The sequence below is a fragment of the Neltuma alba genome, unplaced genomic scaffold (assembly GCF_004799145.2).
Source record: "Neltuma alba isolate B1F8T4 unplaced genomic scaffold, ASM479914v2 tig00010165_pilon, whole genome shotgun sequence".
NCBI lineage: Eukaryota > Viridiplantae > Streptophyta > Magnoliopsida > Fabales > Fabaceae > Neltuma > Neltuma alba.
The window spans coordinates 693,356-837,534 of record NW_021635110.1 but is presented as its reverse complement, the minus strand read 5'-3'; the positions used below and the strand labels follow the sequence as shown (position 1 = coordinate 837,534).

At 36.0% G+C, this 144,179-nt stretch overlaps 1 pseudogene; it reads right to left on the bottom strand.

Moving 5' to 3' along the window:
• Nucleotides 1–61,032: 61,032 nt before the first annotated feature.
• On the bottom strand, nucleotides 61,033–118,631 carry LOC114754593 (uncharacterized; annotated as a pseudogene).
• Between the last annotated feature and the right edge of the window lie 25,548 nt (nucleotides 118,632–144,179).

Genomic DNA, 144,179 nt, shown 5'->3' with positions numbered 1-144,179 from the left:
TTATTTGGCCAGAACGTGTGCTATAGATGTGGGAGACCAGGACACTTTTCAAAGGAATGTCCACAAGGGGCAGAAGGGACGAGACAGCAGACCCAAGGCAGGGTGTTTGCCCTTACACAGGAAGAGGCCCGTAAGTCACCTGACATGATCCAAGGTACGATCACTGTTAATGATTGCCTTGTGTATGCCATGTTTGACTCAGGTGCTAGCCATTCCTTTATATCACATGATTGTGTTGGGCGATTGGGTTTGACTGTTGATACCTTGCCATATGATATTGTTTTCTACTCCCACTAGTCCTAAAGTTGTGACTTCTAAAGCATGCCTGAATTGTGTGGTCTGTTATCAGCATTGTTGCACTATCATTGACTTGATATGCATGCCTTTTCGTGACATTGAGGTGATAATTGGTTTGAATTGGTTATCTGCCAATAACATACTTCTAGATTGTGGTAAGAAAACGTTAGTATTACCCTCTAAGGAAGAAATCCTAGAAAAGAAGTAAGTCTAAATTTTATAACTGAAGCCGAAGCGAGTAGATGCTTACGGCACGGATGTCAAGGATATATTGTATTCTTCTCAATTCGAGCAGAGGCAGAAGAAGGAATTGAAGAATACCGATAGTGAAAGACTTCCCAGAGGTATTTCCAACAGAGATCAGTGGACTTCCGCCAGAGCGAGAAGTGGAGTTCACGATTGATCTTGTACCAGGGACAAAACCAATATCCAAAGCTCCATATCGAATGGCTCCCAACGAAATGGTTGAGCTAAAGAGACAAATTGAGGAGCTGTTGGAGAAGGGTTTTATAAGACCAAGTGTATCTCCCTGGGGTGCTCCAGTACTCTTTGTGAAAAAGAAAGACGGTAGTCTAAGGCTATGCATTGACTATCGAGAGCTAAACAAGGTGACGATAAAGAATAAATACCCTCTGCCGCGAATTGATGATCTGTTAGACCAACTGGCAGGAGCAAAGGTGTTTTCCAAGATCGATCTACGATCGGGATATCATCAGCTGCGGATAAAGACAGAAGATGTTTCGAAGACTGCATTTAGGACCCGATACGGACACTATGAGTTCTTAGTGATGCCGTTTGGATTGACAAATGCACCTGCTATTTTCATGGACTACATGAACCGGATTTTTAGACCATACTTAGATCTGTTTGTAGTAGTTTTTATTGATGACATACTAGTGTACTCCAAAACTCAAGAAGAGCATGAGCAGCACTTGAGAATTGTGCTGAGTACACTGAAGGAGAAACAACTCTACGCCAAGCTCAGTAAATGTGAGTTTTGGTTAAAGGAAGTTAAATTCCTAGGCCATGTGATTAACCATGAAGGTGTGGCCGTAGATCCCAGTAAAGTTGAATCAGTACTGAACTGGGAGCAGCCTAAGACAGTGACAGAGATACGAAGTTTCTTAGGGCTGGCAGGTTACTATAGGAGATTTATCCAGGACTTTTCTAGAATTGCCCAAGCGCTGACAAAGCTAACCAGGAAGAACCAGCAGTTCTTGTGGGACGAGAAATGTGAGGCAAGTTTTCAAGAGCTGAAGCGAAGGCTAACCTCTACCCCAGTACTAGTTATCCCCGATCCAACACTACCATATGTAGTGTACACAGATGCTAGCAAACAGGGATTGGGATGTGTACTGATGCAGCAGGGAAGAGTTGTTGCCTACGCCTCGCGCCAATTAAAACCTCACGAAGAAAATTACCCCACTCATGACCTGGAGCTTGCAGCGATAGTGTATGCCTTGAAGATATGGAGGCATTATTTGTATGGGGCAACTATAGAATTGTTCTGTGATCACAAGAGTCTCAAGTACCTGCAAGACCAGAAAGAACTTAACATGAGACAGAGGAGATGGATGGAGTTGTTGAAAGATTATGACTATCAGATCAAGTATCATCCGGGAAAAGCCAATGTAGTGGCTGATGCTCTGAGCAGAAAAGTGGTGCAAGTAGCTACCCTCATGATCAAAGAGGGTGATCTGTTAGAAGATATAAGAGATTGGGGTCCTATTTATCACATGCAGTTAACAGCAGATGATGTGGCTAATGAGCCATTAGTGCAGAGAACAACTGTTGATGTGATAAGACAAATCAAAGAAGCTCAAAGAGGAGATCCGTTAGCAAAGACCCTTCGAGCTAAAGTCTTGAGCAATGAGGCAAAAGATTTCGAGATCTCAACAGAGGGAGTAATAGAATTCAGAGGAAGATCGTATGTTCCTCCTGTAGATGATCTCAGGAAGCAAATCCTAGATGAGGCACATAAAAGCAAATATACGATTCATCCAGGAATGACCAAGATGTATCAAGACATCAAGTCATTATTTTGGTGGCCTGGTATGAAACGAGATGTCACTGAGTATGTGACAAAGTGCCTTACATGCCAAAAGGTGAAGACGGAACATCAGAAGCCGTCAGGATTTTTACAACCCCTTAGTATTCCTGAATGGAATGGGACAGTATCTCTATGGACTTCATAGTAGGACTACCTCGTACGTCGTCAGGATACGATGCAATATGGGTCATAGTTGATAGACTGACGAAGTCGGCCCATTTCTTGGCGATTAATGTTAAATATTCGCCAGAGAAGTTAGCGAGGTTATACATTAAAGAGATCGTAAGATTACATGGGGTTCCAGAGTACATTGTGTCTGACAGGGATCCAAGATTCATGTCGAGATTCTGGAAAGCAGTGCAAGAAGCCATGGGCACGGTACTGAGTTTCAGTACAGCTTATCATCCGCAAACGGACGGACAAACAGAACGAACGATACAGACACTAGAAGATATGCTGAGAGCGTGCGTTTTGGATTTCAAAGGAAGCTGGGATGAATATCTGCCTTTGGCAGAATTCGCGTACAACAACAGTTACCATTCCAGTATCCAGATGGCACCATACGAGGCATTGTACGGGAGAAAGTGCAGATCCCCGCTTTGTTGGGCAGAACTCGGAGAGAGAAAAATTTGGGGTCCAGATATAGTAGATCGTACCTCTGAACAGATTAAACAGATCAAACAGAGGTTACTCACGGCTCAAAGCAGACAGAAGAGCTACGCCGACAGTAGGAGAAAGCCGTTAGAGTTCGAGGTTGGAGACCATGTCTTCCTGAAGGTATCTCCAACTACCGGAGTAGGACGATCTATTAAGGCGAGAAAGCTGACGCCTAAATATGTGGGACCATTCCAAATACTCTCAAAGGTAGGACCTGTAGCCTATCGACTGGCCTTACCCCCGAACTTAAGTCAGTTGCACAACGTCTTCCATGTTTCCCAGTTGAAGAAGTACAATCCGGATCCAGAACATGTGCTAGAATATGATCAGATTGAGCTAAAGAACAATCTGACATTTGAAGTAAGACCAGAACGCATAGTGGATCGGAAAGTCAAGCAGCTGAGGAACAAAGGAATCCCTTTGGTCAAAGTGATTTGGAAAGATCTAAATCAAGAAGAGGCCACGTGGGAAAAGGAGGACGAGATGAGGAGCAAGTATCCAGAGCTCTTCACATAAGGTATGTGTTAAAATTTCGAGGACGAAATTTATTTTTAGGGGGAAGAAATGTCACACCCTGATAATTTTATTCTAACTGATGAATGATTTGTGACTGACTAAGGCCAAGTAGTATAGTAGACTGGTAGAGGATCCAGGCTATGAGGAAAAATCAGGATAGGGACATAACGGTCATTTCTGAAAAGATCAGTTAAAGAAGGGCAGTATTGGAAATAATGTCCAAATTTCCTGAAAAATTCCCAGAAAATTATGAAAAATAGAAAGGAGGGTACAGAATAATGTTTGAGGCTTAGAAGATGAATATGAGATTAAAAATAATTTATCAGGAAATTATTTGTAATTATTGGAATTTTTGGTTAATTAAGGAAAATTAGCCAATTTCCATTATTTAAAATATATAGAGGCCTCAAAAATTCAAGGAAAAATATGGATAAATTATGTGACATATTATCCTAATTTATAAAATTATTTCCCACCTTTGGATGTACAGAGGTTAGCTTAAAGAATATTTATTACCGAATTATTATCGGTAGAATAGTGATTTTTGACAGAATAAAATTTAGAAAATTATAGAGGGAGATAGAACTTGAGAAAAATCATGGATTACCCTTGGAATGAGGGGAATTTAATGAGGTGTTGAAATCGGAATTTTGTGACAGTAAATTGGACAGGATTGTTGGAAAATCGGGCCGGAAATACACAAATAATCAGTGGATTGCACTGATTATTGGATGAGTCATATTTTTCCAATATTAAGAGCAATAATTCGGCCAAAATTAGAAGGAGAGGACAAAGTTGGAATTTTCCAAATTGTTCAAGGGCATAAAGGGAAATAAGAGACAAAATAATAAAATAATATTTATTTTCCACATGAAAATCACATGGTGATTAGGTGTCCCTACATGTGTCACTTTCTTATGGTGAGTGCCCTAAGATTTGTCCACGTGTAAAGTAGAAAAAAATGGACGGCCGAGATCGCATCTTTTTCCCGAAGGGCATTTTCGGCATTTTGAAATATCAAGGCCTATAAATACCCCCCCTTTCATGAAGAATTCGGCCAAGAGGTGTTTGTTGGGAGAGAATTTTGTGTTCTTGAGTTCTAGGAGAGAGAAAGGAAGAAAGAAGAGAGAGAAAGAGAGACAGCAAGCTTAATCACCTCTAATCGCCGATTAAGCGCTAATTAAGGTATGTTTATCTCCCTAAGTGTTAATTATTTTTAGTTGATTATTTATTTGAGGAAGATTAGGATTAATTACCTTGATTAATTATGGTTTAGTGATAGCTAAGATTAATTATGTTATTTGATTAAGGATTAGTAAGTGATTAAGGTTAGCTACCCTAATTAATTAGTGATTAGTTATGATAATTGAAGGATGATTAATTATGGGTAATCATGTTGATTAAGTATTGATTAAAGCTTAATCATATTGATTAGAGAATGATTAATGATTAATCATATTGATTAGAAAATGATTAATCATGTTAATTAAGGAATGAATAATGGTTAATCATATTGATTAGAGAATGATTAATGATTAATCATATTGATTAGAAAATGATTAATCATGTTAATTAAGGAATGAATAATGGTTAATCATGTTGATTAGAGAATGATTAATGGTTAATCCAAAAAGGGATTAGTGATTTAATCTTAAAGGATTATGACTATGTGACTTGAGGACCTTAATTAAATATTGGATTAAGGACTAAGGGTTAGTGATTAACCAAGGAAGCATGATTAATCATGGATTAAGGAAGAATTCCAAGACCTTAATTGAGGATTAAGGCTTGGTCAAACCAAGGTCAAAGGTATACAGAAATTATAATTGAAGGACACAAGGGTAGCATTATATTGAGAAAGAATGGTATACTGGATATGGAATTTACCATACCCTTACTGTATGGTTGATAGGCAACTCTTCTGGAAACCTAGGAGGATCTCCAGCAAGGGATCAAGGAGGAAACGTTAAGCAAGGAATTGAGGTAGCGTGAACTGCAATTATTTTGTTGATCTGCATTTGATGTATCTGCTATGTGTGTTTATGTGCCATGAGAATGTTATGTACAGATGATGTGAACTCCTTGCAATGTATGCCTTGGCTCTTGCATGATTGAGTTTTGACCAGAATGATTATATGCTCCATGATATGATGACATGGATACAGAATGATTATAGCATGGCATAAAGACTAGAAATGTTATCTTACTGCATGTAGCATGACATCTTATGCATGTTGACTTGATGGTTGTATGTTCAATGCTACTGGGATTTCTATGAAATCTCATTCCTCCTATAACATGATATCCTAGGTGCCACTACTGCTAAGGAGAAAGGAAAGGAAATAGTCATGGCTTGAAGAAGTTATGAATTATGTAATGTATTATACGGTTTTGAACCTTTCTCTTTCAAGCCATGTAAGCATACTATGTTCATAAATACATGATATGATACCCTTTTTGGAATGTATATTAATGATAGAGTAGCTTTATAAGTGATTATGGTATGATTATAGTGAAAAACGAAATGCTGTCAAAATTAGTGAAAAAGGGGATAAAAATGGTCTAGATTTGACCAAACTTTGACCAACGAAGACCCTGGTCAAATGGTTGACTTTTTCCCTGAAATTTGGTATGCAAATAGATCTTATTTTTCCCTTTAAAATGAGTGGTAAAGCGTCCCAATCGGAGTTTTGTGTAAGAAGTTATGCCTTTCCGAAGTTAGGCAAAAATCCTGGAAAATAGAAAAATGACCAAATGAACAGTACTTTTCGAAATTGAAAACGAATGCGTTTCTGATTAAAGCGGAACCTGAGGTCATTTTTCCTTGATAGATGATGTTAAGAGCTTCGAGTGAGACTTGGAACGACCTCGTTTCGATTTTTCTAGAATTAGTTATGATTTTTCAAAGTTATGCCAAGTTTAAGGTTACGGTGAATAGTAATGCGGGAAAAGAAATTTTCAAATTCAGGTTTTTCAACCCGGTAACCTTAGATTGCGCTTCCGAATGTCTTAACTTGGCACAACATAAGGTCGTAAACGTAAGGTGTTACACTATCCATTCCTTTCCGGGGCAAGCTTGTGAACTACACTTTCACTATTTATAACATAAGAGACCACTACCGGCTTCCTGTAGTCCGTAATTCTCAGTACTCCCATTATAGTGATAATTATCCTTATGATGAGATCCTCCAGACCCTATGCCGGGATGGTGCCACTTGGCATCGTCCCCGCACTGCTGAACTGTACCTAAAACGTTCTGATTTTCGGCCTGAGGCAAAGCCGTGGCTACACTTAGTCTGCAATAACATCCTACCTACTTCCCACCTCCAGAACCTCCCCAACGCCAAACTCTTATTGTTTTTCTCCTCATGACCGGCAAATCCTTTGACGTAGCTGAAATCATTCAATCCGCCCTCCATTCTTCCGTCAATACCAAAAAAATCACCAATAGCATTGTCTTTCCCCATCTTGTTTCTGACCTTTCCCGCAAGTGCGGAGTTCCTACATTTGATGATGACAGCTACTTTGAGCCTGCCCCTCTATTCCGGTTTGAGCGCCTTAAACTGCCCACCATTGCACCCATCCACCTGTCCACCCTGTATACGATGTTAGTGCAGGCCAGGCCGCCACTGATCCAGCCGAGGAAGGCCCTGATGTTCCCGAACCCCCCCAGCCCGTCACCTTAGACACGCTTGCCGATGATATTGACGAGCTATCTGAGGAAGTTCATCAGATTCGCGTTACACTCATTCGGGAGATAAAGCGGCAGAAGGACCGTGATGCCCTCTATGAGCGAGAACGTCGCTACCGCCGCCGTTTTGATGCTTTGCTTGCGGATCGTTTGAACTTCACTTTACCGGCTGAGGAGGAGGAGCCACAGCACCATATGGGTATGGACGGAGCCGACACATCGGGTGCAGGACCGTCAGGATCTGGAGCAGCTGACCCTGAGCATCAGTCTTAGTTTCTGTTTTTGTGGTTTTCTGTTCTTTTCTTTAGTTCTTTTGTTTCTTGTGTTGTTTTGAGGCTGGATTGTTTCTTACACTTTATGGTGCCTCATTGGTTTTTACGCTTGTTCACTTGGATGATTTCTGATTAGCTTGCTTTAATCTTTGTTCTATTTTCACTTCTGAGCCTCCTTGCATTGTTTGCTGTCCCTAATTCACAAATTGAGGACAATGTTGTGTTTAAGTGTGGGGGAGGTCCATATTGTGGATTTTAGCAAATGCTTCTCATGCATCCATGCATTTAGATGATTTTGAGGTGTTTTTGAATTGAAGATTGGTTTAATTGTGAATATTTTGAGTTTAGTTGCTGAAGAGCTGAAATTGCACAGGAATTTTCGCTTTCTGCCTTGTTTCGCCGCGGCGAAGCCTCCTCTTTCACGAATAATAAGCCATTCGGGCATGTTTCGCCGCGGCGACCCCCTTGTTTCGCCGCGGCGAACTCTTAAAAAAAAAAAAAAATTTAATAAATTCCTTGCAATCTCAGCTGGTTTTCAAAAATTTTTCCCGGCTTAGAATCGTCATACTCCTGCATCCTTTTTCAAAATTAGTAGAAGAGTTCAAATTGTACTAGTGCTTTTAGAAAATTTTCATGCTTTTAAATGAGGGTTGAACTTAGACTAGTTATTCTCATGTTTTTGACAGATAGTAAATGATGATGTGCTTTGAAATTATAACTATGTGGTTGTTAACTTTTGAGATTGACTAATTGAGATTTGAGCCTTGCTGGAAGGATTTTTGGACCTTAAGTTATTAAATTGAGTGAATCTGCTTAGTTCATATTTCTCTAGAACTTGTTCTCGTTCTTAATCGAAGCTCAGCGAATCAATTTTTGTAAAAATGATAGAGGCATTCGATTTCATACCCGCATTTCCCAAACATAAACCTAATCATTTTACCATTGCAAACCCTTTTGAGCCTTCATCTTGAGTACATGCATGCAATTTAACATAAAAAAAAAAAAGAGAAAAGAAAAAAAAAGTATATAATAAGGGATATAATAAAAAAAAATTATTAAAAAAAAAAAGAGAGATATAAATATTAAAAATAAGTAACTTCTCTCCCAGTTTTTAATTAGACTAATTTTGTCTTAATAATTTATATGTTCGTACTCATTTTCATCTTCATGTTCATTCTCATTTCATTCATTCCGGCTGACCTCCATTCCAAATTTTGACCCCTAAAAGTCCTCTTGATTTGCAAAATTGTTTCCCATGGTGGAGAGGTAGAATTATTACAAGCCTATGGTAGAAATTGGATTTGGTAGACTTGGAGTGAAATAACCCTAAAGACAAGTGAGTTAAGAGTGAAACACTTATCCGTGAGATGGATCTTTCTTAATCAATCTTTTAAGTTGATTTTCCTTTGTGCTCATTTTCTTAGCATGTCCTTGTTTACGGATGTCAACTCCGTGAGAATTTCCTACTAATCTTCTACTTTCATCTTTAAGCATGGTAGTGTTTCTCTTTGTTCTAGTGTCACTTTGAATTATTCTCACGCTTTGTTCAGGAGTACAAAGGTCTAAGTGTGGGGGAATTTGATTGAGCTCAAAATATTAATTTCTTTTCATATCATTATCCATGATTTTTGTCATACTTTCTGGTCCTTTTTAATGAAAATTGTGCTTAACTGAGATTTATGGTTCTTACTTTAAGTTAGTATCATTTTGAGGATTAAATTGTCATAATTGGTTGTTAATTGGATTCAATTAACTTCTAGGACAATTGATACTTCAATTTGTTACTTTTTATTGTAGGACACTAAAGATTTGGGGCCAGAATTGAAGAACTCAAGGCAAAAGAAGCAAGAGAAGACCCTCTGCCTATGTTCGCCGCGGCCAACATCCCACTTCGCCGCGGCGAAAACCCTTCTGCGAAGACAGGTCTCTGCCATGTTTCGCCGCGGCGAACCTCTCGAAGCAGCAAATTCCAGACCCGACCATTTCGGGAAATTTTGACCTACCCATCCCCAAAAACCGACCCATGCACGTAAGTTTCGGGTTAGAAACCCTATTTTGGGTATGATGACTGGAGATGACATTCATTCAGCCTCCACCTTCGTATCTTTCATCCTCTTCTCTCATTTTCACCTCAGAAACCCTAATCCCATTTCCATTTCTTCCATCTGCTGCTACCATGGCTGAAGAACATTATCTAGTTGGAGTTGGTTCAAGAGTTATGACTAGCTAAGCCTCTCAACTCTTGAATATGGTGGAAGGAGCATGAGTTCCAAGAGCTTCAAAGGGGAGTTAGCTTCATCTATGAGTTCTAGTTCTTTATTTATGAATTTCTAGGTCTAGGATTTGTAAATTTGAGCTGAGCTATTTTGATTATGGTTGTAATCAATTCTGGATGATTGTTTTGTGTATTGGATTAGTTAATGTTGAATTTGAGCTTCAATATATGTGGTTACATATATGTTTCTATGCATCCCTTTTGATACTCTCTGTCTTGCATGGTAATGTGTGATTGTTGAGTTGATCTGAGCTTGCATTTAACCAAGTGCATCAATTAATCTTAATACACACACCAAGTGAGCTTAATAGGATCTTATGAAATGGGTGACATTGATTAAGATCCTAGACTTAAAGGGTTCTTTAAGGTTTTCATTAGAAGACTTGATGATTTCTACTCCCAAAATTATTTTGAACTATGATTGCTTCAAAGCTATATTCAAGAGATTTCATATCATTAACTTCACTTCATCACCACTATCTTAGAAAAATCCAAAAACATAGTAACTTAGATCAGTATTCATTGCATTTAGTTTTGGCATTTCATTAATGGCTAAAAACACCAAAAACCCCTTTTCATTACTCTGCATAGCATTAATCTAACTTAGACATCTAATTTAGGCTCCCAAAAGAGAACGACCCGAGTTTGCTCTACTGCATAGCTTGGATAAATTTTTGAGCGAGAACCTCTAAGCGAACGATAAGAAAAGGCTCTCTTTCAATAACCATGCAAGATAGGAGAGAATCATGAGAGTTACAATAAGCATATATGCAACTACATATATTTAAGCACAAAATTCAACATCAATCAATCCAAATTACAAATGTTAATCATTAACCAATAATTACAGAATTAACCAAAGTGTCTAACTAGACTTTACAACTCCTAGACCTAGGAAATCATAAACACATAGCTAGAAACTAAAGATTAAAACTAAAACTCCCCTTTGAAGCTTGGAAACTCATACTACTCCACCATCTTCAAGAGTTGGAAAAACCTAGCTCATCATAGCCTTGGAATCAGCTCCAACCAGAGTTAAATCTTCAGCCATAACAGTTAGGAGATGAAGGAAATGAAGGTGGATGGAGAAGAAGTGCAGGAAAATGGAAGGTGAAGGAGATGGAGATGGAGGATTAGGGTTCAGTGAGAAAGATGAGAGGAGATAATGGTAGAAAACGTAGGTCGTGGCTGCCTCCCCGTGTATGACCTCACCCATACCCAAAATAGGGTTTCTAACCCGAAAATGACGTGTATGGGTCGGTTCCTGGAGGTGGGTAGGTAAGATTTTCCTGAAATGGTCGAGTTTGAAATATGCTGATACGAGGGGTTCGCCGCAGTGAACCATGGCAGAGAGCTTTCCTATTTGATGGGCAACGTTCGCCACGGCGAAGGAAGAAGTGTGCTGCGGTGAACTATGGCAGAGGTTCCTCTTTGCATCTTTGTGCCTAAAGTCTTCAATCTTGGCCTCGATCTCAAGTGTCCTACATTGAAAAGCAACAATTTAAGGCATCAATTGTCCTAGAAATTAATTGAATACAATTAATAACTAATTATGACAATTTTACCCTTAAAAAGACACTAACTTAATGTAAGGACTCTTAGCCTAAAATAAGCTCAATTATAACCAAAAAGGGCCAGAAAATACCACAAAACCATGGAAGATGTAATCAAAAGATAAGAATAAAATGAGCTCAATCAGTCTGGCTCATATCTCTAGGCCATTAGTACTTTTGGTTTTCCCTATTCTCAGGGATCACTGGTACCGGAAAGCTATCTTTAGCTCTTTTTAGCTTTTTATATCCTTTTAGGAATCCAAGATAGCTACTTTGATCATGCTACCTTAACACCAAATGAAGGCTACACTAATTGTATCTAACTTAGGTTGCCACTTGACCCTCTTTTTTTTTTTTTTTAGGGTTCAGACTCATACCTCTGTCTGACTTATAAGCCATTATCCCTTTTTCTCTAAAGGGGAAGTCTCTTTATCTTTACACAGTGGCTACCTTCCTTAGCGTATAATTTCTTATTATCATTTTATCTGTACCTTTCTAATTGAGGATCCAAACTTCATTTCTTAAAGATCCCCAATACTTATTTTTCCTAGAGCATTCACCTCCAATACTTAGCTAGTATTCCATTACTAGCTCTAACCTGAACTGGACTTTTCTAAATTCTTGCAGACAATTCTCTTTCTTCCTATGCCAGAACCTCTGTTCTGATACCAAAAATATCACACCTTACTTATATAACACCTTAGAGTCCATTTGGAATCATTTTAGACCACCTTGGATGGTCTTAAGCTCAAAAATCTCATTTAGAACGTTAATTTTCAGAAATTACTGTTCACTGTTCAATTTTTAGATTACAGGTTTGACTTTGAAAAATCATAACTAATTCTAGAAAAATCATATGGAGGTATTCTAAAATTCTATAGAAGGCTCTTTCAATTCTCTTAAAGAAAAAAAATATCCAATTGGACTTATCCTTGTCCAATTCGTACAGTTTATTGGATAAAGATTACTGTTTATTTGGTAAAATTTGGACTTTCCACATTCTATGCCTCAACTTTAGAAATTCATATCTCCTTGTGTACACATCCAATTGAGATGGCTTACCTCTCATTTTAAATCTTGAGATGTGTACTATAATTCTACCAAATTTTATAGCTTAACTCATTCCCATGTTTGGTCAAACTAAAACTCAAAACAAACTGCTCTAGGACCTAAGTTTTATCTTTTCACCTTTGCTTGCTTTAATTCTTTTATTTCTTTGGAAACATAACTAGGGTTTGATATTTTCCATTCATGCTCATACACTTTCATTCATGCCCTAAAAATTCTAGGCACATATATTGCATTGATGGCATTCATAACATAATTTACAACGTAGGAGAATTATACATTGAACATAATTTCATTCATTAGCATCAATAATTCTCCACTTTCTTCTCCTTGCTTCTCATGCCATTATTGCCCATCAATAATTAACCTAAATGCTTGGTTAGAGAGGGGGTGAGATTTGAGAGAATCTCAGTAGCAAACAATACCATATTAATCATGCTAGATGGATGATAATGCACTACACGCAACTTGTTTATTCTCTTATTAATTAGTGACATATTAGCATGCTCAAAGCTAACTTCTTGATGTATGGCCATGGAGACATAATCTACTCATCATGAATAGCAATTATAGCAGCTAAAAAATGTCACAATAACATTCAAATAACATGTACACAGTAACACACAAGCATACAACATCAAGCAATGACAATAGGTAAGTTCACTACCTTGTACCTCAAGCTTTCCTCTTAGTTTTCCTTTAACTCCCTTGACTTTTGAACCATGTGGGCATTCAATCAACATCACCAAATATCCTCTTGGATGTTCCAAGGTCCTAAACATAGTTATATTGATCATACAATCTATTAGGACCACTAGATTACATGAAGTTCAAGACTAGCTCTCTTGAACTCAGCCTTTCTCTAAATTTTTAGATTAATATTTTAGCTTTGTAAAAATTGTTCTCTTAAGCCAATCCTACACAATTTTGCCCAGAGAATACAAATATGAGCTTAGATTAGTGAAAATCCAACTCTTTTCCCAAAAACTAGTTTGGCTGAATAGTACCCTTGGAATTCCTAAAATTCCACTTTTGATTCTAATGCCTCCAACTTCACTTTCTCAACTTGTTTCAACATAATTTTTCATTCTAAATCCATTGGAAGCCTTAGAATCATTAAAAAATCATCCTAAGGTACAGATTGAGACTTAGCTGAATTGATTCTCAAGCATCCATATCATGAAATCTTTCAAATGTTAACGCAATTCCACTTGAAACAACCTCTCATCATTGTGTTTTAACTAGATATAACATCAAAACTTCCTTCCCCTAATCCTATACATTTTAGCAAGCATCATGTATTAAGGGAAACCAAACTTTTCAACTATAAAAACCAAAGATTCAAAGCTAGAAACAAGATGGAACCACTTACTAACCTTAGATCTAAACTTGGTTGATCAAAGTAGGTGTCTTCCTCTTGATTTAAGCTTCAAGAATCAAAATGGCAAGAGTTTCCCCTCTTATTCTCCATCTTAGCTGAAATAAAAGGGGAGGGAGTGCCTATTTATGGCCAAAAATTTCGCTTGAATGAACTAAAATGTCCTTGGTGGCTAATAGAAACAGTATGGGCAATTTTGAAACTATAAGTGCACTTTTGTATCATCATTACATCATCTTCTTGCATCATCCTTACATCATTCTTCTAAAAGGTGCCAAGTGTCACAAATGTGGTAGAGGAGAAAGGAGATTAAATCCTAGCCATTGGATTAAAACTTAATCCTTAAGTTTCCTCTTAATTTACTTGACCTACGTTTCTCCAGCTTTCTTGATGGCCTTTCAGAGCTCAAAAAATTCTTTTGTCTACTTCATAATTTTCCTTTTATTCTAAAGAATATCTATAAATTTTCTCATGCCATAACATTTCCTTTAAGCCTTGCATAAAATTCATTTACTAAAATGCTCTTTTATCGACATAATTAGCTTTTTAATTTATTGAAGCCATTCCACTGGCCTTTTGTTTACGGTACTAATTTTATAAATTAGTACAACCTTTCAAGCATTTGATCTCATTTTTGTATACCTTTTTGAGGTCTCTTGCTATTTCAAATAATTACCTCAAACGGTATACTTTTTACCGGCCATAACCTGATAAATTCCATTTAAGCTGCCTCGGGGGCATTTTCATCATTTCTCTTCATAAATGAATCCTAGAATATTATTTCCCATTTTTTGGGATTTTCTTAGAATTTTCTGTATACTTTTCCGTAACTTTATGAATTTACAGTTTAGTCCTTGCTTGGACTTAACTTCGTACAACCATCTCTTTGAGATTTCTAACTTAACCCTTGGCCTGTTTCTACTCTCTTTTCTCTTTCTGAACCCTTGAGACTTTATTAAAGCCTCTAACTTCGATTACACCTCAGCCCCTGAAAACTTTTACTTTGCAATTTAGTTCTTGAAACTGCTTTGGCTTCCTTTCTCATCTTTGGGACTTCTACTCAAAAGGGGCTTAGTAGCCTACCTTCTTTAGGCTACTTCTAGGGCTCTTAAGTCTAAAAATTGAGATGTGACATCCAGCATGGTGAAATTGATTACCTTGGAACTGATTTGGTCCATTTACTCCTCCTCCCTATTTAAAGTTTAGGTGGTCTCTCCAACCAGGGTTGTATGCATTGGAGTAGGAGTCCCTTTTTTGATATTGACCCTCTCTTCATTGGTACATAGCATTTACTTCTTCAACAGGCCCAGGACAATTCTGAGTTGTGTACATCAGAGAGTCACAAACCTCACAACTTGTAGCCACTAAAGCAAGAGACTGTGGTTTGTTAGAGCAGAGACTTTCAATAGTGTTTGCAAGCTTGGACATATCTTATGCTTGTTTGACCAATAGTGGATCCCTTTCAGCTATATGGTCCCTTGGATCCCTTGAGCCTACATGTTGTCAGTTAAGAGAAAAAGTTCTAATTAGTTTCCACGCAGCCTATGGTTCTATATGCTCTACGGATCTATTCGCAGTGGCATCCAGGACTTAGGCATTGTATGTCAACAACTTATTGTAGAAATACTGTACCAAGTACTCCTCAAGAATTTGATGATTGGGACACCAGGTAAGCATTTCTTGAAACCGGCTCCAGAATTCAAAGAAAGACTCGAACGGCTCTTGCTTAGCTGTAGAAATTTCCTTGCAGGCAGCTAAAATCTTAGTAGAGGGGAAATACTTATCCAAAAAAGCTTTCTTTAGACTAGTCCAAGATTCATAAGCATTGTCCACATAAAGCGGTAGGTTCATGTACCAATCTTTAGCCTTTCCCTTTAAGGATAGATGAAACACCTTCCACATCACATCATCGATACTTGCCCCACTAGATTCATAGACAAGTACTGCATGTAGAGAGTCCGGAGATGAAGGTACGGGTTTTCTCCTGTAAGGCCATGAAATTTAGGTAGTGAGTGGATCAATTAACCTTCAATTTAAAAATCTACATTAAAAGTAGGAAAAACACTAGGCATAGGATCAAAATTCCCATAAGATTGAGTTAATTCCTTGATAGTTCTACCCCTAGGTTGTCTAGGGATCCTATTCTGGCTATTATTCTCTTCCTGCCCATAATTACCACCATTATCAAGTCTATTATGATTACCACTCCCATTCACACCATTAGGGGGTACTTCAGCCATGATTTCCTCTTCTACTTCCTCACTCTCACTAGATGAATGGGATTAGTCTCGTAGAAGGAGTGGGCTATGAGATGCTGTATGTCTACCTCTTCTACCTCTATGTACTCTAGGCATGCACAATACTCAAAATCAAGCATAAATAGAGTAAAAGAGACAAGTATTGTCAAAACTTGGTATTTGCCCAGTGTGTATTTCAAAATTAAGGCAAACTCAATGATTTCAAATAATGTTCAATGTGTTTGAGGTGTATGAAGCGCTATACACTCTCAAAGTATGTGCAGGAAGCAAAGCTATGCAAAAAAAAAGAGTAAGTCTGGACACTTAGAAAAGTTTCGGTGGAAAAACAGCTCAGGTCACGACTTGAGTACACAGAAAGCAACCTTGAGTGAAGAAGGAGCTGAGGTCATGACTTGGAATAGTCCAGGTCACAACTTGAGCAAACTGAGAGCAACACTAGAAAATGGAAGGCTGAGGTCATGACAAGCCACAAGTTAGGTCATGACTTAAGCACTGAGGTCGTGACTTCGAGCATACGAAGTCACGACTTCAAGTCACAGAGAGCTACTTTCACAAAAGCTTTGAAAAATTCACTAAGTTCTTTAACTAGATGCTCAACAAACTATACACAGAGTCCAAAACTTCAAGCAATTGGCCAAAACACTCAGGATCAAGTCAAAACAAAATACAAAATGTTGTGCAAGAATACAAATGCAAAGTATGGAAAAGCAAGATATTTGTTTCTATTTGCAAAAATTTTTATGCTATGAAATGAAAAAGCTAAGTTCAAAAACTAAAAGTTAACAAGAATCGACCCAAATCACAATGCTATAGAAAACCAATTACCAGGGAACTAATTTCTTGGCTCCCCAGCAACGGCGCCATTGATCGGACCAAAATGTCGCCTTTCAGGTCATCAAAATTATGATTGCACCAGATAATATAGGGTACAACCAATCATTCTTCTCGAGGAGCGCTTTGTTGGAAAACAACCTAGTTTAAGTTGGTAATAAAAAACATGATGATTTGGGTCAAGAAAAAGGGGGTTTTAATTGTTTCAAAGATGGTGTAATAAATGTAAAGTACAGAGAAATAAATGTTTTTTTCGGAATTTTAAAAATGAATGAAGAGATGTTTTGGATTAAAGGAAAATTATGGTAAACTAGTCTCTTGATGATGGAAACTTAGCTATCACTGCTCTTAAAATGAATGGGAGTTTTAGAAATCTCTAAGTTTAAAGGGGAACCCCAAGTAATCACTTGAGTCCAATGTCTTAATTAATGAAAACTGACTTTGATCAAAGTTAATTAACACCTTTTAAAACATTGTTGAAAACTACTTGAGTCCAATGCCATAGGACTAAGTAAAGTCACCTCCACGTAGTTGGTCACCTGACTCATAATTCCCCAAAACTGTTCCAAGAACCAATATCATTCTCTTAGGCCTCATGTCAATTCCCCAAGTCACCTATTGTCTCTTTAGGTACCTAAGCCAATCTGTCTTAGGAGTTCTCTTACTCCTCCAGCTGCTCTTACCATCTCTTGCTATTTTAGAATGGTACAGAGAGAGGACTTATGCAACTTCTCTTTCTTGTACTTTATTTTTCAGTATGAGCATAGTCTAACATATATAATGCCTAGCATTTCAATGCAAGGAGTGCAAGCTCTTACTTGTTGCTATGTTTGTAGTGTGCCAAACAGACATCTCATCCCTACAAGGGGTGCCTCTCTTTCTGTTTGCAATTGACTCTAGGAGTCATAGGGAGAGGACTGTGAGGTTCTTCTTCTTTTTGCTTACTTTAGTACTCTGCTAAGCTCAGGTACATCTAAGCCTAACTTTGTTCTTAGCTAGTCACACTTCTATTGGGTAAGGTCAACTCTACTTGCCTTGCCTCAGCTGCTTCTCTTTCCTACTCAGATAGGTATCTTACTCCATCTTGAGCAATGTCAATTCTAACTTGGAGGGCCAATACCCACTTTCTCTTAGAAGACTCCTAGCCAAGACCTTATATCCCCTAATAAAGGGTGCCTCTCAACCTAACCTCAAGTGATTGAGTATCTCTTAACATCATTGGGACCATGCTAACCTTTTAAGCTAGTTCCCTACACAACTATTTGTCTCTTTCTCTTCCTGATCCTTAAGAAATTTTACTAGGGCTCTCCATCTTGACTTAAACTATCTCCAAGTTCCTATTTATCTACTCTGGGATTTGAGATAGCTACTCTATCATGGTGCCCCAACCCTAAAAAGGCTGTAAAAGTTTGTCTAGTTTAGGTGGCCACTACACCTTCTTAGTGGTGTACTGACTTAACCCCTAACTATCTAGTTCAACTCCTTGTCCTTACTCTTCCTCTTGAGGGGGAATCTGATAGCTCTAAATAGTAGCTACCTCTCTCCTTCTGACCTTCACTAATCTTACTCTTTGTGACCTGTGAGAGTCATTATGTCTAGTTGAGATATCACCTCAATATCTGAGAGTTATTGTGTTTGTTTGTTATGACCAGAATCCTTGTTTACAGTGATGAAAGTTACCACCTCCTTTGGTAATCCCTTGTGTATTCGTTCATCTCTACCAATTCTCTTAGTTCATTATGACAAAACACACTCTTCCATTAACCTCTACTAGTCTTACTTAACTTCGTTCATTGTAGCATTGCTTGTCTGGGCTTTTGTTACTAAGTTCAATCCTAACTTTCAGATTCATCTCTATTTCTCTTAGTGGTAGGATCAGAGTTTTGTCCTTTCTGTTATGGAATGACAACCAATTCAATCCAATTACCTCATCAATTTCATAAAAGGCACACATATCATATCTAAGGCAGTACAACAGTGTTCATAACTAAGCCAGGTCTTTTGATATAGACATATGAGATAAAAGAATGACTAGCGCTTGAATCAAACATTGTAATTACTGGGGAGTTGTTAATAATGATCGTACCTTGGATCATTTTCGGAGACTTCTAAGCTTTTTTTCTTGTAAGGGTAAACACTCGTCCTTGGGTACACGGCCTTAACTTTTCTGTATTATGTGGGCATCTTCTTGAGAAATGTCTAGGCTTGCCACAAATGTAATAGACATTCTGTCTTGCCATATCTAGTCTATTACCGTGATTCTTGCCACAGGTTGGGCATTTCTTGCCCTTTGGTGGTTTGTCTCCCTTCTTATTCTTTTGGTTGTCCTATGGCCTTTTCCTCTTCCTATAAGCATTAAAAGAGATGCTACCCTGATCTTCCTTCTCTGACTTGGGAGTAGACTTAACCATCAAATGATGATTTAAGCTATTCTATGTAATTTGGCAGGCTTCAACTGCCTCGTTGAAATGCTCAAATTATCTGGGAGCAATCATCTACCTTAAGGACTGTTTTAGTTCTCTAACTATTTTCTCAATTGTCCACTTCTCATCATCTTAGTAATGGAGGTAGCTAGAGTACTGAGAAAGACGTATAAACTTAGCTAAGTACTCATCAAATGGCTCGTTATCCTTCTACTCTAAGGTCAGGAATTCTGCTTCCCTTTCGTCCCTGACTGACCTCGAGGAGTACTTCTCATAAAACTGCTCTAGGAACACTTCCCATGTCACTTATGTTCCAAGCATCACAAATAAGTTCAATGTTCTTCCAGCAACAGTCAGCTTCTTTTTCTAGCTTGTAGATTGCCATTTGGGCTTTCTGCCTATTCAAATAGTCTAAAACTTCGAAAATCTTTTCTAAACGGCTAATCTAGTCCTCTACCGCTTGGACGTCAAACACTCTATTGAAGGATGGCAGATTATGCTTGCAAAAGCAAGTCATCCACAACTAGATGTTGTCAGGGTCAACTACTGGCACTGCCGATCTAGGTAGTTAGTCTGATGCTTAAGCTACAGAAATTTCTTCTTCCAGTTGCCTCTTATCGAGGTTAGCCACTGCCGCTGCTACCATTGCTGCTATTGCAGTGTCTCTTTCTTGTTCTTGGTAAGCTTGTGCCGCCCTCATCTCTTTAATAGCCTTTTGTTACTGTGCTAAGCGATCTAAATTAAGTGTTTCTTTGGGTTCTAACAATTATGCTAACTAACAGAACGCATAACAAAGGAACAAGAAATAAACAACATGCTTGGATTTTACTTAACAAATATACATACATCACACAGCTTTCATATATCAAGCAAAACAACAAGTTCAGTACATATTTGCAAACAAAACAGACATACAGCTAAGCACTACTAGTCTAACCTACTATGGCTAGCTGGATCAAAACAAATCCTCTGTCAGTGTTATAAAGGTCCTACTATTCTAAAAGTAGTGACTCATAACAAAGCTTTCAAAGCTTTGGATGTCACATCCGGCAATAGGGTAATTAGGAATAAAGAATATTTCTAAGTAATTAAGGGCTAAAAATGATAAGGAGAAATAGAAGAATTTTGGTGAAAAATAATTATTATGATTTTCCAAGTCAATTATGAAAATTTGACTAATTAAGGAAAATTGGTCAAAAATAATTACGGAAAAATATTTCCAAACCTAAAAAATTAAGCAAAAATAAGGATAATATCCTTTGAGAATTATATGAGATTATACAATTAGTTTTATAACCAAACTACCCTTAAAAAATTTACAAAGGAATTTAAGCGTAATTTAGGCCAATTAAAGGGATTTTATTTGGAAAATTCTAAATAAATATTTTTAAGGAGAATAAAATTCCAAGAAAATTCCTATGATACTCCAAGGAATTATAAGAGATTATGGAATTAAAAGAAGACCCTCAAATATTGAAGATTTTTCCTAATTCCTTTGAAAAGTGGAAAAATCACTAAAGAGAAGGAAATTAGTTTTCCTTTTTATTTAATTATTGAGAATTTAATTTTGAGACAAATAGGGCATTTTGGGAAGATAAAAATGAAAAGCATAAATTATGGATCAGACAAAAAATAATTACAGAGGCCAGAGTACTATAATTATAGAAAAGAAATTAAACCCAGAGTCAAAGTGCATCGATAAAGTGAATACTAGAGTCTTGCAATTCAAATGGCTCACATTTTGCCATGTGTCAAGCCCTTAATAGAGAGGATTTGAATTTTTCAAGTGTCACACCTTAAATGGAGAAGATTTTGACTTTTGTTAATTAATTTTAATTCGATTTAGTTAATTAAGAAAAAGATTGTAAGATTAAAGGGGGTAATAACACTTGGATTTTCATTTGTGATGGTAGTTGAGATATTTTGCACATTAAAGAGCTCTTCCTCCCCCTATTATTCAGATATTGGTTCGCCCAAGAAGAGAGAAAGAGGTAAAAGAGAGAGCTTCAAGTGGAAATCAAGGAAAAGGGGGCAACTTTGATCATATAAGTGAGATTCAAGGTTAGTTTTTGGTTCTAGGTTGTTCCTTACCTTGTTTGCTTGAGTTGTATAGTTAAAATTTATGGTTCTCTCTTTTTTCTTGTGCTGGCCGAATCATATATATAGTAGGGGAGGAAGTTTTGTTGTTCAATCTTAGAACACTTCAAAGCATGATAGTTCCAAGTGGTTTCGAGTGACTGTAGGTTGTTTTTAAAGTGTTTTCCTTGTTGTGTTTCATGAGGAACCTTTCAACCAAGGCAAGAACTGGACCCTAGGATGTGTATTTCTTTGTTTTGATGCTTCCATTGTGTTTAAAATGGAAAATGGTGTAGGATAAACCCAAAAAGCAAGTGCTGGAAGTATTAGAATCAAAGTTGTAATTTTCTGTTAATAAGCCCTATTGGTTTGATAAGCTCAAGAATGGAAGAAGGAGTTTTATTTTCTTAAATCCAAGCACATACTTGGAATCTACATGAAAAACTTGTTAGTGGCAGTCTCACCTAAGAGGGGGTGAATTGGGTGAGTTATAAAAATTTTAACCAAATTGAAACAATGAAATTAATAAAAAAAACAGAGAGCTTAGAATTAGAAAGATTTCACCATAGATTAAAGACACCAGACTTATACTGGTTCGGTCTTAATCACTTGACCTACGTCTTATCCTCAGAATACCTATGAGATTTCCACTATGATCTAAGATTAACAGGCTCTTGGTACCTCAGTATAGCAATTAATCTTCTCAATCACTACCCCTACTACCCATAAGGTTACAAACCCACTCAAGAGTCCACACTCTTGAGTTACACTCAAAAAGTGATTAAAGATGGTGTATTAGTCTCTGACGAGAGCCTTTTTGTCATTCGCCTTGGGGTTCTCAATCAAAAATAAATCCAAGCTATGCAGTATAGTGCAAACTCAAGTCGTTTCACTTTTGGGAGCCTTTATTAATTACCTAAGCTAGACTAAATGCCATGCAATGCAATGAAATGGGGTTTTGGGTTTGTAAGATTTAAATGAAATGTAACTAAACTATATGCAATGGAAACAAACCTAAGCTACTATATTTTTGGTGTTTTAAGATAATGATGATGGAATGGAAATGAATGATAGGAAATCTCTTGAGAATAGTTTTGATGGCAATCATAGTTCACTTAAGATAATGGGAGTTTCACAAATCCATTAGGTTTTCTTAATAAGAACCTCATTAACTCAATGAGTCCAAAGCTTACATTAATGAACTCATTAATGAAAACTTTGTTTAGCTTCCCTAATGTGTAATTTTGGAATGATCATGCAATTGACTTAATGTAACACACAATCAACTTAGTACCGAAACATAACCATGCAAGATAGGAGAGAATCATGAGAGTTATAATAAGCATATATGCAACTACATATATTTAAGCACAATGTTCAACATCAATCAATCCAAATTACAAAAGTTAATCACTAACCAATGATTACAGAATCAATCCCAAGTTCCTAACTAAGAAATTACAACTCCTAGACCTAGAAAGCCATAAATCATAGCTAAAAATTGCAAACTGAAACTAAACTCCCCTTTGAAGTCTGGAAACTCATGCCACTCCACCATCTTCAAGAGTTGATAAACCCTAGCCCTCCATAGCTTCAAGAAAAACTCCAACTAGAGTGAATCTGTCAACCATAGCAGCTGGGAATGGAAGGAAATGAGATGGAGTGAAGGAAAGGTGAAGGAAATGGATGGGGAAGAAGATGGAGGTAGAGAGGCAAGAAGATGAGAGAATAGAGGTGTTGGAGATGATAGAATGGAGTTCTCCCTCAAAAATAAGGTTTTTAAGGGTTTAAAGGGTCTATATGGGTCGGATCATATGATTAGAGGCTCCGTTTTCGCGTTCTGATCCGGATCTAGCGTTCCTGATACGAGTCTTTCACCGCGACAAAGCATTCCCAAGAGAAGCTCCGCCTAATCTTGTGATTTCGCCGCGGCGAAGCTATAAGTTGGCCGCGGCGAACTCTGCCCAAGAGATTATTGGTGAGATTTCAATTTGGCGCCGCGGCGAACTGTGTTAGTGCTGATACTCTGATCTTGTGTTGTGTCATCCTTTGGTCTTTGATCTTGGCTCCAATTCTCAAGTGTCCTACAATAAAAAGCAACAATTTGAAGCATCAATTGTCCTAGAAATCAACTGAATACAATTAATAACCAATTATGACAATTTTAAACTCAAAAAGACACTAACTCAAATCAAGGACTCTTAATCTAAATTAAGCACAATTATCATCAAAAGGAGCCAAAATCTATGATAAATACCCTTAAAATGATATGAAATAATATAGAACAATTGGGTTCAATCAAATCCCCCACACTTAAACCTTTGTACTCCTAGACAAAGGCAATACAAAACCAGAGCAAGAGAACAGCATTGATACAAATGGGAGCCCCTATGAATTCAAAGTAAGAAAGCAGTAGTGCCATTAACCCAACTCTTTAAACAAGCAATCATAGTGGTCTAATTTAATGAGAAGGGATTAAAGTAGAGTACAATCAATGCAATGGGAATGAACAAAAGAGAAAACACTCAAGATATAAACTATTTCACTCTACTTACTAGTTTAGGGTAATTCTCTCTCAAATCCACTTAATCAACCACTTTGCCATAAGCTTGTTAAAATCCTACCTCTCCACTTCTAATGCATGAATGTAATGATCAAGAGGACTTTTAAGGTTATGATGATTGAAAGGGCTAATTGAAATAAGATTAGGTGAAAAGATATGAAATGATTAAGCACCAAGCATTTTAAAAAGGTTTCCAACTAACGTTTACTCTAATCTCTTAAAGCACAACTTTGTTCTTCAAACCACCAATGAACTGCCTTATTTCAAAATTTTATTCTTTTGGTACCATTTATTTTGATCTTTCTTTCTTTGGCTTTTCTTAAACATTTTCTTCTATTTCTTTTCCTTTTTCTATTTCTCTTTTCTCTTTTTTTTTTGGCAATTCAAAACCCAAGAAGACAAAGTTTAACACATCATGAATGTAATAGTAAAAATGTTGGAAACTTGAAAGTATAATGCATCTGTTGGCATTTAAGAAAAGATAAAGGCTCAAATGGTTAGCAATGGATAAAATCATGTGGGTTTGTGTTTGGAATGTAAGGGTTTAGAAAAGAATGCCTCTATCATGCTCATCACATTAATGCAACTAAGTCTTAATTAAGAATTGGAACAAGTTCTAGAAAGTGAAAAATGTAAGTGGATGCAACTCACTATGAATGAAAATTAGGCTCAAAGAATCTTCCAACAAGGCTAAATCTCAAATGCTCATGCACAAAGATTAATTGTACTCCAGATTAATCACAATGCATTAACTCAATCAATATAAAAGCAAGCTTGAAGAATTGTGACCAATGAAACTAAAATAATCAACTTTGAACAAACAACAATTATCATGAGTATCAATACAAGTTCAAAAATATTTACCAAAGTCCAAAAATACACAAATTCAAGTGTATGCTAATTGAAGCAAAAATTTTCAAAAATTTTGACTCAAAATCTTCAAATTAAGTTCAAAAATCAATCAAAATTTTGAATTTTTTTTAAACCATATTTTTCATTAAACACAGAAAAACACAACACAATCACTAAACATCAATCCCTCCCCCACACTTGAACTTTGCATTGTCCCCAATGCAAAACTTAAGTGCAACCCTAAACAAGAGAAACCAAAATCAAAAGGGAGGAAAAGAAAAGAAAAGAAAATAAACTACTTTTACTACTGGCTATGTCCCTCCCCCACACTTATCTCACAAAACAAGCAAATAATTCAAAAGATAAGAGTTAAGGAAGGAAAGGGACAACCTTGAGAACGAAATCTCTTCAAACTCTTGTGGGAGAAATTCTCATCCCGAATGAGAAACATGCATTTCTTCCATGTGCTCACTTCTCCTTTATTGATCTTCCTCAGTAGTGGTGGTGCGGAGTCCTGCAAGCAAGTAGAACCAATAGCAGTACCACATCCAGAAATAGAAACATAAAGAGGATAAAAATGAAATAAAGACAGCTTAGAAGTTAATCTCTCCAAGTAACTATCACAACCAAGGAAATCAATAGTACTCCCATCAGTAGGAGTCAAATTTTTATTTAAATTTTTGAAATACTCAAGCTTATGTGAAGTGGAAGCTGAAGAATCCAACTGATAGTTGTTAGAGTACAGTACATCACTATCACATTCACAAGAGGTAGTGTTTGAAAGGGAAGAAAAGAAAGAACAAAACGATTTATGCAAACTACTATTTACAATGCAAGATAAATCAGGAGGTAAATCACAAGATAAAACTTGTTGGAAAGACTTATTGATATTCATGATTTTATCAATTGAAACTTTAAAGCCCTTCTCAACATTATTAGAAGCTATAAACTCATTGGAATTATCATGAATTTGATTCTTAAGATAATGGTTAGGTTCACATTTTTTCACAGAATCATCTTCTAGGCAATTCACATCAACATCATGCTTTATATTTTCAACACTTTCAGTACTAGAAGGTAATGCACACACTTTACCAAAGTTCTGCTTTTGCCACTCAACAAGTATATCATTTTTGTTATCAATGCAATCCATGCATATAGTGTGAGCATTGCAAGAACAAGATAAAGGTTCATTCAAATCAGAATCAGTTTCACCATCCAATCTAGCACTAGAAAGAGAAGCATGTTCTTCACACAAAGAAGCAGTGACAGTGCAAGCAACATCATCAACTAAACAACTACTATTAGAAGTGTTCAGGTGAGAATTTTCATTTTAAAACATATAAGGGGATTCAACTATGATTTCCTCATCCACCTCATCATCACTCACATCATCAATAACTTCAACAGGAATAGTAGTTATAGCACAAGGGTTAATCTCCTCAAGAAGAGGAGCAATATTACCTGATGTAGGGCACAAGTCCTTATGAGTTTGTAGATATTCTTGCTTCATGTCGGCCTCTTGCATGAGTGAATCTGGACACTTTGATTCATCTTTCCCAATCTCAGACTCAATTTGTGCTATATCACTCAAGAACTTGCCCAATACACTCTGACATTCTTCTAACTCTTCCTCTAATTCCTTAGAGATCCCAGATATCTCTTCCTCTTCAAGTAATCTATGGTAGTATGAATTCAAGCAGTCATAAGCTTCTCTTAAAAATCGTATTTGGTCATTCTTAGGAATAGTGAGAAATGGGTCAGGTTCACTGAATTCATGTTCATAAGATTGGGGAAGGGGTTGGTATATGGATTGGGACAAGGGTTGGTGGTGGTAGTCATTTGGCGAAGGAGATGATTCAAAGGAGGAATTATGCGATGAGAATGGTTCAAGGTATAAAGTGGAACATCGATGGAATAACGGTGATGGTTCATGAAATGGTTGGTGAGATGAGGAAGGGTATTGGTGGTAGGGTTCATAATGTTGTCCTAATAGTGGATGTTGGTTTGTGTATAAATGGAATGAAGAGGTATGGCAAGGAAAATGTGGAGGGTTATTCATCCAATCATTGCCATGGTTATGGTTTGGATAAGAGGTATCATGTCTTTGATAGGTCCCATTCTGTTCTCTATGATCCATGTGTGCCAGAAGCGGATCTAGTTCCTGTTGTATAGCATTAAGCCTTTGAGAAGAATTATCACCCATCAGAGTATTGTCACCTACAAAAGAGGAAGGGTGATCAGATGGACCTAAGTTATTATTAAACCAAGCCACAAAAAAGCTAAACAATCAATTCCCAAAGAGTTTTTAAGAATTTTTTTTTATAAGGGACCCTTCGCTGCGGCAAAAAGAAGGGTTTGCCATGGCAAAGATGTCCAAGAGGGAGAATGGAATCTGGTTCAACACGCTACGCCGCGGCGAAGGTGTCCCGAGAGGGATTCTTGCTGAAATCTAGCAAGTTGGCCGCGCGAAACAGGGAGTTTGCCGCGGCAAAATGTCACAGACAATAAGAAAACTAGAATACAACAACAAAAACAAGAGAATGAAAACAAGAAGAAACTCAAAAATGCAATGAATACTATGAAGGGTATGAAACTATATGCAAAAATCAAAATCAAAATCAGGATCTTTGTTTATATATCTCAAAATTTTTATGCAATGAAAAATCTATTATGCATAATGCAAAAATGTAACCTAAGCAGCTCACAAAACCCAATTAACTAAAGTTGACAATTAACTAGCTAAGGAACCAATTGCTTGGCTCCCCGGCAATGGCGCCACTTGACGAGAGCCTTTTTGTCGTTCGCCTTGGGGTTCTCAATCAAAAATAAATCCAAGTTATGCAGTATAGTGCAAACTCAGGTCATTTCACTTTTGGGAGCCTTTATTAATTACCTAAGCTAGACTAAATGCCATGCAATGCAATGAAATGGGGTTTTGGGTTTTTAAGATTTAAATGAAATGTAACTAAACTATATGCAATGGAAACAAACCTAAGCTACTATATTTTTGGTATTTTAAGACAATGATGATGGAACGAAAATCTCTTGAGAATAGTTTTGATGGCAATCATAGTTCACTTAAGATAATGGGAGTTTCACAAATCCATTAGGTTTTCTTAATAAGAACCTCATTAACTCAATGAGTCCAAAGCTTACATTAATGAACTCTTTAATGAAAACTTTGTTTAGCTTCCCTAATGTGTAATTTTGGAATGATCATGCAATTGGCTCAATGTAACACACAATCAACTCAGTACCGAAACATAACCATGCAAGATAGGAGAGAATCATGAGAGTTACAATAAGCATATATGCAACTACATATATTTAAGCACAATGTTCAACATCAATCAATCCAAATTACAAAAGTTAATCACTAACCAATGATTACAGAATCAATCCCAAGTTCCTAACTAAGAAATTACAACTCCTAGACCTAGAAAGCCATAAATCATAGCTAAAAATTACAAACTAAAACTAAACTCCCATTTGAAGTCTGGAAACTCATGCCACTCCACCATCTTCAAGAGTTGATAAACCCTAGCCCTCCATAGCTTCAAGAAAAACTCCAACTAGAGTGAATCTGTCAACCATAGCAGCTGGGAATGGAAGGAAATGAGATGGAGTGAAGGAAAGGTGAAGGAAATGGATGGGGAAGAAGATGGAGGTGGAGAGGTAAGAAGATGAGAGAATAGAGGTGTTGGAGATGATAGAATGGAGTTCTCCCCCGAAAATAAGGTTTCTAAGGGTTTAAATGGTCCATATGAGTCGGATCATATGATTAAGGCTCCATTTTCGCGTTCTGATCCAGATCTAGCGTTGCTGATACGAGTCTTTCGCTGCACCTTCGCCCCGGCAAAGCATTCCCAAGAGGAGCTCCACCTAATCTTGTGATGTCACCGCAGCAAAGCTGTAAGTTGGCCGCGGCGAACTCTGCCCGAGAGATTACTGGTGAGATTTCAATTTGGCGCCTCGGCGAATTGTGTTAGTGCTAATACTCTGATCTTGTGTTGTGTCATCCTTTGGTCTTTGATCTTGGCTCCAATTCTCAAGTGTCCTACAATAAAAAGCAATAATTTGAAGCACCAATTGTCCTAGAAATCAACTGAATACAATTAATAACCAATTATGACAATTTTAACCTAAAAAAGACACTAACTCAAATCAAGGACTCTTAATCTAAATTAAGCACAATTATCATCAAAAGGAGCCAAAGTCTATGATAAATACCCTTAAAATGATATGAAATAACATAGAACAATTGGGTTTAATTAATCTCTCTCACAAAGTAAATGACTATGAAACACTAAAGCTCGATAAAGGAGAAAATGGAATATTGAATGCAACAATAAGAGTTTTTACAAAAGGTAGCTCGCATATTCAATATGTGCATTCAATGCTTCTTCGTGCCTTTTATAGTTGTAGAAGTTTAATAACCATTAGACGAAAGAGCTTCTAGCCGTTGAGAGTTCAGTTGCGTGTTTTCTCAGTTGCAATGGTATTTGCCATTTAGTGCTTCTGACATGGTAGGTTATAAGCTACTGAATAACCGTTGGATAACCGTTAAACTTTCTTCGTAATCTGTAACAATACTTCAATAAAATACTTCAATCTAATAAGTTTTTCCTTCAGAATGAAATTCAGGAGGATAACTGATAACATGATAGTAATATTCATATGGTAAATGAGAAGGAAATCAATCAAACATCAAATCTAATAACTATGAACTGATCATCCTTGATCGAAGACATGATCGATAACTGGTTTATCTATTGCATTATTGATTAATTAAAATGAAAGATTTTAAAACAGATAACTATATTTGTCAATCAAGTTATGGATTAACTCATGATCGATCAAGTGATTGATAAATGAAAAGAATGACTTCAGAAAGATATATAGAGAAAAGGCTCAAGGTCACCTATGATTTTGAAACTCTTAAAATAGAGTATTAAGATAATCAGCAAGGCTAAGAAAAGCTCAGAGAAATATTCAGAAGATTCTTAAATCTCATCATAGCTTCTGGTATTAAAAGAGTTGGATCACTGATTAAATAAGTGATCGAAAAATGTTTGATCGATCAATTTATCGATAAAGATAAGCAAGAGAGAATTTGATTTTCAAGGTACATTGATCAAATACTTTATCAATAAATGGATGACAGAAAATTTGATCAATAAAATAAGGTTCAACAAAGATTTTCATAAAGAGCACAAATCCTAAAATGATCGAGTAAGTGATCGGTCAAAGATTGATTGATCAAGTGATTGATAACAAAGTAGTCGAGAAGCTTATTTTTGAAATGCCAGGAGCACATTTGATTGATCACGTTATGTGAAAATAGATTATTCAGAAGGTTAGATGATCGATCATTTCATTGATAAATCAATGTTCGATCAAGTGATCAAAAAAATGCTTAACACAGTTTAATTCAGTAAAAGGGTAATGATCGATCATTTAATTGATAAACAATTGATCAATCAAGTGATCGATAAAGTATTTTTCAAAACACCTAAACAGAAGGAAAATATCAATAAACAGATAAGTTATTATGCAATGACAGAACAAGTTATCAATAAAGCTATGATTGATAAAGTGATCGATAAATGGTGATTAAAACACAATGAGAGTAGGAAGCTTTACCATTTATCTATCTTTTCATCGATAACTTATTTATTGATCAAGTGATCAATAAACACTTACCAAAAATTGTGTCCCAATATCTGTCAGTTGTTCGATCACTAGATTATCGATCAATTAATCGATAATTTTCTGTAAACTTCTATACAAAACAGTGTTAACAATGATCGATTAATTGATCAATCAACACATACAGATTGATTTATTATCAAGTTATCAATCAACATTTCTGCTAAGTTATTTGTTTACATAGGAACTTTATCTATCATGTGATTGATAAACCCTTGATCGATCAGGTGATCGATCAACTTACTAAAACATAGATTCCTTAATTTGTTATCACCAAAACCTTAAATCTAACAAAATCATGTAGAAATAAGTCAAGAGGGAACTTTTAGGGTTAAAGAACACAAACTCTAAAAATTCAAGAATAAAGAAGGAAGCTTTAAAAGGGTTTAAGTAATGCTTGAGTTATGTTGTTGATTTTTGTATGGAATGGTTGATAATCTTGCTATCCCTTTTGTGGTTTATCATGTTGGGGTTTGACATTTGTGAAGGGAAGGAAGAAAAACAAAGAAAGCTCAAGTCTTTGGGGCAAGGTTGCAAAGTTTAACCTAACTACTAACATTAACTTTGCATTGTTGATTATTGCATGATTAATTACTATTATGTGGATGAGCTTTGCTAATTGTGATATGGCTGCTATTTGCACTTTAGTGCTTTGGCCTTTGCATGATTGAGATTGCCAAATTATAAGAATGCTAATTCACTAATAGTAGCTAATATGGTTATGCATAACAATGATGCTTGTTGATGATATAGTTAGTCAATTTTGCTATTGGGATTTCATTGAAATCTCATTCCTTCCAAATAAAATCTAAACTTTTAGGAGTTGAATCATTAAAGGGCAAGTTGTAGATTCAAGGCTGATTATGATGCTAAACCATAAAAATTTTGTTGGCTTTTGGTTATGTAATTATTTTGTTGTTTAGTGCTATAACCCTGACTACACTACCAACTTGGAGCAATATTTTGACTAGATTCCCAAACATTTTAAGTCACAAAATTTGGTATGATTATAGATCATGACCTAAGCTTCAATTTTCTAGGTAGCAAATTAAAAATGGCCAATTACATGATTTATAATGATTTTTCAAAGTTAAGGTCTAGAATCTAAAAAAAGAATTTTTACCAAAAGGATAGTGGTGACTTCCCCAAAAACCTGACACTTTCTCAAATGGAATTGGTTCACAAGTTTATTTTTCCTCAAAAGAGCATTCAAATAGCTTTTCACAAAATTTTGAACCACTCTATTTTGGTTTTTCTAAATGAAGTTATGATTTTTCAAAATGAGACCATAAAACTGGATTTTTACCAAATGAACAGTAAAAATATGAAAATCAGCGTTTTTGTGAAAACAATTGAGCCTAAGACCATCCAATGTAGTCTAAAATGGTTTTGATTAGACCCTAAGTTGATTCGATAGTAAGGTGTAACAAGATATAATCCTTAGTGCCTAATCCTAGTATCTGATCCAGGTAGCAGAATTCATACACCCATAAGGGGGTATATCGAAGTATTTCCGTCATTGTATAAGTCCAGTCTTCAATATCCAGATAAGGGTTACTTGATCCATGAGTCTGATAAACACCTTCACTCCCTAAAGGTAGTCTAAGTAAATGGTCAGTTCTAGTCCTCTTCTTGCCTGATATAATGTGCCAAGAATTTGAACTTCTCTCTCAGTTATTCCTGATAGTGGATCTCAGGCCTAGGTGGAACTAGGCTAGGTGCTATCAGTGCCGGGGGTACTTGTGGCATAGCACTAGGGCCAACTATGTCCCTTAGGTGGGAGCTTGGGAATAATGGCTAACTAGGCTCTATAAAATCACATCCTTGAACTTTAGGTGCTTGGTTAGGCCTTATGAGTGGGTGTCCTGGGCTAGCATCCCTCTTCCATTCAATTGGGCCTTCTTTGTTATTAGGAAGTGGTCTAACCTCACTTGGTCTAGCCCCTTCATCATCTGATATTTCAATGACCTTAATCTTCTGAGGATCATTGGAAGCAATTATGGCTATGTCAAGCAAAGGGTTACTCTCCCACAAGGTATCATAGTAGAAGTCCGCTACAAGATTGTAGTCCTCATTGAACCATCGAGAGAAAGGTTCTCCTGATCTTCTCTGGTTAACTAAACCCTTTGAGTCACTATTATCACCACAACAAGCCATTCTACTTCTTTCTTGCAAAATATGTAAATTTTCTGTTCAAATGACATATTATCTAAGCAAAGCATTCTATCCTACGCCAGAATCTCTGTTCTGATATCAAAAATGTTACACCTTACTATTAGAATGACTTAGAGTTTAATGATAACCATTTTAGACCACATTGGATGGTCTTAAGCTCTAAAATCTCATTTAGGACATTGAGGATGCTACTTTTCAGATTTTTACTATTTACTTGGTAAAATTCAATTTTCTAGTTCAATTTCAAAAAATCATAACTTAATCTAAAAACATCAAAATGGAGTGGTTAAAAATTCTGTGGAAAGGTCTTTGGATGGTCTTAAGCTCTAAAATCTAAATGGATAATTGTTGAATGATTGGTATTGCTGTTGGTTTGATAGGTACCTTGCCAAATCCTCAAGAGAACATTTTGAACTTAAAGGAAATCAAGAACCAAGTGTCAAAAGGTAGCATTGAACTACATTTTGATTGCTTTCTTGCTTACATGGATATGTTAATATGTATGTGTGCAATGTGTGCCATGATGTGACTAAGCTTTGCTACAAATATTGATTGTAATGTTTTAATTATGTTTGCCCTGGCATTATGACATCTGAATATGTGTATGATAGCTTTATTTCCATGGCATAAAAGCATGAACACATAAGCAAGATAAATGCACAAAAGCATTACACGTAGTGTTTGCATGAATACATGATAATTGTGATTCCTTGCTATTGGGATTTCTTTGAAATCTCACTCTTATGTTTAACAAAGACTGGAGCTTGAGCTTGGATGATGCACTATAAGCCTACCACACCACCTACAAGACACCAATTGGCATGTCTCTGTACCGGATCACCTATGGGAAGTCCTGTCACATCCTGGTGGAGCTAGAGCACAGATCTTATTGGGCAGTCAAGAGCTGAAACATTGATCTTGAGAAAGCTGGACTAAACAGACATCTTTAAATTCAAGAACTTGAAGAAATACGGTTGGATGCCTTCCATAGCTCAGATATCTACAAACATAAGACTAAGATCATTCACGACGCTAATATCCTAAAAAAAAGGTTCAAGAAGGGTGACAAGGTGTTGCAGTACCAAGCTCGATTCAAGTTCAAGAAAGGCAAATTCAAGACGAGCTATGATGGACCCTACATCATTACAAAAGTACATGATTTTAGGATGATAAAGCTAAAGGAGGAGCCCACGGGCAAGATATTCCAATGCAATAGTCATCTCCTCAAGCTCTGTAAAGAGCCTGCACCACCTCCTTAAGGCCAGGTCATCCCTTTCCTTTACCTCTTACTCTCCACATGAATTAACTTGTGCCTATATTATCTTGCTATGACTGTTTGAGGCTGTGAAAGGGATGTCCTCAGTAGAAGTAGCCTTTAAAATTTATTTGTTATGTTTGTTTTAAATAATCTCCCCTAGCTTTGAGTTTTCCTATCCTTGCACTTATATTCTGTCACCACCACACACTTCTTTGCATTCTTGAGTTTTCCCATTCTTGCACTTAGCTCTTTCTCCTCTCTAGAAGAGTGATGTGTTGTGCTTCAATCCTGAATTGAACTTCACAACTTCTACCTTTATTGTTTTTGTTTTTGAGCTTCGGTCTTGGTATGTGATTGTGTGCTATAACAAGGACATTGCTTTGAGTATGTGGGGGAGGAAGGTTTCTGTTTCTACTAAGCTTAAAAGAGGTTTTGTGATTTGCTTGTTGGGTTATTCCTTGTTATGGGTGGTTCTTGCTAAAACTTGCCAAAAAAATTTTGGGAAAATTTTTTTTTTGAAACTTTTGAAAGTTTTTTCTAGTCTTCCATCACTTGTTTTTGAGTTTTGTATTGAATTGTTGAAAATCTGGTAATGGACTACTGAGTTGGGTTGTTATGATAGGTCTTTTAGTGAGTGGTTTTGGTTTAGGGACGTAGATTTGAGGTTTTTCAGGGTTTAGAGAGTCAGAGGGCTCTCTGTAATCCTAGGTCAAGACCTAGCTGTCTTCATGTCACGACTTGGTGGTTAGTCTGAGAAAGGGAGCTCTTGGTGTACTGAAGTCGCGACCTCACTATCTCAACTCGCGACTTAGGGAAGAAACTGGGTAAAGGCTCTCTGTGAGTTGAGGTTGCGACCTTGCTACTTGGAGCCTTTTTGAAACCCTAAATCCTCCTTTGTCTACTAAAGTCACGACTTGAATTCCCTCAGGTCGTGACCTGACAAGAAAAGTCAGAAGTTTTCTGCGTTTTCACCTCCTTACCCTTATTTGTTTTCACCCTATTTACCATTTTACCCCTTAAACCTGCCCTGAATTCCAGCCTTATTCATCCCAAGGACCCAAAACCCTAACCCCTTCTTGTACAATCACACACCCTTAAACCAATCCTTCCTTTAGGTCTCCTCTCTAACCACGACGTCTCCATCTCTCTGAGGTCATGACTCCATTATGCTATAGCCACATCCTCTTAGTTTTCTCTTTGAAGTCATGAGGTTTCCCTTCCCAACCTTTCATTCCCTGTCCTCTCATTGTTCATAACTGTTTAGCTCCCTCAATGCTAGAGTCGGGACTCCTCTACTCCTATTTAAAGGCTTATTCCCTCCCTCACCCCCCTCAAGCCACAAACTTCATCTTCTCCCCCTAACAACTCAGTCTCTCCTGATTTCTGAGTGCCTCCACTCTAAAGTTTCATTCCTGCAATTTGAAATCAAGCCCTCTATCTACTCTTGCGTGCAATTTTTTCTGTTATTCCACTCCTTCAAGGTTTGTTCTGTCTTCCCTTTTTGTTTTTAAATTTTTCTGTTCTATCTAGCTTTAGTTTTTTATGCTTTATAAGGGTAGGTAGTGTTTCTCTTATTTAGGTTTTAGTTTTGATTGAGTGTTGAATTCATGGTTGGGTTACTATTAAATGTTTTTGAAATTGCTTGGGATTACATTTGCTGTAAAATTTTTGTGTCTAAATGAACTAGTTTGAATTTTGCATTTGCTAAAAATTTAGGAACCAGGTCGCAACCTCGCTATTTTCAAGTCACAACCTCGAGCTTTTCTAAAACCCAAAATTTTCCCTCTATCTGTTAAAGTTGTGACCTCAATTCCTGTAGGTCACGACCTGAGCTCACAGAGGAGCTTTTAAACTTTTGATTCACCCTTGTTGTTTACAAACTGAAATTTCTCAATGGATTTTGACTTTACCTGTTATGGCTCTTCAGGAATTTTATTTTGGGCAATTGAAAAATTAGAAATACTTGGGTTTTGTCGTGATTTTCCCAATGGTCTTAACTGTAAGTGTCCTAATTCAAATTCTAAGATTTTTCCAAATTGAGTCTGATAGGGGGTAGCTGCAGGCTAAGTAGGGAAGTGCATGGGTTTCGGGCTTAGTGTAGGCTTTAGTTTCTTTTGTTTAGCATTGTTTTAGTTTTTATGTTTATTTTAGTTTGTTTGTTGTGTGTTTTGCTTTGCACTCAGATGCCACGCACAAAGAACCCATAAGTTTCCAGGAGGGCTCACCCTCACGAGGAGACTCGGCTTTCAAGGGAGGAGGCAGTAAAGATGTTTGCCAACAGGAGAGTAGTACAAGAGTGGTATTTCCCAGAAACCGATGAGTACAACTTTTACAAGCTCGCTAAGACACGAGGCTTAGGGGAGCTTATGAAGAAGAAGAATAAGGTAAATTTGACATTGGTAAGGAAATTCTATGCTTGTTCTGCTATGGACGGGTAAATAAGGATCAGGTTCAGAGGAGGTGAGTGTTTTTTTAGCCGGGCTGCTATTGAGGTGTTCTGCAAGCTGCCTGATGTTCCTATCTATGAGTCCCAGCAGTGGAAGACTAGAGTTAATAAAGTCCCCTGGAATGAGGTCTTTCAAACCATTAGAATCAAGGGAGTTGGTTGGACCATAAAGGAGAGTGGGCAGAACTGTTTTAAGCATAAGAACATGAATGATGAAGCCAGGATTTGGCTGAACTTTATGTCTTACAATGTGATACCAGCAGCCCACATTTCTCATGTCTCTGAAGAGCGTACTCCTTTTGCATCTTTTGATAACCCAGCAACCAGTTGACATCCTTATCATAGCCCTGGATCAGATTGGACATTGTGTCAACAACATCTGGACTCTCTTGGTATTCCCGTACTTAATCACTGATATGTGTGCAGTAAAGGGGATACCAACATGCAAGTCTGACCTTACATTGGAACCCACCATGACTAGATGCCATGACTAAGAGGGTGATGGAGGAGGATCCAGAAAAGAGAGCAATGCTGTTGGGGCTGGTAGTTTCACCCTTACCTCCTTAAGTGAGTAGATTGCTGCCCTTAGTCAGCAAGTGACTATTCCAAGCAGGGAACTCCAAGAGCAGAGGGCTATTGCAATGTCTAATGAGTGTAAAAGGCAAAGATTTATGGATCCTCTAATGCTGGAAATGGCCAAAGCTCAAAAGATCACTTTCCCTCCGAGTTACGAGCAAGCTGATGAAGCCTTAGATGTTATGGGCTCTCAAAAAACATTAGTTTCGGATAGAAATGCACTATAGGACCACAATCTAGGTTGTGTTCACCTTGAGGAGCCCAACTTATTCCTATGCAATCTAAGTAACAGAACCGTCCGAGAAGATAAAATCCGGGGGATTCTAAAACTGAATTAAATTTCAATGAAACCAAATAGGAAGTAGAAAAGTCCTTTTGGTCTTTTTCTTTTAGTGAATTAAAACAACAGTGCAAGAAAACAATCAAATGGATAGTTTGTAAAATTAATTGATGAAAATGCCCCTTAGAGAATTGATTATTCCTTTATCACTTTGAACTATAATAGGAGTTTACTTGAAAACCAACCTTAACTAGTTTAGAGAACCTTCCAAACTTAGAGAAATTAGTGTGCCAGTGAAACCTTTGACCCAAAGATTCACAACAAAACTAACCACTCTCACAAATGCACACTTGGTGAGATTGATGCAATGGTAACTACAACTTGAGCACAATAACCAATTATGCTAGCAAAGTACCACACTTAATCAAAACTGAATTTCGATTGAACTCCAATCACATTCACAAGACTAAATGTAGAATTCTCATTACAAAACAAATACCAAGGCATAAATTCTCAGAATCCAATCTAAAATAACAAGATCAAATCATTGAGGTTCAACTTTAACAACAATACATAAATTCTAAACAAGAACGACTGAAATGCTATTAAAGTAATGGAAAAGATGAAGTAAAACTCCCCAAGCTCAAGCCCTCATCAAAACTCCTCAGGGCAAAATGTTCTAGCCTCTCATTGAAATGTTCTACCTTTAACCCCTCAGAGCACGCATTCGTAAGCGTTATGGTTCAAGCAAATCATGACACAAGCCCGTGGATTTAAAGTTTCAATAGAATTACTCGGGTTACTATTTACTGTTTAACTTCTGGATTCTGTGTCTCAACTTTAAAAATTCATATCTCCTTGTATACACATCCAATTAATGTGATCTACCTCTCATTTTAAAGCTGAGGATGTGTACTATGAGTCTGCCAAATCTTGTGACTTAAGTCATTCGTTTGATAGGTCAAACTAAAGCTAAAAACTCACTGCTCCAGGACCTACGTTTTATCTCTTAACATCTCTTTACTTTAATTCTTTTTATTTCTTTGGCATACATAACATGGGCTTACTCTTTCCCATTCATGCTCATACATTTCTATACATGTCGTAAGCATTATAATTAAATACATGGCATCACAGGCATCCACAACATAAATTACATAATAACAGAATTACACAATGAATAATAATATCATTCATTGACATCAATAATTCTCCACTTTCTTCTCCTTGTTTCTCATGCCATTATTGCCCACCATTGATTAACCTAAATGGTTGGTTAGGGAGGGGTGAGATTCAGGAGAATCTCAGTAGCAAACAATACCATATTAATCATGCTAGATGGATGCTAATGCACTACACGTAACTTGTTTATTCTCTTGTTAATTAGTGACATATTAGCATGCTCAAAGCTAACTTCTTGATGCATTGCCATGGAGACATAATCTACTCATCATGAATAGCAATTATAGCAGCCAAAACATGTCACTATAACATTCAATAACATATACACGGCAACACACAAGCATACAACATCAAGCAATGACAATAGGTAAGTTCACTACCTTGCACCTCAAGCTCTCCTCTTACTTTTCCTTTGACTCCCTTGACTTTCCAACCATGTGGGCATTCAGTCAACATCACCAAACATCCTCTTGGATGTTCCAAAGGTCCTAAACATAACCATAATGATCATACAATCCATTAGGACCACTAGATTACATAAAGTTCAAGACTAGCTCTCTTGAACCTCAACCCTTTCTCTTAGTCTTAGGGTTTTCTTTCTAACTTTTCTAACATAAATCTCATCATTTTCCATCCTTAAGATCTATTTCTTATCAATTAGTGTCACACCTTACTATAATATTGACTTAGGTTCCTTTTCAAAATCATTTTTGACCACATTGGATAATCTTGGGCTCACTTTTTACCATAAAAACGCTAATTTTCGGATTTTTTACTGTTCATCGGGTAAAAATCCAGTTTTTCTAGCACAACTTCAAAAATTCATAACTTATTCTACAAAAATCCAATTGGGGTGATCCAAAATTCTACTTAAAGCTATTTAAGTCCTATTTCAAGGAAAAATAATCTCATTGTCCAATTCTTTATGAGAAAGTGTCAGGTTTTTGTGGAACACCGTTCTGTCCAGTGCCAAAATTTCTTTTTCCCAGATTCTTTCCTTTAACTTTGGAAATTCACCAAAAATCGTATACTTGTTCATTTTTAACGTATTAGCTATCAATTTGAAGCTCAGGATGTCATCTTTCATCATGCCAAATTTCACGATTTAACACATTCAGGAACATAATCAAAAAGTCACGTGAACCGGTCAGGGTCAGTGTGCTTCCAGCACTGTTAGTTTAATATTTACATAACCAAAATAAGCTCACGAACTTTGTGGCTAAACTCCACAAATCAACCTTCAATCTGCAGCTTCCCTTTTGAAGATTCAGGCTCTAAAATGTTACATGATTCTTGGGGGATGAGATTTTTGAAAATCCCAGTAGTAAATTAACCAACTATATCACCAAGCAAGCATCATTATTATGCATGATCACATTAGCTACTATGGATGAACTAACATGCTTATCAGTTGGCAAACTCAATCATGCAAAGGCCAAAGCAAGATACTATAAAGAGCAGCCACATAACAATCAAGAGAGCTCAATCACAATAACAGCAATTAACCATACAATAATCAACAATGCTAGTTAGTGGTAGTAGCTAGGTTTAACTTACTACCTTGCTTCAAAAGTCTTAGCCTTTCTTCCTTCTCCTCTTTCCCTTGGCAAATATCAAACCCTAACCATGTGATTCAACAAAAATGGCAGCAAGAATCATTATCCAACCATGAAAAAGCAAGAACATACATCAAAATGATTCTTGAACCATAAAGTTCCCTCCTTTGTTCACTAGTTTTAGATTTGGTTCTCTTTAACCCTAAAAATCACTCCTTGACTTGTTCCTACATGGATTTTCATGTAGATTCCAAAAATAGGCTTAGATCTGTGAAAATAAAACTGATTCTTCCAGCCATAAACTGACCAAACCACTAGAGGTTTTGACCCAAAATTTTCAGCTTTGCTTTTAGGCTTCCAACACTTGTTTCTTTTAGTCTACCCTACGCCATTCCTCATTTTAAGCATCATGGAAGCCTTAAAACAATGAAAAGCTCATCCTAGGGTCCAGTTTTTCACTTGGCCGAAAATAACTATCACAACAACAACCATGAAAAATGCTTTAAAATCACTTAAACTCACTTGCCAACACTAGGATCTAGCTTGTGTTGTTGTGTCTTAGCAAGTGTTATGATCAAAACTTCTTTCCCCTTTTTATTAATCAGTTTGGTTCACATTAAGAGAGGGAAGAGACAGATTTTAAACCATAAAAATGAAAGAAACCAAAGCAAGAACACTTCTAGGACCAAGATCTAACCTTGAAACCTTGCTAGGATGATCAAAAGTGCTCCCTTTCTCCTTGTTTCCTCTCAAACTCTCTCTTTTTCTCTATTTTTCTCCCTTGCACGAAATGAACATCTAAAAATGGGGAGAGAAGAGCTTGATTAAGGCTTCAAAATATCCCAACCACCTTCTTTAATGATAGTCCAAGTGTCATTACCCTACTAAGTCTTGATTCCTCTCTCTTAATTAACATAATTCCAAATGAAATTATTTACTAAAGTCAAAATCCTCTCCATTCATGGAATGACACTTGGCTAATTCAAATCTTCTCCTTTAAGAGCTTGACACATGGCTCAATAGGATCCCTTGGATTTGCAAGACACCAATCTTGCTTTATTGGTATACTTTAGGCTCTGAGTTTAACTTCTTTTTTATAATTACAGTAACTTAGTCTCTGTAATTATTTTCTATCAGATCCTTAATTTATTCTCCTCATTATTGTCTTCCCAAATTGTCCTCTTTGTCTCAAAATTAATTTCCTAATATTTAAATAAAAAGGAAAATTAATTTTCTTCTCTTTAGGGATTTTTCCACTTTTCACATTTATTTGGAAAAATCTTGAACACTTGAGGGTTTCCATTTAATTTCATAATTCCTTATAATTCCTTGGGATCTCATAGGAATTTTCTTGGAATTTTATTCCTCTTAAAATATTTATTTGGAATTTTCCAAATAAAATCCCTCAATTAGCCTAAACCACCCTTAAATTCTCTTATAATTTCTCTAAGGGTAATTTGATCATAAAACCAACTTTATAATTTTATATAACTCTCAAAGGATATTATCCCTATTTTTCCTTAATTTTCCATGGCTCGAAAATATTTTTCCTTATTTACATTTGACCAATTTTCTTTAATTAGTCAATTTCCTATAATTGGCTTGGAAAATTACTGTAATTATTTTCCACCAAAATTCTTTGACTTTTCCTTATTACTTTTAATCCTCAATAATTTGAGAATATTTCTTGTCTCCAATTATCATAATACTGGATGTGACAATTAGGACCACTTTAGATGGCCTTAGATTCAAGAATATCAAATCTGGAAACTGTTCATGCAGAAACTCCAGAATTTTTGCTCAACTTTGAAAATTCATAATTAATTCTATAAAAATCAAAATTGAGTAGTTCCAAGTCTCACTGAAAGTTCCTTAAGTTAAATTTAAATGAAAAATAGTTTTAGGAACCAATTATATGCTGAACAGTACCGGAATTGTACGGAACTCGACACTCTTCCAAAAGTTCAACACGGTTTCCAGATTTCAAACCCTAACTTTGAAAAATCACCATAAATCCTACACATATCCAAATGAATTTTTCTACCCATGGATTTAAAGCTTACTGAGTGCACTTTAAGCATACCAAATTTTAGAATCAGATACAAAGAGTAACTTATTCAAAACAGGCATCAAATCATCACTTAATTCTTCCAATTTCCACATAGATCCACTTGAAACAACCTTTAATCAATGTGTTCTAACCAAGTTTAACATGAAAATCATCCTCCCTTAACTCTTATTAATTTCGGCCAGCACCTCACCTTAAGGGAAACCAAACTTTTCAACCCTAAAAACCAAAGATTCAAAGCAAGAAACAAGACGAAATAACTTACTAACCTTAGATCTAAACTTGGTTGATCAAAGTAGGTGTCTTCCTCTTGATTTAAGCTTCAAGAATCAAAATTGCAAGAATTTCCCCTAGTATTCTTTAGCTTGGCTGAAAATGTGAAGGAGGGAGGGTCTATTTATAGCCAAAAATTTGGCTTGAATGGACCAAAATGCCCTTGGTAGCTAGAAGAAGAAGTAAGGGCAATCTTGGAATTCAAGTTGACTTTTACATCATCATTGCATCATCTTCTTGCATCATGCTTACCTCAACCTTCTAGAAGCTACCAAGTGTCACAAATGTGGTGGAGGAGAAGGGAGATTAGATCCTAGTCGTTGGATCAAACTTGTTTCCTAAGTTTACTCCAAATTTACTTAGCTCACATTTCTCTGGCTTTCTTTATGGCCTTCCGGAGTTCACAAAATTCTTTTGTCTACTCCATAAATTCCCTTTAATTCTAGAGAATATCTATGAATTTTCTTAGGCCATAACACTTCCTTTAAGTCTTGCATAAAAATTCATTTACTAAAATACCCTTTTATCGGCACAACCGGCTCTTTAATTTATTAAAGCCATTCCACTAGCCTTTTGGTTGCAGGACTAATTTTATAAATTAGTACAACATTTCAACCATTTAACCTCATTTTTGCATACATTTTTGTGGTCTCTTGTTATTTTAAATAATTGCCTCAAACAATGTACTTTTTTACTGGCCATAACCTTATAAATTCCATTTAAGCTGCCTCAGGGGTATTTTTGTCTTTTCTCTTCATAGAAGAGCCTTAGAATATTATTTCCCAATTTCTAATATTTTCTTGGAATTCTCTGTATACTCTTCTATTTTTACCCCTGTTGGTCATAACTATCTGAATTTACGATTTAGTCCTTGCTTGGACTTAACTTCATACAATCCTCTCTTTGAGGTTTCTAACTTAACCTTTGGCCTGTACCTAGCCTCTTTTCTCTCTCTGGGCCTTTGAGACTTTACTGGAGCCTCTAACCTTGATTACACTTTAGCCCCTTGAAACTTTCACTTTGCAGTTTAATCCCTAAAACTGCTTTGACTTTCTTTCTCATCTTTGGGACTTCTGCTCAAAAAGGGTCTGGTAGCCTATCCAATTCAGGCTATTTCTGGTACTTCTAGGCTCAAAAGTTTGGATGTTACACTCATGACCTCAGAAACAGCTCCTCCAAGCTCTAAAATCATAGCACCACCCATAACAGATGAAGGTGGATGATAGATGATGCAAAAAACTGATGGAATGAGGTGGGAAAGGGGTGGAAATCAGTGGAAATCAATAGGAGAACCTCAATAATCCTTGAAGAACCCTAGGAGACGAAAAATGAGAGTGTCTGGATGGTGAATGGTGGCTGGCTCGTGTGATATGTTTCCTAAAATCACAATCTGAGGTTTAAAACTTGAATCTGTGTCAGCATCCTTTTCGTCACGACTAAACATCCCTTTTAGCACTACTAATTAATCAAAACAAATAGTTGCATTTATTTTTCCCTTTTCTAGAATTCCTATAATCTATTGGGCCTCAACTGTGATTTTCTTGAACTTTGGTCCTTTAGAGGTATTTTTCATTTAACCTTTGACCTGAAAATCAAATTAGACACTTGTAATATCCAATTCAACTTCGTAAATGATGATTAATTAAAATAATGCACAATTTGACAGTTTTGCCCCTTCAAAGTGCTCAATAAGAAATCAAACCCATAGTTATAAATTACTACAATTCATATCAAAACATGCATTTTAAACCAATTAATTCCTCTAAAAACATGTGATTAGACATGAATTAATACAGTAAAACTTGGTCAAATCAACTCCCCCATACTTAGATATTTGTGCTCTTAAGCAAAATAAAAGAGAAATAGCAAGCATTCTGAAAAGACTAGAGTCAGGCACAAACGATAACAAGTGCTCCTTACAACCAATCAAGCCCACGCCAAAGACAACGGTAACTCAGCTAACCCATGGGATGAAAGCAACAAATCAAATAGCAATACTCTCTCTTACAAGTAAAAATTGTGAGAAAAACCATGCAAAATGATTAACTAAAACAACCAATCAACAAAAAGGAATAAGCATCAGAGATCACCCAAAAGATAAAAGTGTATCGCTCAGCTCACTTTAATTGGGTCATTTTTCTCTCCAATCCACTTGACAAAACAAACTACCATAAGCTTGTAATGATTCTACCATCTCTACTGGGAATGCAACGACGCGTTGAATCAAAAGGACCGAATATAATTTGATAATTATGAGCAAATCTAAAATCTTTATAGACAGAACTAATCATTAGTTCCCACCATGGGTCAAATAGAATCCTATACATCAGTTAATAATAGCCAATCAACAAAAAGGAATAAGCATCAGAGATCACCCAAAAGATAAAAGTGTATCGCTCAGCTCACTTTAATTGGGTCATTTTTCTCTCCAATCCACTTGACAAAACAAACTACCATAAGCTTGTAATGATTCTACCATCTCTATGGGAATGCAACGACGCGTTGAATCAAAAGGACCGAATATAATTTGATAATTATGAGCAAATCTAAAATCTTATAGACGAAAACTAATCATTAGTTCCCAACCATGGGTCAATAGAATCCTATACATAATCAGTTAATAATGTAATGAATGAAGGCTAAATGGAAGGAAATGATAAAAAAGGAAAGAAAACAAGTACCAAAAACTAGAATTGATTTCCAACTAACTTTACATTGAAATCCTTGAAGCACAATACTTAATCTTCAAAATACCAAGGTATTTGCCTTATTCAAACCTTTATTTTGTGGATCTATTTTTTTTCATTTTGTTTTCAATTTTTTATTTTTTTAATTTGATTAGTAATTCCAACCCCAAAAAGATAAAGTAAATATCACAAAACATAGTAGCAAACTGTAGTTAGACTTGAATAAACAATACACACTTTGGTACTTAAATTGAAGAAGGCTTGAAGAGGTGAACAAGGGTTAAATAAAGTAGCTTGTGTTTGGGTAAAGGGGTTTAGAAATGAATGCCTTTATCCTATCCAAAACACCAATGTATATGAAGCTTTGATAAAGAAATAGAACAAGTTCTAGAGAATGTAAGATCAAGTGGAAAAGTCACACTAGACAAGGAATTTGGCTATAAATAACTTCCAACAAAGTAGATCTCTCAAGTTCATCCACAATACTCAATTGAATGCAAGATTAATCCAAGGCATGAATAAACCACTAAAATTGCAAATCAAAGAATGAAAACCATTTGAAAAGTTTCAACCACCCATGAATGAGTTAAGAACTAGTTTCAATGTAACTGAAGAAAACTTGAAAATTTTTCTTACAAAAAGTAAGTAGTCAAAGTCTAAATGTGGGTGAATTTTAGTAGACCCTTACACAGCTATAAACCAACTTTTAAGGAAAAGCATTGCATGTTCATCGCGACTAACACAGGGATTAACTGTGACGAAAATGATCATAGGGGCACAGAAATGAAACTTCATCGTGGCTAACATAGAAACTAGTAGTGACAAAAAACAACAGTCGAGAGCAATACATGCAAGAATAAACACTTTGTCATGACAACAGAGTAACTCCTCACTCGCTTCGTTGTCCTCTACTGATACTCTCGTTTTAATGCACATCTTAGAAATCAAATGTGCGAACACTAAATTGGCCCTGGGTAGAGCAAGCACACTGTAGATAGACTCCAAAACAATCAAAGGGATGTCAATTGCTTCCTCTTTCATCAACAGGTACAGTAGTAAGGCCCCTCCTTGGTGGTGTCAGAGATGTGGGTATAGGCATAACGTTATATCACATAAAGTTTAGCTTGATACAAGCCTCATCGTTCATAAACTTCCCTTCGAGGTAACCTAATCTTTGCCCCTTTCGGCCTAAGTTTCACCTTCCATACACAAAGTACTATGGATGTCGTTTTCCAGTTAACATCTTGTAGATTCTTTCTGTAGTGGTGCTGGAATTTACACTTCTTCACCACTGGTAAGTTATAATGTTGTGAACATTTTCTTTTGTGAAACTTCATACCTATATGTGCAACTTAATCATCAGTGTATCTTTAAATCTTGTTGTAGTGTAGAATTCCCTAACCAAGTTCTCATTACCACTCTCTCTTTTCTTCATCATGGCCCCCAAACCCTCTTCGATAGCCAATGGTAAAATTCACATTCTGAGGACTCTGGGAACTCTCTCTTTAGCAATAGGCTTTTAGAATAAATGATGTCTCAGGCTTACGCTTTGTTTCAGCTTAGACAGATAGAGTGAAGCAAAGCAGGCTAAGACAAAAGGGGAACTGGTTTGGTGAAGTGGATGGTTATGGGAGAGAAACCGAAGAAAATGGGGTTTTAGGGGGTGAAAGGAACCAAACGGCCTTGGGTTTTGAAGGTCTAAATGAATGTGGATGGTTTTGGGAAAGGTTCGAGGGGCAAAAGTAAGAAACCACAATGTAATAAGGGAAAATAGAAGAAAACCCAAATCTGGAATTTCTGGAAATAAGGCATTTTCGTTGCGACCAACAGTAATTAGTCGCGACTAAAAATTGTCCAAAGCCATTCGGGAAGTCAAGAAAGGCAGAGTTAATCACAATAAACTAGGTGTTAGTCGCGACAAAAGGTTATAGACTATGAGCAACCTTGAGAAGAACCACTAACACCCCTTCTAGCCAACAAATACTAAATTCTAAGCCCTTATACTAAACCAGGACCCAATACCCTTAGCAAAAACAGGCCTAGGAGCAAAAACCTCTATATTAACCAGAACTACCCTCAAAACAGCACAAGTGTAGCAATCAACAACCACAAAAATAGCCAAAAGCACCACAAAGCCAGAACTTGTAGAAAAACTTGGGAAGAACAGAACAAAACAAGGAAACATAATAATAAAGAGAGATAAAGAACAAGCAAAACAAACTATAAAAGCAAAGAACATCTACACTACTAGAGAGTTTGCCACCTCACACAAATCAAACAATCTAAGTAACAATTGATATCATGAGCAATCTAAAAATGAAAAAGGATAAGGAGAGGAAGAAACAACCTGAGGTTACGTTTCTATGGCTTGCCATAGAAAAGCTGAGGAGGATGTCCATTGGCTAGATGTACAGTGCCATCCTTTTCATCCTTAAGCTAAAAGCTCCATAGCCAAGGACCTGTTTTGATGGTGTAAGGTCCGTCCCATCTCTCTTTCAGCTTTCTGTCTCTAAATTTGAATAGGCTTTGAATTAAGGACCTTGTCACCAAGGTTAAAACTCTTCTTAAGATACCACTACGTGAATAGTTACACCTTTCCTTGTACATCCGAGTTGTTGGGTTGTAGGCTTCACGTCTCAATTCTTCTATCTCTTGGGCTGAATGAAATAGCCTGTCCTTGCTGAAAATCGCCTTGACTTGTCTTACTACACCTTGGGACATTTCAAAATTGATCCAAGGATTGTACTATAGGCACAACCTCGGGTCGTTTCACTTGTGGAGCCGGAATTATGATCCTAGATTAACTAAATGCCATTGGTAATACAAATTGAGCTGGAAAGGTTGGGGGTTTTGTTGAGACTTGCAATTAAGATAAAAATGCAAATAATGTAAAGGTATTTTGGATTTTTGGGAGATTAAGATGATAATGGATGGAAATCAAGTGCTGAATCAATTGGTAAAACCTCTTGAAAATGGATTCTTGGCAATCATAGTTCTCTTAAGATTTGGGAGTTTTATAAATTCATAGGTTTTCTTGATAACAACCTCAATAACTCACCAAGTCCAATGCTTACATTAATGAACTCATAATGAAACATTGTTAAGCTTCCTAATGTTGTAATTAAGAATGATTAAGCAAATGGTTTAACGCAACAGAAAATCAACTAATCATCAAAACATGACCATGCAAGATGAAGAGAATCAAGAGAGCTACAAAGAACATATATGTGACCCATATATTGAAGCATGAAATTCAAAATTAACAATCCAACTACAAATGTAAATCATCAACTAATGATACAGATCAATTAAAGTCTTTCACTAAGAATTTTCAAACCCTAGACCAGGAATTCATAAATACATAGCTAAACTATGATGAAACTAAAACACCCTTTTGAAGCTCTTAGAACTCATACCAATCATCCATCTTTAAGAGCTGGAGGAAGCGTAGCCACTCATGGTGTGCCGAACCGGAAACTCCTCCAAAATTGACTCAGTGTGCCCATGAATGAAGGTGACAGTGGAAGGTGAGGGATTAGGTTTCTAGTGGGAAAGATGAGAGAAGATGAAGAGAAAACATTGATGGTGGATGGTGTCTAGATGTGCAGTCTGTGTGATCTCATTTTCCAAAATAGGGTTTCTAACCCGAATATGACGTGTCTGGGTCGGTTCATGGAAGTGGGCAGTCAATTTTCCCCAAAATGGTCGGGTCTGAATATGCTAATACAAGGGGTCACCACGGCGAACCATGGCAGAGGCTTCTCTTTGCTCTGTGTGCCTTGAGTCTTCAACCTTGGCTCCAATCTCAGGTTGTCCTATACTGAAAACAACAATTTAGGCATCAATTGTCCTAGAAATTAATTGAATATTATTAATAACCTATATGACGATTTACCCTAAAAAGACACTCACTCAGTGCGTGGACTCTTAAACTAAAACAAGCTCATTATACAAAAGAGCCAGAAAAAATGCAACAAAAACATGGATGATGTAATCAAAAAGACAAGAATAATTTGAGCTCAATCAAATTCCCCACAACTTAGACCTTTGTACTCTTGGACAAAGCTCAAAAATAATTCAAAGAGATACCAACACAAAGAGAAACACTACCATGCTTAAAGATGAAAGCAGAAGATTAGTAAGAAATTCTCACAGGAGTTGACAACAGTAAACACAAGGATATGCTAAGAAATGAGCACAATAGAAATAACCCAAAAGATTGATCAAAAGAGATCTATCTCACAGATAAGTGTTTCGCTCTTAACTCATTGTTTTGGGATTATTTCACTCTAAGTCTGCTCAATCTAATTTCTACCATAGGCTTGTAATAATTCTACCCTCTCCACCACGAGAAGCAAACTTTGCAAATCAAGAGGAATTTTAGGGTCAGAATTTGAATGAAGGCCAAATGAAATGAATAGAATGAGAATGAAAATAGAAATGAGTACAAGCATACAAATTATCAAAACATAATTGACCTAAACAAACATAAGGAGATAAGCTACTTATTTTATTTTTATTATTTGTATATCTCTATCTTTTCTTTTCTTGCTTTTTCTCTTTCTCTTTTCCTTTTTTCTTTCTTCTTCTTTTTTTTTTTAATTGGAGCAACTCTCCCCGTTTTTTTTAACAAGATACAATAATGACAAAATAATTGCATGATGTACTCAAGATAAAGGTCCAAAGCAGTTTACAATGGTAAAATGATTGGGTTTGCGTTTGGGAAGTGAGGGTTTGAAATGAATGCCTCTATCATTTTACAAAAATTGATTCACTAAGCTTCGATTAAGAATTAAAACAAGTTCTAGAGAAATATGAAATAAGCAGATTCACTCAATTTAATAACTTTAGGCCCAAAAATCCTTCCAATAAGGCTAAAATCTCAATTAATCAATCTCAAGGGTTAAAAACCATAGTCCTAATTTCAAAGCATATCATCATTTACTATCTGTCAAAAACATGAGAATAACTAGTCCAAGTTCAACCCTCATTTAAAAGCATGGAAAGTTTTCTAAAAGCACAAGTACAAATTGAACTTTCCATCAATTTTAAAAGGATGCAGGAGCATAAAGAATCTAAGCCAGGAAAAATTTCTGAAGAGCAACTAAAATTGCAAGCAGTTATTATTTATTATTATTATTAATTTTTTTTAAGGCTCACAGAGAGCAAAACATGGAGATGGGCCTGCTTCGCCACGGCGAAACATAAGTTCGCCGCGGGGGTGAAGTGTGGATGAGAGCTAATTAATGCGATAAAAGGGGTTTCGCCTCGGTGAAATCAGATGTTTGCTGCAGCAAAAGGTGATAGAGAGCAGTATTCAGTGCAATTTTTCAACTCTTCAGAAAAACTAAGTTCAAAATACTCACAATTCAACCAATTTATCAGTTCAAAAAACACCTCAAAATCAAATAGATGCATGAGAATTATTTGCTAGAATCCACAATAGGTCCCCTCCCCCACACTTAAACACAACATTGTCCCCAATATTTAAACCGTACAGGCAAACCAATCACAAAGTAAACTGGAAGTTGTGAAAGTCTAATTGAAATTGAAGCACAAAACATCGAATCAGAAAAAGAAGGGAGAAGGTGATAGGTTGATGCAAAACAAAGAGGAGAAGGAAAATAGCAGTTGGGACCAATGTAAGAGTAACAGCAAAATGAAAAGGCCATCAGTAGCCAAACAGTAAACAACATCCAACAAATCACAGAAATGCAACTGCTAAAAAGCTTAACAAGTAACCAGCGACATCGACTCAAAAGACATAAAGGACAAGAAACAAAACAAACCACAAAGAAAGAACTATTGTTGTGTCCCCAGTATCATCTGCCCCAGACCCAGATGGTCCTAACCAGAAGTGCCCGCTCCAGATGTCCCAGCTCCGCTCTGAAGGTCTTCCTCTTCGAGGGGTAGGAGGAAGTTCAATCAGTCAGCAATCAGAGCATCCACACGACCGGCGGTAACGTCGGTCTCGATCATAAAGAGCATCACGGTCCTTCTGCCTCTTCATCTCTCGGGAGGGTGTACTCGTAACTGGTGGACATGGTCTGCCAGCTCATCAATATCATCAGCCAGGGTGTCTAAGGTGACAGGTTCAGGAGCTTCTAGATCGTTCTGTCCTTCTTGGCCTTCAGGAGCTGGTGCACCGGCTGCATGCGTTGCGCCAACATATAAACAGGGTGGAGGGGGTGGAGTGGGGGGTCTAATAACAAGCTGTTTTAGGTGGTCATATCAAAATAAAGGGGCTGGCTCAAAGTAGTCTGTCATTGTTGTACTCGGGGACATTGGCAGTGCAAAAAAGGTCAGAGACTAGGTGGGGAAAAATGATGTTGTTGGTGTTTGGGGGTGTTGATGGCATCATGGAGGATTGAGTAAATGGTGTCGGCTACATCAAAGGATCAGCTAGTCATAAGAAGGTAGACGTAAAGGGCTTGGTGCTTAGGAATATTAGCTAGGTGGGTAGTGGGTACTAGGTGTTGCAGACAAAATATAGCCAAGGGCGAGCCTCAGGTCAGAACTCGGATCGCTTAAGGTATTGCTCGGTAGTGCGGGGGCGATCCCAAGTGGCTCTGTCATGACACAAGGTTTGGACACATCATCAAAAGGGCAGTTGTCTCTGTAAGCCGAATAACCCGAATGGTGACAAGGGGAAGGCAGTAGTATGGAAACGGATGTTGTCAGCGGTAAAGGAATGGCGGACAAGGACATTGCAAAAGTCGACGATGGAGCCATGGAATCAGGCATAGGTGTAAAAATGGTGAACAAGCGTCATTGCCCCATATAATGCTTTTGGACCAAACCGGTCAATTGGGAGGCACGGAGCTGGTGGACAAAAGGGCGATCAGGGGGGTCTAAAGGAAAAGGTCGCTCCTTGATGAGAGGTGTAACACCTCATGTTTAAATCAATTAACTTTCCTTGCCAAATCTTATGACCTAACTCACTCGTTTGATAGGTCAAACTGGAGCTACAAGCTCACTGCTCCAGGACTTACGTTTTATCCCTTAACATCTCTTTAATTCTTTTTATTTCTTTGGTATACATAACATGGCCTTACTCTTTCCTGTTCATGCTCATACACTTTCATTCATGCCATAAATATTGTAATTAAATACATGGCATCATTGGCATCCATAACATATTTCACAAAATAGTAGAATTATACATTTATCAACAGTCTCATCCATTAACAAGAATAATTCTCCGCTTACTTCTCCTTGCTTCTCATGCCATTATTGCCCATCATTGATTGACCTAAATGGTTGGTTAGGGAGGGGTGAGATTCGGGAGAATCTCAGTAGCAACACTACCCATAAGCATGCAAGACATAATGCACATGCATGACATGTTATAACATTAACACATGAATGCCATAGAAAGTAAGCTAAAGCATTTCATGCTTCCATAACATATTGCCAAGGAAAAACATAACATAAACTTGCAAACATAACTTTGTGAACATTTCATCATAGCTTAGTCACATCATGGCAATACAATCACATCATGCAAGCATACATATCAAGCACATAGTATAGGTAAGTTTACTACCTTGTAACATGGCTTTCCCCTTGCTTTTCCTTTGATTCCCTTGTCTTTCCAACCATGTGGACATTCAGTCAACATCACCAAACATCCTCTTGGATGTTCCAAAGGTCCTAAACATAGTCACATTGATCATACAATCCATTAGGACCACTAGATTACATAAAGTTCAAGACTAGCTTTCTTGAACCTCAACCCTTTCTCTTAGTCTTAGGGTTTTCTTTCCAACTTTTCTAACATAAATCTTATCATTTCCCATCCTTAAGATCCATTTCTTGTCAATTAAGACCACTTTAGATGGCCTTAGATTCAAGAATACCAAATCTGGAAATTTTGCTTCGCGGGTACTGTTCACGCAGAATTTCCAGAATTTTTACTCAACTTTGAAAATTCATAATTAATTCTAGAAAAATCCACATTGAGTGGTTCCAAGTCTCACTGAAAGCTCCTTAAGTTAAATTTACATGAAAATTAATTTTAGGAACCAATTCTACGCCAAACAGTACTGGAACTGTACGGAAGTTGAAACTCTTCCAAAAGTTCATCACTGTTTCCAGATTTCAAACCCTAACTTTGAAAAATCACAATAAATCGTACACATATCCAAATAAAGTGTTCTACCTATAGATTTAAAGCTCACAGAGTTTACTTTAAGCATACAAAATGTCAGAATCAGATACACAGTAACTAATCTGAAATAGGCATAAAATCAGGTGCTATAACCATCACATACCTTGTTTTAGAGCTTGATCTGGCTTGGAACCACTTGGCCTTTCTTTCTCCCTCTTCTTTCTCTCTCTAGAAACCATTTTACAAGAGCTTCCCCATGGATTCCTTATGCTTGGACGAAATGGTAGGGAGGGGAGGGGGTATTTATAGAAAACAGACTGAATCTGGACCGTTGATCTTAAAAATACGTGGCTCGATCTGGACCGTCCATTTTCTCTTTTGATCTTACGGTGACAAGTGTCCTATGACATCATGCTTGCCTCATCATGATGACATTATGCTTACATCATCAAGCCACATGTCTTTAATCTGACCGCACACGTGTCTTCATCCGACCGTACACGTGTCTTCCATCTAGCCGTACATGTATATATTTTTTTTTTCTCATCTAACCGTACACTTGTCACTTTCATGTCCTTTCATCATTTATGGCATTAAAATAGGGAGAAAATAAATGGAAAATTCGTGCAAAAATATTTTTCTTAATTATTTCTCCACTTATCAAGCCAATCTTGCACCGTATCGGATACTTTTCGAGTCCTGACTTACCCTATACCACCAGGACATGTTCTGACACTATTTTCTTATCTTAATAAGTACATATATGGTGCCACCTTAGAGGAGCAGAGGGAAAAATAATTAGCTCTACTGACAAGTAATTCTGCAGTAGAGATTTCACTATAACGGGTAGACAAAAGACTTTAAAATATTCCTGTACTACGTTCATTTTTACACTATCCATAAATATCTTCCTAAGCATGATGACTCATAGGTGTCATGATTACGCTTGGTGTCAGCATGATGACGTCGGGTCATGATTACGCTTAATGACTCAGCATGCTGACAGCATCGTCATGATGGCTCTTATATTTTCTTTGGTTTTTCCTATTTAGGGGACAAAATTATTTAAATTTGACTGGAGCATTTATTCAATCCAGAGCTCCAAAAATTCATCCAAAAATATCATAAAATTCCTAATATTCTAGAGAAAATCTGTGATTTTTCTCAGGTCATAACTCAACCTGTAGCCGCACTTAAAAATCATTCTTTAAAATACCCTTTTTCGGCACAACTGGCTTTTAAGTATTCTTAAAGCCATTTTGCTGGTCTTCTGGGGATGAGACTAATTTTATAATTTTCTATAGTCTCTTAGGTCATACATCCCCATTTTACCATAATTTTCTGAGGTTTCCTTATGACTCAAACAATTAAATCTACCTCTACATCTTAAATTGAGCCATAAACTTATAAATTCCTTTTAAGTTACCTCAGGGGTATTTTTGTCATCTCTCTTCACAAAAGAGCCTTAGAATATTATTTCCCATTTTCTGGGATTTTCTTAGAATTTTCTAAGTACTTTTCATTTTTACCCTTGATGGCCGTAACTTTCTAAATTTATGGTTTTACCCCTGCTTAGGTTCAACCTCATAAAACCATCTCTTTGAGGCTTCTAACTTAACCTTTGGTTCGTATCTAACCTCTTTTCTCTTTCTGGGCCTTTGAGACTTTACTAGAGCCTCTAACTCTGCTTACCCTTTAGCCCCTTAAAACCTTCACTTTGCAGTTTAGTCCCTAAAACTGCTTTAACTTCTTTTCTCATCTTTAAGACCTCTACTAAAAAGGGGTCTGGTAGCTTATCTCATTCAGGCTATTTCTGATACTTCTAGGCCCAAAAATCGGGGTGTTACAAGAGGTCTCTGGTCAATCTTTTAATATAACTCCTCAAAGGTATACTCATCCCCAGAATCAGATTCAGACACAGGCACAGAGTTCTTAGTACGAGGCATACTCTGAACACAAGAAACAAAATACACTAAACAAAGACCAAACAAACAGCAACAAACACTACCCTAGAAAAACCAAAATCACAACCTAGACAGTAGCAAATGGCTATGTAATGATTCATAGGTTTTCAGTTTATCAAAAACTTTCAAAATTAAGTAAAGAGATTAAAGAAAAACAAAATGCACCATGAATCATTAGATAGCCTAAGAGCCACGTAACTACAAACTGATATCAAAATAACCCAATCTAACATCACAACAGCAGAACAAAACCAACAGACCAATAACTAACTGAACTAAAACAAAAGAAAGAATAAAGGAAGAGAGTAATCATACCATAATCAAGAGAAGGAGTGCTTCAGCGCTGAATGAAGAAGGCAGAGGAAGAGAATGAGTGAATGCAACATGGAGATGGGATGAGAGGCTAGAAAACTAAAGAGGGAAGAGATAAAGGGAGAAGAGGAATGAGGGAGAGTGGTGCTGGAGAGGATCTGAAGGTGTGGGGAGCCGACGGTTTCAGAAAGAATATGGGGGGCGACGGTTTTTAAGAATGAAGGAGTAGGGACCGACGGTTTCAGAAAATGAAGGAGTAGTGGGGATATGGGAGTTTAATAGGATGGGGAAGGGAAAAGACAGAAATGGATTTAAGAGAAATGAGTGGGTTAGCAGAAATGGAGGGTAAAATGGGGATTTCACATGGAAAATAGGGTTAAAATGAAAAATATGATGTGCTGAAGCAGCGGATTCGTCGCAACGAACCCTTCCCAAGACGAAAAAACAGAGGGAGAGAAGGATGTTTCGCCACGATGAAACCATCCCGAGAGCAACACCCAGAAACTGGTGATCTTCGCCGTGGCGAAAGCTGGAGTTTGCCGCGGCGAAAGGTCACAGAGAGCAACCTAACAGACAAAGGACCACTTTGCTACGGCGAAGGCTTAGGTTTGCCACGGTGAAGTGTCACAGAGACGCACAGAACAACACAGAAACACCCAAACAACAGAGAAACACAACACACAAACAATAGAGGCAGCTGGATACTTCAAAAACTTTAAAGTACATCAAAAGAGATCAAAAGGTGCTCAATAAGTCTATGATTAAGCAGCATACCACAAACAAGCTTTCTTAATCAATCTGATTCAAATGATGCATTACAAGCACCATATTACCAACAAGCACAAAATGAGATAGGGTAGAGATCAAAACTTGCAACGGGTCTTATTGAATTCAAACAACAACGACATTACTATACTACTGAAATGGTTTCTCCCCCACACTCATTCAACATACAATGCACAAAACATAGCAAGATCAGTAATTAAGTAAAAGCATGTAAATGAGTGAAGGAAAGAAACGACCAGGGAATTAAGAAGGCTTTTGATTTTCATGGTAGAGCTTTAGTAGATGGCCATTAACTTTGAATCTGGCCCCAGTCTCCTTATGTAGCAGCTCCACCATGCCGAAACTATGTGCTTTAGTGACTGTGTATGGCCCATCCCATCTAGTGTTGAATTTTCCTTGCTTGAAAGTAAACCGAGTATTGTACATCAGCACTCCATCACCTTCCTTGAAGTCCTTTCTCAAGATACCCCGATCATACAAAAATTTGGTCTTTTCCTTGTAGAGTCTGGAGTTCTCATAAGCTTCAAGTCTAATCTCCTCCAACTCTTGCAATTGCAGCTTCCTTTCCATACCAGAGGACTCTATATTCATGTTGCTCTGCTTGACCGCCTAATATGCCTTGTGTTCCAGCTCCACTGGCAAGTGACATGGCTTTCCAAAAACTAGGCGGTAGGGAGACATGCCAATGGGCAATTTGTATGCAGTCCGGTAAGCCCATAATGCTTCTTCTAAACGTGAGCTCTAGTCCTTCTTGGATGGCTTAACCATTTTCTCCAGAATATGCTTCACTTCCCTATTAGATATTTCAGCTTGACCATTGGTTTGGGGGTGATAGGCAGTAGAGATTTTATGAGTGACACCAAATTTGGACAACAGGTTGTTGACTATCCTATTACAAAAATGTGTTCCCCGATCACTCACTACAGCCCTAGGAATCCCATACCTACAGAAAATGTGTGATTTTAGAAATCTATGTACAGTTGGTGTAACATCCCAAATTTTGGCTCATAGATACAAGTAATAGCACAAGAAAGGATGATTACTAAGTCCAATGCAATGAAAGTCCCGGAGATCCCTCGGAAGAAAAAAGAGATTTTCCAAGGGCAAATGTGTAAAACAATAGTGTTCGGGGACTAAAGAATGACGAACTAGAAACAACTAAGGGCCAGAGGTTATGCCAAAAGCTTGCAAGAGATGGTTCCGAAGGTTAGGCCTAAAGAGGGACTAAATTGCAACGAAAAGATTCCTAGGCCAGGTAGGGACCTAATTGTGAATAATAAAGATTCTGGTCAATTAATGTTCGAAGTTATCGAAAATGGCCCAAATGTTTCAGAAAAATTCCAGAAAAATAGGAATAGGATCCCAGAGTCAATATAAGGCTAGAAATAACGGAAATGCCCTAAAGTCATTTCAGGTTTTTGAGCAATTTGAGATAGTAACTCAAATTGAATTATTTAAGGTACGAGACGGCCTCAAATAATCAGGAAAAATTGGGGAACAGTAGTTGAGGAATTTACATAGATTGTAAAATTAATTCTAGCCCCAGAAACTGACAAGGTCAGCTTTAATTGAATTTAAAGCCTATTTATGCCCTATCCGGGGAAAGTCAAATTTCCTGTCTATGGTTTGACTTTGGACCCGAGAAAAATTTAAGGAATACCCTGTGATGAAAGGGAAAGAATGAAACCCAGAGACAGATCAAAAGAGTTACGAGCTGATAGGAAAGAATTCGGCAAAATCGACTCCGATTGAATATTAATTATTAATATTTTGGGGAAATGAGAAAGAAGTATGATTCCCCTATGAATGTTATTAGAAGAGTATGGGAATGTATTTTGAAGATGAAAAATGTGCTAAACCATGTCCCAGAGGTATCGGGTAAGTCAGGACCTGAGAAAGTACCTATTACGATGTAAACCGGTAAGATAGGTGGAGGAATATTTTTGGATGAATTTATGCACGAATTTTGTATGATTTTCCTCCCTATCATATTGCCATAGGGGCATGAGGATATGTGTGGAAATGTGTAAAAAGATTAAGGACATATTAGGATTAAAGAAAGGATTTTAAGTAAGGTGATTAAAAAGCTTAATCAAGTTAATTAAGAAAGTTAACCATGATGACATAAGCCTAAGATATTTAGCAAGATTTCTTGATGAAGAAGCCAAGATCAAGGGCTAGGATTAATTTGAAAATCAAGGGCCAAGATCTAATCTTGCAAAATAAGATCAATGGCTAGGATTTGTCAAGACTTTTTATAAAAATCTTCTCTCCCTCCCTTATGATATTTTCATCCACCATGAGAGAGAGGAGAGGGAAAACTGAAATAGAGAGAGGAAGAAGGAGAAGAGGAAGAACTCATGATCCTAAGGCCATCCAAGCTTCAAATCAAGGTATGTTCATGGATTTTGATCTAGTTTCTACCTCCCTTGGTATTTTTGAGCTTAGATGTTGGTTTGGTTGGGTTTTTCATGGTTGAAACCTAGGGGGAGGTGCTGCACGAAATTGTTCAGAATGGGAGAAGATGAAATTAAAGTCATAAACATGTTTAAAGGCTTGAAAACAACAAGAATCAATTGGTTTGATATTGATTCTTCAAGAAATCCAACTTCCCCTTTCATTTGTGTATGATTCTATCATGGCTGGTTCTTTATGTTGGGTCTGGAATTTAATGATTTTGATGTTTCCAATGAGTTTAAATGATGATTTTGTGTAGGGATATATGTAGAAAACATGTTTAGAAGCATTAGAATTGAAAATGGAAATTTTGGACCTAAGGCACCTATGTTTCGGCCAAACCAGAACAAGGGGGAAGGAGTTGGATTTTGATTGTTTTGAACTTGGAAATAGATTCTACATGCATGATTATGTGGGAATAGCATGTGGAATTAATTTTAGAATGATTGGAAATAAATCTCAAAAGTTAGAAACAAAGTGTGATCAAGTAAGAGCCAAGTATAGAATAGGTTGATAACTTGGTCCTAATTGATGTTTCGCGTAATGTGTTGATGTGTTTAGGACCTTGGAACATCCAAGGGGATGTCTTGTTTATGTCAATTGAAGGCTCAAACACTTGGAAGGTTAGGGGAAGCAAACGGAAAGCAAGAGGGAAGCTATGTTATAAGGTAGTGAACTTACCTATTTTGTGTGCTTGATATGTATGCTTGCATGATGTTATTATGTTGCCATGATGTGACTAAGTTATGATGAAATGTTGCAAAGTTATGTTTACAAGTTTATGTTATGCTTTGCCTTGGCAATATGTTATGAAAGCATGAAATGCTTTAGCTTACTTTCCATGGCATTCCTATGATGATGTTATGATAACATGTCGTGCATTTGCATTATGTCTTGCATGCTTATGGGTAGTGTTTGCTACTGAGATTCTCCCAAATCTCACCCTCCCTTAACAACTCCTAATAAGTATAAAGGGCATGGAGGAAAAGTCAAGGATGAGGAATGCAGGATTGACGGAAGAAGTCAAGAACATGTTATGGTCTTATAACATGTTAAGTTATGTAACATAGTTTATCAATTTATGTTTGATATGCCATGTATGTGGAATGATGATATTAAATGTTTATAATATGTAATACGGTATGAGGTTATGTATGGAGATATTATGTGGATTTATAGCATGACAAGAGGTGGAGAAATAAATTGTTTATAAAGATTGAATTAAGTTGAAGGGATAGAATGTCCCTAAATGAGTCACGAATTGGTGCCAATAATGAGGCAGATCAAATGAATGAATTTAGCCATGAAATTTGGTGACTATACAGGACATACCCTAAGCTTTAAAACAAGTGGTAAATCACGAAAAATGGATGTGTATTCTAAGAGATATGGCTGTTCAAAGTCAAGACAGGATTTCTGAAAAGTACTGTTTTGACCACTTGAACAGCAATATTTAACGAATAAACTGTACTAATTGGCAAGGTTTGAGCCCTGAAAGTTATTTTTCCCTTGTAGAAGATTGAAAGAGCTTTAAGTGAAAATTAGAATCGCTCCGTTCTGATTTTTGTAGAATTAGTTATGATTTTTCAAAGTTGGACCTGAAATCTGGAGTTTAAACAGTGAAAAGTAACCCGAGTAATTATGTTGAAAATTTTAATCCACGGGCTTGTACTTTGACCTGCTTGAACCATAACGCTTACAAATGCATACTCTGAGGGGTTAAAGGTAGGATGTTTCAGTTGGGGCATCATCTTTTCTGCAAGGTATAGCCTCAATCCATTTGGATACATAATCTACAGCTAATAAAATATATACAAAACCAAAGGAAGAAGGAAAGGGTCCCATAAAGTCAATTCCTCAAACCTCAAAAATCTCACAAAACAGAAGGGGCTGTTGAGGCATCTCATGTCTTTTTCCCAACCCCCCAAATCGCTAACACTTGCCACAAGATCTACAAAATGTAAAAGAATCTTTGAAGAGGGTAGGCCAATAAAATCCAGAATCTAAGACTTTCCTAGATGTCCTCCTTGCACTAAAATGACCACCACAAACCATGGAATGGCAAGCTGAAATAATAGGTTCAAAATCTTCCTTCGGCACACACTTCCGTATCACTTGGTCACTGCACATCCTCCACAGATGAGAGGCATCCTATATGTAATACTTTGACTCGCTACAAAGCTTTTGTGCCTGAAATCTAGACATACAGGGAGGAGTGAGTCCAGACATCAGATAATTGACAATATTAGCATACGAAGGCTCTATAGTAACCACAGAACATAAAGCTGAATCGGTAAAAGAGTCACAAGTCAAGTCAGGAGAATCTACTCCCCTTGTGTCCTCCAGTAGCCTACTCAGGTGATCGGCTACTTGATTCACTGCCCCGGATCTATCCTTAATCTCAATGTCGAACTCCTGAAGTAGTAAAGCCTATCTGATCAATCTTGGTTTAGATTGTGGCTTCTTAAGCAAATAGAGGATAGCTGTATGATCTGTATACACAACCACTTGAGAATTGATTAGATATTGTCTAAACTTGTCTAAAGTAAATACAATGGCAAACATTTCTTTCTCAGTGGTGGTATAGTTGGGTTTCTAACCCGAATATGACGTGTCTGGGTCAGTTCATGGAAGTAGGCAAGTCAATTTTTCCCAAAATAGTTGGGTCTGAATATGCTGATACCCCTATTTAACAAGTAGGCTACTAAAAAGCCTATTACAAAAATGGGTTCCTTGATCACTCACTAAGGCCCTAAGAATCCCAAACTAACTAAAAATGTTAGACTTGACAAACTCAATTACGATTTTGGCATCATCTTTCTAGGTGGCAATGGCCTCTATCCATTTGGAAAGGTAATAAATGGCTAGAAGGATATAATTGAAGTCATTGAAAGGAGGATAAAGGCTTATAAAATCAATACCCCAAACATCAAACATTTCATAGAACAATATAGGCTTTTGAGGCATCTCATGCCTCTAACTCAACCCCCCAAATTTTTGGCATGTCTCATAAGATTTACAGAATTCATAGTAGTCTTTAAATAGGGAAGGCCAATAAAACCTATTCTCTAAGATTTTCCTCACTGTCCTCTTTGAGCTAAAATACCCCCGACAGGACAACATATAGTAAGCAGTGATAATCTGTTGTTGCTCTTCTTAAGGCACGCACCATCTTATAATCTGGTCCCCACACAGCCTCTAGAGGAATGGTTCATCCCACACATAATACTTAGACTCGGCTTAGAGCTTCTACACCTGATATGTCGACATAAAAGGTAGGGTTAGTCCAGTCATGAGATAATTTACAATATGAGCATACCAAGACTCCCTAAGAGCTATAGAACATAATATCTTATCAGGAAAAGAATAAAAAAAAAAGGTTAGATTTATCAACTCCCCTTGTGTCTAAGGGTAACCGGCTCAAATGATCAGCCACATGGTTTTTAGCTCTGGCTTGGTCCTTGATCTCAAGATCAAACTCTTGTAAGAGAAGAGCCTAACGAAGCAATCGAGGTTTTGAGTATGGTTTCTTAAAAAGATACCATACTGCTGCATGGTCGGTGAATACAACTATTAAATTAATCAAATAAGGTCTAAATTTATCTAGAGCAAAAATTACAGCAAAAAGCTCTTTCTCAATGGTTATGTGGTTGACTTGCGTAGCATCCAAGGTTTTTGATGCATAGGCGATCACCCTTAAAAGTTTATCCTCTTTCTGTCCTAACATGGCTCCAACAGCAAAGTTAGATGCATCACAAGAAATCTCAAAATGCAAGTCCCAATTTGGAGCAACTAGTATGGGTGGAGAAATCAGCTTAGCTTTCAAGATATCAAAGGCAATTTTGCTGGTTTCATTAAATTCAAACTCTGCATATTTTTTAAAAGGTTTAAAAGTGGTAAAGCAATTTTGCTAAAATCTTCTATAAATCTCCTATAAAACCCTGTATGCCCCAAAAAGGATCAAATTTCTTTAAGATTAGTAGGATATGGGAGGGAAGAGATAATTTAAATTTTTGCCTTGTCTACTTCTATGCTTTTGTAAGAAATCAAATGGCCCAAAACTATGCCCCCATTGACCATAAAGTGACATTTTTCAAAATTCAGAACTAGCTTCTTTTCAATGCATCTTTGTAAAACCTTTTCCAAGCTAGACAAACATGTAGTAAAAGAGTTACCATACATACTGAAGTCATCCATGAATAGCTCCATGCAATCCCCCAAGAAATCATTGAAGATCAACATCATGCATCTTTGGAAAGTTCCTAGGGCGTTACAAAGTCTGAATGGCATTCTTTTATAAGCATTAGTCCCAAAATCACAAGTGAATGTTGTCTTCTCATGGTCCTCCAGTGTAATGGGTACCTGAAAATAACCAGAAAAACCATCAACCAAATAATAGTAGGATTTGCCTGCTAATCTTTCTAACATTTGGTCAACAAAGGGGATGGGGAAGTGGTCTTTACATGTAGCATCATTAAGTTTCCTATATTCAATATAGACATGCCATGCATTTTGGACTCTAATGGGTATGAGTTTATTCTTTTCATTTTTCACTACCATCAACCCACTCTTTTAGGGCACTACTTGAACAGGATTAACCCATTTACTATCTGATATGGCGTAAATAATTCCAGCACTTAGGAGCTTTGATATCTCCTTCTTAACTACCTCCTTAATTAAATGATTGACTCTTTTTTGGTTTTGTTTTACTAGTTTTTCTCCTTCCTCTAAAAGGATTCTATGAGTGCAGAAGGTTAGGCAAATACTAGGTATATCAGCTAGAGTCCATTCTATGGCTTTCTCATATTTTTTTCAAAACATTGAGCAATATGTCTTCCTCTTCTAGGGAAAGGTAGTTAGCAATTATGACTGGAAATTACTCATTAGACTCTAAGAAAACATATTTAAGGTTTGGTGGTAAGGGTTTAAGCTCAAGAGTAGAGGGTTGGACGAGAGAAGGAATTAATTAAGAAATATCAATAGAAGAAAGTGCAAGATTACTCCCCTCACCCTACTCTGCTATGGAATGAACCCTAAGGCCTTGGACACCATATTTGCACCACTTAAACAAGTTAGGGCCCTATCAAACAAATATTTCAAAGTATGAGAAGAAATGGTATAAGAAATTGGTTCATAAGGTGAAGTAGGAAACTCTATAGCCCTTAAACCAAGGCTCCTTTTATGGAGCAAGTGCAAAGGTGGGACAACAATAGTAGATGGGCACTCTGAGTTTGCAGCACCGTGAGGGATTCGTCAATGCAACTAGTGAATTTCGTCACGGTGAGATGAAGAAGCAGAGCTGACACCTCTCGAGAAAGAATTATTCGTCATGACTAAGACCTTATCTCGTCGTGGTGAATGAGGAAGACAGTAAGCTTCATCTTCAGAAATTACAATGCTCTGCCTCTCTTCCAGATCTAAATCTCCTACAATACTAACAGAAAGTTCCTCTACAAGAGAGTTGTCACTGATAATTGGAGGTATGGTGCTAATGTAAGATTTAGATCCACAAGATGACAATACAAGTAGACGTGGGGTCGGTTGTGTACAATTAACTATTGCATGGTTAACACATGTCTCACTGCCGCCATATGAACATGCAGAGGGAAAAGAATAAAGGGAAGAAAGTAAAGTAGGGGCTTTATCCTCATTAAGTAAGGACTTACATGAATAAAATTCAAAGGTATCAGAGATAACCTCACTCAATTCAAATTTAGAAACAGCATCATCAACAGCGACATCAATAACATTTAAACCCAAAAGAGAGTTATCCTTATATGGATGCCTCATTACCTCATAAATATTGAAAGAAACTACTTACTCTCCTACCTCCATGGTTATCGCACCATCTTTCATTTGAATCATCATGTCTAAAGTCTCAAGAATGGTCTACTAAGAATGAGTGTTGATTCATGAGACAACTCATTAGCCATGTCAAGCACATAAAAGTCAACAAGAAAAAGCAAACCCTTAACCTGAACTAAGATATCCTTTAAAATCCACTCGGGTTTCCTAGTTGTTCTATCAGCTAACTAGAGTGTAACAGTAGTGGTCTGTAGAATACCAACTCCTAAAGCTTTATATACTAATAATGGCATATCATTTATAGCTGCCCCTAAATCAAGTAAGGCCCCGCTATGGCAACTTTACCTTTATAGTGTAAGGAATAGTGAAAGCACCGAGATCTTACCATTTGGACTAACTTGAACTAACTCATTGGGTTTAAATTTCCTCTTATTCGTGTAAAGCTCTTTTAGGTATCTAGCAAAAGGTGGGGAATTCTTAATCAAATCTATGAAAGGTAAATTCACTTCAAGCTTGTTAAAGAAATCCACAACCTCTTTCAAAGTTTTAGAAGCTACAATCCTTGTAGACATAAGATATGAATTGGGAAAAGGGAGTTCTTTAGAATTTACCTCCTTGCCATCACGCATTAAGGCTCCCTCTTCGCTCATTTCTCCTTTCTTTATGGCAGCTTTTCTTTGATTGTTCTGTACTTTCTTGGGTTGCTCCTCTTGGCATTCATTAGTGTCACCAACCTCTTGATCACCTCATCATGGATCATTGGATTTCTTGAGTAATGCCTTCTTTTTAGAGCTTTCAGTAAGCTTTGTGGGTGAGAGAGGTGGGCTTTCTACTTCATGATTGTTGCCCTCCTCTTGAGCTAACTGAACCCGCTTCCCACTCCTAAGCTCAATGGCATTGAGAGACTTAGGATTTATGACAGTGTTTGAAGGTATTGTACCACTAGCTTTAGCTTGTTAATCATTCATGGTATTGGACATTTGAGTGACAAACCCATTTAAATTCTCATGTCTAGTCTCAAGTTGTTCAATCTTTGAATACACAGTAGCAAAGTTGTTCTCAAATTGACTTCCCATAGCCACCATCTTCTCTTCCACCTGGCTCATCTTATTATCTAGGAAAGCTATCTTGCTGTCACTCTTGGACATTTTGGTGAGAACCCACAAGGGAAAAATCCCACGAACCCACAACCGATCTGAATATACGCACCCCAAGAACGTAAACAAAGGTTTGGTGATCTACTTGAACCCTTGAACACGGAAGAACAAGGACCCGAAGTGTTGAAAGACGCCACAAGATTGATCAAGCCTTGATAAGTCTGTTAGTTCAATGAAGAACCCTAGAGAGAACTCCTCTCAATCAGAAATTGCAAAATGCAAGTTTTCATTCAAAATTCCAAATCCCCTCCCAAAATGAGGGTTACAATATCTTATAGAGGATACATTCAAGATCTGACCTAAAAAGCATTAAATGCAATCTAGAAAATCAAAACATAATAAATTCATAAGGACTTGATTTAGGTAACTTGGAAATTCAAAAGTCAAATCTGCCAACTAATTATGAATTTTCGCACAAATGCATTTAATGAAATATAATCAGCATATCAAGCCCAAAATATGATTAATTAGGCCCAAATGAGTCTTCTCATGTGTTGTACTTGATCCAAGCTCCTTAAATTGAAGTCTCCAAGCCCAAGATATGATCAGTAGCTCCATTTTCAGCCTAAATGACATTAGTGACATCCTCAGCATTTTTATCCAGATTTGATACTCCAATAAATGCCATTTGCTTTGTCAAGGTGTCTTGCACTAGCCCACTCAAAGCTTCCTTAATTCTTTTAGCTCTTGCTCTTGTGATTGGTCCAGTTGGGATTTGCAATGGATCATTGGAAGTTGAGGAGTTAGCTTGCTGTATCGCATCATTCCCCCTCTCCTCAAAAGGATTCGACCTCGAATCATCACCTGCATCAAAAGGAGATAAATCAGCCACATTGAAAGTAGCACTAACATTATACTTACCAAGTAAATCAATTTTGTAAGCATTGTCATTGATTCTTTCAAGCACTTGAAATGGACCATCTCCTCTTGGAGCTAATTTGGACTTTCGTTGAGCTGGAAATCTTTCTTTCCTCATATGCACCCACACCCAATCACCAGGTTCAAAGAGAACACGCCTTCTTCCTTTGTTAGCCTTGGATGCATATTGCTCATTTTTCTTTTCAATTTGTTGTTTCACTTTTTGATGAAGTTGTTTCACTGTTTCAGCTTTTTTTGTCCCATCAAGACTGGCCCTCTCATCAATAGGCAATGGTAATAAATCCAAGGGAGTTAGTGGATTAAAACCATACACTATTTCAAAAGGAGAATAATCAGTAGATGAGTGCACACTCCTATTGTAAGCAAATTCAATGAATGACAAGCAATTTTCCCAATTCTTCAAGTTCTTTTGAATCACAGTTCTAAGCAATTGAGTTAAAGTTCTATTAACTACCTCAGTTTGTCCATCAGTTTGTGGATGACAAGCAGTAGAAAACAATAATTTAGTACCCAGCTTACCCCACAAAATCCTCCAAAAATGACTCAAGAATTTTGTATCCCTATCAGAAACAATACTTTTAGGAACACCATGAAGTCTTACAATTTCCTTAAAGAACAAATCAGCAATGTATGTGGCATCATCAGTTTTATGGCAAGCAATGAAATGTGCCATTTTAGAAAATCTATCGACAACCACAAATATGGAATCCATACCCTTTCTTGACCTAGGTAAACCCAAAATAAAATCCATTGATATATCTACCCAAGGTTCACTAGGCACAGGTAATGGGGTGTACAAACCATGTGGCAAGACTCTAGATTTAGCCTTTTTACAAGTTATGCATTTAGCACAGATTCTTTCCACATCACGTTTCATTTTAGGCCAAAAGAAATGTTCATGCAAAACATCCAAAGTCTTTTTCACACCAAAGTGACCCATTAATCCTCCCCCATGTGCTTCTCTCACAAGTAATTCTCGCAAAGAACATTGAGGCACACACAATCTGTTTTCTTTAAACAAGTATCCATCAATCCTATAAAACTTTTCAAATGCTTTCTTTTCACAAGCAAGAAACACTTCAGCAAAATCAGCATCAATGGCATACAATTCCTTGATATATTCAAAACCAAGCAACCTAGCATTTAGAGTAGTAAGAAGAGTATACCTTCTTGACAATGCATCAGCCACCACATTTTCTTTACCTTTCTTGTATCTGATGACATACGGAAATGTCTCAATAAATTCCAGCCACCTTGCATGTCTCTTGTTCAGCTTACCTTGACCCTTAATGTGCTTCAAAGATTGATGATCAGTATGAATTACAAATTGTTTAGGCCAAAGGTAGTGTTGCCAATTCTCTAATGCTCTTTTAAGTGCATAGAGCTCCTTGTCATATGTTGGATACTTCAAGGCTGCTCCATTCAACTTTTCACTAAAATAAGCAATTGGCTTTCCTTCCTGCATCAAAACAGCTCCTATTCCAACTCCAGATGCATCACATTCAATCTCAAAAGTTTTGTTAAAGTTAGGCAATACTAATACAGGTGCAGAACACAATTTATCCTTAAGCCTAATGAATGCAACATCTTGTTCTTTATCCCATTTAAAACCAACAGACTTTTTAATAACTTCAGTGAGTGGTGCAGCAAGTGTGCTAAAATCTTTGACAAAGCGCCTATAAAAACTAGCCAAACCATGAAAGCTTCTCACCTCAGTTATGCTTTTAGGTGTTGGCCATTCTTTAATAGCTCTTATCTTTTCTTCATCAACTTCTATTCCTTTAGCACTCACCACAAAGCCAAGAAAAACAATTTTATCCATACAAAAATCACACTTCTTCATATTTGCAAACAATTTTTCCTTTCTCAAAACATCAAGCACACAATGCAAATGATTCAAATGCTCATCAAGATTCTTGCTGTAAATCAGAATGTCATCAAAATAAACCACAACAAATTTCCCAATGAAAGCACGCAAAACATGATTCATTAATCTCATGAAAGTACTAGGTGCATTAGTTAACCCAAATGGCATAACTAACCATTCATACAAACCATGTTTTGTTTTGAAAGCAGTTTTCCATTCATCCCCTTCCCTCATTCTAATTTGATGGTATCCAGATTTCAAATCAATCTTAGAAAAGACAATAGAACCATGCAATTCATCAAGCATATCATCTAATCTAGGAATGGGATGGCGATACTTTATAGTGATGTTATTCACAGCTCTGCAATCAATGCACATCCTCCAAGTTCCATCTTTCTTTGGGACCAAAAGTACCGGAACAGCACAAGGACTCAAGCTTTCTCTAACATATCCCCTTGCCATGAGCTCTTCCACTTGCCTTTGAAGTTCCTTTGTCTCTTCTGGATTGCTTCTATAGGCTGGCCTATTAGGAATTGTTGCTCCTGGAATGAAATCAATTTGATGCTCAATTCCTCTAATGGGTGGTAATCCAGGTGGAATCTCCTCTGGGAACACATCAACATATTCCTGCAATAAAGAACTAACAACACTTGGAAAGGAAGAGTTAATGTCATTAGTATCCAAAAAGGATTCCTTGTAAACAAGGAGAAGCAAATGTTGTTCAGCCAAAAAGGCATTCCTCACTTCACTTTCTTTTGCATAAAAACTCAATTTCTTTTTCTCTTTTCTCTCTTCATTTTTTTTCTGAAATTCTTTTTTTGAACTCTCATCTTTTCTCTCCTTTTCACTCCCATTTCTTTTTGATGTCTCTCTCACATTTTTCATATCACTCTCTTTTTTATCTCTCTCTTTTTTCATCTTAAGTTGATCCTCATACACTTGCTTTGGGGTCAATGGTACAAGAGTAATGGGTCTGTTGTTCATTACAAAAGAATATCTATTTGTAAGCCCATCTTTCTTTACCTTTCTATCAAATTCCCAAGGTCTTCCCAAAAGTATATGTCCAGCATGCATAGGAACAACATCACATAATACTTCATCACAAACTTCCCAATTGAAAAAGAAACAAGAACTTGCTTATCAACTTTAATCTCCCCACATTCATTCAGCCATTGCAGCTTGTATGGTCTAGGGTGTCTAACAGTGGGCAAATGTAATTTCTCAACCATTGTAGTGCTTGCAACATTTGTAACACTCCCACCATCAATTATCAAACTACATACCTTGTTATTAATGAGGCAGCGAGTATGGAAAATATTTTCCCTTTGCTCATTCAACTCATCTTCCTTCACTTGACAATTCAAGGCTCTTCTAACCACAAGGCATTCTCCTTCCACAGCATACTCAATCCCATCATCACTAGCATCTTCAAGTAGGGGCATGGAGTCATCACTTTCACTCTCACTTTCAGTCACAACTTCATTATTTTTCAGAATCATAACTCTCTTGTTGGGGCATTGAGAAGCAATATGACCTGTACCCAAACACTTGAAACATTTTATATCCCTATTTCTAGAAGTTTGGGAATCAGATTTACCTTTGCTCTTTGATGAAGCTTCTTCTTTGCCTCTAGTGGTCTCCTTTTGGATAGCTTTTTCTCCTTTCTTCCAATTCTGTTTGAAAGAAGAAGTTGATCCAGAATGAAATTTTGAAGCACCTTTTCGCTTGAGTTGCTTTTCCACCTTAATAGCCATATGCACCATGTCTTCTAGTTCTACATAATGATGCAATTCAACTATATCAGCTATATCTTTGTTCAACCCACTTAGAAATCGGGCCATTGTTGCTTCTCTATCTTCTTGCACATTAGCTCTTATCATGGCCAATTCCATCTCCTTATTGTACTCCTCTACACTCCTAGGACCTTGTGTAAGGGTCTGCAACTTTTGATAAAGCTCTCTAAAATAATGGTTGGGAACAAATCTCTTCTTCATTAGAGCTTTCATTTCGCTCCAAGTTGTTACAGGCCTCTCTCCATTATTCCTCCTATTAATACCCAATTTATCCCACCAAACAATGGCATAATCAGTGAATTCTATTGCTGCCAACTTCACCTTTTTAGCTTCAGAATAATTATGACACTCAAAGATCATTTCTATTTTCTTTTCCCACTCTAAGTAGGCTTCAGGATCATTTCTACCTTGGAATGATGGTATCTTCATTTTGATGCTCCCAAGGTTCCCATCTACTCTATCTCTCTCCCTTGGGTTATTTCTCCCATATCTTCTCCCATACCTATCCCCTCTATGCCTATTCCTTATCAGTTCAACTTCAGATTCAGAATTGACTTCATCCTCACTACCACCAACTTTGTTATTTTCAGATTCAAAGTCATCCATAGAAACCTCCCTTTGCCTTCCATGCCTTCTAGGTTTAGGTTGGGCTCTTTGCAGATTTACAATCCTTTCATCTTGTCTATCCATTCTATCCCTTATCTCTCCATAAACCACATTCATCCGTTGAAAATGTTGCTGCATTGCCCTAAGGGTGTCTTCAATATTCATTGGATTTCCACTACCACCAGATGTCCCATCTGCATTAGACATTGTGACTTCAAGGAAAATTAATTATGTTAGTGAAGTAAAGTTCCTCACAAATTTCCTCACGTGTTTCCCTCAAGAATGACACTCAACACTCGTGTTTCACTCAAACTTGGCTTTTAAATTGAGGTATATCACTCTTGCCTTTTTCCACTCTGAAATCCCTCTTGAGGCTCTTTAAAGAACTAAACAATTTAAACAAAGCAATCACAATATGCAGAATCAGCCAACACTTAGGAACTTTGAGAAATTAAGAGTATTGAATATGGACCTTCAAGAAAAGTCAGAAACTCAATTGACACAAGTATTGCAAAAGCCAAAATAGAATTTGGATATGAAGATGATTTGCTCAAAACACTGCCAGCACTATAATTTCTTTTCGTTTTTTTTTTCTGTCCCTTTCTTTTTGGGTACCTTTTTTTTTTCCTTTTTTTTCTTGTCTTTTCCCTTTTCTTTTCTTTTTTTTTTCACTGAATAATGCAAGGAAAATCACAAAAATACCATAAACAAAACAGAACAAGCAATCTGAACCCAGAAATTCCAGAAAACGCGTCCTTTTCAAATGGGTATAACTTGCCCTACAAAAGTCGGATTTAGATGAAACCAAAACGAGACGAAAGAAGGGATTCCGAACTATGAAAATGACCTATTAAACTTCACAAAACTCAACGGAAAAGTGAATGGACAAGGATGACAATTTCGGTGATGAACAGAAACGCAGAAGACGAACAGACACAAGAAAAGGCACCAAATGAAGAACGAAAATGAAGGTAAACTAACAGAAAAATATGACCTGAGTTTAGATCCAAAGCTCTGATACCAAGATGGTGAGAACCCACAAGGGAAAAATCCCACGAACCCACAACCGATCTGAATATACGCACCCCAAGAACGTAAACAAAGGTTTGGTGATCTACTTGAACCCTTGAACACGGAAGAACAAGGACCCGAAGTGTTGAAAGACGCCACAAGATTGATCAAGCCTTGATAAGTCTGTTAGTTCAATGAAGAACCCTAGAGAGAACTCCTCTCAATCAGAAATTGCAAAATGCAAGTTTTCATTCAAAATTCCAAATCCCCTCCCAAAATGAGGGTTACAATATCTTATAGAGGATACATTCAAGATCTGACCTAAAAAGCATTAAATGCAATCTAGAAAATCAAAACATAATAAATTCATAAGGACTTGATTTAGGTAACTTGGAAATTCAAAAGTCAAATCTGCCAACTAATTATGAATTTTCGCACAAATGCATTTAATGAAATATAATCAGCATATCAAGCCCAAAATATGATTAATTAGGCCCAAATGAGTCTTCTCATGTGTTGTACTTGATCCAAGCTCCTTAAATTGAAGTCTCCAAGCCCAAGATATGATCAGTAGCTCCATTTTCAGCCCAAATGACATTAGTGACATCCTCAGCATTTTTATCCAGATTTGATACTCCAATAAATGCCATTTGCTTTGTCAAGGTGTCTTGCACTAGCCCACTCAAAGCTTCCTTAATTCTTTTAGCTCTTGCTCTTGTGATTGGTCCAGTTGGGATTTGCAATGGATCATTGGAAGTTGAGGAGTTAGCTTGCTGTATCGCATCACATTTGGCTAGACAAGTTCTCAATCCCTTTCAAGATAATTTGCAACTCACTACTCCCACTACTTGGTTGTTATGGAGGATTAACTAGAACTACAGTGGTAAAGGGATTAGGTCTCTGATAGTTACCTAAGGAACCACCTTGTAGTTATTTCCTTGGTAATTCCCAACTTGATCTTGATTGTTGCCTCCCCCCCACTTGAAGTTAGGGTGATCCTTCCACCCGGGGTTATAAGTATTCAAATATGGATCCTATTTTTGGTGTTGGTTTGACCTTTGTTGACACATAACAGATACATTTTCAACGAGACTGATACAACCATCAGTTCTATCCATTGGGGAATCATATATGCTGCAAGAAGCAGCAACCAAGGCTAGAGGCTTAGTGTGAGGCTGATTACTCCTTAGATTATGAACTGTGGAAGCTAATTTAGCCATATCTTGAGCTAGTTTGACAAGAAGCCGATCCCTGTCTCCTTTGTACCCTCTAGCATCTCTAGGGCTCACATGTTGGTTGTTCAAGGCAAAGGTGCGAATTAAGGCCTAAGCAACTTGTGTCTCCATTAACTCAACTGATCTGTTAGCTGCAGCATCTAATATCTCAGCATCGTATGGCAATAACACATTATAGAAATACTAGACAAGGTGCTCCTCAATAATCTGGTGATTTCGGCACTTGGTAAGCATATCTTCGAATCAGCTCCAAAATTGAAAGAAAGTTTCTCCTTCCTCTTTCCTAGCAGAAGATATCTCCTTTCTAGTAGCAGAGATCTTAGTAGATGGAAAGTATTTATCAAGAAAAGCTCTCCTCAATGTAGTCCAAGATTCATACAGGTTGTCCATATATAATGGCAGATTCACATACCACTCTTTGGCTTTCCCCTCCAGAGATAGGTGAAAAACTTTCCAAAGCACATCTTCAATTCTCGCCCTAGCTGGCTTCATAGACAAGCATTACATATGAAGACACTTCAAATGAGTATATAGATTTTCACCTGACAAACCATTGAACTTAGGAAGTGAGTGTATTAATTGACCTTTCAGTTCAAAATCATTTTCAAAAATAGGCAAAGCACCGGGCAAAGGTTCAAAATTAGCATCAGACTGAGTAAGTTCTCACCCTTTGTGGCCCATTAGTACCATTAAATCCTATATTCTCCCCGGCTCCCTCATGTCCATTACCATTCAACCCATTACCCCCAATTGGTTTATTTTGCCTAATGTCATTTGGGTTCGACCTATTACCACCTGTACCTTTTATAATCGTGATCTCTACGAGTGTTTCTTCTAGGTTTTCCTCCTCTTTGCCAGTAGATGGGTCAGGATTGTGGGGATTAATGGTTGCTATCCTACGCTCTCTCCTCAACCTTCTTAAATGTCTCTCCAACTCAAGTTGATAAGGCACTAATGATTCAATCCTTCTTCACATGCACAATCAAGAGATGTAAAAGTTCCTTGCATACAAAGCAACTTAAATAAAAATGGATGAATGAGTACAGTGCAAGGGTATAGGGAATGAATGAATGATGAATGAATATAACTATACACTCAAATGAAATGTGGAGTAAGTATGTATTAGCCAAGACTTAGAACAAATTTTTAGCTCAAAAAAGGTTTTGGTCGTAGCAAAACTTGATTTGGTCACAACAAACAAGTTCACCGAAGCAAACCCAGAAAAAGGAATGAAAGTTCATCATAGCAAAGCAAGTATTGATCACGACCAAAAATCTTGACGGAATTGACTTTAGAGCAGGGCAATAGCAAAAACAGAGCACTAATAACACCAAAAGTATTGAAGCCACACATAGATTAGAAAATTGCAATAACCAAGTCAACAACCATAGTATTGATGCAAGAAATCTAATGAACTAATAAAGAAAATGCAAACGCAAAAATTGAAGGAAATCAAGATATTTGTGAGTTGATAAGTCCCATTATTTGCATACATCTCTAGTCCTAAACTTACGCTTTTGTAGTTCATAATTGCATATTTTAGGTATAATTGGTCTTCATTATGAATAGGAGTTGATAATTGGAATTATGAGGTTTTATACATGTTTTTGTATGCTTTGTGTGATTTTGTATGTGTGTGTGAAGAGAGCCTTTCTATCATTCACTTTAGGGTTCTCACTCAAAAATAAATCCAAGCTATGCAGTATAATGCAAACTCGGGTCGTTTCTCTTTTGGGAGCCTTAATTAATTACCTAAGTTAGACTAAATGCTATGCAAAGTAATGAAAAGGGGTTTTTGGGTTTTTAACATTTAATGAAATGTGCCAAAGTTGAATGCAATGAAAACAAATCTAAGATACTATGTTTTTGGAGTTTTTAAGATAATAATGATGTAATGGAAGTGATAGATAGGAAATCTCTTGAAAATGGTTTTGTTGGCACTCATGGTTCACTTAAAATACTAGGAGTTTGAAAATCCATTAGGTTTTCTTAAAAAGAACCTCATTAACTCAATGAGTCCAAAGCTTTCATTAATGAACTCATTAATGAAAACTTTGTTTAGCATCCCTAATGTGTAAATTTGGAATGATCATGCAATTGACTTAATGTAACACACAATAAACTCAGCACCCAAACACAACCATGTAAGATAGGAGAGAATAATGAGAGTTACAATAAGCATATATGCAACTACATATATTTAAGCATAATGTTCAACATCAATCAATCCAAATTACAAATGTTAATCAGTAACCACTGATTACAGAATTAATCAAAGCATCTAACTAAGACTTTACAACTCCTAAACCTAGGAAATCATAAATGCCTAGCTAAAAACTAAAGATTAAAACTAAAACTCCCCTTTGAAGCCTGGAAACTCATGCTACTCCACCATCTTCAAGAGTTGAAAAGCTTAGCTCATCATAGCCTTGGAATCAGCTCCAACCAGAGGTAAATCTTCAGCCATAATGGTCAGAGATGACAGAAATGAAAGTGGATGAAGAAGAAATGCAGGAAAATGGAAGGTGAAGGAGATGGAGATGGAGGATTAGGGTTCTGAGGGAGAGATGAGAGAAGATGATGATAGAAACCTAGGTGGTGGTCGAATAATAAGGGTCTGACCTCACCATACCCAAAATAGGGTTTCTAACCTGAAAATTGCGTGTATGGGTCGGTTCCTGGGGTGGGTAGGTCAGAATTTCCTGAAATGGTCGGGTCTAAAATTTGTTGATACGAAGGGTTCACCGCGGCAAACCATGGCAGAGAGCTTTGCTTCGACAGATGATGTTTGCCGCGGTGAACTCAGAAGTGTGCCGTGGCGAACTGAGGCAGAGACTCCTCTCTTGCTTCTTGTGCCTTGAGTTCTTTAATTCTGGCCCCAATCTCTAGTGTCCTACAATAAAAAGCAACAAATTGAAGTATCAATTGTTCTAGAAATCAATTGAATACAATTAATAACCAATTATGACAATTTTATCCTAAAAAAGACACTAATTTAAAGTAAGGACTCTTAATCTGAATTAAGCACAATTATCATTAAAAAGGGCTAGAAAATACCACAAAATCATGGATAATGTAATGAAAAGATAATAATATCTTGAGCTCAATCAGTGTGCTTTTGATCCCTTGGTTAACATGCATTGCAAATAGTTTTATCAACACCCAATGACCATTCTACCTCATTTAGTCACGACCAAATATGGAATTCGTCGCGACGAACTATCATTATGAAGGAAGCAAAGTCACTTATTCATACAGTGTCGTTTTATCCTTTGTTGTGACTAACATATTCATTAGTCGAGACGAAAACGCCAAATTTTCATATTTAAACTAGATCGTGCGCATTCAGCAGAGGGGGGATTATTCATATCCAGATTTTTGGTTTCTTCATCCAAATCTCGTTCTCTCAGTCTTCTCCACCTCTATTTTCATCCCATCCACCATTTCTAACCCTATTCCATCTATTTTCACTGATTGTTCTTCCTCTTTTCCATTAACTAATCCATTTCTACCATCAGTTCAGCAATCAATGGCCATTGGAGGACCAGGAGCTCGGTGTAGCTATTCTCCAGTCTAAGAAGTTGAATTCGTCCACTTTTTGATGATTAATGAAGTTATTCTGAGTTTTTAAAGATTAAGGGAAGCTTGATTGTGTTTAATTTCAGTTTTTACTCTTTATGTATGTTAGTTATGGTTCAATTGATGTATATATTGAGAATTGGTGCTGGTATGCTTGATTTGGATTCTGATTACTTGTATTGGATTTACCTTCAATGAATAGTCAATTGCCTTGTAGTCCTTCTGTCTATTGTGATTGATTGTTCATGTTCTTGAAGCTTCCAATCGAATGTGCTAAGTATCTAGGTTTAGTTGAGAGTTAAAGAGCCACTATGAATTCAATATAAGCTAAGTCCTAAAGCACTTCATCCAATTAACCAGTTAGGTTTAACAATGTTAATTAGGTACTAAGAGTGTTGGCTTAGTGAGATACAATTGAACTTAACACAAGTGAAACAAGGAAGTATAGCTAAGTCAATTATCAAAGAGATTCACTACATCCATCATCCATTCCACAATAAAACCTGAAATCATAAACAATAGTTATCTTTCTTTAGTTTAGAATAGGTAATTCAATTCTGTTATTTTTCTTGGTTAAGTTGTAATTAACACCTAGTTAGCTAGTAGTTGGCAACTGGCTCCTCAAAGAGATCAACACCTAGGCTAGTTGCCCTATAATGCAGTTAGCTTAGTTATTGTTGAGAGCCTAACAACAAGGCTGCATCATGAGTTTTCTACAAATTTTCTATGTAAAAGAAACAAACACTATACTCAACACTACAGACTCTAAGACAAAAGAAATGTAAATGCAACTACTAGACAGTGTCGATCACATGGTTTGAACCCAAGCTCAACACTTAAGTTAACACCAAAATTACACGAGGAACTAAATCAATGGCTCTTCGGTAACGGCGCCAGTTTGATAAAGCCTTAGTCATTATAGGCTCTCAAAAATGATTAGTTCCGGATAGGAATGCATTGTACGGGTACAATCTGGGTCATGTTCACTTCGAGGAGCCTGACTTGTTCCTATGCAATCTAAGTGACAAAACCGTACGAAAAGATAAAATCAAGGGGATTGTAAAACTGAATTAAATTTCAAAGAAATGAAATAGGAAGTAGAAAAGTCTTTTTGGTCTTTTTCTTTTAGTGAATTAAAACAACATCGCAAGAAAGCAATCAAATGGATAGTTTGTAAACTTAATTGATAAAAATGCCCCTTACAGAATTGATTAAGCCTCCATCACTACAAATTATAATGGGAGTTATACTTGAAAACCAAACTTAACTAGTTTAGAAAACCTTCCAAACTTAGGAAAATTAGTATGCCAGTGAAAACTTTTACCTACAGATTCACAAAAAACTAACCACGCTCACAAATGCACACTTGGCGAGATTGATGCAATGGTAACTACAACTTGAACACAATAACCAATTATGCTAGCAAGGTAGCACACTTAATCAAAATCGAATTTTGAGTGAACTCCAATCACATTCACAAGACTAAATACAGAATTCTCATTACAAAATGAATACCAAGGCATAAATTCTCAGAATTCAATCCAAAATAACAAGATTAAATCATTAAGGTTTAACTTTAATAATAGTACGGAAATTCTATCAAAGAACAACTGAAATGCTATTAAAGTAATAGAAAATATGAAGTAAAACTCTTCAAATTAAGTCCCAAGCTCAGGCCCTCATCAAAACTCCTCAGGAAAAAACGTTCTAGCCTCTTATGACCTCAGAAACAGCTCCTCCAAGCTCTGAAATCATAGTACTAGCCATAACAGATGAAGATAGATGATGGATGATGCAGAAAATTGATGGAATGAGGTGAGAAAGGGGTGAAGATTGATGGAAATCAATAGGAGAACCTCAAGAACCCTTAAAGAACCCTAGGAAATGAAAAATAGGAATGTCTGGATAGTGAATGGCAGCTGGCTCGTGTGATATGTTTCCCAAAATCACAATCTGAGATTTAAAACTTGATTCTATGTTAGCATCCTTTTTATCACGACTAAACATCCTCTTCATCGTAGCTAACTAATCAAAATGAACCTTTTATGGAATTCCTGTAATCTGTTGGGCCTCAACTCTGATTTTCTTGAACTTAAGTCCTTTGGAGGTATTTTTCATTTGACCTTTGACCTAAAAATCAAATTAAACACTTGTAATATCTAATTCAACTTTGCAAATGATGATTAATTAAAATAATGCATAATTTGACAATTTTGCCCCTTTAAAGTGCTTAATAAGAAATCAAACCCACAGTTATAAATTACTACAATTCATATCAAAACATGCATTTTAAACCAATTAATTCCTCTAAAAACATGCAATTAGACATGAATTAATATAGTAAAATTTGGTCAAATCACAAGCCTTTTGGCAAAGTTCCATTCCTGCCACAAGCTATTTCAGTGAGGGTTCGGGACAGTCTTCTGATGCCGCTGCTACTGAAGATTGAGAGCTTTTCTACTTAGTGTCTTGTTTTTTCTTATTACTCTGTCCTAAAACTTTGTAGTTAAAAGTTTAACTTTGGTGTATTCAAACTTTATTGCAATGGATGTTTGGTTTTCTAAGCTTTTTGTTTGGTTGTTGTTCTTTGTCCCTTTCCTTTTGATAGTGAGGACACTATCAAGTTTAAGTGTGGGAGAGGGTTTTACTTAGCATTGTTGCATTGCCAGTGTTGTATGGTTTCTATGTTTACTTCAAATTTTTGGCAAATTTTTTTTAGAAAACCCTTTTTGGTATCCAATCTTTCATCATCATTCTTTGGTCTTGAATTGATTTTGGATGGTGAATTGCTGTGAATTGGATCATCTTTGACTGTTTTGGTACTTGCTGAAAAGGTTTTACTGGTTGAAATTTGCTTAGGCTTTGAAAATTTTTCATTGGTAGCATTTTGTGACCTCACTATCTTAGGTCATGACTTAAGTTGTGGTTTTGATAGGGAAGGAGGGTTTTTTATGAATTTAGGTTGTGACCTCACTGATTTTAGGTCACAACCTCAACCTCCTTTCCTGACTTGATGCTTTCTATGACTTCAAGTCATGACTTCATTGATTTCAGGTAACGACTGAAGGGAATTGAAAGACGCGCAACAGAAAATAAATTTAAATTTTTCAATCCCTTGCCCGGATCTACCGATTGTGTTTAAGTCAAGTAGTAAGAAGAATTACCTTCGTTGTTCGATTTCTTGGTGGCTCGGGGATTCCGCCATTCAGGATGCCTCTGCTCGCCTCTTTTATCGCTCAAAGTCAACAACTCAAATCGGCTTCCTCTACCGGTATCCACACGAACAGCGTTCCAATCACGAACGACGTGCTAGCGTCTCTTGTCCTTCTAGGGTGTATGTTCAAAGAATCCGTCCTCCCTTCTCTATTTTTGGCCGTCTCTTATCTACAAGTTTTTTCACTCTCCCCCTCAAAACCCTAGCTCCTAATATCAAATATATAGGATGCTATAGGTATTATGAATGATATTTGATTTTAAAATTAATCCTAAATTAATTTCGAAATTAATACAATATCAAATATTACCTAATTAGATAAGAAAACAATTAAATAAATATGGTTTATATTAAATCTGTCCCACAGATTTAATTCACCTATTTATTTAATTCAAAATAAAGATATGACGGAATTATATTTGATTTATTCTCATAAATCAAATTTGAGATATTATATTATATCTTACCAATTTAAAATTGATATAGATCTAATTTATCCTTATAAATTAAATCTAATAATTAATATCTCTTATATTTATATAATATGTATATATATACGAATTTATATATATATACACGTCCACCCTTTATTATTCATTGAATCTGGACATATTGATTGAACCCATTTATTCTATGTTATTTCATATCATTTTAAGGGTTTTTATCATAGGTTTTGGCTCCTTTTAATGATAATTGTGCTTAATTTAGATTAAGAGTCCTTACTTTGAGTTAGTGTCTTTTTGAGGGTAAAATTGTCATAATTGGTTATTAATTGTATTCAATTGATTTCTAGGACAATTGATACTTCAAATTGTTGCTTTTTATTGTAGGACACTTGAGAATTAGAGCCAAGATTGAAGACCAAAGCATTACACAACATGAGAGTTTCTAAGAAAATGCTGTGCTGTGGCAAAAAGTCTGAAAATGTGCATCAGTGGCTATTCTGGAATAGTTCGCCGGGGCCAACTTTCAAAATCTCACTAGAATACCTCTCTGGAATAGTTCGCCGCGGCCAACCTCTTCGTATCAGTAACGTTAGATTCGGATCCAGAACGCAAAAATGGACCCTCTACTCATATGATCCGACCCAAATTGACCCTAAAAGCCCTTAGAAACCCTATTTTCGACCTATCAATCCATTCTATCATCTCCAACACCTCTATTCTCCCATCCTCTTGCCTCTCCATCTCCATCTTCTTCCCCATCCATTTCCTTCATCTTTCATTCACTCCATCTCAATTCCTTCCACTCCCAGCTACCATGGCCGACGGATTCACTTCAGTTGGAGCTTTTCTTAAAGCTATGGAGGGCTAGGGTTTATCAACTCTTGAAGAATGGTGGTGTGGCTTGAGTTCCTAAGCTTCAAAGGGGAGTTTAGTTTCAGTTTGCAATTTTTAGCTATGATTTATGGCTTTCTAGGTCTAGGAGTTGTAATTTCTTAGTTAGGAACTTGGGACTGATACTGTAATTATTGGTTAATGATTACATTTGTAATTTGGATTGATTGATGTTGAACTTTGTGCTTAAATATATGTGGTTGCATATATGCTTATTGTAACTCTTATTATTCTCTCCTATCTTGCATGGTTGTGTTTGGGTACTGAGTTGATTGTGTGTTACATTAAGCCAATTACATGATCATTCCAAATTTACACATTAGGGAAGCTAAACAAAGCTTTCATTAATGAGTTCATTAATGAAAGCTTTGGACTCATTGAGTTAATGAGGTTCTTATTAAGAAAACCTAATGATTTGTGAAACTCCCAATATTTTAAGTGAACTATGATTGCCATCAAAGTCATTTTCAAGAGATTTCCTATCATTCATTTCCATTCCATCATTATTATCTTAAAACGCCAAAAATATAGTATCTTAGGTTTGTTTTCATTGCATTTAGTTTAGGCACCATTCATTTAAGTCTTAAAAACCCAAAACCCCATTTCATTGCATTGCATGGCATTTAGTCTAGTTTAGGTAATTAATAAAGGCTCCCAAAAGTGAAACAACCCGAGTTTGCACTATACTGCATAGCTTGGATTAAATTTTGATTGAGAACCCCAAGGCGAACGACATGAAAAGGCTCTCTTTCACATATCTTAGATTCAACGAATCTGGACATCATAGCTCGTGTTGGGCTATTTTGTGTGCGACCTTGTAGGCCCATATGAAGTTGGCAGTGGGCCATTAACTACAATGACTCACAAGTCGTAAGCGGTCTCTAGCAAGACATCACGACTACCCAAATCATATGAGGATCGTTGAACGATGTAACCTTTCATACAACCATATCACGTCCCTTTTGTCACACGACATTTTGGTCATGGATGAGGCATGGAGAATGTCATCCTCCTATTCATGACCGTTACTTTCTCGATCCCTGAGTAGTCTGAGTATAGAAACAGAACTACCTTTCCATTATAGTATGGCCATACATTTCTCAGACTCACTCATCGAGGGGCCCAATAATATCTCTCTACGAATGTGAGGGACAAATTCCATCTTGACCATTCACATTCCTCCACATGAAAAACCACTAAGCCTGAACATAGTAGTCTTTATGATCACTCGATCAAAAGTGACTTTTGACTAGGTCAAAGCTGAGCGTTTCTTATGTAGGAATCCATAATGATCTCAGGTCAAAGGGCACAGTGACATGGTTTGTATATGAGAGAAGCTTATGACTTAACCCATGCAGCTCTCTCATAGCGGGTCGGTCCAACACCTTGTACTCTTACATGTGCCTATGACTTTGATTTATATCTCTATATATCTTCAAAGTTATACTGGTCTTATTTCATCTCTGCTCCCACATAAATGACCGACCAGGGACATTTAGGATAAATCATGAGTTATCTAAGGATAGTCATCACAGTAAACATGCAAATAATATGATAACATAATTAAGAATTCATATATCAACAATGTTCATAACACAATGACTGGCCCCTAGGGCACAATTTCCAACAACGACCTGGAGCCATTTCTATGCATTCAATTCCTTCTCTTCACTTTGTGCAATGTTGTATAGAAGGAACCCTTTTAAGCTATCTTTGTATGTTTTTCAAGCAAAATCATTGTCGTTGTAACCTAACTTCATTACATCAAACAGCTTTTTCAAAAACTATACCATTCTTGAGTCTTTAAGAATTCTAGATTTTGAAAATGACTTCTCTAAGACTTTCTGGGAACCTTCGAGATTCAAGTATGTTCTCAAGTGATTATTTTGATCTTTTTAATCATCATCCTGTGGTCCTCTTTTATGATAAGTGACTTAATGCTTGGTGACTAATTCGTGTTTATTGAAACTTTCTGTATGAGCATCTGAGATATGAAACCTTTGTTGGAAGGATATTTTGAGCCTTGCTTCCTAAATTGAGTGATTATTCATTGGTTTGCATCCTCTAGAACTTGTCTTAGCTCTTGGTCAAAATTACATGCACATTTATGATTTTTGAATATGATAGAGGCATTCTTTTCTACACCCTTTTACCCAAACACAATCCACAAATATTTATCCATTGTTCAACCCTTTTGATCCTCTACTACCTTCATTTCATTCATATTTTGAGTGTTTAAGCTATAATTTTCACCTGAGTTTATTTCATTTTTACATTTGAGATTTCCTAACCTTCATGGGTCTTTTTCGGGAATACCATTTTGAATTTTGAGAAAAAAGTGAAAAGAAGACAAAAAGAAAAGTGATTATTAAAAAAAAGTGATACATATTTACAAACTTAAGCTATAGCAGCAAAATAAAATTAAATAAAGTATTCCCTTGGTGGTTGAAGGTTAGGATCTGAGCTTTTTTGTTTAAGAAGAGATTATATTTGACTCACATTACTTTCATTCTTGACACTCACTTTCACCACATTTCCATTCCATTTCTCCTTTCTATCACTACAACCCTAAAAGCCCTCTTAATTCTTAACATGAATGCTGAATAGTAGTGGAGATTTTAGAGTTATTACAAGCTTATGGTAGGATATTTCCTACTTGAATTTTGAGTGAAAAGACCTCAATGAGGAGAGAAGAGTGAGTTAAAGCACTTACATCTCTTGAGCAAATCTCTGTTGTTCATGCACTTAAAGTCAATTGCACTTTGTATCTAATTATTTGGCATTATTCATGTTATCATTTTTGTTTTTCTAAGGAGTGTTGATTGCTTAGTTCTTAAGATCACTTTTGATCATGCTTGTTTTCTTGATTGTGCCTATACTTTCTTTAGAATAATTAAAGTCTTTGTTCAAGAGTACAAAGGTTCAAGTGTTGGGAGGTGATATAACCTTTTCTTTATATGGTTTTTTCAATTGTTTTTTGATGTCTTGCAACACTTTTACCCTCATTACTCATGCACTTATAGCCATTTGATTACATTGATTCATGCATTGCATTTTGCTATTTAAGGGGTAAAAATGGTCAATTTTCCCTCCTTATTGTAATTGCCTTGATCTATAATCAATTAGTCTTTACAAAGCTCTTTGTTGTGATTTTTCAAGAAATTAGAGAAGGTGCTAGATTTAAGGTTTTGATGATAACAAATTAAGTATGTTCTGGTTTAATATGTTGATCGATCACCTGATCGATCAAAAGATGAACAATCAAGTGTCAGATAAAATGTCCCTGTTTACTTGAAAGTTAGTGCTAAGTTTGATTGATAAATTGATAGATAATTCAAATTTTATATGTTGATCGATCAATTGATCAATCATTGTTAACACTATTTAGTATAGAAGTCTGCAGAAAATTATCGATCACTTGATTGATAATAATTAGATGATCGAACAATTGACAGATAGAGACATAATTCTGGTAAGAGTTTATCGATCACATAATCGATAAATGAGTCATTAAAGAGAAGACAGATAAATGGTAAAGTTTTCTACTCATGATGTATTCTGTTCCCTTCATCATTTATCAATCACTTCATCGATCAGAGATTTATCGATAACCTGATTGAACATTGCTTAATAACCCACTAGACTATTGATATATTTTTGTTCAAGGTTGTTGTCTGGTTCCTTAATCGATCACTTGATCAATCAGTGATTTATCAATCAAATGATCGATCATCACTATCTCACTACACCTACTATTTTATGTTATGTTTTTTATCACTTGATCGATCATTTATTTATTGATGAAATGATTAATCATCCAAACTTTTGAATATTCTGTTTTCACATAATGTGATCAATCAAACTTTATCCCTGGATTTTTAACTAAGTTTTGCAAACAATATTTTATCGATCACTTGATCGATCAATCCTTAATCGATCAATTACTCGAACATTATACTTTCTATGATTTCAATGTGGAATACGTTTCTTGACATTTTATCAATAGTTTTTCTATCATTCATTTATCGATAAAGTACTCGATCATTGTTCTTTGAAAATCTATTTCTCTCTCACTTAGCTTTATCGAAAACATGATCGATCAAACAGCTTTCGATCACTTGATCAATCATTGACTCATTTCAGTTAACAACAACAAGTTATAGTGATTCTTAAAATCTATTGAATATTACTCTTCAAGCTTTTCTCAGCCTTCATGTTAATCTTAATTCTCTGTTTTAAGAAATCCAAAGGCTTCGTTGATCTTAGAGCATTATTCTTGCATAATCTCTCAAAGGTCACTCTTTTTATTTATCAATCACATGATCGATCAACTGTTAATCCATAACTTGATCGATAAATATACTTATCTGTTTCAAATTCTTTCACTTTGTTTAATCGATAACTTGATCGATCAACCAGCTATCGATCATGACTTTGATCAAGGTTGTTCAATTTATGTTTAAAGTACCTGATGATTGATTAATTCTATTTCTAACGGTCATATGAATATCAATTATTATTGCTCAATCAGTTATCTTCATAACCTTCATTATAAAGGAAAACTTATTAGTTTCAAGTGTTGTTACAGAATACGAAGCTCAACGGATATTTAGTAGCCCTTGGGTGAGACTACCACTAACAGAAAGACCTAAGACCCAAGATGGAGCATTAATGGAGCCACAAAGTTATAAGGACCAAAACGTAAGATTTAGAGTGTTCTACCTCTCTCGGTCACGAAAGGGACTGCTAAAATCATGACCTAGATGCCCTTTTAGTGGAACTATGCATTTTGGAACTAAGTCAAGACTAAATGCTTTCTGTCTCCCCAAGTCGTGACATGATATTCTGAGGTCATGACCTGATATGTCTGAGGTCGCAACTAAGTATGTTAAGTAAAGCTATGTGTTTTGCAATAACTTTCTTAGCTTTTACACCTAAGGGTGCAACCACTATGAAGACAGACTCCTCTATTTTGCATATTTGCATAGGGATGAGCGTCCATCAATTCCTCTCAAACTTATATTGATCCTAGACCCTAAACCCTTATTTTTCCTCACTTCTTCATCATTTTCTGTGATTCTGAACTGATTAAACCATTCCAACCATCTTCTTCTCTATTTTTCCAACCCCATTTTTAGCATCACTTATGGCTGTTTATACTTGGAGTAATTATGATCAGTTTGGTGACATGAGAGGCTAATTCTTTAGCCTCTTGGTGATGGAGGACAAAGCTTGAGCTCAAGGACTTAATTGGAAAGTTTTTCTATAGTCTAATTCTGTGCTTAACGTTATGTTGAACATTTCTAGATTTAAGGAATTTTTTGCAGTTATGTGAGACTTGATTTATGATTGTCAATCTTACGTTTAGACTACTACAATGTATTTGGATTGGATGCTGTTAATGTTGATTTATCTCTATAATACATCTGTTTGAATCCTTGTGTTCAGTTTATTATCAGTGATCATTGATGATTAATCTGTTTCCTTGGTATTCTGGGTTGTTGATTGACAATCTAAGGGCATTTGCATCATCCATTCATCTACACTCTAAGCGGTTTTAATAATGTTTTAAACAGTGTTAATTGACTTTGATTAAAGTGAGTTTTTATTAACTAGAACATTGGACACAAGTGATTGCTTGAGGTTTTTTAATTTTAAAGATTTCTAAACTTCAAAATCAATTTAGGAGCCATGATAGCTAAGCCTTTATCATCAAGAGTCTATTTCATATTACTTTCCCACTTAATCGAAATCATTCCTTCATTTATTTAAAATACCAAAAAGATTTATTTCTTTGCAGTCTATATTTATTGCACCACTTTTTGAATAAATTAAACCCCTTTTTCTTTACGCAAATCATTATGTTTTTGAACACTAGTTTAATCTAGTTTTTCCAATAAAGCGCTCCTTGATAAAAACGATTAGTTATGCCCTATACTACATTATCTGGTGCAATCACAATCTTAGTGACCCGGAAGGTGACATTCTAGTCTGATCAGGCCTCTATTGAGGTTCTAGAACCTCCAATATATCTTTTTTCTATTTTTTGGAAATTTTCTAGAATTTTTTCAAAATTTTTCATTTTGCCCTTCTTGGACTAATAATTTCAAAAATATCAGTCCAGACCCCATCTGGATTTTATGACATGCTTGGCTTTGTCAGCCAATCTACCTTTTGTATTTGCCGTTTACTTAATTTTTCATATCCGTTACCAAGGTCAATTTTTGCAGGATGTGACAGTCAATAAGGTAGGGAGCTTTTCACATTTAACCCAAGAGGACTAGATATTGCTAGCCAGAATTATAAGTGGGGAGGAGATCAACATTGTGGCACTGATCTACAGTGAGATCAAGAACTTCACAATGTTCAAATCCAAGGCAACCCCTATTCCTTACCCTCAATGAACTTCATATTTTCTTCAAATGCATAACATTTCTCATCTGGAACCTACAGACACCAAGGAGAAAATCCCTATCTTTGGAACCACTCATTTGAACAAAATGAGGATTCCACTACCCTTCTGTCCACACAAAAGAAGGTAGAGAAAGGGAAAGGGAAACAGCCAACAACCTGTGCTTTAAGGGGACAAGATAAGGCTCAGTTTAGGAAAGCAATGGCAATTTTGGAAAAATAAGTTTTAGAAAGGAAAATCCCTATCTACAGACCCAACTTAGACCTTTGCACCCTCATTCTATGGAGCTTCCATACGATGACTATTTTAGAGTGAACTTCAAGCATTTAAGGGTAGATTGTATAACACTACCAAGGAGTTTAGGAAAGCAATGGCAATTTTGGAAAAAGAAGTTTCTAAAAAATTTGATGTTGTAAACAAAGAGCTTCAAGAGCTTAAAAGTTTGATCACCTCCCTCTCTGTAAATTTCTCTACACATGGCACCTCATTCACTTATGAGGACTTGTTTACTCATCCCACTACACCACCATCAATAGAACCTGAACCCACATCTGTTCCTACTCCAAGTCCTCTCACCTTTGTGCCTTCAACTTTAACCACTATTCCTATCTCAACTTCTTGTGCCATCATTCCTATCTCTCATCCTCAACCTCTCCCACCTATCTCTTAACCTCTCTCTCTAATTTCTCAACTACCTCCACTTCCCATTCCTTTTACTCTACCTTATCTTCCTATCCCTTCCACCTCTACTACTTCTAATACTAACAAAAAAAGGGAGAGGGATATGGATCTAGATTTAGATTAGTGTTTCTTTATTTCTTTCATTGTTAGAGCAATTTGATTTCCTTTTAATGACTCTTTAACTCTTTTAGTATTTGAATGATTAATTAACAGCTTACTTGCTTTTAAGCTCTGTTAATATTTATGTTTTTGTGAATTTCTGTGAATTTTTTGCTACTATGTAATTCCTATGTTTTAAGTGCTTTATATATCTTATGTTTTGTCATCATCAAAAAGGGGGAGAATGTTAGATTTAAGGTTTTGATGATAGCAAAATAAGTAGTTAAGTTTCTTTGGATACTTGTTAAGTCATTCGATCATGTGTTGGATTATTAGGTTGATTGGACATGTGTTAAATAAATGACTATCTTATTGTGAGTTTAGAAACTATTAAGTTTTATCGATAGCGTGTTACATAACCATTGTGCTAGATAACTTGTTAGATCAACATATTATTTGATCACCTATTCGATCATTGGTAAACTTGCTTTAATATGGTTTCTGTTAGGCAATTATCGATCACTTGAACGATAATTCAAGTGTTCGATAAGATATCAGGTAAAAAGGATAAGTTTCTCACAGTTAACAAGCTATTATCAACAACCTTAGGGATAAGTGAGATTATCGATCACATGACAGATTATTAGTAAGATCATTTCGACCCATATCTATTTAGAATACTTTTATAGTTATCCATCACCTTATTGAATATCATATTCATCGACAACTTGTTCTAAAACTGTCTAAGTTTATCTTGCTACATTGTTCGATAATATGTTTGATCAAGCTTTACTCAGTATCTCTCTGCTTCAAGTTTTACCTGGTTAATTATCGATCACTTTATTGATAATCACAATAATCGAACATCTAATCGATAATTACACTCATCGATCATTTAATCAATTATTGTCATGTTTTCTTCTCTAACTATGTCTACATCTTTCAGAAAGCTTTTCAGATAAAATGTTCGATCAAATCCTTATCGAGAATGTTTTAGATAAATTTGGTTAAAATGTTTTTCTACACTTACTTCAATTATTGATCAACTGTTTGATAAAATGAATTATCGATAATATGTTCCATAAAGTTCAAACCCATTTCTTTATACTGGTCTTCACAATACTTTTTAGAAAATATGATATTATCTTATCTTCAAGCTTTTCTCAGCCTTCATTAATCATCTTATATTCTTATAAAAATTGAGAAGGCACCCATTTCAAGACATAAGCTTTTTCTATCGATTTCAGATAAATTTTCTTGATAAAATTACATTGACTATATTTCACTATTTATCGATAACATGTTCTATAAAGTGTATGATCCATAATGTCTTTGATAAGTGAGTCAATATTTCAGAATTGATTCTCTTTCATTTAATCGATAAAGTTATCAATTAAAGGCTTATCAAAGGTATTCGATAAAATTAATTCTCTGATTATCTTATCCTTGATTTATGATTTTCATTTCCTGGATTAAATCTAAAGATCATCATTTCTTCTGTTATTCATTCTTATTCACTTGAGAAGAAAACTTATCCTTGTATCGAGACATTTCCACATGTTACGAAGCTCAATAGATACATTATAGGCTTAACATACCTATGTCAGAAGCATATATTACGAACAACCATTGTAACTGCCAACACATGCAAGAGATATCCTAATGTTTACAAGCTCTTGTGTCTAATAGAAACTTGGAAGACTCTAACTATAAACGGCGCAAAGATCATTGAATGAAGCAGTGAATGAACTAAGCTACCAACTATCAAAATTAATCTTTACATTCTATACTTTGTTTTTTGTATTGAGCTTTAGTGCTTATCCCATACATTCTTAAGGGAGAGTTTGTAAATCATTTATTGATTTTAACGAGTAACTCAAGGATATGGGATTCTTGAGGGGATTGTAACCTTACAGAGAGTAAGGGGGAGTTATTGATTGTAAGCTTAATTGTTGTACTGTGGTACCAAGAGCCCATTGAATCTTGGGGATTAGTGGAAAACTCATAGGCACTTTGAGGACTGGACATAGGTCAATTGGTTATGACCGAACCAGTATAAATTCTAGCATGTTCTACTTCCGTTCATCTTCGATGAAATCCTTCTAAACTTGCTTTTTTTGTTTTATTCAGTTTTCGTTTTATAAAGTCAAATTTTTTATGGCCCAATTCACCCCCCTCTTGGGTGAAATTGCCACTAACAGTTGCATCAATTTTCAAGCCTTTAACCTAATTTGGAAGCCCCCAACGTTAGCTAACTAAAACTCTTTGTTTTTCTGTGCGAAGCACTTTGCCGTAGCTAAACAAATACTTCACTGTAGCGAAGTGGTACCGAGAGGGATTACCGAGAATTCGAAGGCTTCACCACTTTATGCCTTAGCGATAGTGTCCATTGAGGGTGATTCCTTCAAGTTCTTTTCTTGGCTTGGATTCCTACATCCATCTTCACTTTAAGCTCCCCATAATGCTTTTCAAGGTCTTTGACTTCTTTTTTGGTTCTCCAGATCCTTTCATTTACCTATAACGTCAACATAACTTCTTATAATATCTAGCTTTTCATGATCCAAGGTAAATGAAAATCAGCCAAGAGTCATTAAAAACACTTGAAAAGGCATGAATTAAATACAAAAGGATAGTGATGAGAATTGGCCCAAAGATAGACAAGAGTTTGTGAAAACACTTCAAAAACCTTAGAAATAACTCATGAAAGAGTATAAAAATATCGTCAAATCAGCCAGACACTTAACAGATTATTTATTGGTAAATATCAAAGTTTATCACAAAAATTTGACAAAAATTCAAAATAAAATATCAAAAATTATTAAAAAATTACAAACTTCAAAATTAACCAACTTTAAAGATTTAAGCATGTTTTTAATGCCATGTATAGGAAGTAATTGCAATTTTCTAATTATAAATGTCACCAACCAATTCTCCAAGTATATAAGATACTCAAAATAAACAATACAAAACATCTAAAATGTAAAATCAATAAGAAAAAAGGAAGAGAATGAATGAAGAATAAACTCACATAATGGGAAACGAGTAAAATGCCAGAAGAGGCGAGTATTAATAACGAAACACAATAGCAAGGCAAAATGCGGTGAAGGGAGGGCCAAAAATGATAGGAAAAGGTGAGATTTGCCAGAAAATGCAGTTTCGGTGCTGGGGCAGATTAGGGGATCACGGTGCACTGTGAAACTATAGAACTGTAAAAACACGCAATAGGGTTTATTTGAAACTTTTCACGATAGTTATAAAAAATATTTTTAACAGCGGTTACTGTAAAATGGCATCGTTAAATATGTTTTTTGTGGTAGTGAAAATGCTTTCTTTTATTTATGATCTCAATCCCTAAAACATTTAATTAACTAGGCTATGTGTTTGGGCATGCTTAAATGGATGAAAAACATGAAGGTTCGTACAGATAAAAATCTATATTGTGAAGTAGGAGAATGTGTTGTCAATGGGGGCTGCAATTGTTTTCTATATAGTTACTTGATTATTAATGACAATTGTGTTGTGTATGTTTGCATTAAAGATGGGGAGTGTGTGATGGAGAAAGTGGTATGCAATATGTTGGGATTATTGTCAGAATAAGAATTATAATGCAAGGCACAAGTTATGAAGAGTTAAAGACAATAATATCATGATTTATGGAAAGAGAAAGTAACTCATTTATTTTAAAATTCTCAATTGTGTATAATAGAAATATTTGTGGAGCTTGTAGATGATAATGATTTAATATTTAAAATGAAGTTCAGTGAAGAAAGTTGTTATGAATGTGAAGCAATAAATAAAAGTTGGCTATAAACTGATATGTTACTTTCTCATGCCTAATTAATTGTCATTATTTGCACATTTCATTGTCAATACACTTTTCATCACTTATTGCCCTAGGCACTATTAGTTATCAATTTATTTCTGTTATAAGTTTGGAAAAATATGATTTCAAGTCACATATGTCATATAATGTCATATAAAATCATCAACTACTCTAAATTAATACATTTTAGTTATATTATGATATATAATCGTTATTAAAAGCCAATTATAACTCATATGAAATTATAAAAGCACTCGTCATTAACAACACCTTCACCTGTTAATGGTAGCTATGTTTCTTGTCTATAGTTGCACTATCTGTTGTCAATTTATCTGTTGACATAAGTTTAAAAAATGTGATTTCAAGTTACATATCGTCATATAATATCATCGATTCTTCTGCACTAATACATTTTAGTAATAAGATGATATAATTCATTATTGAAAGTCAATTATCATTGATAAGAAATTATAAAATTACTTATCATTAACTATAACTTCGCTTGTTAATAGTGGCAGTATGACTTGTCAGTGGTGGTATTGTCACTTGTTAATTTATATGATCATATGAATTTACTTAAGTTTTGAGAAAAAATGTCATTCAATTAACATAAATTTCAGTAATATATTCTAGTTATCCCTATCAATGAATTTATATTATGATCAATTAAGTTAAACATGTCAATGAATTTATTATCAATGGTATTATTTTTTATTTTTTTTACCCGAATGATCAATGGTATGAAAACTCATACACCAACATTAAATAATAAAGCATTTAAATGACAAAAAGAAATTCAACCGATGAAAATTTAAAAAAGTTCACTTTTAATTCATTTAAAATGCTCTAACAAAATATTATGTCAGTCCTTAATATAAGAGTTAGTTTAACTTTTAATTTGGTTTTAGATATAAGACCTCAATCTATGCTATCTCTCATATTTATCTATTTTCTTCAATATAGTCCTTATAATAGTTACATATGTCAAAAATTTCATCAAATAGTAGTTCTAACCAATACACATGATTAGCAAGGGCATTCTAGGAAAGACAATACTTATTTATTACAAATAACTAACTTAACAAACTTTCATAGTCTACTCAAATTAGTCAACTAGCTCTTATATTAAGGATCGAAGGGAGTATAAAATAAAAATACATGATTTAGATTTATATTATGTGCACTTTCACTTGTTAATGTGGGCACCCTCGCTTGTTAATTGTGATACTATTACTTGTTAATTTATATGCTTATATGAATTTGCTTCAATTTTTTTTAAAAAAAAATGTGATTTTGAGTTATCGTTTTATAACATAATATATAATTAATCACACTTTTAGCAATAAGAAAATAACAACTTAAGATGCAAGCATTGACCAGTCATTTATATTATAATCTAAAATTTATTCATCATATACATAGAGTATATTATACTTTTTAGACCTGACAAACAATTGCATACATTCAAATTTAACACAAATTACAAACTTAAATAAGCTATTGTTACAAGTAGACCACTTAAAAAGATATCTTCAAAACACTCCAACCTATATTAATGCTCAGAGAGCTTGGTTGCTACTTCAATATGCTTATAACCCATTATTGGAAATGTCTTGACTAGTTTGATAATTTTCTTTTGAAAATCCTTTTTTGCATAATAAACATTCTTTCTCTGCTTTAGCTTTGCACTCCTGAATCTTTATTTCTGCCTCTTGTAACTTAGGCAAGAAGGACTTTATTGCTACTTGAACCACTTTTTTGAATGAGCTTCAATGCAAGATATAAGCTTCCAATAGCTTTGAATCGCTCCCAAACTCCACAAGTACACCCTAGAGATCAAGCTTTTGTTATAGGGCCTTCACCTTAGTAACATTTGTAGAATCAGACTTCCTATAATTCTCATGTAACACTTTCTTTAGTTCCTCATTGCTAAGTCCAAATACTTTCACAACCAATACTTGAAATTTTCAATATCTATACCTATCTTTCCATTTGTTTCAGGATCACTAAAGCAATCCAAATAATTCCAAGACACAGAGCAACTATGTTGAAATCATCAGCCTTGTATGCATTTGGTGATTAATTAGCTTCCTCTTTCTTTGCTTCATCAATCTTAGACTCGATAAGATATAGAGAATATTCACACTTCATCTTGCAATAGAAAACAATAGCTATCCTTTTTGGTTTTTCCTATTACAAAAAAAAAAATCTAAGAGAGACGTGCAAAATTTACAGTAGTAATACTTTCATTTGTAGCAATAAGACTAAGTTTCACACACAACTCAATCATTAAAACCACTAAGGACAAACTCTCAAGAGGAAACACAAATGCACCAATGGATTTATATAGGCCATAAAGGTCTTGAATTCTGTCACACCCCAAGTTTTGGGCCTAAGAATACACAAATTAGCCTAAGATAGGTAGGCTACTAAATCCCTATGAGCAGGAGTTCCAGAAATGTAAAAGGAATGTTGAAGGGTTTCAGGGACTAAACTGTAAATAGGAAAAGTTCTAGGGACTAAAATGTAAAGAAAGTTAGAGGCTCCAGTGAAGTCTCAAGGCCTAGAAATGAGAAAAGAGGTTAGTTTAGACCAAAGGTTATGATAGAGGCCATAATAGGGTGATTTATGAGGTTTACTTGACCAAGTGCAAAACCGTAATTTTGGAAAGTTTCGGGCCAGGAATGGGTAAAAATGGAAGTAATACCCAAAAAATTCTAGAAAATGGAAAATGACATTTTAAGGCCTGTATATGAGGAGAAATGATGAAAATGCCCTTGAGTTGACTTAAAAGGAATTTATAAGTTTATGGCTCAGTTTGAGATGTAGAGGTAGATTTAATTGTTTAGATCATAAGAAAACCTCAGAAAATTATGATAAAATGGGGATGTATGATCTAAGAGGTTATAGAATTTATAAAATTAGTCTCAACCCTTGAAGGCCAGCAGAATGGCTTTAATATTTTTTTAAGGCCAGAACTGCAGTTTATGGGTTTGTTATGGAAAATTTAAAAAGAAATACTTATGGTCTGAGTTATGATCTGAGAAAATTCATAGATTTTTTACAGAATTAAACAAATTTTATTGTATAAATAGAAGAATTTTTGGAGTTCAGAATTGGATAAAATGCTCCAATCAAATGTTAAATAATTAATGTCCCTTAATTATTGAGGAAGACAAGTTCAACTTGAATTCTCTTCTTCTTTCCCATATGCTTCATTTATGAGGGTGATGAGTCATCATATGAGTCACCAGAAGATATTTTATGGGCAGTAGAAAAATTAGAATGCAATACGGGTAAGTGTTAGACAGTTCCCTATCTACCCGGTATAGCAAAATTTCTACTATATGACTCAATAAGGTTGACTAATTGGTTAATAGTGTCGACTATTTTTTTTCCCTCTGCTCCTCTAAGGTGGCGCCATATATGTGCCTTTTATTGGCCAATATCAATTATTAAAAATACCTAGAGATCTCAAAAAATTATAAAAAATTAAAGGAAATTCATTTAGGAATTATGGAGATTTATAAAATTATTTCCAACCCTAAATAATGAGGAGGTTAGCTTTACTTGAATTTAAAGCTAAATTAATATCGGTAGATTGTTTGTTTTTACAGAAATGGTAATTTAAAGAGTTATATGGAGAGAAAAATTATGAAATCAATCAAGGAAGTTCCCTTTACTGAGATATAATTAATGGTGATCTGATATAAGAATTATGAGATACTAGAATTTTTAGGCTATCAAATAAAATAAATCAATATTATATTACGATTTAGTAAACTGTCAAGACAACTGGGGTGGTAAAATTTCTGACAGAATGTCAAGGACACATGTCACGCCCAAATTGGCCAAGAAAGGGAAAAAGAAAATAAAAAGAAAAAGGAAAAGAAAATACTAAATCAAGTTAGATTAAAATTTAATTAGGGATAAGTAAAATGATTATGGTTAAGTCATCTTCCATAGGATCATGACACGTGGCAAACGTGGTTCATTGGATGGCTAGGATTTCACCATCTATCTTTGAAAAGTCAAAAGTTTCTAGAAGGGTAATTAGCCAAGTTAATCAAGGAATTAAGAGAGTTAACCTTGGTTAAAACCTAATTAATCTTAATGGATAAGAAAGATGACATAAGCCCTAATGACTCACCATCCAAATGTCAACATATTAAGCCACATAGCCTAAGATTTGTACATGTGGAAAGAGGTAAAAATTGGAGGGCTAAGATTAAGTCTTATGCAAGAAGGGCAAATGTGGAATTAATAAAAAAGGAAGCCTATAAATACCTACTCCCACATATTCATTTTGTGTGAAGCCTTTCAAGTAGGAAACCTCTTGCAAATTTTTTTTAGAGAGAGAAAATGAAGATTTATAGTGAGAGAAAGTCATTTGGAAGTAAGGTAAGCTTCTACAACTCTCCTATTTCAAGTATAATAATGATATGTGGGTTTTGTGCTATTTTAATGATGATGGAAAGTCATTTTCCTAAGGGGAAGTGTTGCCCAAATTTTATCAAAATGATAGGGAATGGTTTAGATGAAGTATGTTTAAGATTAAGCATGGTTAAAGGTTAAGGATTAAGTGATTACATGTTAGTTTTGTTGAGAATCCTTTTCCCTATAATTATATATATGGCTCAGCCAAGTCAAGTTCAATGGGAAGGGATTGGATTTTTATAAAACTAATATGATAAATGGATTCCACATGGAAAATTATGTAGGAAAGGTCCAAGAAAGTTCGAGAATTAAAGTTAGAAAAATAAACCCTAAAAATCAAGAAAAAGGGGTTTAAGGGGTTACATTAAGTTATGAAGTTGTAATAATACTTAATGTTGTGTCATTGGTTGCCTACTAGGCCATACACAACAAGAGAAGGAAAGGTTAGCAAGGAAGAAGAGAAATTCAAGGAAAGAAAGCCAACAAGGTAGCTTTTACATTTTATTACTTGTTAGAGTTACTATACATTGTATGTTCATTGCTGTGTGTTATGATGTTATGCCATGATGCCTCCATGCATGTATACCTTTGTTTATGCAAGGTTGAGATGATATGTTATGTTATGATGTTATGTTTTTCCATGGCAAGTACATAATACTCAAGTATGTATGTATGCATGTAGCTTGAATTACATTGTGATATGTAACCATAGTAATGTATGCAATGTGCTACTAAGATTCCCCAATAATCTTACCCCCAAACTTAACAAACCCTAGGGCCTTCAACCTCCAAGAGCAAAGGAAAAGAAGTAGCTATAGTGGAGAGTTAAGTTTGCCTCAAGAAGAAGAAGAAGAATGAAGAAAACCTTATGTTGGATGAATGTAATTAAGAGTATGCTTTAAGGTATGGATATATGCTAGCTTATGTGTTAATATGTGAAAGCATGCTAGTGTTGTCCAATATGCATGATTATATGGTAGGAGAATTAGTATGCAAGTAATTGGTCAAGTAAGACAAGTTATCCTTCCAAAGGGGATAAAAGTTAACATTATAGACCTAAACTTTGACCAAAGTCAAATTAAGCAATCGAGTGAGTATAGCCATGAGATTCGATGAGCAAATAGATGGGATTTTTCTCTTTAAGATGAGAGTTGGTTTACTTGAATCTAATAACCACACAAGAAGTTATGCCCTTCCAAAGTTGGGCTAAAATAAGTGAAAAATAGAAAAATGACCATATAAACATTAACGTTTTTAAGAAAAACTAGGCTCAAATTTTAAGGCAATCAGTCCAGAAACTATTTTCTCTCAAAATTTTATCCAAAGAGCTTTCCATAGAACTAGGAATCACTCTATTTTGATTTTTCTACAATTAGTTATGAATTTTCGAAGTTTGCCACATTTTTGGGTTAGAATGAATAGTAATCCGCAAAAGAAAATTTTTAAACTTGATTTTTCATAACTTGTAGTCTTCAAAAGTGATTCCAAATGCTTCTACAAGGCAAGTTAATTGGTATAAACATAAGGTGTTACAAATTCCATCACAAATTTGAAATAAGATGAGATGAGGAAACAACATGAACAAACTCCTAGGCAAGAACAAGAAGGATGTCAGAACTACTTGACTTATGAGTCCTCCAGAACTTCTATTCTATCTTGAAGAAATTTGTATCCTATGTTACCTCAAATTGCTTTGCTCCTATTTGAAGTAAATGAAGAAGGAAGTTGATTCAGCAGAATCCTTCATCTATGTCTGGCGTTAACACAGCTATACATAGGCATTGTGACGAATGACAAGCGTATGTAACTATCAGCAAGATCAGTAGTGAAGACAGAGATGACATCTCAAATAATTTTTCAACAATCAATTTCTATGAGGAAGTGATGTTAATATGGAAACAAAAAGAAACACTAGTCAAAAGAAACTGGGAATTACTACGTTAGAGAAGTTGGAGAGTTTCATATTGATGCTTGTGCGCTGGATTATCTTGAGAATGTTAGGGCTCCTTAATGAAGTCAGAGCTTCGTTGTCAAAATAGGAACTGAGGAAGGATAGAGACATCTCCTAACAAAGGCAATAACGACTTTTCATACTTTACTGAATTGCATATAGGTTGCTTTGGGACTTTTGATTAATTTGCAAATTTCATGGGACCTTTTCGCAATATTATATATACCTTGGGAGCTCAGTGCAATTCTTCCATACTCGTTTTAGCATAAAGCAACTTGTTAAATTCAAATAATTTTGACCAAAATGATTTAAAAATTGACTTTTATTCTTTGCATGGCATCATTAAAATTTGACTTGTATAGTGAATTTGATGTGCATTAGTTTGATTCATTCTCACCATTCAAGTCACTGTCTGATTAATTGAATCCTCCTTAAATGATGCTCATTAATGCACATTATTAATTCACATGCATAGAAATGTATAGAGGAAACATTTTCCTTGTTAAAATAATCTATGAGAAAAATGTCTGAAAATATTTTCCCAAAAAAAAAATAAAAGGTTGAAAAAAATTTCCTGAGGAAAGTATTTTACTTTTGTACTGTGATGATATTTCTCATAAACATAGATGACCAATTTGTGAGATATTTTATTATTATTATAAATTATTTAGGTATTCAATAAAATATCCTGAGTGTGGCCCGTGATCAAGAAAAGGCCCAAGCCCAGTAGGGTTATTATTTTCAATCAATAATGTATTTTATTATTACATCCAGGTTCCCTGATTGGTGACAGCTATTCCCGGTTGCCATCACTGTGCCTTTCTGCCAGTTAGAAGAGACCTGAATCATTAATTTCTTCTGACTCCAAATGTAGTTTACAGTCCTCATCTTCTATCTTGGATCCCAGATCAGTTAAGCAATAGCTATGGCGAGAGGTAACTCTAAACCTAAAGCCTTCTGTTGTATTATTATAAGAGGATTTTCATTTTGTATTATCTGGATTATATGTTTTATATATTATTTTGAATCTGTCTTACATGTGGCATTAGAGCCAGGTTAGGTTCTTCTCTACCTATCTTTACTTAATTTAACATGTTTTATTTTTATTTGGGATGATCTGGCTTTACATTTACCGTTGTATTCTTATTGGTTCCATACGCAAGATCAAAGATAATTATCCTACTTCATAATTTAGCTTCAAATTGCGTTACTTGCTGTCTTTTAATCTTAAAAAAATTCCTTTTGGGATCTAGTCGGGTGAATAGGACGCAAGGAAGTGAACGCCAGTTCCTCCGATGACTACCATCACCAACTCCGTTAGCGTTAGGGACCCAAAATCATTGTGGTTTTTCCTTTCTTCTTTAGAGTTCGAATTGATTTGCATTTTGGCTATCCTTTTCCATTTGAAATATGGTTGAATTGGTTGCCTTGATGTTTCTGGGCATTATTCTGTCAAAATCGTGGCCAAAACGCTAAAAAACGGTGCCTTTATCGTCAGAAACAAACCAAGGACTGCCAGAAACCATGGCTGGCACCAGCGGCTATGAAAGAATGACAAACTAAGTTATGGCTGTGAGGCGGGTCAAGTAGGTCAACCCACCTCACTAGGGAGAAAGCAGAAAGAGTGCATTTTGGCGCCGGCCAAAACGGCGTCGTTTCATGCATATAGGAAGGCTCCCATTACTGGTTCAAAACGGTGTCATTTTGGCCCACTGTGAAATGCACCGTTTCACTTATTCAATTCAAACAACTTTGGGCCATGATTTGGGTTTTATCAAAAGAAAATTTGTTTTATTTAATTCTGTGTTCTGGCCGAAAAAGTTTCTTGGCTTCTGTTTTTTTTTTTTTTTAATTTTGAACTGGGCCAAGAAAGATTGGGTTTCTGAAAATTTTTTATTTCATTTTTTTCTTCTCTTTTCTCAATCTGGACCTTTTTTGTTTAGGCTGCTTTGTTTCATTCAAAAAAAAATTCTGTGCACAGTGATGTTACAGAATTGTTTGGGCCTCAGTTTGGGCTTGTTTTTACACAGAAATTAATTTTTGGGCTCTGTTTAGTTTTTGGACTTCCGTTTTTAGGCCTAAACAGTGTTGATTGATTGTTTCTGGAATAAATTTTGGGCTCTGCTTGATTCAACTTCTGTTTGGCCCATTTAATTTAATTTCCAGAATTTATTTATTTAAAAATATTTTTCACATGTAATTTAATGTTATGCAAATTTTTAAATTGTTTAAATAAAGATAAAAATTGATCTTAATTATTTCATATTTTTTGTGTAAATTTGCAAAATTATTTATTGTATTGTTTATTTGCCTAAATATTTGAACAATAGAATTTAGGCAAATTATTTAATTATTTGAATTTTGCAATGTTTATTTTAAATTGGATTATGCTGAGATTAATGTTTAAACAATTGTTTGGATGCATAAAATAGTGGGAGGACTTAATATGATAATTAATTGCTTGTGTTCTCCATTAATGTTGTGCATATGTTGGATTAAATGTGCTCATTTGATATTTGTGATTAGCATGCTTTCTTGAGGAGTAGCCACAGCATCCTTTATCTATTGCATACAGCATAAATCACATAATGGACTTATAAAATATCAATTGTAATTAAATATGCATTCATAATTAATCTTTGCCCACAGGTGGATAACTATAAATGTATATTTAATTAGGGTAGGATAGAATTGCCTTGTATTTCCTAAGTAGCCCACAGGTATTAGGAAATAAAAATGCGTTCTAGTTCCATCAATATGAGATAAATACATGCCATGCTAATTTCTTTGCCCACAGGTAGAACTTAGTGACACATATTTATAATTGTATGCTTTATTAATTTTTTTAAGCATGCATGGCATAGTTATTGTGATTGTCTCAACTGATTTGTAAGTTTGATGAGTCTCTGATATTGTAGCTTCATTTTTTATCCCTAACTTAATTACTGATGCTAGTAACAAGATCATACTGCATGGTACTAATTACCCTAGTTAGAGGGAAGATATTGCCTTACATCTTGGTTGCTATAACATGGACTTTGTCTTGGAAACTGACAAACCTCCCAAACTAACTGATGACTCAATTGATAAGGATTACTATGAACATTGGGAGAAAACCAACTACCTTGCTCTCTTGATCATTAAGATAAGGATTGCAAGGGGCATTCAGGGAGCAGTCCCTAAATGCAAAACTATTAAAGAATACCTGGAAGATGTCGATAAACAGTTTAAACCGACAAACAAGCAGATGGGAGATACCATCATGTCAGAGCTATGTGCTATGAACCTCACAGGTATTGGTGGAATCAGGCAGCATATTAAGGCCATCATATTGTGTAGGAGTTGGTTGGTATCATCCTTGGGTGGGACGGTTAGGGCTTGAGATTGGTTTTGGAACTGGGTTGAAGATGGACCAGCTCCTCCACTCTTCTAAAATCTGTTTGGAGGTCTACTATCATCATTCCTCCGCCCAATCAAGGGTTTGCCTTCCATCCCTCGTTATAAGTGTTGGAGTAAGGGTCCCACTTTTGATTTGGACGGCCTTGGTAGACTGCAGATACCTCCTCATAACAGTTTGGACAAACACTAGAAATATGCATAACTGAGCCACATGTTTCACAACTGGGCGCTGTAATGTCCATCGGAGTGGGTGGGCGATGCATACTCATGTTCTTCAATTCAACAGTGATTAGAGACAGTTGAGAGGTTACTTTACTTCCCAAAGAATCTACTTTCGATTCCAAAGCGTCCATTCTCCTACTGTGCACCGAAGCAGCTCCCACCTAATGCACTCCTCTAGTATCTCTCATACCGTATTGTTGATGATTCAGGGCCATCTTCTTAATCAAATCCCAAGCCTCCTCAGCAGTGGAGTCTATCAAAGATCCTCCTGATACAGCATCCAACATACCCTTCTCTTGGTTCTTCAACCCATCATAGAAGTACTGCACCAGTTCTTCATCCGGAATTTGATGATATGGGCATCTTGAAAGCATATCCTGAAATCTATTCAATTAATCATAGAGAGATTCGTCATAGTCTTGCTTGGCAGAATAGATCTCCTTCTTTATTGATGAAGTATGAGAAGCCAGAAAGTATTTCTCCAAGAATGCTTTCCTTAAGTTCCCCCAACTGTGATATGCATCAGCTACGTGCCTTGGAAGGCTCATGTACCACTCTCTAGCCTTGCCTTCCAATGATAGGTGGGTAGTGGCAATCATAGTTCTCTTAAGTTGTGGGAGTTTTAGAAATTCATTAGGTTTTCTTGATAACAACCTCAATAACTCATTGAGTCCAATGATTACATTAATGAACTCATTAATGAAAACATTATTAAGCTTCCCTAATGTGTAATTAAGAATGATTAATGCAAATGGTTCAATGCAACAGAAAATCAACTCATCATCGAAACATGACCATGAAAGATGAAGAGAAGCAAGAAAGCTACAAAGAACATATATGTAACTACATATATTGAAGCATGAAATCCAACATTAACCAATCCAACTACAAATATGAATCATCAACTAATGATTACATATTAATCAAAGTCTTTTACTAAGAATTTACAAATCCTAGACCTAGGAATTTATAAATACATAGCTAAACTAAGATGAAACTAAAACTCCCCTTTTAAGCTCTTAGAACTCGTGCCAATCATCCATCTCCAAGAGCTGGAGGAAGCCTAGCCTCTCATGGTGTGCAGAAACATCTCCATTGAAATTGACTCAGTGTTGCCCATGGATGAAGATGACAGTGGAAGATGAGGGATTAGGGTTCTGGTAGGAAAAATGAGAGAAGATGAAGAGAAAAACGTGGATGGTGGCTCAATATCCCTGTCTGACCTCACTCATACCGAAAATAGGGTTTCTAACCCGAATATGACATGTCTGGGTCGATTCATGGAAGTGGGCAGGTCAAATTTTCCCGAAATGGTCGGGTCTGATTTTGCTGATACGAGGGGTTCACCATGGCGAACCATGGCGGAGAGTTTCTTTCCTAAAGGCAGACGTTCACCGCAGCAAAGGCAGAGTGTGCCGCGGCAAACCATGGCAGGGGCTCCTCTTTTTGCTCTTTGTGCCTTGAGTCTTCAATCTTGGCTCCAATCTCAGGTGTCCTACACTGAAAAGCAACAATTTAAGGCATCAATTGTCCTAGAAATTAATTGAATACAATTAATAACTAATTATGACGATTTTACCCTGAAAAAGACACTAACTCAATGCAAGGACTATTGATCTAAAATAAGCTCAATTATAGCCAAAAGAGCCAGAAAATGCAACAAAACCATGGATGATGTAATGAAAAGATAAGAATAATTTGAGCTCAATCAAATTCCCCCACACTTAAACCTTTGTACTCCTGGACAAAGCTCAAAAATAATTCAAAGAGATACCAACACAAAGAGAAATACTACCATGCTTAAAGATGAAAGCAGAAGATTATTAAGAAATTCTCACAGAAGTTGACATCAGTAAACAAGGATATGCTAAGAAAATGAGCATAATGGACAATTAACTCAAAAGATTGATCAAGAAAGATCTATCTCACGGATAAGTGTTTCACTCTTAACTCACTTGTTTTGGGATTATTTCACTCCAAGTCTACTCAATCCAATTCCTACCATAGGCTTGTAATAATTCTACCTCTCCACCATAGGAAGCAAACTTTACAAATCAAGAGGACTTTTAGGGTTTAGAACTTGAATGAAAGCCAAATAAAATGAATGGAATTAGGATGAAAACGGAAATGAGTACAAGCATACAAATTATTAAAACAGAATTATCCTAAACAACATAAGGAGAGAAGCTACTTATTTTTATTTCTCTATCTTCATTTTTTTTTCGATTAGAGCAACTTCTCTTTTTTTTTAAATCACAAAATAATTGCATGCATGTACTCAAGATAAAGGTCCAAAGGGGTTTACAATGGTAAAATGATTGGGTTCGTGTTTGGGAAGTATGGGTTTGAAAACGAATGCCTCTATCATCTTTACAAAAATTTGATTCACTAAGCTTCGATTAAGAATTAAAACAAGTTCTAGAGAAATATGAAATAAGTGGATTCACTCAATTTAATAACTTTAGGCCCAAAAATCCTTCCAACAAGGCTAAAATCTCAATTAATCAATCTCAAGGTTTAAAACCCACATAGTCATAATTTCAAAGCATATCATCATTTACTATCTGTCAAAAACATGAGAATAACTAGCCCAAGTTCAGCCCTCATTTAAAAGCATAGAAAGTTTTCTAAAAGCACAACTAGAATTTGAACTTTCCATCAATTTCAAAAGGATGCAAGAGCACAAAGAATCTTAGCAGGAAAAATTTCTGAAGATCAGTTCAAATTGCAAAGAATTTATTATTTATTATTATTATAAAAAAAATTTCAAATATTTTTTTTTAGGTCGCCGCGGCAAAGAATGGGGGTCGCCGCGACGAAAGCTCACAAAGAGCCAAGTCTAGAGAAGAGGCCTGCTTCGCCACGACGAAACATAAGTTGGTCGCGGCGAAGTGTGCCCGAGAGCTACAATAACGCTGATAAAGGGGCTTCGCCACAGCGAAAGCAGATGTTTGTCGCGGCGAAAGGTGACAAAAAGCAGAAAACAATGCAATGTTTTAACTCTTCAGAAAACTAAGTCCAAAGTATTCACAATTCAACCAATTTATCAGTTCAAAAATACCTCAAAATCACATAGATGCATGGATGCATGAGAATTATTTGCTACAATCCACAATAGGTCCCTCCCCCACACTTAAACACAACATTGTCCTCAATGTTTAAACCAGAATAGGCAAACCAATCACAAAGGGAACTGAAAGTTGTGAAGTCCAATTGAAATTGAAGCACAACACATCAAATTCACAAAAAGGAGGGAGAAGGTGATAGGTTGCATGCGAAACAAAGAGGAAAAGAAAAAATAGAAGCTGGGACCAATGTAAGAGTAACAACAAATTGTAAAGGCCATCAGTAGCCAAAGAGTTCAACAACATCCAATGTAACATCCAAAAAGTTTAAGAAGTAGCCAGCTACACCAACTAAAAAGAAACACAAAGAACAAAAAGGAAAATAAAACACAACCAAAGAGCTACTATTGTGTCCCAGTATCATCTGCCCCAAACCCGGATGGTCCTGCACCAGAAGTGCCTGCTCTAGATATCCCGGCTCCGCTTTGAGGGTCTTCCTCCTCAAGAGGTAGGATGACGTTCAACCGGTCGGCAATCAGAGCATCCACATGTCGGCGGTAACATCGGTCTCGATCATACAAAGCATCACGGTCCTTCTGCCTCTTCATCTCGTGGAGGAGGATGACTCACAACTGGTGGACATGATCAGCCAGCTCATCAATATCATTAGCCAAAGTGTCCAAGGTGACAAGTTCAGGAGCTTCTGGATCTGGCTGGTCTTCTTGAGCTTCAGGAGCTGGTGCACCGACTGCATGCGCTGCGCCAACATCATACACAGGGTGGATGGGTGGAGGGGGTCCAATGATAGGCTATTTGAGGCGGTCATATCTAAATAAGGGGGCGGGCTCAAAATAGCTGTCATTATTGTACTCAGGGACATTGGCAGCCCTAAAAAGGTCAGTGACTAGATGGAGAAAAATGATACTGTTGGTGAGTTTGGGGGTGTTGATGGCATCATGGAGGGCTGAGTAGATGGTGTCGGCTACATCGAAGGAGCGGCCAGTCATGAGAAGGTAAACATAAAGGGCTTGGCGCTTTGGAACATTGGCTAGGTGGGTGGTGGGTACGAGGTTGTTACAGACAAAATGCAACCAGGGACGAGCCTCAGGTCGGAACTCGGATCGCTTAAGGTATTGCTCGGAAGTACAGGGGCGATGCCAAGTGGCTTTGTCATGACATAGGGTTTGGACCACATCGTCAAATGGGTAATTGTCTCTGTAGGCCGAATAACCCGAATGGCGACTAGGGGGAAGGTGGTAATGGAAGCGGATGTTGTCGGCGGTAAAGGAATGGCGGAAAGGACATTATGGAAGTCAACGACTAAGGAACCATGGAAACGGGCATAAGTATAAAAATGGCGAACAAAAGCATCATTACCCATAGAACACTCTTGGACCAAACCGGTCAATTGGGAGACACAGAGCTGGTGGACAAAGGGGTGATCAGGGGGTCTAAGGGAAAAGGTCATTCCTTAAGGAGGGGTCTTTCGTCAATTTTTCGGTATAATTCCTCAAAAGTGTATTCATCCCCCGAATCAGACTCAGACATAGGTGCAGGGTTCTTAGTGCAAGGCATACTCTGAACACAAGAAGTAAAACACACTAAACAAGGGCTACACAACAACAACTAACACTACCCCAAAAAAACCAAAATCACAACCTAGACAGTAGCAAATGGCTATATAATGATTCATAGGTTTTCAGTTGATCAAAAGCTTTTAGAATTAAGTAAAGAGATTAAAGAAAAACACAATGAACCATGAATCATTAGATAACCTAAAGGCTACGTAACTATAATTTTACATCAAAATAACCCAACCCAATCAACACAATAACAGAACAAATTGAAAGACTAACAACTAACAGAATTAAAACAAAAGAAAGAACAAAGGAAGAGAGGAAAAACATACCACAAGAGAGGAGAAGAAAGCTCCAGCGCCGACTAAGAGCAGAGAAAAGAGGGAGACAGAAAGGAAAAACGGAAGAGATAAGGGAGAAGAGGAGAGAGGGAGAGGGCAACTGAGAAGGAAGGAGAAGAGTGGAGGCCGACGAGTTTGGAGATGGAAGGCAGAGAGGGTCATCGCTCGGAAGGGGAGAGGGCGTGGGGTTACTGAATGAGAAGGGCCGAGCGGTTGCTGAATATGAGAGTGGTCGAGTGGTTTCAAAATTGAAGGGGCAATAGGAGTATAATGGGATGGGAGAGGGAAAAGACCAAAATGGGCTTAAGATAAAGGAATAGGTGAATCAGAAATGGGGGTAAAAAGGGAAATTGATAAGTAAAAATAGGGGAAAACGAAACTGACAGCGCTGAAATGGCGGGTTTGCCACGGCGAAGAATAGGTTCGCTGCGGCAAAGCATTCCCAAGATGAAAACACAAGGGGAGAAGGACATTTCACCACGGCGAAACCATCCCGAGAGCAACACCCAGAAACTAGCGATATTCGCCGCAGCAAAAGGTCACTGAGAGCAACACACAAAACCACTTCGCCGCAGCGAAGGCTTAGGTTTGCCGCGGTGAAGTGTCACAGAGAGCAGAGAACACACAAAAAAACACCCAAACAACAGAGAAACACAACACACAAACAACCAATGTAGCTGGATACTTCAAAAACATTAAAGTGCATCAAAATAAATCAAAAGGGTGCTCAATAAGTCCATGATTAAGCAGTATACCACAAACAAGTTTTCTCAATCAATCTGATTCATATAATTCATTGCAAGCACCATATTACCAACAAGCACAAAATGAAATAAAACAGAGATCATAACTTGCAGGAGATCTTATTGAATTCAAACTACAACTACACTATTATCCTATTGAAATGGTTTCTCCCCCACACTCATTCAGCATACAATGCACAAAACATAGCAAGATCAATAATTAAGCAAAAGCATGTAAATGAGTGAAGGAAAGAAACGACCAGGGAGTTAAGGAGGCTTTTGGTTCTCATGGTAGAGCTTCAGTAGATGCCCATTAACTTTGAATTTGGCCCCGGTCTCCTCGTGTAGTAGCTCCACCATACTGAAATTGTGCGTTTTAGTAACTGTGTATGGCCCATCCCATCTGGTGTTGAATTTTCCTTGCTTGAAAGTAAACCGAGCCTTATACAACAGCACTTTATCGCCTTCCTTAAAGTTCTTTCTCAAAATACCCCGATCATGACAAATTTTGTCTTTTCTTTGTAGAGTCTGGAGTTCTCATAAGCTTCAAGTCTGATCTCCTCCAACTCTTGCAATTGCAGCTTTCTTTCCATCCCAGAGGACTCTATATTCATGTTGCACTGCTTGACCGCCCAATATGCTTTGTGTTCCAGCTCCACTGGCAAATGACATGGCTTTCCATAAACTAGACGGTAGGGAGACATGCCAATGGGTGATTTGTATGCAGTTCGGTAAGCCCATAATGCTTCTTCTAGACATGAGCTCCAGTCCTTCTTGGATGGTTGACCATTTTCTCCAGAATATGCTTCACTTCCCTATTAGATATTTCAGCTTGACCATTGGTTTGGGGGTGATAGGCAGTAGAGGTTTTATGAGTGACACCAAATTTGGACAACAGGCTGTTAACTATCCTATTACAAAAATGTGTTCCCCGATCACTCACTATAGCCCTAGGGATCCCATACCTATAGAAAATGTGTGATTTTAGAAATCTATGTACAGTTGGGGCATCATCTTTTCTGCAAGGTATAGCTTCAATCCATTTGGATACATAATCTACAGCTAATAAAATATATACAAAACCAAAGGAAGAAGGAAAGGGTCCCATAAAGTCAATTCCCCAGACCTCAAAAATCTCACAAAACAAAAGTGGCTGTTGAGGCATCTCATGTCTTTTTCCCAACCCCCCAAATCGCTGACACTTGTCACATGATCTACAAAATGTAAAAGAATCTTTGAAGAGGGTGGGCCAATAAAATCCAAATCTAAGACCTTCCTAGATGTCCTCCTTACTAAAATGACCACCACAAACCATGGAATGGCAAGCTGAAATAATAGGTTCAAAATCCTCCTTCGGCACACACTTTCGTATTACTTGGTCACTGCACATCCTCCACAGATGAGGGGCATCCCAAATGTAATACTTTGACTCGCTACGAAGCTTTTGTGCCTCAAATCTAGACATAAAGGGAGGAGTGAGTCCAGACATGAGATAATTGACAATATTAGCATACCAAGGCTCTATAGTAACCACAGAACATAAAGCTGAATCAGTAAAAGAGTCACAAGTCAAGTCAGAAGAATCTACTCCCCTTGTGTCCTCCGGTAGCCTACTCAGGTGATCAGCTACTTGATTCACTGCCCTGGGTCTATCTTTAATCTCAATGTCGAACTCTTGAAGCAGTAAAGCCCATCTGATCAATCTTGGTTTAGATTGTGGCTTTTTGAGCAAATAGCGGACAGCTGCATGATCTGTATACACAACCACTCGAGAATTGATTAGATATTGTCTAAACTTGTCTAAAGCAAATACAATGGCAAACATTTCTTTCTCAGTGGTGGTATAGTTGACTTGAGCTGGGTCAAGTGTCTTAGAGGCATAGGCTATGACTCTAGATTGCTTCTCCTCCTTCTGGCCAAGCATAGCACCCACTGCATAATTAGAAGCATCACATGAGAGTTCAAAATGTAAATTCTAGTTGGGTGCAGTCAAAATAGGAGGTGAAACAAGCATAGACTTAAGAGTATCAAAGGCATGTCTACATTTTTCATCAAAATTAAATTCAACATCCTTTTTAAGAAGAGTAGAAAGGGGCAAAGCAACTTTACTAAAGTCTTTGATAAAGCGCCTATAAAACCCTGCATGCCTAAGAAAAGATCTCAAATCTTTAAGACAGGTGGGGTAAGGCAAAGATGAGATAACTTCAATTTTAGCCTTATCAACTTCAATCCCTTTGCTAGAGATGAGGTGACCTAACACTATGCCACTACCCACCATGAAATGACATTTCTCAAAGTTCAAAACAAGGTTTTTGGCTATGCATCTCTCTAGAGCCTGCCTTAGGCTATTCAGGCACTGATCAAAGCTCTCCCCATAAACCATAAAATCATCCATGAAAACCTCCATATTGTGCTCTAAAAGGTCACTAAAAATCACCATCATGCACCTTTGAAAGGTGCCTGGAGCGTTACATAACCCAAATGGCATCCTTCGATAAGTAAAGGTACCAAAGGGGCATGTGAAAGTGGTTTTGTCCTGATCCTCGGGGGCTATAGGTACCTGAAAATAGCCAGAAAAGCCATCCAAAAAGCAGTAATGTGATTTACCAGCTAGTCTCTCCAACATTTAGTCAATGAAGGGTATAGGAAAGTGATCCTTACGTGTTGCATCATTAAGTCTCCTATAGTCTATGCACACACACCATGAGTTTTGAACCCTTGTAGGAATTAACTCATCCCTTTCATTCCTTACCACTGTTACCCCACTCTTCTTTGGCACAACATGCACCGGACTGACCCACTCACTATCAAAAAGTGGATATATTATCCCAGCACTAAATAATTTAGTAATTTCTTTCTTAACTACATCTAATATGAGAGGGTTCAATCGTCTTTGGGGTTATCTCACTGGTTTTGATTCCTCACTCAGTAAAATTCTATGTGTGCACACAGCAGGACTAATTCCAGGTATATCTGCTAGTGTCCAACCTATTGCCCTTCTATGCTCCCTCAAAACAGATAAGAGTCTCTCTTCCTCACTCTCAGACAGTGAGTTAGCAATTATAACAAGTAGTTGTTCATTAGACTCAAGGAAAGCATATTTCAAAGTAGGAGGTAAGGGTTTCAAATCAAGTGTAGGTGGTTGCACAATAGAAGGAATCAATTTATGAATTTCAAGAGAGAATAGATTACTCCCCTTTCCTTCAACCAGTGATAATTCCTCAGCCTTGTAGTTAACTTCTTCTCCAACCATTGAACTAACTTCTAGTTGATCTACAGCAACTGCCTTAGAGGGATTCTTCTCCATGACTTCTTCCTCCATATCTGAAACAACACAGGAAGCCTTTCCCCAAGGGAATCATCACTGATAATAGAGGAATCACAGTCTAACATGGAGTCAAGGGAGGAAACAGAAAATGTGTGTGGGATAGAAAGCATGCAATTAACCACAGTACAATCAAGGCATGTAACATCACCACCACATGAGCAAGTAGAAGGTGTAGAGTAAAGAGATGAAAAGGAAGAAATGGATTCATTCTCATCAATAGATTTATCAGTGTAAAGATCAGAATAGAAAGAGTCAATTTGCAATTCAACTTCAGAACAAGCATCCTCGACAGCAATGTCTATCATGTTAACCCCCAAAAGTGAATAGTCCTCATAAGGATATCTCATTGCTTCATACATGTTAAAAGAAACTTTATTATCACCCACCTCCATAGTTATGGTACCCTCTTTCATGCTAATCATGGTATTAGCAGTCCTTAAGAAAGGTCGACTAAGGATGAGTGTAGTGTCATTTACAAGTTCAGAAGACATGTCAAGCACATAAAAATCAGCAGGAAACACCAATCCCTTAACTTGGACTAAAATGTCTTTAATAATATCCTCAGGATACCTAATAGTCCTATCAGCTAGTTAGAGCACAACAGTAGTAGACTTAAGAGTCTTGACTCCTAGAGAGGTGTATACGGACTTAGGCATTACATTAATGGCTGCACCTAGATCTAACAGGGCTCCCCCTATAGTAACCTTTCCTATAGTGTAAGGGATAGTGAAAGATCCAGGGTCTTGACACTTTACAGGAATTTGGGGTTTAAACAATGCAGACACATTAGAGGGTAATTGGACTCTTTCGTTAGGTTTAAATCTCCTCTTTTGAGTACATAATTCTTTTAAGACCTTAGCATATTTAGGAATCTTTTTAATCAGGTCAAGCAAGGGTATATTCACTTCTACTTTCCTAAATGTCTCAAGCAACTCATGATCTTGCCTCTCCTTACCCATTTTCATTTTTCAAATAAGCATGAGGAAAGGGTAGTTCATTGATATTTACCTCCTTACCTTCCTTGCTTGAGGCTTCATGATTGCTTGGCTCAGATTCCACAGCTTTACCCTTGCCATCATGTTCTTTTGGGGCTTCTTTCAGCTTTAGCTTCATCTCCTTGGAGCTCTTAGAATTCTTGACCTTTGAAGATGCTTGTGGCAGCTCATCACACAAGATTTCCTCATCTATAACTTCATCCTCCTCTTCAATAAAATTCACTTGCTTCCCACTCCTAAGGGTAATGGCATTCAAGCCTTTAGGATTGATAACAGTATTGGAGGGGATAGCGCCACTGCTCCTTGCTTATTGCTCACTCATGTTGTTAGACAACTGAGTTACATAGGAGTTGATGTTCTCAGACTTAGTTTCCCATTGTTCCATCCTCTTTTCCAAAGCACTAAATCTAGCATCATTCTTGGATGAATCTTGTTGAATTAGTGAAGCTAAGGAGTTGAACTGAGTAGCTTTAACAGCCCTTTCTTCTTTCATTATGGCCATCATATTGTGTAGGAGTTGGTTGGTATCATCCTTGGGTGGGACGGTTAGGGCTTGAGATTGGTTTTGGAACTGGGTTGAAGATGGACCAGCTCCTCTACTCTTCTGAAATCTGTTTAGAGGTCTACTATCATCATTCCTCCAGCCCAATCGAGGGTTTGCCTTCCATCCCTCGTTATAAGTGTTGGAGTAAGGGTCCCACTTTTGATTTGGACGGCCTTGGTAGACTACAGATACCTCCTCATAACGGTCTGGACAAACACTAGAAATATGCATAACTGAGCCACATGTTTCACAACTGGGTGCTGTAATGTCCATCGGAGTGGGTGGGTGATGCACACTCATGTTCTTCAATTCAGCAGTGATTAGAGACAGTTGAGAGGTTACTTTGCTTCCCAAAGAATCTACTTTCGATTCCCAAGCATCCATTCTCCTACTGTGCACCGAAGCAGCTCCCACCTAATGCACTCCTCTAGTATCTCTCACACTGTATTGTTGATGATTCAGGGCCATCTTCTTAATCAAATCCTAAGCCTCCTCAGCAATGGAGTCTATCAAAGATCCTCCTGATGCAGCATCCAACATACCCTTCTCTTGGTTCTCCAACCCATCATAGAAGTACTGAACCAGTTGTTCATCCAAAATTTGATGATGTGGGCATCTTGAAAGCATATCCTGAAATCTATTCCAATAATCATAGAGAGATTCATCATAGTCTTGCTTGACAGAATAGATCTCCTTCCTCATTGATGAAGTATGAGAAGCCAGAAAGTGTTTCTCCAAGAATGCTTTCTTTAAGTTCCCCCAATAGTGATATGCATCAGCTACGTGCCTTGGAAGGCTCATGTACCACTCTCTAGCCTTGCCTTCCAATGATAGGTGGAAAACCTTCCATAGCACTTGATCTAACGATGCTCCCACAGGCTTCATACTCTGGCAGATCATAGAAAGGGATTGCAAATGAAGATACGGGTCTTCTCCTGTCAAGCCATGAAATTTTGGAAGGGAGTTAATCAATAATCCTTTAATTTCAAAATTAACTTCAAAATTTGGACAAGCAGCAGTAAATGGGTCAAAATTGACATCACATGTGGTTGCTTCCCTAATTGTTCTTCTTCTAGGGTTCCCATTATTTTCTCCCACTCTCTCTTGTTCTCCATTCCCTCCATTGCCTCCATTCCTCACTTGGTTGGCATTGGGGTTCAGATTAGGGTGGTTAGGTGGTAAATCAGCCATTATCTCTTGATCAGTAGGCTCACTCTCACTACTAGATAGGCTAGATTCCACAGAAATGTTCTCTTGTTCAACCACTAACTCACTTGTCCCTTCAACTCTTTTCTCTCTTCTTATCTCTCTAAGTCTTCTCTTAATCTTAGGGTTATAGGGCACAAGTTTTGCTTTTCGTGGCATGCAAGAAAAGAGTAACAAGAGAAAGAGCAAACAAAATTGACTTGTAGCACACAAAGTCAGATAAAAGTATGAGTTGTGATGGATGCAAGTGTATGGATTAGTATGAGTATGTATGCACAGAGAAAGAAGCAAAAAGTGTAAATTTCAAAACTTTTCAGAATAGTTCACCGCGGCAAAAGGTGACAGAGGTGATCAGATAGCTGAATGCAGGACGTTTGTCATGGCGAAATCAGGAGTGTGCCGCGGCGAAGGTATCTGATAGACCTTGTCGCTAGGTAATCAAAGTTTTACTAGGGAAATGCAGCAAGTGAGGCACTACCTAGGTCATTCTTCTCAAGGAACCTTAAGTTGTATTTTAATTCTTAACAATTCACTTTTAATTATCAAATTACCAAGATGAAAGCTTGAGTTTAGAAAAGAGAAATCAAAACAAGAAACAAATCTAATGAAAGGTAAATTGCAAATGAGATTCAGATAAGAGATAGTAGTTCCCCTAGCAATTTATCCAACCTTCCTTGTTCAATCTTATAATTTGGAGTCTCTTAATGTCAATTAAATGGATAGATTCAGCTATTGCTCAAATCTCTCTTAACACAGATCAGAAACAACTTATCTTACTAGATTCATTATCTTGTTCTGTGAGAAGGAAAATCAATTGACAAGAACACTTGAGAAGCAAGTTGCAATTCTCTAAGGATGACCACAACTGTGAATCATCAATATATTCAACCAAAATTCAGATTTACAGAACAACAGTCCAAGTAAAACGAATTAGATTTACAAATCAACAGAGAATCCTCTATTCAACTGAATTAAAGGACACAACTCACATCTGAATGTTCAATCAGATCTAAATTCCAAGAAACATAAATCTAATCATCCAACCTTCATTCTAACCACAATTGTTCAACTGAAACAAATGAACCTTAGAATAGAAAGTAGAAACTAGATCTGAATGACTCCCTGTTCAGCTCTATGAACTCAGGTCAGCTTCATTGCTAGAAGAACTTGGAAATTCAGCTACTCATGCTCTGGATTAGGGTAGAAACAGCAAGAATTGATGAAAGATCCATGGTTGATCGGTGGAAATTGATGAATTTGGACGAAAATGGAAGAGAGAAATGAGAGAGGGCGGAGAGAGCAAGAAAATCGCGTCTGGAGATGAATGAGAAACTGAAATCTCGTCCCCCTCGTTGAAGTGCGCGATTCTGGTTTTAAATCTGAATTTTCTGTCATCCGTCGCGGCGCCTCCGTCAATCTGCCGCGGTGCCTGTCCTGTACGGCGTCGTTTTGATTAATGATCCTGAGCTTCATGAAAACTTCTGTCTGCCGTGGTGCCTTAGTCCATCCGCCGCGGCGCCTTTCACCGAGAGTACCATTGGAAATCTGCCGCAGCGCTTTCCCAAATCCGCCGTGGCGCCTCAGACAGAATGGCGAAAATGCTACTGAAACTCCCTGAAATTCATACCAAAGCAGGGATCAAAAGTACACACATATAAAATCATATAAAAACATGTAAAAACACCTGCAAAACCTCACAATTCCTCTCACTAACTCTTATGCACAATGGAAGCTAATTATGCCCAAAATATGCAAATATAGATGGCAAAAGCATGAGTTTAGGGCTAGAAATGTATGCAAATAATGAGACCTATCAACTCCCCCACACTTAGCTTTTGCACTCCTGGGCAAATCAAGTCTAAACATATTGTGAAAGGAAGGATGAGAGAAAGGAATAAGCAAGCTCAAAAGTTCAGGTTACAACTGTAACCAACAATGATTCTTCAACCAACATCCATCCATGGAACATTCTAATGTAAAGAAATCAAGCAATGATATGTAATTTAATCTAAGTGAATAAGATATAGAAGACCACACAAGGGAATTAGTGTATCACTCAACTCACAAGTATCAAAGGTTCTTTCACTCAATTCACTTATTCAAATGCTCTACCATATGCTTGTAATAGCTCTACCTCTCCACCACTTAAATACATAAGTACTCAAGAGTCAAGAGGACTTTTGTGGCTTGTAATGTAAGGGATGGGAAGAAATGCACAAGGATGCATATAAGGATGGAGTTGATATGTGAATCAACGTGTAGAATTCAATAGCATTAGTAATGTTCAATTTAAGGGTTGATTTCTTGATCTTGAATTCCTAAGCTATAAAGGTGCTTTTATTCCCACTTTCTTTTCCTTTCTTGCTTTTTCATTTATTTTCAACTTTTCTCTTCTCTTTCTCTCTGTTTTTTTTTACATTTGTATGTTTCTTCTTTTCTTTTTCTTTCTTTGTTTTTTTTTAAGTTCAAGTACGCATCTCCTCATATCAATCCATCAATTGAATCCATCAAAATGCTAGTGAATTCTAAAAGGAATTAATGAAATGAAATATGCATCCTTGTAGGAAAGAGGTTTTATAAATGAGAGTGAAATGAATGGAAAAATTCAGCTAAAAGGCTCAAATGGGTAACAAGGGATAAATCATGTGGGGTTTAGCCATTTGGTCTAAGTAGCTACTTTGAATGAATGCCTCAATCATGTTCAAGAGTACTAATATTGCATGTGGTCTTAATTAAGAACTAAGACAAGTTCTAGAGAGCATAAGAAATAAGTGAATGCACACATCAGAAATGAATATAAAGGCTCAAAGAATCCTTCCAACTAGGCTTTGTCTTCTATATTCATTCACTTCAGCTAAAGAACACATCATGCTTAATCTCTATGCATTAGAAAATTTCACTTCAGGATATTAATTTCCAATTCAAAGTCAATCACAAATGTAACATTAGAATTCCTGAAGCAAGCTTAAACCTTCAAAAAGTTTTTTGAAAACTGAGGTTTTACAAAAGACACAAAACACACAAAAGCACAACATTCACTCCCCCACACTTAAACCTTGCATTGCCCTCAATGCAAATTTGAACAAAAGATAGCAAGGAAAACTGGTAAGGAAGGAATGGAAAGAAGGAACAAAATACACAAAAACAACTAAAAATAACCTACACTTGCTACTATTTATGTCCCCCCCCCCACACTTGTTCAAAATTGGGGTTCAAGAATGAAAATAATCAACTAATCACAGACTAAGGTATGTAAGGAAGGGGACAACCTGAGATTATGGTGGGTTAAAATTTTCCTTATATGTTTTGAGCAAATGGCCATTGACCTTGAAAGTCTACTGCTGCTCTTCTCATCTAGCAACTCTATCATGCCAAACTTGTGGACTTTAGTGACCAAGTATGGTCCTTCCCATCTAGTGCTCAGCTTCCCAGGTTTAAATGTGAATCGTGCCTTGTACAGCAACACTTTATCTCCAACCTTGAAAGTCTTCCTTAGGATTTGCTTGTCATGAATCATCTTCGTCTTCTCCTTATAGAACCTGGAATTCTCATATGCTTCAAGTCTCAATTCTTTAAGTTCCTGTAATTGCAATAATCTTTCCATGCCAGCAGAATCAAAATTAAGGTTACATGCTTTTACAGCCCAAAAAGACTTATGTTCAATCTCAACTGGTAGGTGACACATCTTACTATAAACCATTCTATAAGGAGACATGCCTATTGGGGTTTTAAATGCAGTTCTATATGCCCACAAAGCATCATCTAATCTAGCTCTCCAATCCTTCCTAGATGGTTTAACTATACGTTCCAACACCTTCTTGATTTCTCTATTTGCATTTTTAGCTTGCCCATTACTTTGGGGATGATAAGGTGTGGATGTCTTATGTGTTATACCATACTTAGTGAATAACCCTTGTAGCAATTTATTACAAAAATGAGTGCCGTTATCACTAACTACTGCTCTAGGAATGCCAAATCTAGAAAAGATGTTATTTTTCAGAAATTTTAAAACAGTAGCAGCATCATTCTTTTTGGTTGCTATGGCCTCTACCCATCTTGAAAGGTAATCAACTGCAAGAAGAATGTATGTAAAACCCATAGAAGGAAGAAAGGAGCCCATAAAATCAATACCCCATACTTCAAACACCTCACAGAAAAGCATTGGGTGTTGGGGTAGTTCATGTTTCTTAGTTAGGCTACCAAATCTTTGACAAATATCACAATTCTTGCAATACTCATAAGAGTCTTTAAAGAGTGATGACCAATACAAACTAGCTTCCAATATTTTTCTTGCAGTCTTGTTAGCACTAAAATGACCTCCACAAGTTTGAGAGTGGCAAGCATGCAGGATGTCTTGAAATTCTTCATTTGGCACACATCTTCAAATGATTTGGTCGCTACATACCTTCCAAAGGATTGGAGGGTCTCAAATGTAGTGTATAGACTCGCTTTTAATCTTCTGCATCTGAAAATGAGACAACGAAGGAGGAATTAGACCAGCAACTAAAAAGTTGACAATGTGACAATACCAAGGTTCCATGAGAGACAAGGCAGAAACAGAACAATCCTTAAACTCATCACAAACAAGATCTGAATCAATTACTCCCCTTGTAGTTTCTGGTAAGCCACTTAGATGGTCAGCCACCACATTTTCTGCTCCAAGTTTGTCTTTGATGTCAATGTCAAACTCTTGGATCAACAACATCCACCTTAAGAGCCTCGGTTTGGATTGTGGCTTGCTGAAAAGATACTTGACAGCAGAATGATCAGTGAAAACAGTAACCTTAGAGTTAATTAGGTAAGGTCTAAACTTGTCTAATGCAAAAACAATAGAAAAGAGCTCCTTTTCAGTAGTTGTGTAATTAGTTTGAGCCTTATCTAGAGTCTTTGAAGTATAAGCAATAACCTTGGAAGCCTTACCATCCTTTTGTCCCAAAACTGCTCCCACCACATTGTTAGAGGCATCACAACACAATTCAAATGGTAAATTCCAATTAGGGCAAGTCAAAATAGGTAGAGAAGTCAATCTGGATTTAATCTCATCAAAAGACATTCTATACTCATCGGTGAAATCAAAGGAAGCATCTTTTTGCAGTAATTTGGACATTGGAAAAGACACTTTACTAAAATCTTTTATGAACCTTCTATAAAATCCAGCATGGCCTAGGAAAGATCTAAGCTCCTTAAGATTTGTTAGATAGGGTAGAGATGAAATTACTTCAACTTTTGCTTTGTCTACCTCTATTCCCTTTTCAGAAATTAGGTGACCTAGAACTATTCCTTGCTGAACCATAAAGTGACATTTTTCAAAATTCAAGATAAGGTCCTTTTCAACACATTTAGATAGAGCTTTTTCCAAGTTCACTAGGCATTCATCAAAATTATTTCCATAGATGGTAAAGTCATCCATAAACACCTCAATCCCATTCTCTAGCAAATCACTAAATATGGATAGCATACACCTTTGGAATGTGCCCGGTGCATTGCAAAGTCCAAATGGCATTCTTCTATATGCAAATGTGCCAAAGGGACAAGTAAATGTAGTCTTCTCTTGATCTTGAGGTGCAATGGGAACCTGAAAATAGCCACTGAAACCATCAAGGAAACAATAGTGAGATTTACAAGCTATTCTTTCAAGCATTTGATCTATAAAGGGTAGAGGAAAATGATCTTTTCTTGTACAATCATTTAGCTTCCTATAATCAATGCAAACACGCCAAGAATTCTGGATTCTAGTGGGAATTAATTCATTTTTCTCATTCCTAACCACAGTGATCCCACTTTTCTTAGGAACAACCTGAACTGGACTTACCCACTCACTATCTGAAATAGGGTATATGATACCAGCACTAAGCAGCTTTGTTACTTCCTTTTTAACAACATCAAGTATGAGTGGGTTAAGTCTTCTTTGAGGTTGTCTTATGGGTTTTGCATTTTCATTTAACAATATTCTATGAGTGCAAATTGAAGCATTAATACCAGGAATATCTGCTAGAGACCACCCAATTGCACTTTTATACCTTTTCAAAATAGCAAGTAATTGAGACTCTTCAAGATCAGTCAAAGAGTTAGAGATTATCACCGGTAGTCTTTCATTTTCAGCTAAATATGCATACTTTAATGTTGATGGCAAGGGTTTAAGCTCCAATTCAGGAGGTTGAACTACTGAGGGTATCAGTTTCTTGAGTTCCAAGGTAGTGCAATTATTTTCAGATTGCTTCAAAGCTTCAATACCAAAAATTGCAGTTGTACATTCATCCTCATGTGAGTAACGCTCCTTGATTGGTCCCTGCAACAATGCATTCAAAACATTTGTAAATCCATGTGAAAACTCAAAGTTAGATGCAGAATAATCTTGAGGAATTCCAATTTCACAAGTAAAATTAGATTTCAAAAGTACACTCCCTATGCTGTAAATTTCGGCAAATTTGGTTGGTGTCATGCTTAGTCTCCTAGGGTTGGGAGTAGCTACACTTCGCATGATTCCCAAGAAGTGTTCCAGTTCTGCATAATTGAAGAAATTAAGATCAAGTGACTTATAAACAGGGGTGGAATACAAAATGTGATAAGAATTCAAGGACAAATCCTGTTGTTCAGAAGGTTCAGCTGCATGCTCCTTGAATGGGGGTTCATCCATGAGAATTGGGCTAGCCTTACAATCATGAGTCTTGTGCCTTTCACCTTCCCTTTCTTGTATAGGAGTTGATTCACTCTCTTGTGCTGTTGAGAAATCTACAAGCAATCTTCTTGCAGGTTGTTCATCACTTGACAGTGTGGAATTAGCATCAATCGAAGACTTAATGGATGAAACTGAAGACAACTCACTCCAAGTGGAAAGCCAGCCATCAATTTTAGAATCAATGCTAGGCACATCATCAAGGTGTGAAGAAAAAGAAGATGAAGGAGAATATATGGAGGAGAAAGAAACGAAAGAATCTCCAGTATCATCATTGCTATCATGCTCAAAAATAGATTCACACTCATTTTCAAGTGACACATCAATCATATTAAGCCCCAACAGAGAATAATCCTCATGTGGATGTTTCATCATCTCATACATGTTAAATTGAATTTCTTGACCACCAAATTCCATTTTTATAATTTCATCTTTCATGCAAATCATGGTATTGGCAGTTCTTAGAAATGGTCTACCCAAAATTAATGTGCTTTCACTTATAGCCTCATTAGTCATATCTAGCACATAAAAATCAGCAGGAAATACAAGGTCTTTTACTTGAACCAAAATATCTTCTAAGATTCCCTTGGGATTCCTAATAGACTTATCAGCTAGTTGCACTAAGACACTTGTAGGTTTCATGATTTCAACTCCCAAGGCATAATAAACAGAACTTGGCATCACATTAATAGCAGCACCCAAATCTAGCAAAGCTTTAGAGATATGAAACTTACCAATTTGACAAGGAATGGAGAAAGCTCCTGGATCTTGGCATTTCACAGGTAATTGAGCTTTAAAAAGGGCTGAAACATTAGGGCCAACTTGCACCAATTCATTAGTTTTAAACTTTCTTTTGTTAGTGTAAATGTCTTTTAAGAATTTTGCATATTCAGGCACTTTCTTCAACAAATCCAGCAAAGGAATATTAATTTCTACTTTACTAAAGAAATCTAATACTTCTTTATTTTGTTTCTCTTTTGCAACCTTCTGTCCAAACATAAAAGCTCTAGGGAAAGGTAGATCTTTCAAGCTTACCCCCTTACCTTGACCTTCCGGTTTGTTGTTCATGTGAGAATTTTCAACTTTATCTTGCTCTATCTTTTCTTTGTCCTGGTTAGGCTCTGAAATTCTTGAAGAAGATTGCTCCAAGTCCTCTCCTAATGGTGCTTCATGAACTCCTTTATCATCCTGAGTTGAAGGGCCGGCTTCAGTTGTGCAACCTTCAGTAGTTGCACTTCTACATCCGGCTTCTTTTCTTGCTTGCAGAAGTTGCTTCTCTCTTAAGCTTTCAGATTCCACACTTGGTGGTTTCTTTTTTTGGACAGAATTCCCCTTAGTGCAATGATCTTCCTCCAAGTCAGATTCTTCATCATTTTCATTGAATGTCACCTTCCTTCCACTTCTCAAATTTATGGCATTCAACGACTTGGGATTAATCACAGTATTGGAAGGCAGAGCCCCACTTGTTTTTGCTTGAAAACTGCTGAAATTATCTGAAATTTGGGTAACAAAGTTAGCCAAATTTGCAGTCTTAGTCTCCCATTGTTCAACCCTATTCTCTATAGCAGCCATTCTTGCATCAGATGCAGTGGTATGCTTATCAATTCTGTCCATTTGAGATGCCATAGCATTGAGATTAGCATTCATACTGTTCATGCTTTTCAATAAGAGGGACATGTCATCATTCCTTGAATTACCAACTTCTTGAGTAGTTTGGGAAGGAACCATAGCTTGTTCTGAATGTTGACGTTGCTGGAACCTATTCTGCATGAACCTCTCCTTGTTGTTCTCTCCTCCTCCCCATCTAAAATTGGGATGATCCTTCTATCCTTCGTTATAAGTGTTGGAGAAAGGGTTCCTTTGCTGATATTGACCGGATCTTTGTTGATACATGGCTGACACTTCTTCAAATTGAGAAGGGCAAGATTCAGTCCAATGCATCATGGAACCACAGGAGTCACAAGAGGGAGCTACCAAGGCTTGAGATGTTCCCATAGCACCACATTGTTTAGTTGACAAGAGTTGCTCCATCCTAGTCATTCTCTTGTCCATTTTCTCTTACAAAGCAGCAATTTGAGAGCAACGTTAGTAGGATTTGACCTCAAAATATCATTAACAGATTGGTTATCCCTTGTGCTGAATTGTTGATTGTTGTTAGCCATCTTCTCCAATAATTCCCAAGCATTGTGAGGAGTCAAATCAAACAATGAACCATGGGCTGCAGCATCTATTGTGTTCTTATGATGGGATAGCAAACCCTCATAAAAATACTGGACTAGATTAGACTTGCTGATTTGATGATTTGGACATTTAGAAAGCATAGCTAGAAATCTTGTCCAATACTCATACAAGGTCTCTCTACTATCTTGTTGAACTCCATAGATAGCCTTCCTCAATTTAGATGTTCTTGATGCAGGAAAGTATTTCTCTAAAAAGGCCTTCTTTAGTTGTTCCCATGTGAGTGTTGTGAAGTGCTGAGGTAGACTTTGCAACCATTCCTTAGCATTTCCTTCTAATGTGAAGTGGAAAGCTCTCCTTAGCACATCTTCCAATTGAGCACCATGGGGCTTCATAGAAGAACAAACAGCATGCATATTCTGAAGGTGTCTATATGGATCTTCCCCTGCAAGACCAAGGAATCTTGATAAGGCATTAATCAGGGCACCTTTAAGTTCAAAATCAGCTTCAAAGTTATAAAAACCACATGGATCACAGTTCACACTTGAGTTATTAATTTCTCTAATGCTCCTATTCTCCTCGTCTCTATTCAATTGAGGATTAGTATTATGGAGAACATTTTCAGCTTGCCTTTCATTTTGAGGTCTATTTGTAGCATATCACCTCTCTCAGTTTGAGCATTGTTATTATTTTGATCCATCACAAAATGATTGTCTATAAACCCTCCTAAAGTAGATTTAGATTCTGAGGAAGAGCAAGTTTCAACTTGAGGAAGAGAGTCACTCACTATAGGTTGCTTACTAGACTCAGCTATTTGTTTGGTTTTCTTGATTTGCCTAAGAGTTCTATTGATTTCCCAATCAAAAGGTATAAGAGCCTTATCCTGGGACATGCAACTAAAGAACAAAAGAATAGACTAATAAAATAACTGTGAAAAAAAAAATAATTAGACAAAAGAAAGAAATCAAAGAAAAGACAAAAAGTGAAGAGGGAATCAGGTGAAATCCGCCGTGGCACTTCCTCAGATCCGCCGCGGCCTCTATTACAGAGACGACTGCCGAGCTGAAATTGGATAGGCGCTGCGGCCTCTGGTGAAATCCGCCGCGGTGCTTGTTGCAGAATTGATTCTGTGAAAGGTGCTGCGGCGCCTGGTGATATCCGTCGCGGCGCCTGGTACTAATAAACCAGATGGACGAATTCTGCAGTAGCTTCTAACACTGTTCACACCTTCACTCCTGCAAATTGAACCCTTAACACAATGGTATTAATTTTTCAACAAGAAAAGATCTCAAAAACATAAAAACAATCAACCATCACTAGATTTAGTGGAAGAATAATTAAAAGGAAACAACTCACAACAAAGCACAAGATTGAAAATGCAAACACAACTCAAAAACACTAAAGTTACTTTTTATGAAGTTTTGGGTTTTCAAATATAAAAATTTTTCTTGGCACACCAGTGAATTGCTCAGAACCTCAACAAGTAAGGTTCCCCGGCAACGGCGTCAATTTGATAGACCTTGTCGCTAGGTAATCAAAGTTTTACTAGGGAAATGCAGCAAGTGAGGCACTACCTAGGTCATTCTTCTCAAGGAACCTTAAGTTGTATTTTAATTCTTAACTATTCACTTTTTATTATCAAATTACCAAGATGAAAGCTTGAGTTTAGAAAAGAGAAATCAAAACAAGAAACAAATCTAATGAAAGGTAAATTGCAAATGAGATTCAGATAAGAGATAGTAGTTCCCCTAGCAATTTATCCAACCTTCCTTGTTCAATCTTATAATTTGGAGTCTCTTAATGTCAATTAAATGGATAGATTCAGCTACTGCTCAAATCTCTCTTAACACAGATCAGAAACAACTTATCTTACTAGATTCATTATCTTGTTCTATGAGAAGGAAAATCAATTGACAAGAACACTTGAGAAGCAAGTTGCAATTCTCTAAGGATGACCACAACTGTGAATCATCAATATATTCAACCAAAATTCAGATTTACAGAACAATAGTCCAAGTAAAACGAATTAGATTTACAAATCAACAGAGAATCCTCTATTCAACTGAATTAAAGGACACAACTCACATCTGAATGTTCAATCAGATCTAAATTCCAAGAAACATAAATCTAATCATCCAACCTTCATTCTAACCACAATTGTTCAACTGAAACAAATGAACCTTAGAATAGAAAGTAGAAACTAGATCTGAATGACTCCCTGTTCAGCTCTATGAACTCAGGTCAGCTTCGTTGCTAGAAGAACTTGGAAATTCAGCTACTCATGCTCTGGATTAAGGTAGAAACAACAAGAATTGATGAAAGATCCATGGTTGATCGGTGGAAATTGATGAATTTGGACGAAAATGGAAGAGAGAAATGAGAGAGGGCAGAGAGAGCAAGAAAATCGCGTCTGGAGATGAATGAGAAACTGAAATCTCGTCCCCCTCGCTGAAGCGCGCGATTCTGGTTTTAAATCTGAATTTTCTGTCATCCGTCGTGCCGCCTCCGTCAATCTGTCGCAGCGCCTATCCTTTACGGCGTCGTTTTGATTAATGATCCTGAGCTTCATGAAAACTTCCGTCTGTCGTGGCGCCTTAGTCCATCCACCGCGGCGCCTTTCACCGAGAGTACCATTGGAAATCTGCCGCGGCGCTTTCCCAAATCCGCCGTGGCGCCTCAGACAGAATGCCGAAAATACTACTGAAACTCCCTGAAATTCATACCAAAGCAGGGATCAAAAGTACACACATATAAAATCATATAAAAACATGTAAAAACACCTGCAAAACCTCACAATTCCTCTCACCAACTCTTATGCACAATGGAAGCTAATTATGCCCAAAATATGCAAATATAGATGGCAAAAGCATGAGTTTAGGGCTAGAAATGTATGCAAATAATGAGACTTATCAATATCCCGAGAGGAATCCTTCGGTTTTTTTAGAAAGTTTGCCACGGTGAAAGGTCAGGTTGGCCGCGAGGAACTGTCACTGAAAGCTTATCAAATACTGGACGCCACTGATGCAAGGTGAAAATGCTGAAAGTGTAGAAAATCAGTATATTTGTTTGTATTTTCAAAAATTTTGATGCTATGTAAGATGAAAACCTATACTGTGAACAAATATGCAACTAAACTAACTAAAATGCAACCTAAAAGGATCAAAACTTCAATTGATAACCCAATGACACTAGCTAACCTAGAGAACAAATTTCTTGGCTCCTCGGCAATGGCGCCACTTGAAAATTGCCTTGACTGTCTTTGTTTGCACCTTGGGGCCAATTTCAAAAATTTATCCAAGGATTGTACTATAGGCACAACCTCGGGTCGTTTCACTTGTGGAGCCGAAATTAAGATACTAGATTAACTAAATGCCATGGTTATGGAAATTAAGCTGAAAAAGGTTAGGGTTTTCATTGAGATTTGTAATTAAGATAAAATGTAATAGAATGTAAATGTATTTTTGGATTTTTGGGAGATTAGGATGAAATGGATGGAAATCAAGTACTGAATCAATTGATAAAACCTCTTGAAAATGGATTCTTGGCAATCATAGTTCTCTTAAGATGTGGGAGTTTTAGAAATTCATTAGGTTTTCTTGATAACAACCTCAATAACTCATTGAGTCCAATGATTACATTAATGAACTCATTAATGAAAACACTGTTAAGCTTCCCTAATGTGTAATTAAGAATGATTAATGCAAATGGTTCAGTGCAACAGAAAATCAACTCATCATCGAAACATGACCATGCAAGATGAAGAGAATCAAGAAAGCTACAAAGAACATATATGTAACTACATATATTGAAGCATGAAATCCAACATTAACCAATCTAACTACAAATATGAATCATCAACTAATGATTACATATCAATCAAAGTCTTTTACTAAGAATTTACAAATCCTAGACCTAGGAATTTATAAATACATAGCTAAACTAAGATGAAACTAAAAATCCCCTTTTAAGCTCTTAGAACTCATGCCAATTATCTATCTTCAAGAGCTGAAGGAAGCCTAGCCACTCATGGTGTGCAGAAACATCTCCATTGAAATTGACTCAGTGTTGCCCATGGATGAAGATGACAGTGGAAGATGAGGGATTAGGGTTCTGGTGGGAAAAATGAGAGAAGATGAAGAGAAAAACGTGGATGATGGCTCAATATCCCTGTCTGACCTCACTCATACCGAAAATAGGGTTTCTAACCCGAATATGACGTGTCTGGGTCAGTTCATGGAAGTGGGCAGGTCAAATTTTCTCGAAATAGTCGGGTCTGATTTTGCTGATACGAGGGGTTCGCCGTGGCGAACCATGACAGAGAGTTTCTTTCCTGAAGGCAGACGTTCACCGTAGCAAAGGCAGAGTGTGCCACAGCAAACCATGGCAGGGGCTCCTCTTTTTGTTCTTTGTGCCTTGAGTCTTCAATCTTGGCTCCAATCTCAGGTGTCCTACACTGAAAAGCAACAATTTAAGGCATCAATTGTCCTAGAAATTAATTGAATATAATTAATAACTAATTATGACGATTTTACCCTGAAAAAGACACTAACTCAATGCAAGGACTATTGATCTAAAATAAGCTCAATTATAGCCAAAAGAGCCAGAAAATGCAACAAAACCATGGATGATGTAATGAAAAGATAAGAATAATTTGAGCTCAATCAGTAACTATCAGCAAGATTAGTAGTGAAGACAGAGATGACATCTCAAATAATTTTTCAACAATCAATTTCTATGAGGAAGTGATGTTAATATGGAAACAAAAAGAAACAATAGTCAAAAGAAACTGGGAATTACTACGTTAGAGAAGTTGGAGAGTTTCATATTAATGCTTGTGCGATGGATTATCTTGAGAATGTTAGGGCTCCTTAATGAAGTCAGAGCTTCGTTGTCAAAATAGGAACTGAGGAAGGATAGAGACATCTCTTAACAAAGGCAATAACGACTTTTCATACTTTACTGAATTGTATATAGGTTGCTTTGGGACTTCTGATTAATTTGCAAATTTCATGGGACCTTTTCGCAATATTATATATACCTTGGGAGCTCAATGCAATTCTTCCATACTCGTTTTAGCATAAAGCAACTTGTTAAATTCAAATAATTTTGACCAAAATGATTTAAAAATTGACTTTTATTCTTTGCATGGCATCATTAAAATTTGACTTGTATAGTGAATTTGATGTGCATTAGTTTGATTCATTCTCACCATTCAAGTCACTGTCTGATTAACTGAATCCTCCTTAAATGATGCTCATTAATGCACATTATTAATTCACATGCATATAAATGTATAGAGGAAACATGTTCCTTGTTAAAATAATCTATGAGAAAAATGTCTGAAAATATTTTCCCCAAAAAAAAAATAAAAGGTTGAAAAAAATTTCCTGAGGAAAGTATTTTACTTTTGTACTGTGATGATATTTCTCATAAACATAGATGACCAATTTGTGAGATATTTTATTATTATTATAAATTATTTAGGTATTCAATAAAATATCCTGAGTGTGGCCCATGATCAAGAAAAGGCCCAAGCCCAGTAGGGTTATTATTTTCAGTCAATAATGTATTTTATTATTACATTCAGGTTCCCTGATTGGTGACAGCTATTCCCGGTTGCCATCACTGTGCCTTTCTGCCAGTTAGAAGAGACCTGAATCATTAATTTCTTTTGACTCCAAATCTAGTTTATAGTCCTCATCTTCTATTTTGGATCCCAGATCAGTTAAGCAATAGCTATGGCGAGAGGTAACTCTAAACCTAAAGCCTTCTGTTGTATTATTATAAGAGGATTTTCATTTTGTATTATTTGGATTATATGTTTTATATATTATTTTGAATCTGTCTTACATGTGGCATTAGAGCCAGGTTAGGTTCTTCTCTACCTATCTTTACTTAATTTAACATGTTTTATTTTTATTTGGGATGATCTGGCTTTACATTTACCGTTGTATTCTTATTGGTTCCATACGCAAGATCAAAGATAATTATCCTACTTCACAATTTAGCTTCAAATTGTGTTACTTGCTGTCTTTTAATCTTAAAAAAATTCCTTTTGGGATCTAATCAGGTGAATCCCGCGAGGAAGTGAACGCCTGTTCCTCCGATGACCACCATCACCAACTCCGTTAGCGTCAGGGACCCAAAATCATTGCGGTTTTCCTTTCTTCTTTAGAGTTCGAATTGATTTGCATTTTGGCTATCCTTTTCCATTTGAAATATGGTTGAATTGGTTGCCTTGATGTTTCTGGGCATTATTCTGTCAAAATCGTGGCCAAAACGCTGAAAAACGATGCCTTTACCGTCAAAAACGAACCAAGGACTGGCAGAAACCATGGATGGCACCAGCGGCTATGAAAGAATGACAAACCGAGTTGTGGCTGTGAGACGGGTCAAGTAGGTCAACCCACCTCACTGGGGAGAAAGCAAAAATGGTGCATTTTGGCGCCGGCCAAAACGGCACCGTTTCATGCATATAGGAAGGCTCCCATTACTGGTTCAAAATGGTGTCGTTTTGGCCCACTCTGAAATGCACCATTTCACTTATTCAGTTCAAATGACTTTAGGCCGTGATTTGGGTTTTATCAAAAGAAAATTTGTTTTATTTAATTCTGTGTGCTGGCCGAAAAAGTTTCTAGGCTTCTGTTTTTTTTTTTTAATTTTGAAATGGGCCAAGAAAGATTGGGTTTCTGAAAATTTTTTATTTCATTTTTTTCCTTCTCTTTTCTCAGTCTGGACCTCTTTTGTTTGGGCCGTTTTGTTTCATTCAAAAAAAAATTCTATGCATAGTGATGTTACAGAATTGTTTGGGCCTCAGTTTGGGCTTGTTTTTATACAGAAATTAATTTTTGGCCTCTGTTTAGTTTTTGGACTTTCGTTTTTGGGCCTAAACAGTGTTGATTGATTGTTTCTAGAATTTATTTTGGGCTCTGCTTGATTCAACTTCTATTTGGCCCATTTAATTTAATTTCCAGAATCTGTTTATGTTAAATAAACCATTAATTGAAAACTATTTTATTTATTTAAAAATATTTTTCACATGTAATTTATTGTTATGCAAATTTTTAAATTGTTTAAATAAAGATAAAAATTGATCTTAATTATTTCATATTTTTTGTGTAAATTTGCAAAATTATTTATTGTATTGTTTATTTGCCTAAATATTTGAACAATATAATTTAGGCAAATTATTTAATTATTTGAATTTTGCAATGTTTATTTTAAATTGGATTATGCTGAGATTAATGTTTAAACAATTGTTTGGATGCATAAAATAGTGGGAGGACTTAATATGATAATTAATTGCTTGTGTTCTCCATTAATATTGTGCATATGTTGGATTAAATGTGCTCATCTGATATTTGTGATTAGCATGCTTTCTTGAGGAGTAGCCACAGCATCCTTTATCTATTGCATACAGCATAAATCACATAATGGACTCATAAAATATCAATTGTAATTAAATATGCATTCATAATTAATCTTTGCCTAGAGGTGGATAACTATAAATGTATATTTAATTAGGGTAGGATAGAATTGCCTTGTATTTTCTAAGTAGCCCACAAGTATTAGGAAATATAAATGCGTTCTAGTTCCATCAATATGAGATAAATACATGCCATGCTAATTTCTTTGCCTACAGGTAGAACTTAGTGACACGTATTTATAATTATATGCTTTATTAATTTTTTTAAGCATGCATGGCATAGTTATTGTGATTGTCTCAACTGATTTGTAAGTTTGATGAGTCTCTGATATTGCAGCTTCATTTTTTATCCCTAACTTGATTACTGATGCTAGTAACAAGATCATACTGCATGGTACTAATTACCCTGGTTAGAGGGAAGATATTGCCTTACATCTTGGTTGCTATAACATAGACTTTGTCTTGGAAACTGACAAACCTCCCAAACTAACATAGACTTTGTCTTGGAAACTAACAAACCTCCCAAACTAACTGATGACTCAATTGATAAGGATTACTATGAACATTGGGAGAAAACCAACCACCTTGCTCTCTTGATCATTAAGATAAGGATTACAAGGGGCATTCAAGGAGTAGTCCCTAAATGCAAAACTATTAAAGAATACCTAGAAGATGTCGATAAACAGTTTAAACCAACAAACAAGCAGATGGGAGATACCATCATGTCAGAGCTATGTGCTATGAACCTCACAGGTATTGGTGGAATCAGGCAGCACATTATGAAAATAAGAGATCTATCCTCTCAACTGAAAACCTTCGAGATGGAACCAACTGAGCAATTTCTAGTGCAATTAATCCTGGACTCCCTTCATCCACAATTTGATACCTTTAAGTGTCTTACAATACACATAAGGAAAAATGGTCAGTAGATGAACTACTGTCCATGTGTGTGCAAGAAGAAACTAGGCTGTTGATGAGTGGAAAGAGTGCATCTAAAGAAGCTCATCTAGGAGAAAGTTCCAATAAGGGTGGCAGTAGGAAGGGAAATAAGGATCATAAGAAGAAAATAAAAAAAAGAATCTCTCCTGCTACTGCCTCAAATAAGAAGGATGCCAGATACTTCTTCTGCAAGAAGAAGGGGCACATAAAGAATGAATGCTCCAAGAGGAAGGCATAGCTTGAACGTAAAGGTATGTTTACTTCTCATGTTACTTCAGAATCTCATGCTATTAATATTGATGATGACACTTGGTCGATTGATACTGGTTCAATGATCCACATTTTCATAACCATACAGGGCTTCTTAACAAGCAAGCCACCATATCGGAGTGAGGAATAGGTTCTATCAAGTAGCAGGAACCCAGACCATGTGGAGTTGGTTGGGACTTATCGCATTTTTTTTAATAACACTCATATGGACCTTTTTGAGACTTTTTATATTCTGACTTATATGAGGAACTTAATTTTCATTTTAAAATTAATTCCGTTGAATTATGGTTTATGTCTTAAAAAGGGCTCTATGTTTTTTAGCAGATATCATGTTAAGATTGCAGACATTGCAATGATCGGTGATTTATTTAAAATAATTTGTGATCCTATTCAATCTTTTAATATTTCACGAGGTATTAAACGTGGTGTCGTCAATGAGAATTTTGTTAGCTTGTGGCATAGGAGATTGGGACATATCTCTATTAAGAGAATCAAAAGGTTAACTAAGGAGGAAATTCTTCCACCCTTAGGCCAGTCAGAATTTGATTCTTGTGTGGACTGCATATGTCACATCTTGTATGGCAATTAGGAATAAGGATATTCCTAAATATTTAAGGGGCAAAAAGGATCAGGAGAAATAGAAGCATTATAGTGGAAAATAAGTAGTATGATTTCCTAAGTTAATTATGAAAATTTGACTAATTAAGGAAAATTGGTCAAAAATAATTATGAAAAAATATTTTCAAGTCTCAGAAAATTAAGAAAAAGTAAGGATAATATTCCTTGAGAATTATATGAGGTTATATAATTGGTTTTATGACCAAATTGCCCTTAGAGAAATTACAAAGGAATTTAAGGTTGATTTAGTCTAATTTAAAGCTTTTTATTTGGAAAATTCCAAATAAATATTTGGAAAGAGAATAAAATTCTAAGAAAATTCTTATGATGTCCTAAAAAATTATAAGAGATTATAGGATTAAAAGGAGACCCTCAGATATCCAAGATTTTTTCTAATTATTTCGAGAAGTGGAAAAATCAATAATGAGAAGGAAAATAGTTCTCCTTTTTATTTAATTAATAGAAATTCGTGTTGAGTTAAAAAGGACATTTTGGGAAGAGAAAAATGAGAAGAATAAATTATGGATCTGACAGAAAATAATTACAGAGGTCAGAGTACTGTAATTGTACAAAAGAAATTAAACTCGAAGTAAAAGTGCACCGATAAAGTGAAGACTAAAGTCTTGCACTTTACTTGGCTTACAAGTTGCCACTTGTCAAGCTCCTATTAGAAAGTAATTAAAACTTTTCAAGTGTCAAGCCTTAATTAGAGAGGATCTTGACTTTTGAGATTAATTTTATTTAGCAATAAGTTAACTAAAAGAGAAGTTTCAAGACTAAATAGGGAGGTGAAACATGGCATAGCAATTAATTGTGGTAGTTGGGTGGTTGAGATATTTGTTTAGTATTAATGAGAGCTCATCCTCCCCCTTTTCAAGACTCCATTTTTGGTCAAGAAGGAAAATGAGAGAGCAAGAGTGATCTTTGAGTGAGTTCAAGGAGAAAGTAAGCAACTTGGATTAAGAAAGCTTGGAGTTAAGGTTAGTAGTTGATATTATATTGTTCCTCGCTTGATTCTCTTGAGTTTGATGGTTGAAAAATTTCATTCTTGCCTCTTAATGGTGCTGGCAAAATTGGTTAATGTTAGGGGAGGGGAGTTTTGAAGTGAAACATAGTTAGAACACTATTATTTAAGGGTTACAAGTGGTTTGGTGTTATTTTGAAAAGATATCATGGTTGAACTATAAGGGGGTATGGTTCAGCCAAGATGAGAACCCTAACCTAGGATGAGTTTTTCAATATTTTGATGCTTCCATGGTGTTCAAAATAGAAAACGGTGTAAGATAAACCTAAAGAACAAGTGTTGGAAGCATTAAAATCAAAGTTGTGATTTTTGAAAAACCTATAGCCCTATTCGGCTAACCTTGGTCCTTGAGGAAGGAATTTTTTTTTCTTAAATCCAAACCCATATTTAGATTTTACATGAAAAATCATATACGAATGAGTCAAGAGAGAATTTTTAGGGTTAAGGAAACAAACTCTAAAAATTCAAGGAATAAAGATAGAAGCTTTAAGGAGTTTAGAAGTTACTTGATCTATATTTTTAATTTTTATGTGGAATGGTTGTTAATCTTACTGTCCTTTTGTGATTTATCATGTTAGGATTCGTTAATTATGGAGAAGAGGAAGAAGATCAAAGAAGCAAAAAGCTTTTGGATTAAGGTAGTAGGATTTAATTAGCCACTAATATTAACTTTGCATTGTTATTTATGGCATAAATGCTTACTATTGTATGGTTGAACCATGATGATTGTGATATGGTTGCTCCTTGCATTTATTGTCATGTCCTTGCATGTTGAGGTTGCCTATTTATAAGAAGATTAGTTCTCTTATGATAACTAATGTGAAATGCTTTATAATGATGCATGTTGATGTTTTGTTGATTGATCTTGCTACTGGGATTTCATTGAAATCCTATCCCCCATATGTAACCTAACATTTTAGGGTTGAATCACAAAAAGGGAAGCTGTAAAATTAAAGGGTATTTATGGTGGTGATCCATGAGAAAACAATTATATTTTGGTTATGTAAATGTATGATGATGGGATGTTGTAACCCTAAGCAAGACGCCAACTTGGAGCTACATTTTTATTAATTTACTAAATGCATTAAATCATAAAATTTAGTATGAATGTAGATAAAATTCTAAGCTTCAAGTCAATAGGTAGCACGTTAAAAATGGCTAACCATATGATTTTTAATGATTTTTCAAATTTAAGGTCCAGAATCTAGAAAAAGAGTTTTTACCAAAAGGACAAAGGTGGCATTCACAAAAACTTGACACTTTTTCAAATAGAATTGGTTCACAAGATTTCTTTTTTCTTGAAAGAGCATTCAAAGAGCTTTTCAAAGAATTTTGAACCACTCCATTTTGATTTTTCTAGATTAAGTTATGATTTTTTGAAATTGGACTAGAAAACTGGATTTTTACCAAATGAACAGTAAGAATTTGAAAATCAGCATTTTTGAGAAAAATTTAAGCCCAGATCATCCAATGTGATCTAAAATGGTTTTGATTGAACCCTAACTAGATCCAATAGTAAGGTGTAATAGCATAAGGGGAAAGCAGACCAACAAGTCACAAAAGGGAGCTAAAAGAAGTTCTGAATTACTTGAGATTATACACACCGATATTTGTTGCCCTGATTTAACCGCGCATGGTCAAAAGTATTTTATTACCTTTATTGACAATTACTCGTGATATATGTATGTCTACTTACTTTATAATAAAATGAGACACTAGATGCCTTTAAGGAATACAAAGCAGAAGTAGAAAAACAATTTGGGAAACTAATTAAACTTGTGAGATCTGATAGAGGTGGTGAATACTATGGTAGGTACAGAAATGAAAGATAAGCACCTGGTTCATTTACAGACTTTTTTTGAGAGCAGGGTATAGTTGCTCAATATACCATGCCTGACTCACCAGATATGAATGGTATAGCTTAAAGAAGAAATAGGACCTTACTGGACATGGTTAAGAGCATGATGAGTAGCTCCAAACTTCCAATTTCACTATGGAAAGAAGCACTCAAGACAGCCCTATACATATTAAACAGGATTCCAACAAAGGCAGTACCTAAAACTCCTTTTGAAATTTGGAAAGGTTGGAAACCCAGTTTAAATCATTTGAAAGTATGCAACTATCCTATAGAAGTAAGACTGTATAACCCACAAGAAAAGAAATTAAACCCTAGGACTATAAGAGCTTACTTTGTAAGCTATGCAGAAAAGTCTAAGGGTTATAAGTTTTATTGCCCTCCTCCTTCAAAATGTTTTGTAGAATCTAGGAACACTAAGTTTCTTGAGAAGAGTGATCAAATAAAAGATGATCACATAGAAGAAACCATTAACACAAATGGTGAGGGAACTTCAATGGTCAATGACTCTCATTTAGTTAGAACTGTCATAGAACATAGTGTAGATCCTATAACACAAGTTAACAATACTAGACATCAGGAACATATATAAGCTGATCAACCTATCACTCAATCTGAACCACCAGAAAATGTGACAGGGAATCTTCCTAATGAGCAATCTGAACCAACTCAAGAAGTTGGATTAAGAAGGTCAACTAGAGAAAGAAGACCAGCATTACCTAGTGACTAAGTTGTGTACTCTGCTAAAATTGACTGTGATGTTAGCATTGAAAATGATCCTTTGACATTTACTGAGGCTATGAAAAGTGGAAACTCCAAATTATGGCATGATGCCATGGTTGAAGAAATGAACTCAATGGCAAACAACAATATATGGGAGCTTATAGAGTTACCTAATGGGCCTAAAGCCATTGGCAGTAAGTGGGTTTACAAAACCAAAAGAGACTCACAAGGTAACATTGATAGCTACAAATTAAGGTTGGTTGCTAAGGGTTTCACACAAGTGGAAGGAATCGACTACAAAGAAGCCTTTTCTCCTATGTCAAAGAAAGATTCTTTCTGCATCATTATGGCATTGGTCGCACATTTTAACTTGGAGTTGCACCAGATGGATGTTAAGATTGCCCTTCTCAATGGTGATCTTAAGGAAGAAGTCTACATGAAGCAACCTGAGAGATTTGTTGCAAAAGACAAAGAACATATGGTGTGCAAGTTAAAGAAATTGATCTGTGGTCTAAAACAAACTTCACGACAGTGGTATTTAAAGTTCCACAAAGTGATCACATCATCTGGTTTTGATGAGAACATCATGGATGAGTGTGTATACCACAAGGCTAGCAGGAGCAAAATCACATTTCTGATTTTATATGTTGATGACATATTGCTTGCAACAAATGATCTAGGACTATTGCACAAGGTAAAACAATTCTTGTTTAAGAACTTTGATATGAAAGATATGGGTGAGGCACTTATGTCATTGGCATTAAGATCTATAAGGATAGGACTCAAGGTCTTCTAGGCCTGTCTCAAGAAGCATTTATAAACAAAGTTCTTAAATGATTCAGGATGAAGAACTGTTCTACTAACATGGCTCCTCTAGAAAAAGGGGATAAGTTTAGTTTAGATTAATGTTCCAAGACTGAGCTTAAGAAAAGGGAAATGGTAAAGGACCCATATGCCTCAACAGTAGGAAGCTTAATGTATGCACAGGTCTACACTAGACCTAATATAGCTTTTACTGTGGGCATGCTGGGAAGGTACCAAAGTAATGCTAGTGAGGCGTATTGGATAGCTGCAAAGAAAGTGTTTAGATATCTACAGGGTATTAAACACTATATACTTACATATAAGAGGATAGAGAATCTAGAAGTGATTGGCTACTCAGACTCTGACCTAGGAGGATGCATAGACACAAACAAGTCCACAACTAGTTACATCTTCCTGTTAACAAAAGGAGTTATTTCATGGAAAAGTGTAAAACAAACACTAACTGCTCCTTCCACTAGTGACACTGAGCACATTGTATGTTTTGAGGCAAGCTCACAAGTAATCTGGATCAAGAATTTCATTGCTAGGCTTAAGATTGTGGAATCAGTCTCTAAGCCGATTAGAATGTACTGTGATAACACAGTTGCTGTGGCCATATCCAATAACAAAAGGAATAAGAGTTGAAATAAATTCCTCGAACTGAAGTTCCTTTGCTTGAGAGAAAGAGTTGTGGATGGCCAAGTTTCAACTAAACATATCGATACAAAGAGTATGCTAGCAGATCCTTTGACTAAAGGATTGAAATCGAATGAATTTGTTTTGCATGTGCCTCACATGGGACTTCGTCCTTCGTTTGATTAGTTGAGGTATGAGCAATGAAATTAGTTTATGGTTTGTCATCTCTAATTGTAATTGTATATATATTTGTGTTTTGAGATTGATAAGCATGAGGCAGGAACCGAATAAACATTGAGTTTATCCATGAAGGTATACCCATTAAGTAAGGGTGCTGCTTGTAATGGGTGGAAGGCAATACCTGACTAAGGGGACTTGTCACCATGATTCTTGCGATATAGCCTTAGCTTATCTGGGATACGGTAATTGACATACAGTACATGGGCCAAGTGGGAGAATGTGAGATATTTTTTTATTATTATAAATATTTAGGTATTTAATTAGGAATTAATAAAATATCCTGAGTGTAGCCTGTGGTCAAGAAAAGGGCCAAGCCCAATAGGGTTATTATTTCCAGTCAATCATGTATTTACTCTGATGGTGAGTTTTTATAATTAAGGTTTTGACAGCTGAAAATTTCAAAGCGATACATTGAGTGAGAGAAAAACCCTATCTGCTCCCTGTGGTTCCCTGACTAGTGACAGCTGTTCTCGATTGCCATCACTGTACCTTTCTGCCAATCAGAAGAGACCTTATTATCAATTTCTTCTGACTCCAAATCTGTTTTGTAGTCCTCATCTTCTATCTTGGATCCCAGATCAGTTAAGCAATAGCTATGGCAAGAGGTAACTCTAAACTTAAAGTCTTCCACTGTATGATTATAAGAGGATTTATTTTGTATCATTTGGATTATATGTTTTATATATTATTTTGAATATTTCTTGCACAATTTCGTTAAAAATGATTTTTCTTACACGGAATGTAATGGTTTTGTGAGATTATATAACTATCTTTGATCTTTCGTCTTGTAGAGTTATCTACAAAAATTCTTGTGGCTTTTTGGAAGAAAATATTTTGGGAAAATGATGGAAACATACATATTGAATTTAAAAAAAAAAACAAGTAGGTCAAGCTAACTACTTTTGTAATAGTTTTGATTACTTTTGTAATGGTTTTAAAAAGTCAAAATTTGTCAAAATCACCTACTTATCATTGTGAAATTTATGAGGTATTTTTCTGTCATTCTCCAAAATGTTTTTTAACTTCTTTTTGCTGGACAAGTTTTTTCATAAAACATTATTCATATAAAAAAAGATAATCCCCCAAAAAAATCTTTAAATTTTAAATCATTCTTATTTACTACACTTTAATAACGATTGATAACCAACAAGAGTTGGTCTAGTTGGTAAGGAGTCGGCTCGTAATCCACAAGATCGTAAGTTCAAATCTCACTACCGATGTGAGAACCTTATTGGTGGATCATCTGTAAATATTTCTATAAACGCTTTCTGAATTTAGAGACATGTCTTGATTCTGGTGAACCTTCAAAACCCAACTCACTTAAACTTTTTTCCATCAAAAGAAAAAGTAATAATTGACAAATTTGAAAAGCAAATAACAATACATGTTCGTGGTCATTCCTCATTTGGGATTTTAAGAGTTGTTGTTGTGATATTAATTATATGACTCAAATCTAATTAGTGGTAATAACTCCCGTAGGCATTTATTTATACAAATTCTTTTTCTTTTATTTTTCGGAATATACTTGTACAAATTGAAATTGAAGATTTGTCCTCATACCTAAACGAATATTTGGTTATCATTCTTTTTCTTTTTTTTTTTTTTTTGATATGCTGGAAACAGAAACAAACCAATTTACATTAGAATAGCTAGTTCTCATCCTGACAGACTCGCCACTCAAAATTTGGAGACCAACTAGATCATTGACTGTGATCTTCGCAAGCATGTTCGTCATGTGGTTGGAGTCTCTACTTATAACTTGCATTTCCACTTGCCACCGCCACGCAAGCATGTTTTGAATCTCCTTGATGAGATTAACATTCTCATGTAAGATATGGTTCTCTTTAGTGATGGTTTGGATTGCTTCAGAAGAATCACAACAAAGAATAACATCTCTTTCTCCCATCTCCCAAGCTCGCTTGATGCCCATTAAACACCTCCAGAGCTCTGCTGTTAGGTGGTCTCCCTCCTCAAGTCTGAATCTGAATCCTTCAATAATTTCACCATTGGGCTTCCTGAGGACGCCTCCACATGCTGCTTTCTGCTGCCCGTAGGAGAACGCGCCAATTTTGGCCTTGTTAACTTAAGGAATGCAAAGAGAAATAAAGTAGAAAGGTGTGAGAAAATATAAAGCATATTTTTAATACATTTTCTTCAATGCAAAAATATATTTTTACTCCTTTAATGTTACACAAAGTTTTAGTTTTTTTCTCTTATCTTTAAAAAATATAGTTTTAGTCATTTAACTATAAAAATTGATAATAAAAAATTATGATATTGAAATACTGAATGTTGATAAAATATTTTCAAGTATTAACACATTAAATTTAATTTTCAAAACAGCTATAATTGTTAAAAAAAAGTTCATACTTTTTAAAGTAGGAGATCAAATTAAAATCTTGTATAAAGTGAAAGGATTAAATACATACTTTAGTCATTTATTTAATAAGAGCAAATGTGAAAAAATAATTATCAATTTAATGTATTTTTTAATTTGTGGGATTGAGATATAAGTGGTTTATAAATAAAAAGAGAGTAATATGTCATTTAAATACCTATTGGTAAATCTAGAAGAAGAGAAAGAGAGAAGATGATTAAGAGGATGCCCCGTCTTTTTTTATAAGCAACCTTGAACTAAATCATACGGGTAAAACAGTTATAGAAGATAGAGTATAAGAAAGGAAATAAAAAAATTATTATAATAAAAAGAATTATGAAAGAGAGAAAATATGTGATGGAGAGAGATCATGGTTTGAGAAATGAAATAATAAATATATTGAGTATTAAAATAAGTAATTAATAATGATAAAATAGAAAATTTGTTACAAAAATTTAATACCACTTATAAATATTGCTTATATTTAGGGACAAAAAAGGATCGTTGTTGTTTCTTATAAAAAAGGATAGGGCATTTAAATATTCTAAAAATATCTACAAAGAAATATCTATCACTTGAAAGTTTTTTTTTTCGGGCTTTTAAACATCCTGAAAGTTTTTTTGTAGAAAAAAAACCATGGCTATTATTTGCTATTAAGTTTGACCGTTAAAATATAAGATTTAATTGATACGACCACACTTAACAGTGGATAACAATTCAATATAAAAATACTAAAAAATAAAACTTTCAGAACATATAAAAACAAAAAAAAAACTTTAGGTACTGGGCCTTTTTTTCATTCATAATTTTGAAATATTTAATTACCTTATTTCTATAGAAAAGGAGGGAGGGAGCAACGTGAGTTGACAAATCGGTAATAAAATACTGTTATTTTTACTGCCACGTGTAAATTTGTTTATGGTATATAAAATAGTGTTGGACAGTGGGAGCCCCTACCTTCAGTGAAATCTCCTTCTGTTTGCTGGCGACCAAAAAAGAAAAAAAAAAAAAAAGGACACGTGGGAGAATGAGTTCAAAAGCTTGGGGGCTGCTGTGGAAAATGAGGATGACACGTGGCAATGAAGTCGGGGAGTGACGGCCGTCGGATGGAAAGAAGTACGGACACGTTTTCAAGTTTGGAAATCCGTTCTTGTTCGCAAAATAAACCAACAAGTGGTCCACAGCTGTCTCACAACTCCCAAGTGTCATCCTCTCAGCCTCACCTCCCTGATTCCCCACCATGTTTCCTTGTTTTCTTTTGTTTATTAAGGTTAAAAAATACCTATAATCTTATATCAAATGTGCACCTATCATTATAATCTTTTTTTTTCGTTGGGACCATCATTACTTTTTTTTTTATGTATAAAAGTACTTATAAACTTAAAAAATCAGAGCAAAAATGACACAGGTTAAATTTGACAAATGACTGTTACTTTTTGTAGTGGGGTCCATACTAATGTCATAAAAGTACCAAATTATCCTTAACTCAAGAAAACAAAAAAGATGAAGGTGCTGAAATACTTATGAATTTTTAGTAAAAGTACACAAAATACCATATATATTTTCACAGGTGCAAAAGTATCAATGACCATACAAATAAATTAATTCTTTTAGTTTTAGCAAAAAAAAAATCTATTAAATTTTATTATACTATTGTAATACTAATAATTTTATAGTTAATATACATCTTTGGTCTTCTCAATTTACATCAAGTTTTAATTTAGCTCCTTAAATTTATAAAGTGTTTTTTTAATTCCTTTAGTGTTAACACTGTTGGTTTCATTAACAGTAAAAGCTTCTAGCAAATTTAAATGGTAACTTTTTAATTAAATATTGAAATATTAATCTTTAGTTTAAAATTTGTAAGTTGAAAAATATTTAAAATAAAACCTAATAAAGATGTAGCCTGATTTTTAACATCAACAACCATCTTTCAATATATAAAAATATTAATGGACTAAAAATAAGTTTTATAATTTTAAGAGGTTAAAATAAAAATTGATGCAAATTTAGAAATTCAAAAGTATAATAGTATAATACTTTTTTTAAAAAAAATGAAATAATCAATTTCTTAGACATTCATGGCAACAAAGTTAACGTTTAAATTCATTGAGTTAGTATTTTTTTTATTAATGAGACTAATGGTATTAACATTTAGTAACTCAAAATATACTTTATATATTTAAGAAACTAAGTTAAAACTTGATAAACTTAGAGAATTAAACGTATAAGTTAACAATAAATTATTACTATTATAATAGTATGATAAAATTTAATAGAGCTTTTTTTTTCCCTAAAACTGAAAAAATTAATTTATTTTCTCTATAATTGGTACTTTTGCATTTATGAAAAAACATATGGTATTTAGTGCACTTTGACTAAAAGTTTATGAATATTTTTGCACATCGTTCTTTTTTTTTTATTTAGGGGTATTTCAGTACTATAAAAAGTAATGATCGTTAGTCAAATTTAATGGTGATGTCATTTTTGCTCTAATTTTACAAGTTTTTGAATACTTTTACATATCAAAAAAGGTTACAGTGGTAGTTACACTTTTGGTATAAGTTTATAGTTTTTTTTCACCTTGACTTTTTTTTTCCCCCTCTTCTCTTTTCTACTCTTTTTCTCCCTTTTGTCCCCAATGATCTTAAGAAGTTAGAGTCCACTCAGGTGTTTAATATTTTAATGTTATAATATGAGGAAGATAATAATTAATTTATTCTTGCAAAAAATATAATAATTAATTTATAAAGATAAAAAATTAATTAAATTAATTATCTATTGAAAATATGTATTAATTTTTAAAAATATATTATTTAATTATCTATCTTGTAATTATCCCTTAATAGATGTAATTAATATGGATAATTTGAAAAGAAATTATAAATTTAAGATACAAAATTAATTGAGATTTTATATTTAAAATAAAAATAAGCCATCTAAGTTTTTAACGGACTAGCTCCTATAGTTATGATAAAAAGAAATATTACTTTTTATATATAAAATGAGTACCATCATTAATTTAGAAATGTAAAGACTTTTTTAATTAAATCCTATTTTTCATATCCATTATATTGCATTCTTCATGCAAGATGGAGTAACTAAACATTAGAAATTTATATTGAATCTATCTTTTTTAAAACTTCTTCAAATTTCTTGTAACCTTAAGCTTAAAAAAATTGACAAAATCGATTTTTATAAGAGGGGTCCAATAATAAAATATGCTTCTTAAAATAATTTTTAATTTATAAAATTTTAATATGATACCAATATGACAATATCAATCAATAAAAATATAAATTTCTTTTCATAAAAAATTTCCTCGAATCATAAAATAAAATTGCTGATTACTGATCCTGCTCATGGCGCAAGCTTTATATAATCTAACTTCAAAGTTTGTTCCGTCAAATGGGATAATTATCATGACTAAAGAGTCAAAGAATTTATGGCCCCTTTGGTTCACTGAATCTAGGAGAATGTAATGCAATGTATTATAGTGTAATGGAATACATTGTAACGATGATTACATGAGTTTGTTTAGTACGCCATTAAGAAAAGATAATATATAGATATAAAAATGTTTGGTTGGATTACAAAAAATATAAGAATAGATAAGAATAATGTACTAAATTACTAAATTTTCTCAAAAAATGCTTTTGCAAGGCAAGTTACAGTTTCGAGGGAAAAAATAAAATTGAGTTAATCATTTTTCATTCAAACAAAAAATATTAATTTGTTAACCAATTAACATTGATTTGGTGGGTGTGACCCGCAACAAAATTCATAAAACATACTAGCCGGATGGTTTGAAGAAGTCTCTTGTTTAATGGGAATAGGTCCACAAGTCTTTTCAATAAGAGTGCCATCTTCATATGCACACAATATATTTAATAATGGTTCATTGTTTCTAGCAAAGAAACGGGACAGAATGCACACAAAATAACTATTGAAGAAAGAGTGAAAGAGAATTCTCATGAACAGCAAAGAGCTTACCTCGCCATAGATTCCCTAGAACAATGACAATCAAGTAGCAACGATTTAGTGCCGCAGTAAAGAAGATAATGATAGCAGTAAAAATATGGTGGGTGGCAATTAATAGGGTTTATGTTCCCAATTTCAGCAAGGGCAATCTAGTCAATTTGAAATTTTATAAGGGTAATAATATCTTTTCTACTTGATTACAAGAGATCTGTACCCGTATTCATGAGTTTCAACTATGTAATCCCGATACATTTACATGAGGTAATCATGATTACAAAATGTAATCTTCTTTACATTATGACAGTTCAACCAAACACTTGAATCAGTCAATTACATTAGGATTACATGTAATGTCTATTCATGGAATTGAACTAAACAGGTTATCAGGGTAGCCACAAAAGCAAAAAAGAGAATCAACGAATTTAGACCACGTGGCCTGAATCTAAAATATCGACGATGGCACTAAAAGTAGCGAAGCTAATATTGCCCAAAAAAAAAAACAAAAGTAGCTAAGCTAAGCAAAG